Below are 144179 nucleotides of genomic sequence, written 5' to 3'. Positions count from 1 at the left end.
TTGAACCCCGCTCTCCAGAAAATGCCTCAACATTTCCCTTTCTCCATTTGAACCCCGTTCTCCCATTTCTTGTGATAATTCCGCTGGCAACGTCGGAAATAACACCAAACACCACTCTGAGGGCGACATATCAGAGGGTACACCTTCACAAAAGGAAGGTGACATGTGCATCTCTTCCTCAGAAGACACCCATAACGACCTCCATTGGCCTCAGCCAAAGTCTAAGGTGACACATGAACAGAAGATAATCCTGAGGATCTCATCCCGGATATAATCTTCAACTCCAATCTCCATTTGAACCCCATTCTCCAGAAAATGTCTCAACATTTCCCTTTCTCCATTTGAACCCCGATCTCCAGAAAATGCCTCAACATTTCCCTTTTCTCCATTTGAACCCCGTTTGTCCAGAAAATGTCTCAACACTTCCTTTTCTCCGATTGAACCCTGATAGTCGCGCTGATCGCGTAACGTCCTTTGATTTTATTTCCATCTCCGCCCGACGGAAAAATTTCCTCCAGTATCGCACTACTGGGGAACATTGCTGATCTGACATCATGATACTAAACTCCTCAGAGTAACACCTTTACCCTCGGGCAAAACCAAATCTCAAACGGTAACCACGGCTTGAGTCGCGCTGATCGCGTAACATTCCCATCTCTGTCCAACGGAAAAGTTTCCTCCAGTATCGCACTACTGGGGAAGTACTGTTAAAAACGGTGCCAAACTCCTCGGAGCAATACCTTCACCCTCAGGCAACCACTTCTCAAACGGTAACCACAGTCTGAGACTAGCTCATGCTTGCAATATGATGCATGATTGATTTTTTCAGCGTAATGCTCCATAATTACGGAAATGCTACGCGATTTATTATGCAGTATGTTATGCTTATTCTACATGATGAATGTATAAAAAAGCATCCCCCTCAATGGACTCTTCTGGGGAGCTCGAGACACTCTGCTGAGGAACTCGCCATCACTCCAATCTCCACCCTGCTGGGGAATAGCGCTGCTGTTGGGAAAAGGCAACCCTTGCTGGGGAAAAACCTCCTTTGCACCCGGTCCGCTTGGGGATTTGCTGGGGAAGAAACCACCAAAACTCTGTGGGGATACAACTGTCTTTGACTTGCTGGGGATGTCAATCCCGACTCCGCTTGGGGAACCACCGCACACAGATACTTCCGCTGGGGAAATCGCAACCTTCAGACCTGGCGACTGGTGAAGCATCAATCTCGCACCTGTTGGGGATAACCATCCTGACCCTGCTAGGGAGACCTTTGAATCTGCTGTGGAGTTAGTCCTCACAACTCTTCTTGGAGAGATGAGGAAAATCCGGTACTGAACACCCGTCGACTCGTCGAACCCTGGCATTCACTGTTCTTATCCATAGTCAGCTTTCCAATTTTGAGAACTCCCAGACTCGTCTGGACCTTTTCTGCTCCATCATCTTGTATTCCCGACCGCTCCGCACTCGACGGAGAGTGAACCTCATGGGAGTTATACAGACTTTTCAATCTTCCGACTTTGAAGAGTCTTCTTGATTAATATCCAGGATCGTCGTACGTCGCGCCGTCTTTTCACCGTTCTTCTATTCATTCGTCCCTGATTGGACTCCATGGGGATTTGTTTTGTCAACAGCTTCCACATCACAACCTGCAAGTGAGGGAAAATACCTAACAGCACCTGCAAAAGAGATCGTTAGATAAAACCGTGCCCCAGGCGTGTCAAGATTTCAACACTGGGGTCACTCAACCTTCCGAATAAGATTTCAAGTTTTCAATCTTATAAACATGCATTGGAAGGGACCTGTATGTCTTAAAATGCAAGATTCGTTATCAAAATAATCGGATGTTTTTGCAATCAAAGCGGTAATGAAAAACAAAAACAAAAGTATTTGACTGAATATGCATTTTATTGATTGAAAAGGTGTGGCTCAAATTGAGCAATACAACGGAAGCAATTCCTGAAAAGAGGTAATTGCGCACAAAAGGAAAAATCTATCCTAATGGCAATGTGAAACCCGTAATCTCATCGAGTTCCAACTCGGTTACACCCCATATGTCCTCAGACTCTCCGTGCTTTCTGCCTTCTGAACAAGACGTTTCTGATTGATCCCCATCGGGTATTATCCATGATGCCTTAACCAAAGCAAACGATCATGCCAGACGCAGTTGTTCGTTTCAATCCCTCTTTTGCCTGGACCGCCCTTTCGGGTTTTCAGTCCACCGGGATACCCTTTTTTGCCCAAGCCGCCTTTTCAGGTTTTCGACTTGCCGGGTGTACATTTTTCATTTTATCCTTAATTTTTGCCCGAACCTTTCTTTCTGTTTTTTGGTTCGCCGGGATGCCCATTTTTGCCTGGACTATTTTATTCTTTTCGTCCAGCGGGTCTCTTTATACGAAGTATTTTTTAACTGCGTCCGCATTCACAGGGGATGGAAAATCCTCGCCATCCATGGTCGTTAACAACAAGGCTCCGCCAGAGAAGACCTTCTTGACCACGAATGGACCTTCATAATTAGGTGTCCACTTGCCCCTACGATCGTTTTGAGGAGGAAGGATCCTTTTCAGCACCATATCACCGACGTGATACACCCGAGGTCGTACCTTTCGGTCAAAAGCACATTTCATCTGCTGCTGGTATAACTGCCCATGACAGATGGTTGCCAGCCTCTTTTCCTCAATCAGGCTTAACTCCTCATACCGGGTCCTTACCCATTCTGCCTCTTGCAACTTCACGTCCATCAGGACTCTCAAAGAGGGAATCTGAACCTCAACCGGTAGCACCGCTTCCATTCCATATACCAAAGAGAAAGGAGTTGCCCCAGTAGATGTACATACCGACGTTCGATACCCATGCAATGCAAACGGCAACATCTCATGCCAGTCTTTATAGGTTACCACCATCTTTTGCACAATCTTCTTTATATTCTTGTTGGCTGCCTCAACCGCCCCATTCATCTTCGGACGATAGGGAGAAGAATTGTGATGCTCAATTTTGAATTCCCGGCACAGTTCTGCCATCATTTTGTTATTCAAATTAGAACCATTATCAGTAATGATTCTCTCGGGAACCCCATATCTGCAAATGATGTCTCTCTTGAGAAACCTGGCAACAACCTGCTTTGTCACGTTCGTATAAGAGGCTGCTTCCACCCACTTGGTGAAGTAATCAATAGCCACTAATATGAATCTGTGCCCATTCGAAGTTGTAGGCTCAATCTTCCCAATCATATCAATGCCCCACATAGCGAACGGCCACGGGGACGACATCAAACTCAGCGGATTTGGAGGCACGTGCACCTTGTCAGCATAAATCTGGCATTTATGACACTTCCGCACAAAATTGAAACATTGGGCCTCCATGGTCATCCAATAATAACCTGCCCTCAGCAACTTCTTCACCATTGCATTCCCACTGGCATGGGTACCGAACGATCCCTCATGAACCTCTTTCATTAATTGGCTTGCTTCCTTGTCATCAACACATCTGAGCAAGACCCAATCAAAATTCCTCTTGTACAAAACCCCATCCTTATTCAGATAGAACACCATGGCCAACCTCCGCAGAGTCTTTCGGTCCTTCTTCGATGCTCCCTCAGGATATTCTTGAGTCTCCAGATAGCGCTTGATATCGTAATACCACGGCTTCTCATCATCAGGCGTTGTATCAACAGCAAACACATAAGTCGGTCTATCCAGACGACCTACCTCCACACTGGGGAACTGATTCCACCACTGCACTTTGATCAAGGCAGCCAGAGTAGCCAAAGCATCTGCCAAAGGATTCTCTTCTCTGGGCACATGATGCAACTTCACCTTGGTGAAAAACGTCAACAATCTCCTCGTATAATCCCGGTATGGAACTAAATGAGATTGATGCGTATACCATTTTCCGTTAACTTGATTTACAACCAGAGCTGAATCTCCATATATGACAAGGTTCTTGATTCTCAAATCAATCGCCTCTTCAATCCCCAATATGCAAGCTTCGTATTCAGCCACTTTGTTGGTGCACTCAAATGTTAGCCGGGCAGCAAAAGGAATGTGGGATCCTTTCGGCGTAACCAAAACAGCACCAACACCGCTTCCATTCACGTTAACGGCCCCATCAAACATCAGAATCCATTCGGATTCAGGGTCAGGCCCCTCCTCCGGGATTGGTTCCTCACAATCTTTCGATTTGAGAAACATGATGTCCTCATCAGGGAATTCAAACTTCATCGGTTGATAATCCTCAATAGGTTGCTGAGCGAAGTAATCAGACAATACACTCCCCTTGATTGCCTTCTGAGATGTATACTGTATATCATATTCTGTCAAAATCATTTGCCATCTCGCAACCCGTCCGGTCAATGCTGGCTTCTCAAAAATGTACTTGATTGGATCCATCTTGGAAATCAATAAAGTGGTATGAACCAGCATATACTGTCTTAGTCGGCGAGCAACCCAGACCAAAGCACAACAAGTTTTCTCGAGCAGTGAATATCTTGTTTCACAGTCGGTAAACTTTTTGCTAAGGTAGTATATGGCATGCTCTTTTCGACCAGACTCGTCATGCTGCCCCAATACACACCCCATAGACCCCTCGAGGACCGTCAGGTACAGAATTAACGGTCTTCCCTCCATAGGAGGCATCAGAATCGGAGGCTCCTGCAAATATTCTTTTATCTTTTCAAATGCCGCTTGGCAATCATTATTCCACCTGACCGTTTGATCTTTTCTTAACAATTTGAATATCGGTTCACACGTGGCTGTTAGGTGAGATATGAACCGTGAAATGTAGTTCAATCTACCTAAGAAACCACGAACCTCCTTCTCTGTTCTCGGTTCAGGCATTTCTCTTATTGCTTTTACTTTAGCAGGATCAACCTCGATTCCTTTCTCGCTTACAATGAACCCCAGCAATTTACCGGACCGCACTCCGAAAGTGCACTTATTCGGATTCAACCTCAGTCTGAACTGTCTCAGCCGGTCGAACAACTTGGCCAGATCTACCAAATGCCCCTCTTCTGTCTGAGACTTTGCTATCATGTCATCAACATAGCATTCAATTTCATGATGAATCATATCATGAAACAAAGTCACCATGGCCCTCTGATAAGTAGCACCGGCGTTCTTGAGACTGAATGGCATCACCTTATAACAAAAAGTGCCCCAAGGTGTGATGAACGTTGTTTTCTCCATATCATCTGGCGACATTTTGATTTGATTATAGCCAGAAAAGCCATCCATGAAGGAAAACACCGAGAATTGAGCTGTATTGTCTACCAACACATCAATGTGAGGTAGCGGAAAATCATCCTTCGGACTAGCTCTGTTCAGATCTCGGTAGTCCACACACATTCTCACCTTCCCATCCTTCTTCGGGACTGGCACGATATTTGCAACCCATGGCGGATAATTAGTGACAGCAAGGAAACCAGCATCCCACTGCTTCTGCACTTCCTCTTTAATTTTCATCGCCATGTCAGGTCGAGTTCTGCGCAACTTCTGCTTCACTGGAGGACAATCTGCTCTCAACGGTAGCTTGTGCATAACAATATCGGTATCCAACCCTGGCATATCTTGATAAGACCAGGCAAAGATGTCGACATACTCTTTCAACAATGCCACCACTCTGCTCTTGACACTTTCCTCCAAAGCAGCCCCGATTTTCACCTCTTTCTTGACCTTGTCGGTACCCAGATTCACCGTTTCAATATGCTCTCCATGCGGCTGAATCACCTTCTCCTCTTGTTTCAACAACCTAGCTAACTCCCCTGGCAGTTCACAATCTTCTTCGTCTTCTTCTTCGGCTTGATAGATCGGATTGTCAAAGTCATACGAGGGTGTAACAGGATTGTTATCAATGAGATCCGGAGATTGATCGCATCTGCATGAATGTGGATTCATGCATTGCTTAGAACCGGAACGAGACAAATTGAAAAAGAAAAATGAAAACATTGCCATTTTTATTTTGTTTATTTTTAAACTACAAAAATAAATGAAAAACAGGGAACACCGCTTTTAACTGAAAAACATCCTTTTATTAATGATGCGAAACTTGCAAATTTAAACATGAGGTGGCCCTTACAATGAACCATTACGTGTCGGGCAACACGTGTGGCTTTCATGCATATAAAATTGAAACAGGAAAAATATTACTCTTCAAGCAGAGTGACCCGGATGATCTTTTCAGCCTTCCAGTTCTGGATTCCTATCCCTGGTGCGCACGGCTTTATCCATTGGTCAATTTCGCAGTCGGTATCAGCTTCCTCACTCATCATATAGATGTGATCCGGATCCAGCATTCCGGCACTAGTGAAGGTGACTGACGTACGGCGTCCTCTGCCTTGTCCTGATGAGCCTCTGCCAGGCTGGTACCCCACTCCGAAGCGGTCCTTCTTTGCAGAGATATCCATCATCCTGTCCTAACCAGGAGCCTCTCCATTCTTCACCACCTCGGCGGCCTGTTTGTACGAAGCAATGGACGGTTTCTCTTCTTCCTTTGCAAACAGAGCATTCTCCACCTTGACGGTTTCAAATGCTTGACTTGGCGTCTCCCATATCTCGCCGTCCATTTCAACGTACTTGAATGAGGACAGGTGGCTGACAAAGATGTCCTCTTCTTTGCACACAGTGACAACCTGTCCTTCCCAAATATATTTCAGCTTTTGGTGCAAAGTCGAGGTCACTGCCCCAGCAGCATGAATCCACGGCCTACCCAACAAGCAACTGTATGCCGGCTGGATATCCATGACATAGAAAGTCGACTTAAACACCTCGGGGCCTATCTTCACTGGAAGCTCAACCTCTCCGAATACAGCCCGTTTTGACCCATCAAAGGCCCTCACTATCATATCGGTGGGTGTCAGAATCAGCCCGTCACAATTCAACTTTGCCAGAGCCTTTTTCGGCAACATATTCAATGAGGAGCCGGTATCAACCAGCACATGCGAAAGCACGACCCCTTTACATTCCATTGCGATGTGTAAAGCCCGGTTATGATTCCTCCCATCTACAGTCAGATCCATGTCAGTAAAACCCAACCCATGGCTGGCATGCACATTAGACACTACTGTCTCCAACTGGTTTATGGTAATCTCTTGAGGAACATAGGCTTTCTTCAAGATCTTCATCAAAGCCTCTCTATGCCCCTTAGAACTCAGCAACAACGACAGAATCGAGATTTTGGAGGGAGTCTGCTGCTGATGGTCCACCAACTTGTACTCAGACTTCTTGATGATCCTTAAGAATTCCTCTGCATCATCATCAAGCTTTTCTTCCGACCCAACCGGCGCCGGTGTCACCACTGGAGCACCATCATTCACCACTGCTTTCCCTTTCGCCCTGGCTAAAGCCTCAGCCTTTTCTTTTTTCTCTTTTTCTCCTTCTTCTCTCCTCAACGCGTCAGGAGCAAACAGTCTGCCACTGCGAGTGAAACCGCTGGGACCGGCATTATCCACCTTTGAAACGGTGGTTTCACTTGTAGTTTGATCTTCTACTTTCTCACCATTACAGTAGACCTCTCCCCCATAATGCCATGGCACGGCATCATCTTTGTCATACGGAATTGGTCCAGGTACCGTGATGGTAACTGGAGCCGCCTCAGCTAGAGTTGACAAATCCACCAGATCAAAATAAATTGTTATAGTGGAGACTTCATCTTTTCCCATATCAACCCTCTCAATCAGAATACTTCCATTGTCCATCAGTCCCTGGACAGTCTCTCTCAACAATTCACATCCATTCTGAACAATAGTGCACTCAGCACACCCATCACCACAGCCCGGGTAAACCCCATTCAACATCAACTGCCTCTTAACCTCAGCCAGAGGAGTCCTCAACTGATCAACCCTTAACAACCCGATTCGGCCCTCCTCAGATATAGAATTCACCCCCCTTTGACCATGCGCGGGCATGGGATTAGCATTCACGTTGGGAGATGGTGCGAAGTTGATAGCTTTCGAATCCACCAGGTCTTGAACTACATGCTTAAAAGCTTTGCAGTTCTCTATGTTGTGTCCGGGCGCACCTGAGTGAAATTCGCATTTAGCATTCTCATCATAATTGGCTGGCCTTTGATCAGGTCTCAAAGGTGCCAAAGTCCTTAACTGTACCAACCCCAAGTCTTGCAATTTCTTCAACAAAAAAGAGTAAGTCACGGGTGGCCTGTCAAATTGCCTATCATTCATCCTTCCCCGCACCTGATAACCAGCCCTCTGAGGCCCCTGCTGAAACGGTTGTCTTTGTTGTCGAGGTTGCTGCTGTTACTGTTGCTGCTGCTGTTGCTGATTCTCAGCAGGAATAGTTATCGCAGCAGTATGCTGGAAGTAACGATCTCTACTGGGTCCTCTCTGAGCATAGACCACACTAGTATCACCCTCTTTTTTCCTCTGGCCGTTACCGAAGGGCTTCTTCGACCCAGACGACGAAGCATTACCCTGTATCTTCCCGAGCTTCAGCCAACTCTCTATCCTTTCACCAGCCACAACTATATCCGAGAAATTGGTGACCGGACAACCAACCATTCTTTCAGCAAACGCCCCTTGTAAAGTACCCATGAAGAGATCAGACATCTCTCTGTCCACTAGTGGAGGTTGCACTCTGGCAGCCAATTCCCTCCATCTCTGAGCGTATTCTTTAAACCCTTCATTATTCTTCTGAGACATACCCTGCAGCTGGGTACGACTCGGAGCCATATCAGCATTGAACTGATACTGTTTAAAGAACGCGTCCCCCAGATCTTGCCAGTTCTTAATATCTGAGGACTTGAGCTTGGTGTACCACTCCAGGGAGCCTCCGGACAGGCTGTCCTGGAAGAAGTACATCCACAGTTTTTGGTCCATGGTGTACGCAGAGATCTTTCAGACAAACGCTTGCAAATGAATTTCGGGGCAGGAACTCCCATTGTACCTATCAAATGTGGGCGCCTTAAATTTCTGCAGGATCACAATCCCCTCCATTAGCCCCATATTTGACATGTTGACCACCCCAGGAGTGGCATAACTCTCCAAAGCTCGGATCTTCTCAGCCAGCAGCTGAATCTCTTTATTCTGTGGTGGGGCACCGTACTGTCCGAACGGTTCGTTGTGCATCGAGAACTGATCTGCCTCTCGGTCTTCCTCTCTGTCGTTATCAACCCCGAAGAAAGGCGGGAAAAGACTGTCCTTCAAGTTCTGCCCAGGTTGACCACCAGTAGGAGCACCAAAACCTCCAGCATTGTTATTCACTATACCCACTGTTGTTCTTTTACCACCGTCTCGAGAACCACCCAGCCCCTGGTTGGAGACACCATCTAGGTTGACACCACTATTTGCCGCTGAAGCCCGCTCGAGCTTCTCGACTTTGTCAGCTAGAGCTTTCTGACCAACTGCAAAACCTTGCATGATGTTGATCAGCTCGTTCATCTTGTCCTTCAGCTCAAGAATATCAGTATTCGGAAGATCCATCAGTCTGGGAGTATTGCGTCGCGTGAAGTATCTGTGAGGACGGGTTGAGTGCAAAGGTACAACTCTGCGAGCACGAGCAATGATTCCTGAAACAATCAAGCACGTTAGAACTGATACCTGCAAAATAAAACACAAGTTATTATGATCATGCATGAATGCAGTGTTTATCCATATGGGGAACACTTTGTCTCTTGATCCTGGCTTCATCGAGACATATAACAATCCGGCAGCAATATTCTGACATTCATCATTTGATTTCGTCATACAGATCAGAGATATATGATTTAGCAAAATACCCCCAACCATGTGTGTGTGCTGTGTGAGTGCATACGGGAAAGCAAATAAAGCTTGAAGATTAATCACTAAATGAAAATAACCATCACATAGCAAAATTGCACAAGAAGTGCCATAGTCATACATCAAAACTGATACAAATCTCCAGAATCGGGAAAGAAATACAAGAAAATGAATTCCGTCAACATGCCTGACGGTAATCCACACAAATGAAAAGCTAGCCTGATGAGGGTCCCACATAAGGCCCTATCTCATCAACCATCTTCGCGAACTCTGCGGCGAACCTGAGCTCGGTGTTCTCTTGCTGTAATCTCCCCACCTCCTTCTGGTGAATCTTCATCTGCCTGAAGTAATGATCTCTCTCAGCAATGTAATGATCCCTCTCGACGATGTAATGATCCCTCTCAACGATGGTCTTCATATTCTCCGCTTCCTTAATCTTCAGTTTGGCCTCCCACTCAGCAATGAGAACCCTGACTCTGTGATCCCTCTGATCCCTCACGAGAATTTGCCTCCTCTTCTGATCTTCAATGACCTTTGAAGCTCTAGCCAATCTCTCTTTGGTGATGTCGTGCTCCTTTGTTGAAGATGCCAAAGCCTGATTGACCTTCCCATAGTAAGCGGTATCCATCTCAAAGCGCTTTGCTTCCAAGGCATGTCGTTTGTCTTGATCTTCCATCTTCACTTTGATCTCCTGATTAGCCATCTGAACCCGAGCGATGCTCATCTCTAATTCCGTTTTCTCCGCAAGCAACTGATCCCTCTCCCGCTTCATCTCTAGGAACTCTTCCATGCTAACAGAAGAAGGAGACTCCTAATTCAACGGATACCAAGGATCAACCATAGGAAACGGTAGACAAGTAAGCTCCACTCTCTTACTGAGCCAGTCATCGAACGGAGGAAAAGACCTGTTATTGGCTCTGCCCCAAGAAAACTTGCCTTTCCTTTGAATGTTGCGCCATGCCTCGGAAACCTGTCTCAACTTGGCCTGATTGCCCTCAACCGGGAAGTACAAAGTTTCCTGAACCTCACTCTTGAAAGGAGGAAGCTCCATAGCGAATCCCATTTGTCTCTTAAGAAGTGTAGGGTTATAGTTAATGCAACCCTGAACTCCTATAAGCGGCACATTGGGAAAAACCCCACAATTGCAGATGAAATCTTGCCCAACCCCACTACTGTGAGTCCAAGCTATGTCTTTGGCCCGCAAACCCATTAGCTTGGTCGCCCAATTTACATTTTGGCCAAGAAGAACAAAAGCACCACTGGTAGGCAAATATCCCATAAACCACTTATATAGCAACTGAGTACAACATCGAATCAATCCCCCACGCCGCTTCTCGTTCCTGTTATGGACCGAGTAATAGACATCTTCGATCAAATTAGGGATAGGATTCCTCTGAACAAGCAAGCGGATGGCATTAATGTCCACGAAGCCCTTCTGATTTGGAAACAGAATGGTCCCATAAATGCCCACAGCAACCACGACACAGACTGTGTTCCAATTACCCAACTCGGCATTCTCCTTGGCCTTAGCTTCTAGGAAACTCAGATGAAAACCAGGCAACTTCCCCTTCTCTTTCAGACTCCCCTTAACCATCTCCGGACTCAAATAAAGAGCACGGGAAATCCCACCAATATCAGGCTCTTCCTTAGTAGCATAGAAAGGAACCTGATTTCTGATCTGAATGCCCAAGATACCAGCATAATCCTCCATCAAAGGCCCTAACACATAGTCTGGGAACACAAAGCATCTCAAACCAGGATCATAGAACTGGAGGAGAGTATGAATGGCGCTCCTATCTCTGTCAGTGAGTCTGAAAACCATCTTCAGAATACCACCATATGCCTCACGAAACATCCCCACATGGTCGGGTGTAATCAAAGTTATCATATCCTTCAGCACACTGATCTCTGGGTCAAAGAAGCTATAGGCAACATCGTCCTTTAAACCGGGCCTCCTCATGTCTAAGAAGTCTCTCAACCAGGATCTCGATCAAAAATGTCCCTGCATATGGATAAACATGTGTTAGATGCAGGTAAATGCAAAATATGATGATGCTGATGAATGAATGCAATGCATTGCCATCCTCCAAGTCATCTGAACATCTGTTGCACTGAAACCCTGATTTCTGAACTGATCACAACCATCTGTCGGAATATGTAACCACAAATCCAACTCAGGGGTTCCGAAATAAACGGAACGGAATGATACATCACCATCATCACCAGACAATCTTTGAACAGATACCCACAATCCTCTGAATCGGCCCGGGGAATCCCGAAATAAACGGATCCCCACTGATAAATAATACGGACAACACTTCGGCGTCTCCGAAACAAAGGTCCATAAATCCGACTTATAAATAGGACTCTGATCCGCAGAACCAATAGTCACCATCAAAGTCACCATCTGAACAATGCATCTGTAAGAATCACCCCTCCCCTCACAGGTAAATTCTAATCAGGTCATCCTAAGGCGGACAGTAGTCTCGACAATCGGGCAGAGATACTCAATGGGTTTGCCCTTTCGGGTGTGCCATTGTAGCTCCCTTAAGATCGTCTAAACCAAAGATCCGGGAAAGATCGGTCACCGAAGTCAATAGCTCAAAAGAGGTAACCCAACCAAAGTGGAAAACCCCACTGAGGAAGAGCACTCTCAGATGAACCTCGTCCGGCTTGTGGTATGTCACGTCGCAACAGCATGCCCAACCGGCATGTGAGGAACGTGAGACCACACTAGTCCTGGGTGTATACTCGGGCCTGGGTTTTAGCCCCACTCAGAACACCCACCCCCAAAACAGAGGAACCACCTGCACAGAGGACGGCAACATGATAGTATGATGCATGCAGACATATATGCAAATATATACACCATCAGAATAATAAATGCAATAAATAGCAGCACAAGCAACCTAAACTATCCTAGAGCACTAGGAGAGACTCGCTTAGGGAAGATGGACCAGCACAGGTCAACATCTTATAATCCCCAGCAGAGTCGCCAGCTGTCGCATCCGCGAAAAACAACCGGCGGGCTAAAACAAAACAACACAGAGCCGCCACCGTGCGTTATTTATCCCAAAAGAGGGAAAGGAAACGCTCGAAGTAAACCTGGGAAAAGCATGGTCTCGCGACCAAAGAGAAAGGGATCGGGAGTCGGTTACGCAAGGGGAAGGTATTAGCACCCCTCACGTCCGTCGTACTCGACGGGATCCACGCTCAAAAGATAGAAAAAGGTTGCTAAAACAAACATCACACACACAAACAACACAGGTGGAGGAAAGGGGAAAGGGCTCGATAGGATATCGCATCCTATGCCTACGTATCTCGTCTGGAACGAGAATCAGAGCTGCCGTAGTTCGGCTCACGCACGCCGAAATAAACACACGCACAGAAAGGCAAACATGGAACCCGAACGCCAATCGTTGGACTTACATCGGCTTCCGAACCAAACAAACACACTCAGGATACGGACAGCCAATCGCTGGTCTTACATCCATATCCTGACACACAAGAAGAAACAAACAACAAGTTACCAGGGAGTCGGGAACTCGAGCCTAGCAACTGTCAAGCAAACACACACAAAAAGAAAAAAAAGTGCCCGGAGAGACCTCGCACGGTCTCCTGCCTACGTACCTCATCTGGTATGAGGATCAGGGCGACGTAGTTCCCCTGAACGGGAAAGAAATTCTAACCAGATACAAAGGGAGACACACTACTAGGGAGCTGGACTCGAGCCTAGATGTTATCATGCATCATTGCCCTATGTTATGGTTTCTATCTACTTGCACAACAGCAAGCTAATCCTAACCAGGAAAAAGCAAAGCATGCCAGCATAAACAAAACAAATCAAACATTCACAGTTAGCACACACTATATACAGACAGATGTGGGCTCAATCAAGGGTTAAGTTGCAAAAGCAACACAACTGTGTCAGGGTGGTGTTAGCTCTTAACCCTGACATTGAGAGTCAGGGTGAAGCCAGATGAAATGGAAGTGAGGGGTATGCCTCACAGCTCTTATCCCTGGCCAGGGAGGGCTTCAGACAAAGGAGTGTGGGTTCAGAAAGTGGGAACCCTTCTACACTCATGACTCTGACTCAACTGATCTTGGGTTAATGTCCCAATGCATCAACACAGTGGTGTGAGCAGAGGGACGACTCAACAAGAATAGCAGGGGATGGATTACACATCCCTTGGGTTCTGCCAATTGCCTTAATCAAGGTCTTTTCCTGCTTGGGGACAAAGTTAAACAATCACAAACATCGCCTCTTAAGGAGGACTTCAGACAGTTGCCTGGCTAAATAACAAGCCAGGTCTTCCAGACTACATGGAGACAAGAGAGTCTACCTCAATTGGTTTATACAACCAAGCAGCAGCACAGCAAGTTCTCAAAGAACTATTAGCAACTAATGTACCTGAAATCAATCAAATACAGTCAGTATACCAATCACAAAGTCAAAACAAACAGCATAAGAGCCAACAGACAATGCAATCAATCACATGTGCAAAGCACAAGCCCAAAGCAAGTGAGCTAAGCATCCTACAAAACAAACAAGTTAGTTCACAACAAGCAACCAAACTCAATCAACTTGCATTAATCTCCTTAAAGCATTTGCCTCTTAACCTGAAAAGCCAAACTCAAATATGAGAACCAAGACCACTAGGACAAGCCTAGGGTCAAAAGGAGGTGAAAAATTCAAAACAGCAAGTGAAAATTAATAAAAACCAAGATTTATCAAGCAAAAAGAGAATCCAATTGGTCTCACATCAAAACTATGCACCAAATTCATTTTATGAACAAAACATGTCAAACTAGGCACTTTGGAAACACATTAGAGCAAACAGAATAATCACAATCAAATCAATATCAAAACAGCTCAATAAATTCCACAAAAATTCAAGCCTAAACAGAACACATTCAATGAGCATCATATCAAATTTCATGCTATTTTGACAAGAGGAAGTATGGAAATTAAATTCACTAAGTCAAGTCATGCTTATACAAGTCCAAACAAGGCCACAAATCATGTATCAACTTTAGGCAAGTGTAAAACAGAAATGGCATAAGATAAATGAACCACACCAAAGCCAAAATGAAATTAAACATGTTAAGAATCAATCCACAAAGTTTAAGCTTCATGTGATAAGGCATGGGAATTTCACAAGCTATGTAAGATGATCACTCAAGAAAAGCCCAAAAATGACTAAACAACAAAGAAAATTATCAATCAAATAGGAAATGCATCAACAAATCCTACAAACAATTATGGTTAAACCTAACATATAGATGTAATCATATGCAAAAATCCAGGGCAAAAGGCATTCAATAAGCATGGAAAAAAAATTCATGAAGCTGACATAACATAGTGTGACACACATTGTCACACTCAACTTGATCACATCATATCTATCAAACCAGAAACTCAAAATTAGCAAACTATACATAAAAATCACCAGGAAGGAGTCAAGAATGTGCATATAAAATTTCAAGCATTTTGGATAAGGCATCATTATTTTATGAATGAAAGAGTGAGCATGGTGCACAAAAGACACATTCAAACAATCCCTAGGCATTTAATTTTTCCACACGTGCACAAAAATATTAAAAATCACCAAAAACAACTACACATCACAAGGAGAATGGTGAAAAAAGTCTCATCAAATTTGGATTATTTTTGAAGAAGTTATGTATTTTTAAAGATTAATGATCAAAGTGAAATAAAAATGGAAAAAGAAATGAAATGAAATGAATTAATATTCAGCAATGGCATTTTTGTAATTACTGAGCACAGAAAATGAAACGCGGCGTTTTGTTTTATTGCATGGCAGCATGTGATTGGTCAGGACTCGCGGGAAACAGAAATTTGAACTCAAAGCCAGGAAAAATGGATCAAACACCAACTGGAAACGAATTCTTCAATTGTTCATACATTCATCATCTCCAGAAATCGTCAAGAACAAAAGTTCACTAAAATCATCGTGCCATATATCAAAATGACCGGCGTTCAACCTATATCATGAAACTAACAAGCATTTGACCTAACTCTAATCATGCTTCACGGATCGAGCGAAAATAGTTTAACATGTCAAGATTCAAATCGTAATAACTCGCTCGATTCATCATGAAAATTCTCAATCTAAAGTTCTGCGTGATCTACAAAGTAAGATCTACAAGATCTACATCCTAATTTCAAGAATCGTATCGATCGAATTCTGACCTTAGTGATGATGCAGCGTTGGATTCGGTGGATTCAAGGTGCCAATTGCCAAAACAGAAGTTGAATGATGCTCTAGGAAGTGAATGGAAGAGGTACTTCAGCTCAACACAGCTCCAGATCCAAGAATGCTCAAGCTGCCATGGATGAACTTGGATGCAACAGTTCCAATTCCTCAATGCTTTGGCCACGATTTTATGAAACAGTTCCTCAAGAATACCTGTGGAGAAGGATCAACACAAGAACAAGCACAATAGATGATGAATTCGATGGAAAATGTGGAAAAAAGTTTGAAAAAGTTTGAAGAAAATTGAGAGAATTTGATGAGAAGTTTTTTTAGATCTGAGAAATGAAATGTGATTATGCAGTTTCTGTTATGATTAATGCTTTATACCATGTGCTAATCCATGTGTTAATCACAATTAGGCAAATTGGAAGTGAATTAGCAAAATGAGGTTTATGCATAATTGGCCAAAATGCCCTTTTCTAATTCAGCCAATGCAACAGTACAAAACCAGTTCAAGCAAGTCCTATTTGATGTTTATGATGTGTTGGAAAAGGTTTTGTATGCAAATGCCTTGTATTTTGAAAATTCACTATTTTTCCCACCAAAATACAAAATGAACACTTGAAAAATGGACTTTTGCTATGATGATTTTTGATGAAATGTGATGATGCATCATGAAAGTACATGTCAAATGTGGTTTGCTCAAAAAAGAATCACCCAATTTGGCCTTTCCATTCAAAAGTTATGCCACTTTGAAAATCAACTTTTTCTGAAAATGATTAATCCATAACTTGCCAACCACACATGAGAAATTCATGTTCTTGGACCTTTTGGAAAGGTGAGAGCAAGATCTACAACTTTCATGTTGAACAAAATTTCATTTGAAGCATTTTTGGCCATGTAATTTTGAGGTGAAAAACTTTCCATTTTTGGCAATTTTAAATTACAAGTCACTTTCTATTTTTGGAAAGTTTCCATCTGACTTTATTTTCTTCATCCTTGATCTTTGAAATGTCAAATGAAACTTGTTTAGACATGAATGAAGTGTCTCTAACCCTCTCCCACCTCCAAGTCCATCAATTCAGGCACAGTTGACCACAGTTGACTTTTCTGACTGATAGATGAATTTGGCTATGCACTGATCAAGTTGAGCCTCAAACTCCTGATGAAATGGCTCAATGATGAAACCCTAGCTTCCATAAGCTCAATATAATCATATGATGATCCCCATATCCATTGAAAACCCCATCTCCTTGCAAAACCCTGATTGGCCCAATGCAGATGATTAGGGTTGACCAGTGGTCAAAACCCTAATCTCAAGGTATCTGATGAAGCACTTGGTGATGACAAAACCATGATGATGATGATGTATCATTTCAACCAAGATGAAGCTCAAACTCCTTGACAACCAAGAAACCCTAATTTGTAGCACAATCCTCAGATGGCTAGTGATCAATTCAATGAAACCTTCAGCTTGAATCTCAACCTCTTATCTTCTGACCAAGACCTAGGACGAATACTTGCTTGATGTAGCCACATGATATGCAATATGCAATGACTAATGACCTACAAATGATATGCAAAAATGCAAAGCTAGTCCCAAGAGAGGAGGGCAAATTCTGAGGTGTTACAGTTAGTTGATTCAAACTTTTTGGTCAAGTGGTTTTTCTCACAAACAATGCCTCTATCATTTTCAAAATTTTCACACAAAAATAGATTGATGCATAATTTAGCATGATAAGAATGAGTTAAAATAATGCTCGGTTTCCCGCTTTTTAGTGTACAATGGAAAGTCTCCTCACAATTGGTTAAGTCCTATTTTGATTCAAAACTGACATATACTTCAATGAATTTATGAAATGGAATTTGCACACACCATCAAACTACTCATGTTAAGTCTAGAAAGCGATAAAGTGTACCTTGAAATACCGACACTAATTCTTATCATCACCACTCGAAGTGTCCTATGCTTCTTTCTTTGCGATCATTTCTCGGTTGCTTAAAGCTTAACTTAAGAATAAGAACAATTAAACAAAATTGTTGGTAAACCACAATTTGATTAAAACACACTTAAATCTCAACTAGCATTCATGCAATTGTCAAAATACTAACAAAAATAAAGTGCCAAAAAAAAGTTATGGTGAACTAGAGCCACCCAAAAGTACATCACAAATTCCCAAAAACAAAAACAGAAATAGTACAAAGAAACTCAGAAATACAACAACTCTCAAATCTCCACATTCTCAATCCTCCTCCTCTTCGTCACCACCTACATTTCCAAGAACATCCTCCATCTCCTCATTTGGGTAAGCACTGCCTCCTACACTCCCCATAAAATTTGGCCTGCCATCAGGCTAATTTGCATAAGCTGTATAGTCCGCTTGCGAAGGAAAAGTACGTGCCTCTGGCGCCAGAAACGTGTTTTGGAACTGCTGCTGCATGGCATCGAAAAGAAATGATTGAGACCTTCTGGAGGCCTCAAAGCTCTCGCAACAGTAGTTGGCAAACGCCATCTGATCAAAGCCTGGGGTAGTGTGAGGTTGAGGTTGGGGTTGAGGTCGAGGTCTGGCTCGGGCTCTAGATGAAGAAGTACCAGGTGCATCAGTCTTATCATTTGGGTTTTGCAGAAACCTGTTCAGATATGAGTCATTGATCACACTGGTGATCGAGAAGTGTATTTCCTCAGGGATGGGAACATTTGCCTTATGGCACAGTCCCATGATAAGTCCTGGATAAGCGAGTACACCAGCTTTGCCACCGAAATTGGTTCCGCTTAAAACTATCTTTCTCAGTTCGCCTGCAATGAGGGTTGCGACATCCACAGACTTCCCGACCATGATGCAGTACAATAGACACCCTACGTCCATAGGAATTGTGGCGGTATGGCTTCTTGGTCGGATATTCGTCAACAGTAGCACCAGAAAAGCCCTAGCTCCCAAATTAAAATTTTCTCTTTTCCACAATTTCGGATGTCCTTGATCATTTAGTTCGTAGGATTTTCCGCTGAGACATAGGGTAGCATTGACCGCTTCCATATTCCACCTGTTAGCTGCCTCCATGGTACTGTACTCACAACACTCACCCTCTCCGAGAGTTAAGGGATTACCCAGATAAGAATTAATGTCATCCCTTCCAAAGGAAATGATCTTGCCCCTTACCCTAGATCGGTAAATGAAATTCGTACCCTCCTCGCGATGCATAGCATTCGCATAAAATTCTCGAACAATATCGTAGTTGATTGTTGCTTCTGGTTCGCATAACTTCATCCACTTTCGTCGTTCAAAAGCAGCAACCACGCTATGATACACCCCGGTTGGAGCTAGCCGGATAAAGCTCTCAGGCAAAATGGTTCTCTTAATGAGGCTCTCGAATCGTGCCTCGTGTTCATCACTTATGAACTTTCAGAATGAACGGGCTTGAGGAGGTGTTGTGGTTTTAGTTCTTTTGGACATCTGCAATCAACACCAGAACAACCACAGAACAAACATGAACAGGATTAGTAAACAATCAACACAAAAACATGGTGCTGGAATTCACAGTTCGCGGCGCGAACTCTGCGAATCCAGAAAATCTCCCAGAGCTTCCTAGGGTTCCACAAATGGGGAGTAATCTACTCCCAATCAATCAAAGTTCTCAACTCTACCCTAATCCTATTCTAAATCAAACATGCAAAGCGATTTCAAGCGGTAATCAACAGAAAAATTTGATTTCTAACCAACCCTAATGAAAAACCCAGAAGGGATTGGAAAAGAGAAATTGAAGAGTACATACCTTTTGAATCACTTAATCTTGCTAGCAATTGAAGATTTGACAAATGGGAACTGAAGAATTTTAAGATTTGGTGGGATTTTGAGAGTGGGGTGAAAGTGCGGCAAAGTTGGTTTGAAATGAGAAATGTTTGAAATGAGAAAAGAAATGACCTAAACAGAATTTAAGTGACTCTGTCACGCAGTGTTCGCGGCGCGAACAGGGGGTCGTGGCGCGAACTGCAAAAAACAGAACCCACTCAAAATTTTTCAATCAGTTCGCGGTGCGAACAGGGGGTCGCGGCACGAACTGCAAAAAACAGAACTTAAGGATTCTAAAATTTTAACAGAGCTAAAAATCACACAACAGAAAAAAATAAAATGCAAACTAACCACGTTGGGTTGCCTCCCAACAAGCGCTTTGTTTAACGTCGTTTAGAGCTCGACGATTCAACGGTCTTCACGATCCGGCTTTGTTGAGCAACTTCCTCAAGGGCTTTGTTGTCTTCAAGAGGTTCTTGATGAACCTTCGATAAAATCTGATACCACCCGTCTTCGGAACTACTTGCACAACACTCACCCATTCACCATCGGAGATAGAACAAATCATCCCGACCTCCAATAGTTTGACAACCTCCTTCTTTTTCAGCACTTGAATCAATTTGTCTTCCTCTTTTGTGGATAATGTATTACTAACGACCACCGGTTTAGTACAGTCATCACCCAAGAACAAATACTTCAAATTTGGCTCTAGTTTTGGCTCTTCCACTTCCTTTGTCATATCCAAGCCTTCGTTTGTCTCTTCATGATAAACAAGTTCTCCGCGAGGTTCTAGTTCATGCAACATTGCTTCCATCTATTCTCCTTCATTTTGGGTCGAAACTTTGTAGACTCCGATAAGAGATTTCTCTGATGGGTTAGAAACATGAGCCTGGTTTGCGATCTCCACTGGTTCCTCCTTGGTGGCATCGATTCGGAAAGACTCACACTTACCATTGAAATTCCTTTTGGCTTCAAAAAGATTGAAGGCTACCTCTTCATCTTGCACCCTCACTTTCATTAGCCCATCATCTATGTCAATCATCATTCGAGCAGTTTTCATAAAAGGTCTTCCAAGAATTAGGGGTACATCACGGTCCTCATCCATCTCTACTATTACAAAATCCACCGGAAACAAAAATTTGTCCACTTTCACAAGCATGTCTTGAGCGATTCCGTATGGTGAGGTGGTAGACTTGTCGGCTAGTTGTAGAGTCATTCTCGTCGATTTAATCTCAACATTCCCCAATCTTTTTATAATGGAGAGGGGGATTAAATTTATACTAGATCCCAAGTCAATCAAACCATTTCCAACATATGTGCTTCCAATGGTTACCGGTAGAACAACCCGGCCCGGATCAGACTCCTTCCTTGGGAGAGTCTTTTGGATGATGGCGCTACACCGTGCATCAAGCAATATGGTCTCATCTTCCACGTGTCGCCTTTTCTTGGTAAGAATGTCCTTCATGAATTTAGCATACCGCGGCATTTGTTCTAATGCATCAGCAAATGGAATGTTGATTTGGAGTTGCTTGAAGATGTCCATGAACCGTGCATAATGCCTATCATTATCCTTCTTTGATGGTGCGTGCGGATATGGTAAATGTTGAACTGGACTGACCTTCACTCCTTTCTCTCCTTTCTTCTTCTTCCTTGGTTCGATTTCCTTATTCATTTCCGCTTCACACTGCTGTTCTTCCATCAATTGCTGATTCTGCTGTTTTCGCGGCGCGAAGGAAGATCGCGGCGCGAACTGAGCAGTTTCTGCCACTTTCTCCTTCCCACAAGCCACATCCTCATTTTCCAGCACATCATCCATATCATTCTCAACTGTAATTTCCTCACATTTTTTACTTATCAACTCTCTACCGCTTCTAGTAAAAATTGCTTTACAATGCTCCCTTGGGTTGGGTTGAGTGTTAGCGGAGAAAGAAGATCCTGCGTTTTGTTCCGACAGTTGCTTTGCAAGTTGGCCTACTTGAGTTTCCATATTTTTAATTGCTGCTTCGTTACTCTTCTGATTTGCCATGGAAGCTTGCATGAATTGTTGAAGAGTATCCTCTAGCTTGGAACTTCCTCCTTGCGACTGCTGTCCTTGAGAGTTTGGATGTTGGTAAGGACTTTGCTGCTGAAAATTCTGATTGTTGAACCTTGACGGTTGATAGCCTTGATTGTTTCTTGGTTGGTAGCCTTGATTGTTAGGCTGTTGTCTTTGATAGCCCTGATTTTGATTGTTCACATAACTCACTTCTTCTTGGGGTGGAGGACAAAAACCAGTAGGGTGATCCCCTTGACATAATTCGCAATATGCTACTTGATGCTGAACTTGAAACCCTTGAATCTCTTTTATTTGCTGTGGAAGCTTAACCATTTGTTGAGTGAGAAGCTCCACTTGTTGAGAGAGTAGCTTGTTTTGAGCAAGGATGGCATCATTGGTATTTAACTCAAGAACTCCCGGCTTACGTTGTGAAGGGCTACGATCATGTTGACCTTGATGATCATTGAGGGCCATCCGTTCAATAATGACTTTAGCTTCTTCCGCAGTTTTTGACATAAGCGAGCCACCCGCGGTGGCGTCCAGAAGTGTCTTGTGAGTTGATTGGAGCCCATTTAAAAAAATATGGATTTGAGTGAGCTCATCAAAACCATGTCCCTTACATTTTCTCAACATTGATTTGAATCTTTCCCAAGCTTCATTTAGAGACTCGTTGCCTCCTTGAGTGAATACCGCAATAGCCGTTTTGGCTTCCATGAATCGGGATTGAGGGAAATATCTTTCTAGGAACTTTTCTTCTAACAAATTCCAATCCGTCATCACTCTTGATTCTTGATCAAGGTACCACTCTTTTGCCTTTCCCACTAAGGAGTGTGGGAACATCCTCTTGAATAATGTTTCTTCACCCGCTTCGTCTATTCCCGTAGAACCCGCAATCTCATAGAATTTTATGAGATGGGTATACGGATCTTCATGATCCATTCCGGTGAATGGATTTGCATAGAGAAGTTGGAGGATTCCGGTCTTCATCTCCGTATTTCTTCCTCCACGGGCAAATTGAGCATTTCTTCTTGGACTATTAGCGGACATTTCGGTACGATTGTCATCCGCCATGTTTCCGTCACAAGCCTCTACAACCACTTCTTCGATTGGAACAAGTGCGGAAGTAGAAGCTTCTTCTCTCCGGTTCCTCTCTTCGGCTAGTTTCCTTCTTCTTCGTGTTTTGCTATTGAGCTTCCGAAGTGTTCTTTCAATTTCAGGATCGAATTGAAGTTGTTCCTTGGTTGCTTTTCCTCGCATGCACTAGAATCTACAAAACTAACAAACCAAGTGAAACAAAAGAGGGATAATAATAATTGTAACACAACTTAAAACAAAGAATTATTGCAATGCTTGTAATATCGACACCAATCCCCGGCAACGACGCCAATTTGTTGAAAAGTATATCTTCGGCAAATATTTTTGTATCGTATCCACAGAGATTGGTTGATATTACCGCCGTTCTATAATCCGAATGTTATAAGTTTAGAAAGTAACAGGGTTGTTTTGTTTGGAAAAATATCTTGTGAGTAAATGTTAACAAAAACTATGAAATGGTTTTAGTCAAATATAAAAGCTTGGCAAGATTGGAGTTCACTATTTCAAATGTTTATGATTCCTTATGATAAATACATAGATTCAAGATTATTGATGATGTTCAAATATCCTCTCAAAGTCATTTATGTCTAAATGATATCGTGATAATCACTATATTGATCCTTAGACGATCTCTCCACCTAACTATCAATATATCAATCTTTAATGTTTAATACCAAAGAAGAGTAATGAATAAATCTATCTCTACAACTTATTCACTACTTGAAAATCTGTTTTATGTCTAAACTCAAGTAATCTCTCTCGACAACTACTCAAATCTGGTTTTCAACTTAGAGCAAAAACAGTATTCAATACATCAACAATCTTTATCATATATATAAATCAAAGTGAATACATAAACAGATGAGAATAGCTACTACCTCCAATCTTGACAAAGGGGAGTTTAGCTCCTCATCATCATTGTTCAAAGCAGAAAGATAAAGAAGAAAAACTTTGTTTTCTCTCTTACAAAAAGCTCTCAATATCAATGTGTGAATGATAATAATGTCATGTGTGAATGCCCTAGCATAATGTATTTGTTTCTAACAAAAAAGGTTGACATTTCCCTAATTGGTATTTGTCATCTAAAGCAGAAAAGCAATTCCCAGGCAGACATCAAAATGGCAATAAACTTTTCCTGCAAAACAGCACTTTTGACCCTCAGTCAGCTTGCTGGATTCGCAGCCTTCGCGGCGCGAAGGTAGTTCGCGGCGCGAACTGTTGCTTCTCCAGCTTCCTTGTTTGGCAAGCTTCCTCCAAAGTGTGGTGTTGCAATCCAAAGCCTTCTTAACCAAAAATTCTACAAAACTAACAAATATGTGAAATAACTATTCAAAACAAAACAAATTAAACCTAATCGCATTTATACAAAATAGTGAGAATAAAAGTGTGTAATTACATCAAAACTTGGTAAAAGGGACCAATAAAATGATATAAAAAGTAGTACTAATTGGTCCCTAACAGGTATGCACCTGTATTTATAGCAAGGCAAGCTGCAAGGCATGTAAATTTCATGTGCATGTGTGATGAGGGCCTCCATGAATGGGCCTGTACAGGCGCATGGAGGGCCCAAATCCAATTGGAAATGCAAGCTTAACATCAGCATAATAGTTTTGGACGTGCAGATATGAGGGAATTGGAGTGTGCATGAAGTTTCAACAAAGTTTCTAAAAATGCACATGATTCTTCATCTCTTTGAAAATGCATCTTCCCAAAATAAAGCATGGCCTTGTGGGTAATGGTTGTAAAGGTCTTGACATGAGGAACAATTGTTATGTTGAAAACAAGTCCATTTGGAATTGGTAAATTAATGAAAATTGGTCATAAAGTTCAAGGTGCAAAACATGTGCATGTGAAATTTTCCAAAATGGACCAACTTCAAGCCCTTCTGTTTCAATGACAAAACCTTCAACATCAAAGTTGTAGATCTTTTCAATACAATCAATTTGGACTCATATTTTGCATCATTTGGATTTTTGATGAGGAATTTATGGGCACTTGAAGTTGGACTTTTTCACATTTCAATGCCTTTGGTCCAAAGTGACCTATAATGTTTTGCATTATCACATGTATTTCTTTTAGGATTATGAAAATTTATTCAACATAACAAATGAAGTAGACATATTAAAATATCCAATGCATTTAATCCCACCTCAAAATCATGAAAAATGAGTGAGTTAGGTTCTTGGGAAGTTGACCTAAAATTAGGGTTTCAGTCAAAATGACCTATAATGTTTTGAAATGGATGATGACCTTCCAAGCTTCAAATCAATTTTTCATGAACATGAAAGTTGTTCATATGGTTCTTAAGAACAGTTTTTCTCTTGGGGTCATCTTAATTTGACAAACACATTAAAAGTTAGGTCTCAGTGGATTTCAAAATAGTGAGATGAATTGACTGATCAAATTCTCAAGTCCAAACTTCAAACCTTGATGAATTTATGATTGAGGACACTCAAATAAGATCAAATATGCATGAAATTATGAGTGAAAGAACTTACCTTGATTATATTTGATCATGGGTTGAGGTTGCTTCATGAGCAAGGCATAGTTGATGCACAGTTAAATTAGGGTTTCCTTGGGAAACAAGCCTTAAGCCCTTTGGTCTGCTTTGATCAAATTGACAAATTGAGATACTTGGGAGGCATATATGATGAATAAGAGCTTTGTGAACCATTGTCATGCTTGATTTCCACTTCATCTGGCCATATCATTGAGCATAGGGTCTCCTAGGAGCCTTAGATCTTATGATTGCTCAAGCTACAAAACAAAAGATGTTAGTGACATATTTTTGTGCTTTTGGTTAGTGAACAAAATAAGAAAAGCAATAATATACAATTCAAGCATGCTTGGTGGTCTCAAACCAACTCACACAAGTCCCACCCAAGGGTAAGGAGCCAAGATGCTATGATCCCTGAGGCAAATGCAATGCAAATGATATGATGCCATGAGGGGTCTTAGGGTCAAAATTAGGGTCTTACACAGCCCATACAAGTGGTTCTATAAATAGAACCCTTGTGAATAAGCATTTCACTCGATGAAATTTTATTTCTCTCTCTCTCTCTCTCTCTCTCTCTCTCTCTCTCTCTCACTCTCTCACTCAAAGCCTTCATTCATAGCAGCTAACACTGAGACTAAAGGAATATGTTCGTGTGGATTGAGTAGAGGCGTTATCACCATTCAATGCTCGTGATCACTCCTTAGATCTGCATCAAAGGTTTTAATCGCCACAAGAGGTAACGATTTCTATTACTGATCATGTTCATTCGTAAGGATCACTAAAGGAAATATTTTAATTTCCATTGCGTTTTTTATCACAATTTTCCTTAAGAAAATTACTAAGGATTATAACTCAATTCTGAAACCTAAGCACCATGCTCAAATTTCACTTGATTATCCTATTGCATAAAGATCCAAAGTTGTAATAAACTCTGGGAAATCTAACAAGAAAGGACCCTGAAAATGGGTACCTAAGGATAAAATCATCTATGTTACAGACATCCTTAGCAGCTTAGTTGAAACATCAGTCATGGTACCTGGACAGTGGATGCTCGTGACATATGAAAGGCAAAAGGTTTATGTTCTAAGATTTGGAACTTAAGTCGGGAGGCTTCGCTGGTTTTGGAGGAAACCAAAAAGGGAAGATATTGTCTCTAGAACTATTGGTAACGGTAAACTTCCTTATATTACTAATATTATTTTGGTGAATGGTTTGATGCATGACCTATTGTCTATTACTTAACTTAGTGACAATGGTTATGATATCATTTTTAATCAAAAGTCATGTAAGGTTGTTAGTCAGAAAGACGGTACAATCCTTTTCAATAGAAAGAGAAAGAACAACATTTATAAGATCAGACTTTTTGATCTTGAGGATCAAAATGTAAAATGCTTAAATGTCTGTTAATGAGGATCAGTGGGTATGGCATAGATGTTTGGGCCATGTTAGCATGAGAAGGATTTCTTAGCTAAATAAGCTTGGATTGTCAGAGGATTACCCAACCTGAAGTTCACTTCAGATGCTCTTTGTGAAGCATGTTAGGAATGCAAGTTTTCTAAAACATCTTTCAAAGCAAAAACTATTGTGTGTACCTCTACACTGTTAGAACTTTTGCATATTGATTTGTTTGGGCCAGTGAAAACTGCCTCTATCAGTGGTAAGAAGTATGGATTGGTCATCATTGATGACTATAGTCGTTGGACATGGGTAAAGTTCTTGAAATACAAGGATGAGTCACATTTCGTGTTTTCTACCTTCTACTCACTAGTGCAAATAGAAATGAATTACAAAATAGTCAGAGTCAGAAGTGATCATGGTCGCGAATTTGAAAATAAATATTTTGGAAATCTTTTTGATGCAAATGACATTTCCCATGATTTCTTTGCTCCTATAACTCCACATCAAAATGGAGTTATAGAAAGGAATAATATGACTTTACAAGAAATGGCCCGCACCATGATCCAAGAAACTGACATGGCTAAGCATTTCGGGGCAGAAGTAATTAACACAACTTGTTATATTCATACAAGATTTTTATTAGACATATTTTGGTTAAGACTCCATATGAATTGTAGAAGAACAGAAAAACCAATATTCTTACTTTCTTCCTTTTGGTTGTGAGTGTTTTATGTTGAACACTAAAGAGAATCTTGGAAAATTTAATTCTAAGGCACATAAGTGCTTTTTGTTAGGATATTCTAAACGCTCAAAAGGCTACAGAGTCTTTAACATTGAGATACGATGTTGGAGAATTATTTCATGTTTGATTCAATGATAAGCTTGACCATGACAAGTCAAAGCTAGTTAAGAAATTTGCAGACATGAAGATTAATCTTTTAGAATCCAAGGAAAATGATTCTAGAGAAAAAGACTCAGAAGGAAAAGCTAAAGAATCTGAAGCAAAAGACTCAGAAGCAACTCAACCAGAAGGTGTGTAACACCCCTTTTTCTACCCCAAAATACTTAACATATAATCAGAGTAAATAGGCACGCATATAACAAAAAGGGCATCACATCGACGTTTTCAAAAACTAAAAGCTTTCAAAAACCAACATCATTCATCATCAATATACAATACACCTGGTCATTCAAAATAACACATTTCACTTATCATGAACATTCAAGAATAAGCGTTCGCAGCGGAAAATAATGAATACTCATGCATTTCATCAAGTGATCCATGTCCCATACCATGATCATCTCTCAATAATCTCTTCAAAATAAACGTAAACCATAATCAGAATATTTGGCACTATGGCCTCTCAACAGCAATTGCAAATAAGCATGTTCGCAAGTGATAACATAATACTTATCCAAATAGGATACGAGTTCAATACTACTAATCTACCCAGTGTTACATGAACAGAGCATTGACTCATTACCTAGTCTTCAAACTAAAATACGGAAACTCTTCAGCTAATCTCGAGCGAGCTACCATCCACTTACTTCAGCGCTACTACTTCTGAGTATCTGCGCGATACCCATGTAAAGGTAACATTCAAACAGAAAGAGTGAGAATTCAAATCATTATGAAGAAGTATAATCAAGCACAATGATTAAATCAACAATTAAAGGAATTCATCACACTTCATATAACCATGTAAATAATATTCACCAACATCTATTTCACATGTTTCAAGCATCCATCAAACTCAAGGGGTACAATATTAAAAATCCAATATTATATTCTCAAATATACACATAACTACAATTACCACATAATCACATATGTTGTCAAGTTATGTATCCAAACATCATCAAATTCAATTACCATATCTCGTACACACATCACAATCACAATAATGCATACACTCAATTATCACATAACTCTAATGTGACTCAATGCAAGACATGTGACTCTATGCATGCGGTACCTCAATGTGAACCCAACGTTTCACCGCTTTCCGATTCAATATCTAGAATCCAAGCTGTAACACCCCAAATATTGTTAGAATAATTTAAATATTATTTAATATGATTATTTGAAGATAAAAAGGAATTATTAAATAATATTGGGAATTATTATTATTATTATTATTATAGGTGTTATTTATTTTAATAATAATTAAATAAATAAAATAAGTGGAATATGAAGAGTGGAAGGGTAAAAGTGGAAATTGGATAAAAGATTCCAAAGGAGAACTCAGAGTTGGTTTTTCGCGTATTGTGTCTCAGAGTCAGAGAGAAAGGGAAACGCTGAAGAGAAAGAGAAGGAAGAGGAAAAGGCCAAAGATTACTCGGAGCTTCCTTCAATCCAAAGAGGTAAGGGGTCTGAACCTTATTAAACAATAATATGCTGAAAATGGTGAAATATTGTATGAATGAAATTGGGATTTTAGTCGAAGGAATTCGTAGAAATTATATGCAATGATGTTAGGATTGTGAAATCGAATAGGAGACTAATTGTACTAGATGAAATGAGTGATTTTGTGCGAAATTTGGACTGTGGAAGGATGAATTTGGATAGATCTCGTAGCAGATGGAGCCATTGCAGATCTGGAAATCTGGTCTCTGGTCATACGCGTATGGCACTAGGCAATACGCGTATGAGATGGCCTGGTACGCGTATGGCACTAGGCAATACGCGTATGGATGAGGAAGATGGAATTTTGAACGTGAAATGGTCTCTGGTGGTACGCGTATGGGGAAGTGATACGCGTAGCATACGCGTATGGGAATGGCCAATACGCGTATGGATTTGGTCAGGCGTGGGCAATACGCGTATGAGCATAGGCAATACGCGTATGGGCAGACTTGTGGTCTTTCCTGGGCTGTTGTTGTACAGTTTCGGTTGTTTAGGCTGAGCGAGGTAACTTAGCTGATGCATAGTATACGAGGGATCATTTCCCGTTGCTTTGAGTGGTATAGATATTAGTAGAGCGTGATAATACTGTGTTTGATTATGTGGCATGATGTGATATGCTTTGTGATAGAATGTGTTAATGATGATGATAACATGACTATATGATGCTGTTGTTGCTATGTTGATTATGATGCTTGCTTGGTGTGCATGCATTCATGAAAGGCCGATGCCTAGTGATGAACGGACTGAGTTCCAATGATGTTGTTGACTCCGGGCTTGTTGAGAGGCTTGGTTCCTTACGGGGAACTCGGATTCTATGGTGATGAATCTGGGAGTGGTGATCCTGTAGTTGGTCACAAAATGGGTATACCGAGTCGTGTTGAGTCATGCATGGGTGTGTGCATTGCATTTGATGTGTTGTGTTGTTGATGTTCATGAGTTTATGGATTATGATGATTATGATGGATTGTGTTGGCATATGTGAAATATACTTATGTTTATATTTCTGTCGTTATATTATTATTTAATAATGTAATTCTCACCCCTTCTGCATGTGTTCATGTTCATCTATGATGAGCAATGTGCAGATAAAGTGGAGTAGCTATTGTTGAGGTTCGAAGAATAAGTGTAGAGTTATTCTACAGAGTCGAGTCAAATGCTCTGGTCATGTGACACCGGGGATTATGGGATTCGATAGCTAAATTATTATTATTATTTACGTTGCTTATGATGACTAATTTGTTGAGATAATGTTGAAACATTTCTATAATATTTATGTTGTTGTCCGCTGCGAAGTTTTATTTTAATAAATAATATGATTTATGTTGTGATGCGATAAGTGTTATGTTTTAAGAAATGTAAACTCTTCTACATGTTGTACTCTGATAATTTATTTAAATATGTCGTTTGGGGTAGAAGGGTGTTACATTAGTGGTATCAGAGCATTGTTAGTCCAGTCGAGTCATAATGTGATGTTTTCCCTGTTGGTCGATTAGTGTAAATGACACTGTCGATATTTAACGGTTGTAGTTGTGTCGTGCAGAGTATGGCTGGAGAAAATGACCGTGTGATTGCTGAGGCTTTGACTGCTATGGCGCAGGCTATGCAGGCGCAGCAGAATCCGCCAGTCGACGAGTTTAGGAATTTGGGAAGGTTTCTGAAGAATAACCCTCCTACATTCAAGGGGCGCTATGATCCAGATGGTGCTCAGATTTGGCTGAAGGAAATTGAGAAGATTTTCCGGGTGATGACGTGTACTGAAGCACAGAAGGTGCAGTTTGGTACGCATATGTTGTCTGAAGAGGCTGAAAACTGGTGGGATAACACTCGCCAGAGAATTGTAGTACCAGGTGCTGAGATGACTTGGGAAAGGTTCAAGGCGGCCTTTCTGGAGAAGTATTTTCCTGCTGATGTGCGATGTAAGAAGGAGATGGAATTTCTAGAACTGAAGCAGGGTAACCTGTCTGTTGCTGATTACGCTTCGAAGTTTGAGGAGCTGGTGCAGTATTGTCCTCATTATAATAATGCTGATGCTGAGGAATCCAAGTGTGTCAAGTTTGAGAACGGGTTGCGTCCCGAAATCAAACAAGGCATTGGTTACCAGGAGATTCGTAGGTTTCCTACGCTGGTTAATAAGTGCAGGATATTTGATGAAGACAGCAAGGCTAGGACTGCTCATTACAAGAGTCTTAGTGAGAAGAAGAATAAGGATCGTGGTAGTCCTTATGCATCTCCGAATGGTAAAGGTAAGCAGAAAGTGGCAGATGAGAAGAAGCCAAGTGGGGGAGGATCTCCCATAGCTGGTAAATGTTTCAAGTGTGGCGAGCCAGGCCACCGCGCTGATAGCTGTACCAAGAAAGTGCTGAGATGTTTCCGATGCGGTCAGGCTGGTCATAGAGTTACTGAATGTAAGGATGCTGGTCCGACATGTTTTAATTGTGGCGAGAAAGGCCATATCAGTTCGCAGTGCTCGAAACCGAAGAAGGCGGCTACTGCAGCTCATACTACTGGTAGGGTGTTTGCTCTGAGTGGGGCTGAAGCTCCTAAAGAAGATAATCTGATTAAAGGTACTTGCTTGATTAATAATGTTGAACTGCTTGCTATTGTTGACACTGGTGCTACTCATTCGTTTATTTCGTACGAGTGTGCGACCAGGATTGGTGTGATTATGTCGTCCCTAGGCGGAAGTATGGTGATAGATACTCCTGCTAATGGTTCTGTGAAGACTTCTGTTGTCTGTCGAGGTTGTCGTTTGACGATCTTTGAGAGAGAGTTCGTAGTTGATTTGGTGTGCTTACCCTTGCACCAAATTGATATTATTCTGGGAATGAATTGGCTAGAATTCTATGGCGTGTTTATCAACTGCTATAGGAAGACGGTGCGATTTTCTGAAGTTGGTGAGAATGATGAGGCAAGATTTCTATCTGCTAGGCAGGTGGGGGATTTTGTAAAAGATGAAGCTCAGATATTCGCTTTATTTGCGTCTCTGCAAGCGGATAGGAAAATGGTGAGTGTAGATTTGCCTGTTGTCTGTGAATTTCAGGATGTGTTTCCGGAGGATGTAAGTGAACTACCTCCAGAACGTGAAGTCGAATTTGCCATTGACTTAGTACCAGGTACGAGTCCGGTGTCGATGTCTCCTTATAGAATGTCGGCAACTGAATTAGTTGAATTGAAGAAGCAACTTGAAGAATTGCTTGAGAAGAAGTTTGTGCGTCCAAGTGTTTCTCCTTGGGGTGCACCAGTATTGTTAGTAAAGAAGAAGGAAGGTACGATGAGGTTGTGTGTCGATTATCGGCAGTTGAATAAGGTGACTATCAAGAATCGGTATCCATTGCCGAGGATTGATGATTTGATGGACCAGTTGGTTGGAGCGCATGTTTTCAGTAAGATTGATTTACGGTCGGGTTATCATCAGATCCGAGTGAAGTCAGATGATATCGCGAAGACTGCTTTCCGTACGAGGTATGGTCATTATGAATACACTGTGATGCCGTTCGGTGTGTCTAATGCTCCAGGTGTGTTTATGGAATATATGAATCGTATATTTCATCCGTACCTTGATAATTTTGTTGTGGTGTTCATAGATGATATATTGATATATTCTAAGACGGAAGAAGAGCATGCAGGACATCTGAGAATTGTTTTGCAGGTGTTAAGGGAAAAGAAATTATATGCAAAGTTATCTAAATGTGAGTTCTGGTTGAAGGAAGTGAGTTTCCTTGGCCATGTGATTTCGAGTGGTGGGATTTCTGTTGATCCTGCTAAAGTTGTTGCTGTATTACAGTGGGAGACTCCGAAGTCTGCTACTGAGATACGCAGTTTTCTGGGGTTAGCTGGTTATTATCGCAGATTTATTGAGGGCTTCTCTAAGTTGGCATTGCCGTTGACGCAGTTGACTAAGAAGGGTCAAGTGTATGTGTGGGATGCAGCTTGTGAAGCGAGTTTTGTTGAGTTGAAGAGGCGGTTGACCAGTGCTCCAGTGTTGATCTTGCCTAATCCTGGTGAATCCTTCGTTGTTTATTGTGATGCTTCTCTGATGGGTCTTGGTGGTGTTTTGATGCAGAACGGTAAAGTTGTAGCTTATGCTTCTAGACAGTTGAAAGTTCATGAGAGGAATTATCCTACGCATGATCTAGAACTTGCAGCTGTTGTATTTGTGTTGAAAATGTGGAGGCATTATCTGTATGGTTCCAGATTCGAAGTGTTCAGTGATCACAAGAGTCTGAAGTATCTGTTTGATCAGAAAGAGTTAAATATGAGGCAGAGAAGGTGGTTAGAATTACTGAAGGATTTTGACTTTGAATTGAGTTATCATCCCGGTAAGGCTAATGTAGTTGTAGATGCGCTAAGTAGGAAGTCTCTACATATGTCTATGATGATGGTTCGGGAGCTTGAGTTAATTGAACAGTTCCGTGATATGAGTTTGGGTTGTGAAGTTTCCGCTGATAGTGTAAAGTTGGGTATGCTGAAGTTGACTAGTGGAATTCTGGAAGATATTCGGAATGGTCAGCAAGTTGATGTCGCTCTAGTTGATCATATTACTATGGTTAACCAGGGTAATGGTGGTAATTTTGAGATTGATGGGAATGGCATCCTGCGATTTAAAGGTAGAGTTTGTGTTCCTGAGGTGTCTGAATTGAAAAAGAGTATTCTTGAAGAGGGCCATAGGAGTGGATTGAGCATCCATCCAGGTGCAACTAAAATGTATCAAGATTTGAAGAAATTGTTTTGGTGGGCTGGTATGAAAAGAGATGTTGCTAAGTTTGTGTATGCCTGTTTGACTTGTCAGAAGTCAAAGATTGAACATCAGAAACCGGCAGGTATGATGCAACCTTTGAAGATTCCTGAATGGAAGTGGGATAGCATTTCCATGGATTTTGTGACGGGATTGCCGAGGACGGTGAAAGGTAATGATTCTATTTGGGTGATTGTGGATCGATTGACTAAGTCGGCGCATTTCTTGCCGATGAAGATTAATCACTCTTTAGAGAAGTTGGCAGAGTTGTATATTGAGGAGATAGTGAGGCTGCATGGTATTCCATCCAGTATTGTGTCTGATAGAGATCCCAGATTTACTTCTAGATTTTGGGAAAGTTTGCAGAAAGCGTTGGGAACTAAGTTGAGATTGAGTTCAGTTTATCATCCTCAGACTGATGGTCAGACCGAAAGAACTATCCAATCCTTGGAGGATTTGTTGAGAGCTTGTGTGTTGGAGCAGAGTGGTTCTTGGGATAGTTATTTGCCGTTGGTGGAGTTTACTTATAATAATAGTTTCCATGCTAGTATCGGTATGGCTCCATATGAAGCATTGTATGGTAGGAGGTGTAGAACTCCATTGTGTTGGTATGAATCAGGTGAGAGTGTTGTACTCGGACCTGAGATTGTGCAGCAGACGACTGAAAGGGTTAAGATGATTCAGGAGAAAATGAAGATTTCTCAGAGTCGTCAGAAGAGTTATCATGATAACAGGAGAAAGGCACTTGAATTCCAAGAGGGAGATCATGTGTTCTTGAGAGTTACTCCGACGACGGGTGTGGGTAGAGCTTTAAAGTCTAAAAAGCTTACTCCGAGGTTTGTGGGACCGTATCAGATTTTGAAGAGGGTTGGGGAAGTGGCGTATCGGATAGCTTTACCGCCGTCGCTTTCTAATCTGCATGATGTGTTTCATGTATCTCAGTTGAGAAAATATATTGCGGATCCTTCGCATGTTGTTCAGTTGGATGATATCCAGGTGAGGGATAATTTGACCGTTGAGGTGTTGCCAATTCGGATAGATGACCGAGAAGAGAAGACCCTGAGAGGTAAGAAGATTGCGCTAGTGAAAGTTGTTTGGGGAGGTCCAGCTGGTGAGAGCTTGACTTGGGAGCGTGAAGATCAGATGAAGGAGTCGTATCCGGCTCTATTTGCTTGAGGTATGTTTTCGAGGACGAAAACTTCTAAAGTGGGGGAGAGTTGTAACACCCCAAATATTGTTAGAATAATTTAAATATTATTTAATATGATTATTTGAAGATAAAAAGGAATTATTAAATAATATTGGGAATTATTATTATTATTATTATTATAGGTGTTATTTATTTTAATAATAATTAAATAAATAAAATAAGTGGAATATGAAGAGTGGAAGGGTAAAAGTGGAAATTGGATAAAAGATTCCAAAGGAGAACTCAGAGTTGGTTTTTCACGTATTGTGTCTCAGAGTCAGAGAGAAAGGGAAACGCTGAAGAGAAAGAGAAGGAAGAGGAAAAGGCCAAAGATTACTCGGAGCTTCCTTCAATCCAAAGAGGTAAGGGGTCTGAACCTTATTAAACAATAATATGCTGAAAATGGTGAAATATTGTATGAATGAAATTGGGATTTTAGTCGAAGGAATTCGTAGAAATTATATGCAATGATGTTAGGATTGTGAAATCGAATAGGAGACTAATTGTACTAGATGAAATGAGTGATTTTGTGCGAAATTTGGACTGTGGAAGGATGAATTTGGATAGATCTCGTAGCAGATGGAGCCATTGCAGATCTGGAAATCTGGTCTCTGGTCATACGCGTATGGCACTAGGCAATACGCGTATGAGATGGCCTGGTACGCGTATGGCACTAGGCAATACGCGTATGGATGAGGAAGATGGAATTTTGAACGTGAAATGGTCTCTGGTGGTACGCGTATGGGGAAGTGATACGCGTAGCATACGCGTATGGGAATGGCCAATACGCGTATGGATTTGGTCAGGCGTGGGCAATACGCGTATGAGCATAGGCAATACGCGTATGGGCAGACTTGTGGTCTTTCCTGGGCTGTTGTTGTACAGTTTCGGTTGTTTAGGCTGAGCGAGGTAACTTAGCTGATGCATAGTATACGAGGGATCATTTCCCGTTGCTTTGAGTGGTATAGATATTAGTAGAGCGTGATAATACTGTGTTTGATTATGTGGCATGATGTGATATGCTTTGTGATAGAATGTGTTAATGATGATGATAACATGACTATATGATGCTGTTGTTGCTATGTTGATTATGATGCTTGCTTGGTGTGCATGCATTCATGAAAGGCCGATGCCTAGTGATGAACGGACTGAGTTCCAATGATGTTGTTGACTCCGGGCTTGTTGAGAGGCTTGGTTCCTTACGGGGAACTCGGATTCTATGGTGATGAATCTGGGAGTGGTGATCCTGTAGTTGGTCACAAAATGGGTATACCGAGTCGTGTTGAGTCATGCATGGGTGTGTGCATTGCATTTGATGTGTTGTGTTGTTGATGTTCATGAGTTTATGGATTATGATGATTATGATGGATTGTGTTGGCATATGTGAAATATACTTATGTTTATATTTCTGTCGTTATATTATTATTTAATAATGTAATTCTCACCCCTTCTGCATGTGTTCATGTTCATCTATGATGAGCAATGTGCAGATAAAGTGGAGTAGCTATTGTTGAGGTTCGAAGAATAAGTGTAGAGTTATTCTACAGAGTCGAGTCAAATGCTCTGGTCATGTGACACCGGGGATTATGGGATTCGATAGCTAAATTATTATTATTATTTACGTTGCTTATGATGACTAATTTGTTGAGATAATGTTGAAACATTTCTATAATATTTATGTTGTTGTCCGCTGCGAAGTTTTATTTTAATAAATAATATGATTTATGTTGTGATGCGATAAGTGTTATGTTTTAAGAAATGTAAACTCTTCTACATGTTGTACTCTGATAATCTATTTAAATATGTCGTTTGGGGTAGAAGGGTGTTACACAAGCCACCACGTCTATTTCCAATTAAGGATCAACGTCTATTTACCACGCCTATTTCCAATTAAGGATCAACGTCTGCTACGCCTATTTCCAATTAAGGATCAACGTCTATATGGACCCAACATTCCACCGCTTTCCGATTCAATATCTAGAATCCAAGTCACTACGTCTATTTCCAATTAAGGATCAACGTCTGCTACGCCTATTTCCATTCAAGGATCAACGTCTAATACCATGTGAACCCACAGCTTCACCGCTTCCACCATGAAGCCGACCATGCCATGAATGAATGTACAAATACCAACACATATGCAATTAAGATCATCTCTACCATCTTAACATTCCACATATCGCCATAATTCAGCTCCATGAATTATCCACCAATGATACATATACACATTCATAACAATATATCATTCATAATCCACCAATGGTACATATACACATTCATAACAATATATCATTCATAATCCAACAATGGTATATATACACATTCATAACAATATATCATTCACAAATCTAGGCTAATTATCAAATGCGCCCACATAGATTTTATCCCAAAACGAATACAACATTTAAATATCATTTTTTCACTTTTCAAACAGTGTTAACCGGTTAACGTATATGGTTGATCGGTTAACGCAAAACAGAATGCACTTCCTGGCAATTTTCAATAGTGTTAACCGGTTAACGATTTTGGTTAACCGATTAATGCAGAACAAAATACAATTTCTAACAGGTTTTCAACAGTGTTAACCAGTTAACGCCTTTGGTTAACCGGTTAACGCAAAACAGAATGCTATTCCTGCGTTAACACAAAACAGAATGCAAAATTTTCTGCGTTTTTCATCGTTGGAGGACCTTCGGACCTCCGATTTCAATTCCGTAACAAGCCAAACGTTCAGAAAATTATAACTCACACAATACTCTCAACATATAACGTTTATTTGCAGTTTTAACACAATCAATCACCACAATTCAAGAATAATCATCAAAACCTAATAATTTCAAACAACCATACAAAATTAGGGATTTTAACCTAAGCATACATCTACCCATTGACCCGATCATATTAACCCATAATAATAAGGATTCCCCCCTTACCTCTTCAATTTTCTGGAAACCCTAACTTCTCCTTACTTTTCCTCTTCTTTTTCTCTATTGCCTCCAATGATCAAATGAATCCTAATTCTCACTCTCCTACCTCTTATTTATAGTATTCTATTTGGGCTTAAAGAGTGATACTCTACTTTAATTAATAGGCCCAATAAGACCTAATATTTAAATATCTCTATTTTAATTCAATTAACTTAAACCTACTCAATATACACCAAGTTAATTAATTTAATTAATTATTTAATTATATCTCATATCAACTAAATAATTAATTAACACACCAAATTAATTAATATAATCGATTATCATACCACTTAATAACCAATTAATTAATTAACACTCCAAATAAATAAAAATAAAATATAATAATAATAATAATAATATAATATAATTACTAAAATTTGGGTTGTTACAACTCTCCCCCACTTAAAAGATTTTCGGCCTCGAAAATTCACCTCAACCGAACAACTCCGGATACGATTCCTTCATCTTATCCTCGAGTTCCCAAGTAACATTGCCACTGGCGACTCCGCCCCATATCACTTTCACCAACTCAATTTCCTTACCCCGAAGCTTCTTCACTTCTCGATCTTCAATTCGCATAGGTGATGTATCAACCGTCAAATTATCCCTCACTTGCACATCATCTAATGGAACAATATGCGATGGATCCGCAATGTACCTCCTCAATTGAGACACATGGAATACATCATGAAGATTAGAAAGTGATGGTGGTAATGCAATCCGATATGCCACTTCACCTATCCTCTCGGAAATCTGATAAGGACCAATGAAACGCGGCGTCAACTTACGCGACTTCAAAGCTCTACCAACACCCGTTATTGGCGTAACTCGAAGAAACACATACTCATCTTTCTCAAACTCAAGAGCTTTCCTCCTCTTATCATGATAACTCTTTTGACGACTCTGAGAAGCCTTCATCTTCTCTTGGATCATCTTAATCTTATCCGTGGTCTCTTGAATCAACTCGGGTCCAATCACAACACTCTCTCCCGATTCGTACCAACATAAAGGAGTTCTACACCTTCTGCCATAAAGAGCCTCAAAAGGTGCCATTCCAATACTCGAATGGAAATTGTTGTTATACGTAAACTCGATCAAAGGCAAGAAACTATCCCAATTTCCTCCTTGTTCCAAAACACAAGACCTCAAAAGATCTTCAAGTGACTGAATAGTCCTCTCCGTTTGACCATCAGTTTGCGGATGATACGCCGAACTCAAACGCAACTTCGTACCCAAAGCACTTTGCAAACCTTCCCAAAATCTCGAAGTGAACCTCGGATCTCTATCCGAAACAATGCTCGACGGAATACCATGCAAACACACAATCCACTCGATGTACAACTTAGCAAGTCTCTCCATTGAATAATCCATCCTCATCGGAATAAAATGAGCACATTTCGTCAACCTGTCCACAACGACCCAAATCGCCTCGCAATTACTCGATGTCCTCGGCAAGCCCGAAACAAAATCCATAGAGATACTATCCCACTTCCACTCGGGAATAGATAAAGGTTGCATCAAACCAGACGACTTTTGATGTTCAATCTTTGACTTTTGACAAGTCAAACATGAATATACAAATTCCGCTACATCCTTCTTCATACCTTGCCACCAAAACATCTTTCTCAAGTCTTGATACATTTTAGTAGCACCAGGATGAATACTCAGACCACTTCTATGCCCTTCCTCGAGAATCCTCTTTCTCAAATCTGCAACATCCGGAACACAAACTCGATCACGACACCTCATGATACCATTCTCATCAATCCGAAAGTCACCACCTTTGCCTTGATTAATCAATGTCATAGCATCGACTAATTTCAAATCTGACTTCTGACCTTCTCTAATCTCGTTAAGAATGCCACACGCAAGCTTCAACATACCAAGCTTAACACACGAAGACGTCGCTTCACAAACCAAACTCAAATCTCTAAACTGCTCCAACAATTCAAGTTCTCGAATCATCAACATAGACATGTGCAATGACTTCCTACTCAATGCATCGGCTACAACATTTACCTTTCCAGGATGATAATTCAAACCAAAATCATAATCTTTCAAGAATTCCAACCATCTCCTTTGCCTCATATCCAATTCCTTCTGATCGAACAAGTACTTCAAACTCTTGTGATCACTAAACACATCAAATCGCGATCCAAACAAATAATGTCTCCAAAGCCTCAACACAAACACAACGGCGGCCAACTCTAAATCATGCGTCAGATAATTCCTCTCATGAACTTTAAGTTGCCTTGAAGCATAAGCTACAACTTGCCCTTTTTGCATCAAAACACCTCCCAAACCCAACAAAGAAGCATCACAATACACAACGAAAGTTTCTAACGGATCCGGTAAAATCAAAATAGGAGCCGTAGTCAATCTTCTCTTAAGCTCTTGAAAATTCGCTTCACACTGCAAAGTCCAAATGAAAGCTTGACCTTTCCTAGTCAATTGCGTCAACGGTAACGACAACTTAGAAAATCCTTCAATGAACTTCCTATAATAACCAGCCAAACCAAGGAAACTTCTAATCTCAGCAACTGACTTAGGTGCTTCCCATTGAGATACAACTTCAATCTTCGTAGGATCCATAGAAATACCACCACTTGAAATCACATGTCCAAGAAAACTTACTTCACTCAACCAAAACTCACATTTAGAGAGTTTAGCAAACAACTTCCTCCCTTTCAACACCGATAACACAACCTTCAAATGCTCCCCATGATCCTCTTCACTCTTAGAATAAATCAATATATCGTCGATGAACACAATAACAAACTTATCCAGATAATCATGAAAGATCATATTCATATACTCCATAAATACACCAGGTGCATTAGTCACACCAAAAGGCATCACGGAGTACTCGTAGTGACCGTACCTTGTCCAAAAAGCAGTCTTTTGAATATCCTCAGCCTTTACACGAATCTGATGATACCCAGACCTCAAATTAATCTTGCTAAACACACAAGATCCAACCAGCTGATCCATCAGATCGTCAATCCTCGGAAGTGGATACTTGTTCTTAATCTTCACTTTATTCAGTTGTCTATAATCAACACATAATCTCATAGAACCTTCTTTCTTCTTGACCAACATAACAGGTGCACCCCACGGCGACACACTAGGACGAATAAACTTCTTCTCGAGCAAGTCTTCAAGTTGACTCTTCAACTCTTTCAACTCAAAAGCAGACATCCTATAGGGAGCCATTGATACAGGACTAGTTCCAGGAACTAAATCGATCGGAAACTCAACCTCACGTTCCGGCGGTAAATCACTTATATCTTCATGAAATACCTCCGCAAACTCACAAACTATTGGCAATTCTCCAATCGTCCTCTTCTCACGAATATCCAAAGTTGCCAACAACATAAACAACTCGGCACCACCTTGCACCGATTCATCCACTTGCTTAGCAGACACAAACCAATCTTCCTTCGCACCAACCTCAGGGAAAATAACCGTCTTCTCGAAATAGTTGATATACACCCGATTAAATTCTAACCAATTCATCCCCAAAATCACGTCAAGTTGCTCTAAAGGAAGACAAACTAAATCAATTCCAAAATCCCTACCAAAGATACTCAACGGACAATTCAGACACACATAGGAAGTAGAAACAGAACCCATAACAGGTGTATCAATAACCATACTTCTACGCATATCAGATAATATAAGATTCAGCCTCTTAGCACAATCCAAGGAAATGAAAGAATGTGTTGCACCGGTATCAATAATGGCAGTAAAGGTGTACCATTAATAAAGCACGTACCTTGGATTAGCCTATCATCGGTAGTGGCCTCCGCACCAGACAATGCAAACACCTTTCCCTTCGCTTGCTCCTTCTTCGGATTATCACATTGGGTACTAATGTGACCTTTCTCATCATAATTGTAACAAGTCACGCTCGAACCAACTCCACAATTGTTTGCTTTGTGACCACTATTGCCACACTTGAAACACGTCGCAGGATCCTTACTACAATCAACAGCACGATGACCTTCAACACCACAGTTGAAACACTTAAGTGGAGTAGAAGATCCTCCCCCACTTGGCTTCTTGCCAAAACCAACTTGTCTCCTCTTGTCATCATACGGTTTCCCACGATTCTGGTTTTTCCCCTTCAAACTCTTGTAGAAAGAAGCACTCTCCCTACTACCCTCATCATAAATCCGACTCTTGTTAACCAACACCGTAAAATGAGTAATCTGTTGGTAACCAATGGTCTTCTTGATATCATGTCTCAAGCCATTCACGAACTTCAAACATTTAGATCTCTCAGCATTAGCAGTATTGTAATGGGGACAATACTTGATAAGCTCCTGAAATCTAGCAGCATATTCCGCAACCGTACCATTTCCTTGCTTCAATTCAAGGAACTCCACCTTTTTCTTCCCACGACAATCTTCTGGAAAATAGTTCTCCAAGAAGACATCACGGAACAGAGCCCAAGTAACCTCAATGTTGTCTTCTTCAAACCTTTGAAGAGTGTTATTCCACCAATCTTTATCTTCCTTCTCAAGCATATGAGTACCAAACTGCACTTTCTGAGCATCAGTACAGTTCATGACTTTGAAGATCTTCTCAATTGCCTTCAGCCAAGCTTGAGCTTTATCAGGTTCATGCCCACCCTCAAAGACAAGAGGATTATTCCGCTGGAATCTCCCCAAAGCATGGAACTCATCATCATCTCCATTTCGGTTACCAGCATTCGCTTGAGGGATCTGACCAAGGGAGTCAGCCAACATCTTCGGCGCCTCAGCAATGGCATCATCATTCCTGCCTGCAACCATCGTCCTGAACAGTCCGAACAATCAGACAAACAGTATTGATCGTGTCAGATACACAAATCAAATACAACAGAATTGGAAAACCCTAACGACTATTGACCAACTGGTCGACCAGGCTCTGATACCACTAATGTAACACCCCTTTTTCTACCCCAAAATACTTAACATATAATCAGAGTAAATAGGCACGCATATAACAAAAAGGGCGTCACATCGACGTTTTCAAAAACTAAAAGCTTTCAAAAACCAACATCATTCATCATCAATATACAATACACCTGGTCATTCAAAATAACACATTTCACTTGTCATGAACATTCAAGAATTTGTGTTCGCAACGGAAAATAATGAACACTCATGCATTTCATCAAATGATCCATGTCCCATACCATGATCATCTCTCAATAATCTCTTCAAAATAAACGGAAACCATAATCAGAATATTTGGCACTATGGCCTCTCAACAACAATTGCAAATAAGCATGTTCGCAAGTAATAACATAATACTTATCCAAATAGGATACGAGTTCAATACAACTAATCTACCCGGTGTTACATGACCAGAGCATTGACTCATTACCTAGTCTTCAAACTAAAATACGGAAACTCTTCAGCTAATCTCGAGTGAGCTACCGTCCACTTACTTCAGCGCTACTACTCCTGAGTATCTGCGCGATACCCATGTAAAGATAACATTCAAACAGAAAGGGTGAGAATTCAAATCATTATGAAGAAGTATAATCAAGCACAATGATTAAATCAACAATTAAAGGAATTCATCACACTTCATATAACCATGTAAATAATATTCACCAACATCTATTTCACATGTTTCAAGCATCCATCAAACTCAAGGGGTACAATATTAAAAATCCAATATTATATTCTCAAATATACACATAACTACAATTATCACATAATCACATATGTTGTCAAGTTATGTATCCAAACATCATCAAATTCAATTACCATATCTCGTACACACATCACAATCACAATAATGCATACACTCAATTATCACATAACTCTAATGTGACTCAATGCAAGACATGTGACTCTATGCATGCGGTACCTCAATGTGAACCCAACGTTTCACCGCTTTCCGATTCAATATCTAGAATCCAAGCCACCACGTCTATTTCCAATTAAGGACCAACGTCTTCTACGCCTATTTCCAATTAAGGATCAACGTCTATTTACCACACCTATTTCCAATTAAGGATCAACGTCTCCTACGCCTATTTCTAATTAAGGATCAACGTCTATATGGACCCAAAGTTCCACCGCTTTTCGATTCAATATCTAGAATCCAAGCCACTACGTCTATTTCCAATTAAGGATCAACGTCTGCTACGCCTATTTCCATTCAAGGATTAACGTCTAATACCATGTGAACCCACAGTTTCACCGCTTCCACCATGAAGCCGACCATGCCATGAATGAATGTACAAATACCAACACATATGCAATTAAGATCATCTCTACCATCTTAACATTCCACATATCGCCATAATTCAGCTCCATGAAATATCCACCAATGGTGCATATACACATTCATAACAATATATCATTCACAATCCACCAATGGTACATATACACATTCATAACAATATATCATTCACAATCCAACAATGGTACATATACACATTCATAACAATATATCATTCACAAATCTAGGCTAATTATCAAATGCGCCCACATAGATTTCATCCCAAAACGAATACAACATTTAAATATCGGTTAACGTATATGGTTAATCGGTTAACGCAAAACAGAATGCATTTCCTGGAAATTTTCAACAGTGTTAACCGGTTAACGCTTTTGGTTAACCGGTTAACGCAAAACAGAATACAATTTCTAACTGGTTTTCAACAGTGTTAACCGGTTAACGCCTTTGGTTAACAGGTTAACGCAAAACAGGATGCTATTCTTGCGTTAACACAAAACAGAATGCAGAATTTTCTGCGTTTTTCATCGTTGGAGGACCTTCGGACCTCCGATTTCAATTCCGTAACAAGCCAAACGTTCAGAAAATTATAACTCACACAATACTCTTAACATATAACGTTAATTTGCAGTTTTAACACAATCAATAACCACAATTCAAGAATAATCATCAAAACCTAATAATTTCAAACAACCATACAAAATTAGGGATTTTAACCTAAGCATACATCTACCCATTGACCCGATCATACTAACCCATTATAATAAGGATTCCCCCTTTACCTCTTCAATTTTCTGGAAACCCTAGCTCCTCCTTACTTTTCCTCTTCTTTTTCTCTATTGCCTCCAATGATCAAATGAATCCTAATTCTCACTCTCCTACCTCTTATTTATAGTATTCTATTTGGGCTTAAAGAGTGATACTCTACTTTAATTAATAGGCCCAATAAGACCTAATATTTAAATATCTTTATTTTAATTCAATTAACTTAAACCAACTCAATATACACCAAGTTAATTAATTTAATTATTTATTCAATTATATCTCATATCAACTAAATAATTAATTAATACACCAAATTAATTAATATAATCGATTATCATACCACTTAATAATTAATTAATTAATTAACACTCCAAATAAATATAAATAAAATATAATAATAATAATATAATATAATTACTAAAATTTGGGTTGTTACAAGGTGTCGTTGGTCCAACTCATCAGAAGAAAGTAGACCTATAACTTTTCATTATGAAGAATTGATTATGGGAGATAAAGACGCACCATTCAGAACTCGATCTTCATTCAAACCTTCTGAAGAAACTCTTATGGGTTTGGTATCTCTAATAGAACCCACATTTATTGATTTAAATATTCTGGAAAACAAATCTATTATGGCTATGTAAGAGGAGCTGAATCAATTCACCAAAAACGACGCTTGGGATACTGTTCAGAAACCAAAGGGTTTCCATGTTATTTGAACCATATGGGTTTTCAAAAACAAGCTCAATGAGACGACGAAGTCGTCTGAAATAAGGCTCGACTGGTAGCACAAGGTTATAGTCAGCAAGAACGTATAGAATATACTAAACCTTTGCTCCAGTTGCCAGGTTAGACTCTATACGTCTTTTGATTTCCTTTGAAGTCAATCATAACAACGTTCTTTATCAGATGGATGTTAAGAATGCATTATTAAATGGATACATTTCTGAAGAAGTGTATGTGCACCAACCTCCTAGTTTTGAAAGTTCTCAAAATCCTGAATTCGTTTTCAAACTGAAAAAGTCGTTATATGGTCTGAAACAAGCTCCGAGAGCTTGGTATGATAGACTAAGTAACTTCCTTTTGGAAAATGATTTTACTAGAGGAAAAATGGACACAACTCTTTTTTGCAAAACCTTTAAGAATGATATTATGGTTGTGCAAATTTATGTTGATGATATTACTTTTAGTTCTGCTAATGCTTCATTGTGCAAGGATTTTGATATGTCAATACAGGCAGAGTTTGAAATGAGTATGATGGGAGAAATCAAGTTCTTCCTGGGTATTCAGATTGATCAACATTCATAAGGAACATATATTCATCAGAGCAAATATACAAGGGAACTTCTGAAGAAGTTTAACTTGTCATAATGCAAGCAAACAAACACTTCAATGCATCATACATGCATTCTGGAGAAATAAGAGGTAAACAGTAAGGTAAATCAGAAGCTATTCAAAGGTATGATAGGCTCTCTTCTTTATCTAACCGCTTCTAGACCTGATATTTTATTCAATGTCTGCTTATGTGCTCGCTTCCAATCAGATCCTAGAGAGACTCACTTAACTGTTGTTAAGAGAATCTTTAGATATCTGAAATATACTACTAACCTTGGTTTATTTTATAGAAAATTAAGTGAATATAAATTAGTAGGCTATTGTGATGCTGACTATGCTGGAGATAAAATATAAAGTAAAAGTACTTCTAAAAGTTATCAATTTTTGGGAGACAATCTGATCTCGTGGTCCAGTAAGAGACAATCAACAATTGCGCTTTCAACAGCCGAAGATGAGTATATCGCGGCTTCTGGATGCATCACTCAGATACTCTAGATATAGAGTCAGCTGGAAGATTATCAGATATTCGAGAATAACATTCCTACTATATGTGATAATACTTTTGATATTTGTTTGTCTAAGAATCCTATCTTGCATTATAGGGCTAAGCATATTGAAATTAAACATCACTTTTTACGTGAGTATGTTCAAAATGGTTTTTTTTCACTTAAAATTTATTGATATAGACCATCAATGGGATGATATCTTTACAAAACTCATTGCTGAAGATAGATTCGTTTTCATTCTGAAAAACTTATTTATGGATTTTTGTCCATAATGAAAAGATGAATTTGAGAATGTTAAGCTTCCAGACCTCTATATTAGGTTATGAGAATTTATTTGTTGATTCTGAGACATGAGCTTTATGAAGTGAGGACGTTTCATGAATCAGAAAGGTTCTGATTAGAAGCAATCTTATTGATTTGCCTTCTTGATTTGAACATTTATTACATTAAATGATTGTCTTGTCGTTCTTAGTGGTGATAGTTGTCCTACTTTATGAGCATGCATGATGTTAGCATGACACATTGGGTTTCAGATTTCTTAGAATTAGGTTAAAATCTTTTATACTTCCCCTTATGCCAGCGTATTCCTTTATTATCATCATGTAAGACCCCAATTTTGACCCTAAGATCCCTCATGCTATCTCATCATATGCATTGGCTTTAGGATTACACCTTGGCATCCTCCTTACCCCTTATTCATTGGGTTTGCATTGGGAGAGATCACCAAGCACATTTGATTGTATCATACTTTGTTTTTATTTGTTTATTAACCAAAATACCAAAAATATGTCTATGTATAACTTTGTTTCTTTTGTAGGTAGTGTGTGCATCCACCAAGGCCTCATCAAACTCGTATCTAGGGTTTGAGACACTCAATGCAAATATATTAATCAAGAGATGGTTCACATTGTTTATAGACATCATATATGGATCCCCATGATCTTTACTTATCATTTTGATCAAGAAATCATCAAGAGTTTGAAGCTTGTTTTCCTTGGAAACCCTAATTCATTTGGGTATCTTGTGTGACTTCCTCAACAAGTTTCTTCAAAAATTGGTCAAAGATATCAAGGGATACTTCATTATACATCATATTATACATATATGATCCTACATCAGTCTAAGAGATCAAGAGAGCTTCAAGATGGTTCATGGTGGTTGACCAAAGAAAGTCAACTAGTCAAAACTAGGGGTCCCTAGACCCTATCTCCTACAATTTTTGTCATATGAAAATTATTACAAGATAAAAGTTACTCCTTATGACATTCCAAACAACTTTCATGTTTAGTTCAAGATCTAGTTTTTCTTGGAAAGCCATTTTTTATGGTGAAAGATTATAGGTCATTTTGTCTGAACCCTAGTTAGAAGGTCAACTTCCAAGGACCATAACTTGCTCAATTTTTATGAGATGAATGCCATTAAAGTTTCGTGATCAATTTAAAGATATACTTTCCAACTTTTATTCTTTGAGAAACTTCAAATTCAACTTGCAAGGGCATGTGCCAAGAGGAAACATTATAGGTCATTTTGGGCCATTACCATTGAACAAGGGGTTTTCCTCAACTTCTAAAATGCATAACTCCTTCATGAAAAATCCAAATAAGGTAAAATTTGTGACTGAATTGAATAGGTTTGAAATATATACAACTTTAATGAAGGGAATTTTTCCATTTGAAGCCCATAGAAAAAGTTATTCAAGGTGGAAGAAGTGAATATTTGGCTTGGTACTTAGAAAACTTTCATTTATGTTTGATTTTCCAAACTTCCACCTCAAAATTAATCATGATCCAAGCTTAAAATGAAAAAGTGTTCAACATCAAAAGTTGTTCCCCTTGATCTCACCTTTCCAAAAAGTCCAAGATCACCTCATTTGGACCAAGATTAAGGTACTTGCGCATGAGTTCTTCACAAGGTTCCATTTGGTAAAATTTATGGTCAAAATTCATTTCCTTTATGCATGGCTATGTGACATCATTTCAGGTTGGATAACATAGAATATTGGATCATTTGGAATCATTTGATGGGCCTATCACACGCCCATGCATCCATGCAAGTGAGAATTACTATTTTTGACATTTTGATGGAAGTGTGTAGAAAGCAATTGCATAACCTATAAATACAACCCCTTTTTCTCAGAATTGGGGACACCTTGCCCAAGCTTTGATCCTGGAACCACAACCCTCACCATTAGAGGATAAACTTGAAGGTTTTCAATTGAAAACCGAGTTTCAATTTCATTTCAGTTTTGAAGTTGAAACTCCAAGAATCCAAGCCCTTTCTTGATTCAATTCACCTCCTGCAAGCATCTGAAGTCAAGCCAAAGGCCAAGTGGAAGCAAGATTAAGCAAGTTTCAAGCCCCCTCGAAGGTGATTTTTCAGAAACTTCATCTCTTCGATTCTCTCTCAATTCTTCACCAATCTCTTTGATTTTTGGTTGGCTGAAGTCCTACCAATGTAGATAACAAGATTTAGTTACTTTGAGGTTAAATCGAAGACCCTCAGTTCATGATCCTCAAAATTCAAATCCCTATATCTTTTAATATACTTGGAATTGGAGAAAATTGAGGCCACATTTGAGCTCCTCACCATTTTACCTTTAAATTCATGTCCTTGCTTTTCATTTTAGTGGTGGTTAGTGGTGGATCTACCCTGCGAGGTCCACCGAAAAAGAAGACCGGAGCCCTAGCTCCGGTGGTGTGTTGGCATGCCTCCTGACCATATCAGATCATGTTCAAACGTTTTAATCTGAGTCATTCTTTTTTATTACCATGCGTGTGATGCTTTGACCAAGGTGTGTAACACCCCGATAAAAATAAGATAATTATTTAATTTAAGTTAATATTATATTTATTAATTTAATTAAGTAATTGGAATTATTGGATTATTATTATTATTATTATTGGAATAATAATTATTGGAAAGTATATAAGTGGGAAATAAGAAAAGAGTTTCATTTTTTGGTAAAGAGGGTTTTACGTGAAAAGCAGAGAAGCGGCTGAAAAGGGAGAAAGGGCAAAGAGGAAGAGCAAGAGAGCAAGGGTTGAAGAACGGAAAAGATTGGAGCTTAAGGATTGCTGGATTAACTCAGGTAAGGGGGGTTTATCGTCGTTTAATGGGTATTATGGGTTAACATGTAATGGGTAGTAATAAGCCATTGATTTGACCCTAATTGGGATGTTGAATGCTGAAAAATTGTGTTGGATAAGTTGTGTTAAAGCTGTAATTGAATCTGTATTTGTGTGAGTCGTGATTTCCCGAACGTATAGCTTTTTACGGAATTGGAATCGGAGGTCCGGAAGTCCTCCAACGGCGGAAAATGCGGAGAATTCTGCATTCTGCTTCGTGTTAGCGCAGGGACAGCTTTCTGTCTTGCGTTAACCGGTTAACCCAGGGTGTTAACCGGTTAACACTGTTGTGATTTATGAAAAATTTGCTGTTCTGTTTGCGTTAACCGGTTAACCCAGGGTGTTAACCGGTTAACACTGTTAAAATGTGCCAGGAAGCGTGTTCTGTCTGCGTTAACCGGTTAACCCAGGGCGTTAACCGGTTAACATTGTTGAAAAGTGGAAAAATTAATATTTAAAATGTTGTGTACATGTTTGATGGTTGGCCTATATCGGTGTATGATATAGTAGGGATCATTTCCCGTTGTTTTGAGCAGTATAGGTATTAGTAGAGTGTGCTAATACTGTGATTGAATTAATTGGCATGACATGATATGAGTATGTGATAAATATGCCGATGATGTGTGAAAATATGCATAATGTTGTGAATGTATATATTATGCATGTATTTGTGAATGGACTGTTTTATGGCTTAGAGTGTGAGCATATGTCCTTGTGGATTGTTATTGATGGTTGTATGCTAGGTGAATTAGCATGCATATTGTGGCCTTTATGGTGGTAGCTAATTCCCATGGTGAGGAATTAGTGAGTAAATCATTGTGGATTGTTGTTGATGTTGCATGCTAGGTGATTAGCGTGCATAGCATAGCCCTTGGGGTGGTAGCTAATTCCCATGGTGAGGAATTAGTGAGTGAGTCACTAGGTCTCAAATGAGTGGGACTAGTGGGCTTGGTAGCCGTATCTGGATTTGATCGGTGAGGTTGAACTATATGTTCACGAATAGTCGGTACCGCATGCATGGAGTCTCATTGCATAATGTATGTATGGCGTATAATATGAATGGATGTATTCCAATATTATACGTGTGTTTGTGTTGGTATTGAGTATGAGTATGAGTTGTATTGGTATTGAGTATGATGTTTGAGCTGATGTGCCGTTACCGAATGTGTGATATGATTAGGGGGATTAATGTGTTATTTACTTAGCATTACATGATATTTTATAATGCTTATTATATCGATTGAGGAACTCACCCTTACAACTATGTTTCAGGTAACGAGCAGTGATTGAGTAGAAGCTAGAGCTTGGAGTCTAGTGTAGTTCCTTAGTGAGTCATGCTCTGATAGATGTAACATCGGGACGGGATGTTTTACCTTGTTGAATAATTTTACATGTAATGTGTTACATGTTTTGCATGATTGATTTGATTTCTATCCGCTGCGTTTTGTGCAAATGCTTTATGTTTTGAATTAATAAAAGAGCATGACAGTTACTTCGATGATTGGTGTGAAGTGATTGTGTGACACCCTTAATTGCACCTTTACTCTGATGTATATATTTGTTGTTTTAATTAAATATTTGGGGTATTTTAGAAGGGTGTTACATTAGTGGTATCAGAGCATAGTCGGTCGAGTCGAGTCGTAATTATTCTGTTTCCCCTGTACGGGATAGGTGTTGTGTAACCCTATCAGTACTTATTGTTTTAGCTTGTTGGGTTTTCAGAATAGAGATGGCTGGAAGAGGTAGAGACGATGCTGCGATTGCTGAGGCTCTGGGTATGCTAGTTGGAGTACTTGGAGGGAATCCGAATGTTGTGGGAATGGGAGCTGCTTGTCAACTGAGTGAGTTCCAGAAGAACAATCCTCCAATGTTCAAGGGAGCATACGATCCAGATGGTGCTCAGAAGTGGTTGAAGGAGATCGAGAGGATCTTCCGAGTGACTGAGTGTGCCGATAACCAGAAGGTCAGGTTCGGTACGCATATGCTGTCAGAGGAAGCAGATGATTGGTGGGTTGCTACCCGCACGGAGTTGGAATCTGCTGGGAATGCTGAGATCACTTGGGCGGTGTTCAGAGAGAGATTCCTGAGGAAGTACTTTCCAGAGGATGTCAGAGGAAAGAAAGAGATAGAGTTCTTGGAATTGAAGCAGGGCAACCGGTCTGTTACTGAGTATGCTGCTAAGTTCACAGAGCTGTCGAAGTATTACACTCCCTATGCTGAGGCTGCTGGGGAATTTTCGAAATGTGTGAAGTTTGAGAACGGGTTACGTCCCGAGATCAAGCAGGCTATTGGGTATCAGCGGATTAGAGTGTTTTCTGACTTGGTTGACTGTTGCAGGATTTTTGAACAAGATACCAAGGCCAGAGCGGAGAGCTATCAGCAGAGGGTTGATAGGAAGGGCAAGAATCAGAATGATCGTGGGAAACCGTATGCAACTGGCAAAGGTTTCCAGAGACAGAGTGGGATGAAGAGGCCTAGTGGGGGAGACTCTAGTGCCCCTGCTAAGTGTTACAGATGTGGTCAGGCTGGACATCGTGTCCATGAGTGTACCAGTGCTGAGAGGAAGTGTTTCAAGTGTGGAAAAGGTGGTCATTTGGCTGCAGAGTGCCGGTCGAAGACTGTGACTTCTTTCAACTGTGGAGAGGTGGGTCATATCAGTCCACAGTGTCCTAAGCCGAAGAGAGAGAACCAGTCGGGAGGCAAGGTTTTTGCTTTATCGGGTTCTGAGACTTCTGCAGATGATCGTTTGATCCGAGGTACGTGTTATATTAATGGCTTTCCTCTTGTAGCTATTATTGACACAGGTGCGACTCATTCCTTTATATCTTTGGATTGTGCTGTAAAACTTAAGTTAGAGATATCTGAGATGCATGGAAGTATGGTGATTGATACTCCTGCGAAGGGTTCAGTGACTACTACTTCAGTTTGTTTAAATTGTCCTTTGAGTATTTTTGGTAGAGACTTTGGGATGGACCTCGTGTGTCTTCCACTAGTGCAGATTGATGTTATCTTGGGTATGAACTGGTTGGTATTTAACCGAGTTTATATCAACTGTTTTGATAAGACTGTGATCTTTCCTGAGATTGAGGAAGGGAAGAGTTTGTTTCTATCTGCAAGGCAGGTGAATGAGGCAGTAGCAGATGGGGCAGAGTTGTTTATGCTGTTAGCAACCGTGGAGGCTAAAGATAAACTGGTGATTTGCGATCTAGCCGTGGTGTGTGATTTCCCTGATGTGTTTCCGGAAGAAGTGAATGAATTACCTCCAGAACGTGAAGTTGAGTTCTCGATTGAGTTAGTACCTGGTACTAGGCCGATATCGATGGCTCCGTACCGTATGTCTGCTGTTGAGTTAACTGAATTGAAGAGTCAGCTGGAAGATCTGTTGGATAAGAAGTTTATTCGTCCGAGTGTGTCACCGTGGGGTGCACCAGTGTTATTGGTTAAGAAGAAAGAAGGTACTATGAGGTTGTGTGTGGACTACAGGCAACTGAATAAAGTGACGATCAAGAATCGGTATCCTTTGCCGAGGATTGATGATTTGATGGATCAGTTGGTTGGTGCGAGTGTGTTCAGCAAAATAGATTTGAGATCTGGGTATCATCAGATACGTGTGAAAACTGAGGATATTCAGAAGACTGCTTTCAGAACAAGGTATGGACATTACGAGTATTCCGTAATGCCTTTTGGTGTGACTAATGCGCCTGGAGTATTCATGGAGTATATGAATAGGATTTTCCATCCGTACCTAGACAAGTTTGTTGTGGTGTTTATTGACGATATTTTGGTGTATTCGAAATCTGAAGAAGAGCATGCTGAGCATTTGAGAGTGGTTTTAGGAGTTCTACGAGAAAAGAAGTTATTTGCTAAACTATCCAAGTGTGAATTTTGGTTAGAAGAGGTCAGTTTTCTTGGTCATGTGATTTCAAGAGGTGGTGTTGCTGTTGATCCTTCTAAGATAGAAGCGGTATCTAAGTGGGAAGCTCTGAAGTCTGTTGCTGAGATTCGAAGTTTCCTTGGTTTGGCTGGTTATTATAGGAAATTCATTGAGGGATTTTCTAAGTTGGCGTTACCGTTGACGACGTTGACTAGAAAGGGGCAAGCGTTTGTTTGGGACTCAAAATGTGAAGAAGGTTTCCAAGAGTTAAAGAGAAGGTTAACTACTGCTCCTATTCTGATATTACCGAGTCCGTCGGAACCATTTGAGGTTTTCTGTGATGCTTCATTGTTGGGTTTGGGTGGTGTTTTGATGCAGAATAAGCAAGTTGTAGCTTATGCTTCGAGACAACTGAAGGTTCATGAGAGGAACTATCCGACGCACGATTTAGAGTTGGCAGCTGTGGTGTTTGTTATGAAGTTATGGAGGCATTACTTGTATGGGTCAAGATTTGAGGTTTTCAGTGACCATAAAAGTTTAAAGTATTTGTTTGATCAGAAAGAGCTGAATATGAGACAGAGGAGATGGTTAGAATTTCTGAAGGATTATGACTTTGGTTTGAATTACCATCCGGGTAAAGCAAACTTAGTGGCTGATGCATTGAGTCGGAAATCATTGCATATGTCTATGTTAATGGTTAAGGAATTGGATTTAATTGAGCAGTTTAGAGACTTGAGTTTGGTGTGTGAGAGTACTCACAATAGTGTTAAATTGGGAATGTTGAAGTTAACGAGTGGTATTCTGGATGAGATTAGAGAGGGTCAGAAATCCGATGTGCTTTTGGTTGATAAGTTGACTCTCGTGAGTCAAGGTCAAGGTGGTGAATTCAGAGTTGATGAGAATGGTGTTTCGAAATTTGGTAATCGGGTGTGTATTCCGGATGTTACCGAACTTAAGAAGAGTATTCTCGAGGAAGGACATCGTAGTGACCTGAGTATTCATCCTGGAGCTACGAAGATGTATCATGATTTGAAAAAGTTATTTTGGTGGCCGGGAATGAAGAGAGAAATTGCGAGTTTTGTTTATTCTTGTTTGACTTGTCAGAAGTCAAAGATTGAGCATCAGAAGTCGTCTGGGCTAATGCAACCGTTGGCTATTCCAGAGTGGAAGTGGGATAGTATCAGTATGGATTTTGTTTCTGGTTTACCGAGGACAATTAAGAATTTTGAAGTTATTTGGGTGATTGTTGACAGATTGACAAAATCGGCTCATTTCATTCCGATCAGAATGGATTATCCGTTAGAGAGATTAGCTGAGTTGTATATTGAGAAAATTGTAAGTTTGCATGGTATTCCGTCGAGTATTGTTTCGGACAGAGATCCTAGATTTACATCGAAGTTCTGGGAAGGTTTGCAGAGGGCTTTGGGAACTAAGCTGAGATTGAGTTCTGCATATCATCCGCAGACTGATGGTCAGACTGAGAGGACGATTCAGTCATTGGAGGATCTTTTGAGGGCTTGTGTTTTGGAAAAGAGAGGTGCTTGGGATTGTTATTTACCTTTGATTGAGTTTACCTACAACAATAGTTTTCATTCGAGCATTGGTATGGCACCGTTTGAAGCTATGTATGGTAGGAGATGTCGGACACCTTTATGTTGGTATGAGTCCGGTGAGAGCGCTGTGGTTGGACCGGAGATTGTTCAACAAACTACGGAAAAGATTAAGATGATTCAGGAGAAGATGAGGATTGCTCAGAGTCGTCAGAAGAGTTATCACGACAAGAGGAGGAAGTCACTTGAGTTTCAAGAGGGAGATCATGTGTTTCTTCGTGTTACTCCGATAACTGGGGTTGGTCGAGCTTTGAAGTCAAAGAAGTTGACACCTCGATTTATTGGTCCTTATCAGATTTTGGAGAAGATAGGGGAGGTAGCCTATCGTATCGCTTTACCGCCGTCACTTGCGAATTTGCATGAGGTTTTTCATGTGTCTCAGTTGAGGAGGTACATTCATGATCCGTCGCATGTGGTCCAAGTAGATGATGTACAGGTGAGAGATAACCTGACTGTTGAAACATCACCTATGAGGATCGAGGATCGAGAGTTGAAGCAGTTGCGGGGTAAAGAGATTGCCTTGGTGAAGGTAGCTTGGGGAGGACCAGCAGGTGGCAATGTGACTTGGGAACTTGAGAGTCAGATGAAGGAGTCCTATCCAGAGTTATTCGCTTGAGGTATGTTTTCGAGGACGAAAACTCTTTTAGTGGGGGAGAGTTGTAACACCCCGATAAAAATAAGATAATTATTTAATTTAAGTTAATATTATATTTATTAATTTAATTAAGTAATTAGAATTATTGGATTATTATTATTATTATTATTGGAATAATAATTATTGGAAAGTATATAAGTGGGAAATAAGAAAAGAGTTTCATTTTTTGGTAAAGAGGGTTTTACGTGAAAAGCAGAGAAGCGGCTGAAAAGGGAGAAAGGGCAAAGAGGAAGAGCAAGAGAGCAAGGGTTGAAGAACGGAAAAGATTGGAGCTTAAGGATTGCCGGATTAACTCAGGTAAGGGGGTTTATCGTCGTTTAATGGGTATTATGGGTTAACATGTAATGGGTAGTAATAAGCCATTGATTTGACCCTAATTGGGATGTTGAATGCTGAAAAATTGTGTTGGATAAGTTGTGTTAAAGCTGTAATTGAATCTGTATTTGTGTGAGTCGTGATTTCCCGAACGTATAGCTTTTTACGGAATTGGAATCGGAGGTCCGGAAGTCCTCCAACGGCGGAAAATGCGGAGAATTCTGCATTCTGCTTCGTGTTAGCGCAGGGACAGCTTTTTGTCTTGCGTTAACCGGTTAACCCAGGGTGTTAACCGGTTAACACTGTTGTGATTTATGAAAAATTTGCTGTTCTGTTTGCGTTAACCGGTTAACCCAGGGTGTTAACCGGTTAACACTGTTAAAATGTGCCAGGAAGCGTGTTCTGTCTGCATTAACCGGTTAACCCAGGGCGTTAACCGGTTAACATTGTTGAAAAGTGGAAAAATTAATATTTAAAATGTTGTGTACATGTTTGATGGTTGGCCTATATCGGTGTATGATATAGTAGGGATCATTTCCCGTTGTTTTGAGCAGTATAGGTATTAGTAGAGTGTGCTAATACTGTGATTGAATTAATTGGCATGACATGATATGAGTATGTGATAAATATGCCGATGATGTGTGAAAATATGCATAATGTTGTGAATGTATATATTATGCATGTATTTGTAAATGGACTGTTTTATGGCTTAGAGTGTGAGCATATGTCCTTGTGGATTGTTATTGATGGTTGTATGCTAGGTGAATTAGCATGCATATTGTGGCCTTTATGGTGGTAGCTAATTCCCATGGTGAGGAATTAGTGAGTAAATCATTGTGGATTGTTGTTGATGTTGCATGCTAGGTGATTAGCGTGCATAGCATAGCCCTTGGGGTGGTAGCTAATTCCCATGGTGAGGAATTAGTGAGTGAGTCACTAGGTCTCAAATGAGTGGGACTAGTGGGCTTGGTAGCCGTATCTGGATTTGATCGGTGAGGTTGAACTATATGTTCACGAATAGTCGGTACCGCATGCATGGAGTCTCATTGCATAATGTATGTATGGCGTATAATATGAATGGATGTATTCCAATATTATACGTGTGTTTGTGTTGGTATTGAGTATGAGTATGAGTTGTATTGGTATTGAGTATGATGTTTGAGCTGATGTGCCGTTACCGAATGTGTGATATGATTAGGGGGATTAATGTGTTATTTACTTAGCATTACATGATATTTTATAATGCTTATTATATCGATTGAGGAACTCACCCTTACAACTATGTTTCAGGTAACGAGCAGTGATTGAGTAGAAGCTAGAGCTTGGAGTCTAGTGTAGTTCCTTAGTGGGTCATGCTCTGATAGATGTAACATCGGGACGGGATGTTTTACCTTGTTGAATAATTTTACATGTAATGTGTTACATGTTTTGCATGATTGATTTGATTTCTATCCGCTGCGTATTGTGCAAATGCTTTATGTTTTGAATTAATAAAAGAGCATGACAGTTACTTCGATGATTGGTGTGAAGTGATTGTGTGACACCCTTAATTGCACCTTTACTCTAATGTATATATTTGTTGTTTTAATTAAATATTTGGGGTATTTTAGAAGGGTGTTACAAGGTGCATCATAGATAGCGCGTGCGTGGCAATCAGATTTGTCACCTCAATTAATGAGGGAGATCTGATGGCCCTTGTTTTTTCTATTTTTTATTTCTAAGTTTTCATTTAATTGATTTATTTTATTTAATTTATAGAAATTTCATTTTTAATCCAAAAAAATATGGGACTTTCCCCAAAAATCTTTAAATATTTTTCTCTTTCATATTCTAAATTAAAATTATTTTTTTGGATTAACTTTGATATTTTTCATGAATTAAATGTTTTTGTGCATATTTTTAATTGTTTAAAAATACTTTTGACTTTTCCAAAATAGTGAAATTTTTTGTCTAAGGTCCTTTGACCTTGTTTGACTTAGGATAAATCCCTTGGTCATTTATTTGGTGTTTTGAAGGGATTTTAGGTTTTGACCAAATTAAAATGTATTTTAATTCATTTTTAAATTGATTAAATGTTTAAAAATATTTTTGAGCCATTTTTATGGTCTTGTGATGATTGACTTTCTGTTTGGGCCTTGGTCAAGGTTGATTTAACTTTTGTTGGATCAAAACCATTAGATTTAGGAGATTGATGAAATGTACATTTCATCTCCCAAAAATGAATGGATGGTTTTGATTTGATGAAATTCCTCTCATGACCAATTTGTGTTTCTATCTTCCCCCCCGCTCTTCATCTTCATCCCTATTCTTTCCCATTCCCTCATTTGACCAATGGAATCTCTAATGTCTAAAGGCTAATTGATTCATCAATAACTTTGTGTCAGATGAATCAATACAAGTATGACTGAGATATGTCCTTCCCTTTTGATTTTTTTCTTTAAGTGTGTGATATGTTTTAGGAGTTTGGTTCTTCATACCAAATCTCTAACATGCATTAACACCTAAATTTTTATTGCCCGACCTCAGATAGTTGTGTCTTCTACATAATTCAAATTACGATTGCTTAACATATAGCTAAATTTGACCCTTAAGGCATATCATTCTAGTAAGTGAGATTGTAAGTCTCCCATTATTCGTGGCATTGTGTGGAGACTTGACCTTTTTTCCTTTCATGGGAGCTAGTGGCATACTTGCTGAATTATCCAAGTTGGAGCCCTTCTCATGGAAGATGTATTGGTTTAATGATTCATACTTGTGAATGAATGGTTGAGTGTTCTCCAAAGAATGACTTAATCAATTAAAAACCACCACTAACTTTTGACTAATGTTTGACTAACTCTTGTTAATATTGTTTTACTTTCAAGTCATTTACTTTATGCAATTTAAATTTCAGTCATTTATCATTCATTTCCATTTATATTTCATATAACTTGTTTGTGTTTATGTCATTTTCACTTTGCTCATTTGAGCCATATGTTGTGATTGTATATATTTGTTTGTGTGTTTTGATTTTGTTTGTGGTCTTAGGACCTTAAAATACTTAATAACAACAAAAACACTAAAAAACATCTGGTGGATTGTTGATCTTGATCTGAACTTTTGGACTTAGAATTAGGAAACATTCCCTTTGCAAAAAGGACTAGGCCAATGCCAACATTTTGAGACCAAGCTATTGTAAATTGAGTCTTCATCTGATACCAGCCTTGGGATTTGTTTGAATTCATCTACTACCCTGTCTTTATGCCTAATTGTTATTTTGATCTTGTGTCTGGTGCTTTGCTCTGAGTTGATCAAGGAATATTTCATCTGATACATGAGAAGACAAAGAAGACTGCTAGCTTTTGGATTGCTTGCTTGGATGTAGCTATCTTTATTTGATGCCTTGATCTTCATAATGTCTGGATATTGCTCATTGCTTATCGATTATTGCCTGATTAAAGTCCAAAGGAAAATGTGTTTCTATATGACATTCTTGTATGTTGGATTGCATCTCATTGGTAAGACCTTTTCAACTCTTAAATTTTAATTTTGTGCTTAGGATAACCTCTTCATCTCCTCCCACTTCTTAAATTTCAAATCTCTCCCTCTCTTCAAAAACCTTATTTGCTTGTGATTTCAAACTTAGACTTTGTTTTAATAATTAGAAACTTTGGCCTTATGCCATTGAATTTTCAAACCTTTTCTTAAATCAAATTTGTAATAAACTTAACCATATTGACTTAAACTTCAAAAGACAAAAAGAACTAACAACTTCATTCAAATTCTTGGCCTTTTGAGCATTTTCATTTAAACTTTTGTTAAAAGCAATTCACCAACTTTGAAATTTTTACCACGAACTACGAGGTTTTGATCCCTCATTTTTATGTTGGTACGTAGGCACAAGTCTGAAGGTCTTGTCAAACACAAAAATATAATCAATGAATTTTTTCTCACCCTCACACTCTATTTTTCTCAAACATCTTTTATACCAAACACATATGCACACATAAAAAAAGGCTCCATAGGAGTACCTAGGATATTTTGGGTGCTACTACCTTCCCTCTGTGTAACCAACCCCCTTACATGTAATCTCTGACATTTTATTAGTTTTGATTTGAAAACTTCTTATCTTTGGGTTTTGTTCGTACTTTTCCCTTTTCCTTTGAAAACAATAAAAACGCGACGACGACTCTGGTTTTATTGATGTTAAGCTTACCCATAACTTGATGGTCATGAATTTACCGCTACACATCATTGCAATTTTTTTTATATAAACCCACTTAACTCACATTTTTCACACTACGTACACTTTGCTTCCACACTTTCTTCTTTCAAACTTTCAAACACATTCTCTGCAACTGTTAATCTTCATCTTCACCATTCTACAATGGATGCTCTTCAACTACAACAATCTTCTAATTGCTCAATTACTGATGAGAATCATCCCGTTATGGAGGGGATTCCTGAATTAACTCTTAACATTCATGTTGATGAGCTTATGGTTCTTTGTGAAACCATTGTCGACTTCAAAAATCTGAAGGATAATGGCTTCGATTTCTCAGAGACTTTGGAATTCTAAGGGAGGAATGGATTTTTCGAAAGATTAACTAGTCCGATATAACCAATGCTTGTGAAGCAGTTTTGGATACATATTATTGCCACAAAGGACACAATCACTTCTTTCTTCGTCAACATGAAGATTGTTATCACTGAAAAAACCATTGCTGACCTAATTTCTCACAATGGTTATGGAAAAAGGGTTTACAACGTCAAAACTGCTGTAAGAAGAGAAGCTATGGTAGCATTAGTAACTTTCAAGGAAGGAACAAAGCTGGATGAAGGCAAAAGTCCAAGTGCTAAATACTTATCTAATAAGTTGAGGGTTTAGTTTAAGATAATTATGGAATGTATTTATCACCGACCCAATACAAACTCCTTTAATTACATCAAAACTAATCAAAAGTTTATAGTGTTCTTTTTGGAAAAAGGGTTCAAATTGGCACTTCTAGCGATCTTGTTCAAGTTTCTCAGGGATTCTATTAGAGAAACTAAAATTGGAAGTACGTCCAAGAAGGGAAGGTTCATTCCAAATGGAAGGTTAATTTCTAACCTTCTGGTTGAAAATGATATTATGGATGATCTTCTAGTTAGTGGTTTAACGGAAGAGCTAGTAAATGATGCTAGAAAGATTTGTCGGGGGAAGAATCTCAAGAGCAGGAGTCTCATCTCTAAGGTAGTCAAGCCAAATTTCGTTCCTTCAAAGGATGATATTTGTGGAACGAGGATTCAGGTTGTCAATTTTCTAATCTTCACCAAGATTGATCCTCCTAAAGTTCTGGAATATTATCTTGAGAGTTATCTCAAAGATGGAATAGATCCAATGGTTGACCCATTTAACTTACTAGAGACTTACCCAAATATTGGGAAGAGGAAGAAAGAGTCTCATGAAGAAGGACCTTCAAGACCTCTGAAGAAGAATAAGAAGGTTGCTACTTTTCTGGATGGAGATGAGGTATCTCTCAGTGAGCGCCAGAAAGCAATGCTTTTGAAGGACACTTATGGTGTTATCCAACAGTCTTCCAAAGCTTCTAACATTCCTATTCCTAGTAAGCTTCCTAAGGCCATAAATCTTTTTGTTTTTGACTCTGTAATTTATGAACGGGTCTTACCAACACAACCATTTCCATCTCCTTCTCAAAGTATTCCTGTTTCATAATTACTCCCACATTTTTCTCTCTTTCAAACCTTCAAACACCTTACCGTATCTGCAATTTTTCTTTTTTATCTTCAACATTTCTTAAATGGCTGATCAAAAACAATAACATCAACAAGCTCAACCTCAACCTTCTCTTCAGTTAGCTGCTAATAAGAACAATCCTCCCTCCAAGAGAGAAATCAGCGGTAGTAGTATCCCATCAGAAAACTACGTTATCTTCACCAAGATCAATCCTCCGGAAGTTTTGGCTTACTACCTGGAAAGCTGCCTCGAGGATAATACTGATCTGTTGGTGGATCCCTTCAATCTTCCTGATGACTACCCAACTGTTCCACCGCCACAAAACACTTAGTTGTTTTCAAAATAGTCTATACACTTTTGTATTTTTATTTTATTTAAGTACTTTTGTATTTTTTATTTTGCTTAAGTGTTTTGTGTTTATGTAACATGATTGTACTCTTTTCTACCTTTTGGCACTGTTTAATGAAATCATGTTTGTTTCTTTCCATTATTTTTTGTCTGTCTTTTGGATTGATGACAAAGGGGGATAAATGTATTTAGAGGGAGAATCGTAATTGATTTTGATATACCTATATTCCTTAATCAGAACCCAGACATTTTTTAATATTTATGATGACAACTACTTTGAAGAATAGTTTGTTAATTGTCTTGCAGGGAATGGTCAAGAACTTCAGAAGCTCTTGAAGTTTTTCAGATCAGAACTTAAGTTACCAGTTTCTAAAGAAATGGTCCACTATCTGAGTCTGAAGCTTTAACTCTGCTGTTTGAAAAATATTTCAACCAGACATCAAGTTCTGAGGAATTGAAAATTCGGCATCAAGTTCTGAGGAATTGTAAATTCCACGATAATGAGACTTGAATCAACCAGGTCCTAAGGTTTATAGCAAAGCTCTGAAGATCTCTAAGAAGGATTCATAACCAGGATCTGAAAGCTCTTTCAAAGATTCAAAGAGAATTTCAAAGATAACCAGACTCTAAAGTATTCTTCAAAAGAATTCAACCAAGCTTCTGAAGTGAAGTTCATCAAAATGTTGAGTTTGACAACTAGTGCTCTGGATAAGTTCAAGCAACTTCTGAAGACAAACCAAATTTTGATGGAAGATCATGCTGGTACTTTGAAAAGGTTAATCAAGAAAGTGCTCTTTCATTCTGATTTTATCTTTTTAGAATTATACATCTCAGAGGGAGCTTTGTGCTTTTGTAAGATGTATCTTTTTGTGTTTACCCTGTACAAAACTGTTCATCAAAATACATGTTTTTATCATCATAAAAAATTGGGAGATTGTTAGAATAAGATTTGGTTCTGCATATATACCTTGAGTTTTGATGAAAACAATGTTGTATTTGTGTGAGAACAATTTTGGTACCCTAATAGTTTGTAATTATGTAGCTTTAACAAACAGTTCTGATTATGAGTATATGACGTTCAACGTCATCAATTTCTGAACCTTGTGTTTCGAATTCCGCTTCTGCGCTAATCATGATAAGTTCTGAAAGATGTTAAGTTGTTGCTGCAATGTTCTTTCTATTTCTATGTTGATTCACTCCTGAGAAGTTTCTGAAGAGACGTCATGTTGCTGCTGCAACGTTCTTTCCACTTCTGCTTCTGGACGTGACTCTGATCATTAAGGTTCTGAAGAATGACAAACTTTTGATGTTTTGTTACTTAGATGTAAATTTTGAAGATCTCAAACCAAACATTGAAGTTATCAAGGTTCTGACTGAAGAGTCTAAATATTCTGAAGATCCTGAAGATCTCAAGCCAGATTGCTGACGCTGTCAAGATTCTGACTGAAGATTCTAAAGTTTCTGAATCAGCTGTATGTTTCTTCGTTTTATGATTCATCAATTTTTATCAGAAGCCAATAAATTAGAAGATAAGATCAAGATTGATACGTGATCAAATAGTACATGGTACAAATCAAATATTCCTTCCACTACCTGATATCATGGACAAAAGACAATACTATACATCACACTTGCCATTGAAGTTATGGGCGAAGGACAGTAATATGTATCACTCCTTTCATCAATCCAACTGCTCTATTGGTATCCCCATTTTGCCCTCAAACGGTCTATTTTCGTATGCTATAGAAGTGAGACTTTGAGACTTGAAGAATAAGCTGAGAGATACTACATTATTTGTTAAGTCTATTTTTTTGTGAAAAGCTAACATTTTTGTACACGATTTTTCTTTAAGTGTTTGTTTTTCATTTGTGTAAAATCTGCTTGTGTAGAAGTAACTTGTAAACACAAAAACCTTTGATTCAAACTTGTTGTTTGTAATTCCTTAAGGAGACCAGAGTATAATCAGATCCTTGAGAAGACAAAGAAAGTTATTCTTTGTGATTCCTTAAGGAGACTAGGGTATAGTCGGATCCTTGAGAAGACAAAGAAGATTATTTTTTGTGATTATTGTAATCAATTGATTATAGTGGATTAAGTCCTTGTGTATAAGGCGAAATCACCTTGACGGGTGGAATAAAGTAATTTTAAGTTTCAAGCGAAACAAAATAAAAATACTTGTGTTTTTATCTATTTGTTCTTAACATTTGTGGGCTATTTTTGAGTTGATAAAAATCTTTTGTTTTTAAAATCCAATTCAAACCCCCCAATTTCTTGTGTTTTTCACACCTTCAAATGTGGTCAAACTAAAGTCGGAGACTCCCTATACATACAATCTGCTAAAACCCCCAAATGGGAAGAATCCCGTAGAGCCTAAAAATGAAAAGTTTGTTACTAGAACATATACCTACGACGTTACTAAGTGTGATAAAATCTTTAATCTGTTGATTGTTGATGGACAAATCGTTGTCCCAAAAGGGTCTAAAATCCCTCCATTAGAACAGAGAAAAAAAAATCTGTAAATTCTATAATTTTTTGGGTTATAATGATTTTTAATGTGTTCTTTTCATGGACCATATGCAAAATACTCTGAAAGATGACAAACGAAATTAATTTTTAGTTGACCGTACAAATATCAATAATGTTTTCGATACAATACCTTAAAATAAACAAACTATATAAAAAAACTATTGTATAACACGAGTACACACTAGTTTAATGTTAGGTCTTATCTTGCCAAACAAAAGTTATATAGGTCTTATCTCCACAAATGATCTTTCCTCCCAATTTGAGTAAGGTTGAATGGTTGCGTAATCAAGTCTAATTAAGAGACGCAACTACTAATTAATTGAGGCTCGCATACAATTATTAAAATAAAAAAATAAAAAAAATGAATCACGTATCAAAACGAAGTCCAAAGACTATTCCTTATTGTTGAGTGGGTCCCACCCTGTCACGTATCACTATGAATACTACGTAACCCAAGACTATCGAGTGTGTGTAGTGTGATAATACAAATCGAAAGTTTTTTTTCTTCTTTCTCCATAGTCATCAATCAGGTTACAACTCTTCATTTTCTTCAATCCGTTTTCTATCTTCGTTTTGATCAATCAACCATGCATACTCTCATCCGATCCACTCTCAGAACCAAGGCACGTTTTTCTTCTCCTTCATTTTTTTCGTATTCGATTTGCAACTACCGAATCGATTGATGCTTGATGAAAATTTTGATATGTTTTAATCGAACTTTGAATCGGCTATTATTCTCGTTTAAGTATCCTTTCTGTATAATAGAAATCTACTAATTAATCATTCTGAATAGTATAGTTGTATATTCGAATATCATGACGTTCTTCTACTTGACTATGTTAGCTTATATACTGCTGTAAATTTTGGCGTATTCCTCCTATAGTATATTAAAAATCTAACACGACGAGGATGTTGCGGTTGCGCGGTGGATGTGTGGTAAGAGTTGATCCGATAATATATTAAAAATCTAACATGAGGATGTTGCGGTTGTGGTGGATGTGTGGTAAGACTTGATAAGATAAAATTAAAAATTAAAATATTAGAGAGAGTGTTTGGATGACATTTATAATTGAGAAGATGGTGGAAAATAGACTGAGGTGGTTTAGGTATGTAGAGAAAAAACCTGCAGATTTTGTAGTAAGAAAGGTAGACAAGATGGAGAGAAGGGCAAACAATTAGAGAAAGGGGAAGACCTAGAAAGACTATAAGAGAAACTATTAAGAAAGATCTCGATCTCGAGATTAATGATTTGGATAGAAACATGGTCCTTGATGGAACATTATGGGGAAAGTTGATTCATATAGCCGATCCCACTTAGTAGGATAAGGCTTTAGTTATTATTGTATTTACATTTTTATACCTTTGGCTTAACAAATTAAAAAATAATGGCTATTGGAATTCGAAGAATTGATTATTTATCGATTATATTCAGAATGTTTAGTTTTGGTGCTTTTAGATTTCTTGTATTTCATTGTTTGTTTCTTTTCTAAGTGTGTCTAGTTTTCATACTTTTAGATTTCTAGTATTTCATTGTTTTCTTCTCTATAGCCTTAATAAAAAAAATTCATTATCAGTGAAATAAGGTGTTAAGGTGTTAAATATGTTGTCTAGAATTTAATAATTTGGTTGCCTTGCCTGTTTGTATTGCTGTTTCTTTAACCTGAACTACTGTATATGCTAATTTATTGATCGATTCAAAATAAATAGATTGTTCAATTGCAACCCTGTCTGTTACTCGGGTCTTTTCTTACTCTTACCATGCTTCTTTTCGCTTTCTGTTTACAGAGTGCTTCAGCTTTAGTATGTGCAGCAGTTCCCAGAAGCTTTCAGGAAAGTCTACTTCAGGCTCCCTTATGGTATAGGTCAAGTAGTACAGAATCTTCTTTGGCAACGGATAATTCAACTGCTGATGTGAAACCTGGCCAAAGGTATGTGGTTCTTTTGTGCTAACTGTTTCAACTTCTGCATGTGTGTTTTTGAGAACTAAACATCAGTACATCACTATCTTGAACTCATCTAATTTGGCACCTTTAAGCTTGATAAGACAACCACTGTTTTCTATGATAAACTATGGTGCTAGTTGTATTAAAGATGTGTAAATAACCTTTTATTATCCAATGGAAGAATTGAATGATTGGGACAACCACCCTTTAGTCCAGTGTCTATAATTCAGATTCCTTGATGAATATTGTTGGATACATAATCTGACGCCCTTCTCTTCTCGTGAGATTCTTATTGAGTTTTGTAGCAGCTCTAAGTAATCATCGATCAAGTAAAAAAGTTCTGGTGGGGAGTCTCTGCCCGAAGTTTATTTTTAAAAAAAAAGCAAAGAATGAAAACTAATCTTAAAGTTTAAGCTTGATATGTTTACCTTGTAAATCTGCTGAAGTATTTTGATTATTTCAGTTTCAAGGGCCATGATATGCTTGCCCCTTTCACAGCTGGGTGGCAGGCTACTGATTTGAATCCTCTGGTTATTGAAAAATCTGAGGTGTACTTCCATGCTATGTTTCTTTGATTTTAATAGGTTTACATTAATGTAGTACATAATAAAAATGAAGGTTTACTATGTTTTTATTAATCCAGGGATGCTATGTGTATGACATTAATGGGAATAAATATCTTGACGCACTTGCTAGTCTATGGTGCACTGCATTAGGTATATATGATTTTTATTTATGCCTATTTACTTATTTATCTTTTATCCTGAGCTTTGATATCTCAAATTTCTTTGGTTTATCATTTCTTTACACATTTCTTTGGTTCATGTTCTCATGAAATCTTTAGTAGCATGGACATATATATTTATATATAATTTTGAGTTAGGTCTAATTATCCTTACAAATCCGGCTTATAAGATGAGGGTTATCCAAATTTTATAAACACTACACAAACCTCATCTATAAATAATGTGAGACTAACTTTCACCCTTTAACATCCAACACAATAAAAGTGTTGGAGGCTGCAATGAATGCAACCCAAATGTTGCAATTACTCTGCCAGGCCGTAATGAGCCTGAAGCGTGGACATTGCAGGGAGCCCAACAATAGAGGTTTTTATTTTAGTTAGAATTACAAGGTTTTTTTATATTGTATAGGCTTTGATACCATCTTAGAATTTGAGTTGGGCCTAACTCGTTTTTATAAAACCCGATTGTAAGGTGAGGGTTGTCAAGCTTTATAAACACTACACATGCCATGCTTCTAGGCAATGTGGAATTAAATTGACTCCATATCCAACACAATGATACGAAGAATGTGAAAAATAAGAATAATATTGTTCCAAATGTGCTTGAGATGCATTGATCTTAATATAAGATTTAATTATAATCATGTAGTTACAACTTTCAAGGGTAATAAATAATTGTGTAATTTATAAGAAAGGAGTTAAACTAATACAATTTACCAATGACACAGAGAACTTAATATGCAATGAATTAACTACTTGGAAAATGCAGAATTAAATTATTTTAATTTCCAACACTCCCCCTCAAGATGGTGAATAGATATTCTCCATTCCCAATTTGGACACAATTTTTTCAAAAGTTGGGCAGCTTAATCCTTTAGTGAAGACATCCGCAAGTTGACCTTGTGAAGGAAAATAAGGAGTGCAAATCAAACCGCAATCAAGCTTCTCTTTGATAAAATGTCTATCCACCTCAATGTGTTTTGTTCGGTCATGTTGAACTGGATTGTGAGCTATATTAGTTGCTAACTTATTATCACAAAAGAGCTTCATAGGTCCATCCCATTTAATATTCAATCTTCTAAAATAATCTTCAACCAAAGTAATTCACAAATATCTTGTGCCATAGCTCGAAACTCAGCTTGAGCATTAGATCGGGCCCCAACATTCTGCTTTTTACTCCTCCGAGTTACAAGATTTTCTCTGAGAATGTACAATACCGTGTAGTTGACCTCCGATTTGTAGCTGAACTTGCATAACCAACATCCATATATGCCTCAAGAGTAGCACTTCCATTCCTTTTAAACAAAAGTCCCTTTTCCTCTGGAGTTCCCTTAAGATATTGTAAAATCCAGTGAGCTGCAAGTAAATGAACTTCCTTTGGATTGTGCATAAATTGACTAACCACATTAACAACAAATGCAATATCTGACCTTGTGTGGGAAAGGTAAATTAAACTCCCAACCAATCTTTGATACATTTCCTTATCCACCACTGCACCTTTTTCCACGTTACCTAACTTATGGATTGGATCTATAGGACTTCCCACCATGGTTGTCGGGATCTCGCTCTAACTCCCGAAATCTTACGATCTTGCGCTCCGGCAAATGACTACCGATTTAAGTGTCACAAAGATCTTGCATTTGGCTAGAGCGTTGAACTCTTAGAGAAAGATCTTAAATCGTGGGATCTTGCGATCCCAACGATCCATTTTTTGTTTTGACCTGCTTCACACGTGTTTCGACCTAATCATTAAACAATTGGATTCGGCCCATAAATTAACCCGCTAATTAACCCTAATGGATGTGCACAAATATTTTAGGGTTTTGGGACTTGCAAAAGTCATTGGAACTCAGAGAATTTTGTATCGATTAATCAAACAATAAATAAATTTTCTCCCTTCATCTCTATCCTTTATATATATTCAAATCAAATCCTTCTATTCTTCTCATCTTTTTTATTCCTTCACTGCAATACCTCTTCCTTACAATTATGTTTTCAGTTGCCATTGAGAATATTATGTTTGAGGAAATTATGTTTTTTTGGATTGAGTATTTGCTATTGATGATAAAGTTAATGAAAATTTTATGTTAAAGTTATTTTTCCTAGTTATTTCTATATATTTGTCTATTTGTTGGGATCTTACACGATTTACGCTTTTTCTATACCCTAACGATCGTTATTGAGATCCCGATTTTGACAACCATGCTTCCCACAGGTTTACAAGCTAGCTTACCTGTTTCCATGAGCAAATCTATGATATACTTTAGTTGAGATATGAAAATACCCTTTTTTGAGTGAGCCACCTCTATTCCTAAAAAATACTTCAGCCTCCCAAGGCTTTTCATTTCAAACTCTTTTGCTAAATGTTGAGTCAAGACTTGTTGTTCCTTCCTTCCAATCATTTCGGGTCACAATGATGTCATCAACATATACCAACAATGCTGTAACTCCCCCTGAAGTAGAGTGCTTAATAAACAGTGTATGATCTCCATTACTTTGTTTGTACCCTAAGGCTGTCATAGCCTTAGGAAACCTTCCAAACCATGTCCGAGGTGATTGTTTCAATCCATATATAACGCCTTTTGAAACTTACAAACTGAATTGACATCGACATTTTCCCCATATCCAGGTGGAATCTCCACAATAAATTTCTTCCTCTATTTATTGTGGAATGTTGTTTTCATTTGTTTCTTGGAAATAAGAATGAAAGCCCGAGTTGTGTGACAATTTTTGCAGAATTCCCTTGTTTCTTGGCTGAATTGTGTAAAAATCCGGTATTTTTGTACTTCTGGTAGCCCATGATAATTTATTTTTGGAAAATGACTCGGTTACTGGAATAGGAAGGGATTTGTGGTGCTTAACAACATTATATTGGAAAATGACTTGGTTACTGAAAGAGGAAGGGATCTGTGCTGTTTTCAAAGTGTGGTTTTAATATAATCAAAGAAAGATATTGTCAGTTTGAAAAGAACTGGATTTTGTGGGAAGAAAGAAAGAAATGATTTCTCTATTGGAATTGAATGAAAGAGTTGCACCCAGGTTTTCTATAGATCCGAACTCTCCAGTCACCGGGAAGAAAGAAAGAAATGATTTCTCTATTGGAATTGAATGAAAGAGTTGCACCCAGGTTTTCTATAGATCCGAACTCTCCAGTCACCGGGAAGAAAGAAAGAAATGATTTCTCTATTGGAATTGAATGAAAGAGTTGCAACCAGGTTTTCTATAGATCCGAACTCTCCAGTCACCACTCCACAAATGTCACTTTCTGGTGTCTTTAATTCTCTCTTTCCCCTCTTTTTATTCTCCTCACTCTCAAGAAACCTAGCAGTTAGTAAACAAGGAATTCCGTTGTAAAAAATAACTAACTACAGCTAGTTAGTTGAGTGAGACTACTCTCTGTACACTGCTAATCCAATCAAGTAAACAAAATAAATCCTAACCGCCTAACTACACTTGGGCATATCCTTATATACACCTCACAAGTTACAAACGGATAACTACCAACTAACACCCTAACTAAACCTAACAGCCACTAGAGCTACAAAAGACTAATTCCTAAGCAAACCCAAACAACTAAAATAGCAACTAAGTAAACCAGGGATACAAATAGTTATATCTCCTGGTCCTAAAGGCGGTCTCATGACTCTCTTCCCTAAGCTTTCCCGTTGGCTTTGTTCAAACGTAGTCATTCAGTATTAGTTTTTCTTCCAACCTATGGGTGCTATGCATGCTTCCAGCCACTTTCTGGCATGTTTTTTCTCTCCTGCCATCTCAGGACTCTACACCTTCTAGATCTTGCTTTGGCTAACTGGCCACACCATTTTTACATAGAGATAGAGTGCCAACTTTGTCATTAAATTTGAGTTTTAATTAAACTGCAAAGAAATGTGATCGTTATCAAAATGTTATAGTTTATTCAGACAGTAACGTAAAGGTGGGGTACATTAACATAGGAAAGTTATACAAAATATAAATTAGCTTTTTGTTGATAGACATATGCTCTTTTTGTGAATGGAAGGGATTTACTTTGACAGTAAATACATTTTATTTTGCAGGGGGGAGTGAGCAACGCCTTGTTGATGCTGCCACTGCACAATTAAAGAAGTTGCCATTTTACCATTCCTTCTGGAATCGAACAACAAAACCTTCATTGGTATTCATATCAATTTGTTATAGCTAACTCAACATTATTTTATGTTTTCTTATATTTCTTATTTATAATTTGCTTCTACATTATTTATTTCTTTCATTTGCTCTTCCCTTTTACACAAGAGATCCACCATAATGGTCACAAGGGCTTGAGTTAAGAATGAATTCATTGAACAAATAGTTAGGATTCAATATCATGTAACTATTCTTATAATTATTTGCATTTATTACGTCAAGTTTATATAAAGAGACTCTGTTGTGTAGTTGAAGCACATGTTGTTCTGCATATGTCTTTAATATTTTCAATATGGTGTCAGAGTCTATTAATAGGAAACCCTACACGGTGCTAACTGGGTGGATCCGCTGTCATCCCTTGGGAATTTTTTTTTGCAAACCGTATCTCGACTCTGGTTTGCCCCCTCCTCTACTTCCGTTACCTATTCCGGCACTCGTTTTGATTGCCTTTCCCCCACTGCCGTCACCACAAGACGACTTTATTCTGGTTACTGCTTTTCAGTGTTCTAAAATTGATGGCAGGCGTTAAAATTATTTTCCCCTGACATTGAAAATTGCAGATAGTAAAATGTACATTTTGAAGTTCTTTCATAATTGTTTATCACTATGTAGATGCTTGCTTGCTTACATTCAAATGACCTAGATTGTAGCACTTTTTTTTTATCTTTCAATGGAGGGGAGTGTAATTTTTCAATTAGATGGAAGCCTCTTTGTAAATTTAGGGTAATAATTCTTTCAATACATCCACCGTAATTAGATCTTTCACTGAACTTGGCCATGGCGGGAGCTTTCTAGCACTAGGTTTCCCTTATTAGATGGAAGGCTACTGTAATTTGGGCTTTTTGCAAAGGAATATATACTCTTCTCTTTTAATTGTGGGGAGAAAAATGATGGGGACTGGAGAATGATATTTTGGTTTGTTTAAGCTATCCAACTCCTTTACAGGCTAAACCTTCTAGGTGCTTTTCACTGCAAAAAATCAACTACCTTCTTGTCATGTAAATAGTTGATGTTGAATAATTTGATTTATATTTTGATATTTAATTAATATATATTTCTTCACACAGGATCTAGCCAAGGAACTCCTAGAATTTTTTACAGCCAGGAAAATGGGTAAAGCTTTTTTTGTTAATAGTGGATCAGAAGCCAACGACACTCAGGTCTGTCTGATTAATATCCTCTTTGATTTGTTACTGTCCTATATTTTCTCCTATAAAATTTCACTCAACTGTAGGATAGATATTTCAAATCAAGTGTGCTCACTTCTTTGTCAAATAGAAGTTTAGCATCAAATTCGTAATCTCGAATACATATACTGCATGCAACTAGTACCACCAGCAGGGCAAATCTAGGAGCCATCAAGTGTTGAAGTATCTTAAATACATAAGACAAAATGAAATATATTCTCAATCAAAATGTGGTCCCTATTAAATAAATTTGAGTAGATGTCATGTCAATATATATATTAATTTTCTTTTTTCACAGGTAAAAATTGTATGGTATTATAACAATGCACTTGGAAGACCTAATAAGAAAAAGTTCATAGCTCGTAATAAAGCGTAAGCATGACATCTCAATCAATAATTTTGTCTGTAATATACCTGAAAAGTATGCATAGTAACTCAAGTATTTCTGCATTTTGTCAGGTATCATGGCTCGACAATGATAGCAGCCAGTCTTTCTGGGTACCGCGAACAACCATTTTTTCCAGTAAACTTGTGCTTATGTAGAACTGTTTTATTCTATTTAAAAAAATTATTCAATTAACCGGACAATGTGTATTACAGTCTTCCAGCTATGCATAAAAATTTTGATCTGCCAGCTCCTTTTGTCTTACATACTGATTGTCCACACTACTGGCGGTATCATCTTCCAGGTCATTATTTAGATGGACATGGTTTTTAGTAATTTATTAGGTCTATCTTATGGGGAGTAAATATTATGCATGCTTGTGACATATCAGGTGAGACCGAGGAAGAGTTTTCAACCAGATTGGCCAACAATTTGGAGGAGCTAATTTTGAAAGAGGGACCGGAGACAGTAATAATATATTAATATATACATGCAAAGTGTTTCCTTCTACTGGAGCATCAACGTTATCACTAACTCATATGTTTTTTGTTACAGATTGCTGCATTTATTGCAGAGCCAGTGATGGGTGCTGGAGGTGTAATACTTCCACCAGCAACTTATTTTAAGAAGGTATTTTCTCATTATCAATGCTTTAGACATGAGTTCCACATTTTCAAGCTAGATGAAGGGACTGTTTGGCATGAGAAAACGTTATTTATTACCAAAATATCACTTTGTTTTCACCTTATTATCTATTTCAAGGATTTCTATGTGAAATGGTGAAAATAAAATTATTAAAAAATGAAGTACCAAGTTTATTTATTTTACTAAGAAGTGCAACATTTTCTTATTCCTTGTAGTAAATTTTCATTTGTATTCTCAGTCCCAAAGGGATGAAAAATTACTAGAAGTCTAGATGGAATTATTTGTAAAGTATTCCTAGTTCAACAGCTAGATGATATTAGGGTTATTAGTCTAGCAAATTCGTGCATCTGCTTTAACTAGTAACTCTAGTATTTGACTTAAGTATATATAACTAGGTGTATTTTTGTGTAGCATCACTACCTATCTAATAATTTGTTGTTAGCCAGAGTTTTCTTTTTTTTCTTTTTATTTTCATTGTCTAAACTAACAGCAGGTGGAATAAATGCAATTAAGTAGGATGAATATATGGAATGAGATGGAACAAATTCCATTTTGCAAACTACTTCGTGCGTAATTTACTCGATGGTAGTTTCTTTAATCGACAAATTTTTTGCTCCTCCTCCCCACCCCCACCCCCCAAAAAAAATGAAAAAATGAAGCCAACTTTCTTTAGTATGTGATGTTAATCGGCTTAATTTTCCCCTTAAAAATATGAAAGAAGGAAACCAACTTCTTCCTTATAGAATTGAATTCTTCTGTAGATCCAAGCTGTTGTCAAGAAGTATGATATCCTCTTTATTGCGGATGAGGTACTTCCTTAACTCTCCAAATACTATCATATAAGTTCTTGTTTGGAGTTTTCCATTCTGATTGCTGTGTTATATGTCTCTTTTGAAGGTGATCTGTGCCTTTGGGAGGCTTGGGACAATGTTTGGATGTGACAAATATAACATTAAGCCAGATCTTGTCTCCTTGGCAAAGGTATAATGGAACATCTCAAAATACAGATTCGCCTTATCATATTTTTAGAAGTTTGCGCTATGTTCCTTATTTTCTGTTTGGCTTTTAGGCACTTTCTTCGGCATATATGCCAATTGGAGCTGTCCTGGTGAGCCCAGAAATCACCGAAGTTATACATTCTCAGAGCAACAAACTTGGTATGATGGTTCATTTTCATTCATTCAACACCTCATCTTTAGGCTTAGTATTTTTGACACGTGTTTGCTTATTTTAGGATCATTTTCTCATGGGTTCACTTATTCTGGATCGCCTGTACCTTGTGTTGTCGCACATGAAGCACTCAAGATCTACAAGTGTGTTTCTTTATTTCTACCATTTTAAACGAATGTGAAGCTTACTGTATCCACTTTCCCCTTTTGGCTATGGAATGTGATAACTTGTTATCTTCGCAGAGAAAGAAATATTGTTGACATGGTGAACAAGATTTCTCCAAAATTCCAAGATGGCTTAAAAGCTTTTTCTGATAGCCCCATCATTGGAGAGGTATATACTATTCTTTGGTTAATCTTAATTATGTGGTTGATAACTGGATAATATAAATGTAAACGGTAACACTTCCGCATCTGCAGATACGGGGAGCTGGCTTGATCATGGGGACCGAGTTCACAGATAACAAATCACCTAATGATCCATTTCCTCCCGAATGGGGCAAGTTCAAGACTTATTTTTCACCCATTCCTTTGCATGTTTAATTTATACAACACAATTTTGTTGTCTGGTGATATTTTCAGTAGTTTAAGTAGCATACTATCTAATATATGGCTATCATTTGATAAATAACCTCAATGTGAGTGAGCCATAAACATCTAACCTCTATAAAAATGATATATAAATTGGTTTTTAGGTCTATAATGGCTCATCTTTTCTGCTCTACTCTTATTTTTGTGGTAAATCAGCTCACTGGTCTTAACGTTGAAATGGAGGAGCTGCTTTTATGTGTATGTGGGCATATTTACCTGATTGTTCTGACACTGATGTATATTACAGGAATAGGTGCCTATTTCGGAGCACAATGTGAGAAACATGGCATGTTAGTTCGTGTAGCCGGAGATAATATCATGATATGTCCACCGCTTATCATCTCTTCTGAAGAAGTTGATGAGGTAACTTCACAAACAAACTTCTGTTCTTACCTCTGAATAAAATTGAGAATTTTCTTTAAATATGTATGACATTCGGACCACAAGTATCTCAAAAATAAAATTGTTACTCATCAGTGGACATTTTGTGCCATATGATACTAAAATGCTGGCTTTAGACTTACCTTTTATTATAAGTTAAGATTTGTATTCTCTTTTCTCCCAGTTAATCAGCATTTATGGGAAAGCTTTAAGAGAAACGGAAAAGAGAGTCCAGGAGCTCAAGTCTCAACGCAAGTAACCTAGGCCGATGATGATGAAACAATAAACTCTGGCCCCTTCGTGTGAAAAGGAATTATTTATTGTATAATAACTTACTGTAAGTATTACTGTGTGTATGTGCGCTTAATTGGGATCCCTATTAAAGTAAATTGCAGAGGGTACAGTTCCAATTTTAAGCATTAAAGTTTATTAAATTTAATTTCAAAGTACAAATGTTAAATAAATCAAGGGAAGTTCATTTATAGCTAGCTCAATTGGTATAATTGAGATATTTTATTTATTTATTTTTAAAAGATGAAATTTCAACTATTGGGTTAATTGTAAAAAAAAAAAAAGTAAATCAAGGGAAAGGATGAGATTGATTATCAGCAATCAAGTATGTAGACAATTCACTTAAGCTTGCTACACATTAGTGTAAATTTGTAGGAATTTTTATAGGCTAAACTGAAATGAGGTGTTACATTGAGCATCAGTCTAAGCTTCTTCATTTTCAACTTCAGTTTTCAAAAAATTACTAAGAACTTAAATATAGTTCGTGAATAAACTTTATTTCCATCATTTTCAAGCTTTCTCACTACTATTTATACTGTATTGCATTCAAACCGAGGGCATCATTTAACCTATATTCCACTACATTCAATCAAGATTTCTCATTTTTCAAGGTTTTTAACAATTTGGTAATTTTTTCATTTTTTTTTTAAATTTATAATTCATGCATTACATAAATAGGTTGTTTACGGTCCATTATTTTGTAGTTAAAAGCATAATAGATTGATTTGTGATGCTTAGGACATGCTCTGATTTGGCCGTTCGTTTTTGCTTATATGGTTTAGTCTGGATAACAAAATTCGGGTTTACTTGTGCATAGTTTGATTAATTTTGTCTGTTTTGTTCTTTGGGTTTGACTTATTTGATTATGATATAATTTTTCTTGTGTAATTATAAGTAAGATGTTTGATAACAAGAAAGATTGAGGCATGATAAATTTGTCCAACATGTTTCTGTTTAACATGTTTCTGTTTGGAGGAAAAAAGTTAGACCTTTGCGTTCATCTGATGGTGTCATTTCATTTGATGAGAAGCATCACCTTCTTGAATTCCCATGTCTTTGACATCGTCCTTGTTGTTGAACCTCTTATAGTAGTTCTTGATGTTTTTCCAAGATGCTCCTCAGACTCTTCATTATTTTATCTATATCCAGACCATGTTGCTAGGCACGTGTGAGACGAATATGTAAAATAAATTTGTAATTATTCTTTTGAACATCTGTGTTATAAAATTTGAACTTTCTGACAACGATGTTTTTTATTTTTTACAGCACTGTATACCTTGAAATGTATCAACAACAATAGGAAGATTATAAAGTTGTCGCAATCTGATGAACCATAATTTCAAGATGTCATGCATTTATCTGGGATGTTAGATTTATGTAGGACTGGGTATGGTTATATTAACCAAGAGTTATTGTCTATTTTCGTGGAGAGATGGCATGCCGAGACATCGTCATTTCATCTTGCGATCAGTGAGATGTCCATCACATTTGATTTACGTAGAGAGGATTCATGAGTACAACTAGGGGCTTCTTATTTGGTTTATCTCTACTCCAAGTTAGGTGAAACTTGTTTACGGAAGACTAGACAAATATCGGGAAACAATTGTCTATTTATGATAATATTTTTCACCTTTACTATTATTAATATTTTATAATACTTGTGCAACTCCTTTACTAATACTTCATTTGAACCATTTTCAAGCATGGATCCACCTACACTTTCCACGTCTCTTTGGTTGGACATGTGCAGAAGAATACTCTAAAAAAATTCCATGTGCTTGCTCCATCATCCCACTCAAAGGGAATCAAGCGATCGAGTCATTCCAAGTTTATCTTAACCACATCGCAACATATGATATATGCATGCCATACGCCGATCACCATCAGATACACCCTTTGGATGTGATAGCCTTCTGTTCCAACTAGATGGCTTATGAGTCACGACTGATTTATCGACATTTACCTAAGTGAGTCATGCGACAGTTCAGGTATATACAAAGTATTTCTACAACCCCAACCATGTATTCTCCTTCCATTGTCATCTAAAGAGATGTTGATAAGATATTTAAGGCGTTCTATGATCATCTGGTCCCAACGAATGTACACCGTGTGACAGCTCCTCATCCATGAAGTGCGGTATACAATTATAATCAATGATTTTATAACATGTCACATCCTTACAAGACACCAGAGGTCCACATAGGCCAGCTCATTAGGAGATATTAGAAGAGAAGCGAGCTATGACGGACCACATCGTTGATGTGTTACTGATATGTCATCATATTATGTTATTGGGAGAACGAGTATTGAGAGAGAGGAGAGTTTGAGGAAGACACTCTTAAGATGACCACTATACATGCCATGATAGAAGAGGCACGATATGCCTTGCATTACAGGAGGCAGAGGAGGAACTAGGGGGAAGGGTCAAATAAAACTAGTAGTTAACTTTTTCTTTATATTTTGATAATTTGTATTATGATTTGTGTTGGACGTGTGACTTCAGACATAAGAGGAAAGGGGGGGGGGGGTTTGAAATGTGTGGCTTAGAAAAATATGGTTTTAAAAAAATTTGGAATCAAAATCAGAGTTATAAAATATTTTGAAAATTGTTTTAAGATTAAGCAGCAGAAAATAAATTAGCAGAATATAAATTGCAAAAATTAAAGAGTTAAGGGAAAGGAGAGAACACCGAAAGTTATAGGGGTTCTGTCAAAAGAGAAAAATACATACTCCTCTCCCCAAGAACTAATCTTGAGAGTATCCAATAAACTCTGAGAGGTTTTAGTAGCTTATACTCACGAATCCTCCTTATACAAGAAAAAAAAATGAAGTTTAAGGTTAACTTTCAACCAAATAGCAGACAATAGAGTAAAACAATGAGTCTTCCTTCCAAACGGTGGATCGAAGCGGTTAGTCTCCTTTCCACGAGAATTTTGGAGTGGTTAGTCTTCAAGCATCTAAACAAACCTTGAGAGATTTTAACATCAGGATGAGCTCATGAACCTTAAACTTTGATTTTATACCTGACTAACCAATATCCTGTGAGATTAATACCTGGTTAATCTCGAACCTAATAAAGCTTTTAAACCAGACTAAGCTTTAATCTTCACTTGGTTTTACCACGGGCTAACCAAGAACCTATGAAAGCTTTTAAAATAGGTTGTGCCTTCAAACTTAAACAAGGGGTTTAATCACACAATCCCCAAAACCAAAGCTTATTACGGATTTAGCTTCTAACCTAAACAAACATTTCCTAATAGGACAAAATATTCAATCAAGGTATAAAATAAACTCTCTTGGTGAACTTACAAGTCTACCCTTCTAGAGTTACAGAATCCTCACTTACAAATGAACTTTCTCGAAAAACACTTAGGCTAAATTCTTAGTGAGAGAAAGTAAACAAAAGAGAAGTTTAGAGAGAGAGAGAGAGAGAGAGAGAGAGAGAGAGAGAATGAAAAGTATGAAATGAAACACGATTCTGAAAGATTTGAAATGAGGTAAGATTTTGTACGTTCGTCATCAATGTTAAGATTTGGTTTGCTTGGAGGATAAATTTGGCTTGGATTTGATTTGAAAGATTTTGTATGTTCGTCATCAATGTTAAGATATGGTGTGTCCTTCTCGATACATCGTTGGATGCGTGCGTTGGTAAAACCAACAAGATATTTTTAAAAATATTTTCTTGAAAAAATTAGCTTGAAAAGTATTTGTGTGTGTGTGTGATTTAGCCATGCACTTTTACAAAAATGTCCTTATGCATTACAAAGTTTTCACCAAGACTAATCGAGGTAGGACTTTCTTGTACTTCAAGACTTTGTCAGATGCGCTAGGCGGGGAAAGACAGCTAGGGCCATGTGGTAGACATACAAATATTGTTTTTTTTATGAGATATCAAGTATGGAAAAACAAGGTAGGCGCGTTAGAAACAAGAATGATCCACCTAATGAGAGGTCCAGAAACTTGCCTATATATAGGATTTTCCAATTAATTGCAAAAAGAGTTTTGCTAGATCAAGGTAGTACATAATTCTCACTTTAGTCTACAATGGGAGAATATGAGAGGGCGCATGAAGGCAAAACACTGCTCAAGTGACATGGAAGATCAAACTTCCAAGATCATCTTTGCAGGATTATCGACAGGTTACACTACAATGAGTAAGCATAACTAAAAATAGTAAAATCGGGAAAAAGAAATAAAGAGCCAAAATGCTAGATCTAGAAGAGCCTTTTGTTTCAAAACAAAAAAACTTGGTTGGAGTCGACACCACCACCAATAACTATGGAAACAACAATTTTGGCGCACCATGTCACAATAGTCCTAAACATCTAGCTCATTTATCTAGAACACAAAGGAATGTCTAACAAAGTGAAATGAAAATGAGCTTATTGCAAATTTTGATGTTAATCCTTTTGAAGGTTTCGACAAAAACAAAGTAAAAAAACACAAGTCAAGCAAACAAAAGAAAGGAACCAAAATAAAAAGGTTGTAAGAAAGTTGAAATAAAAGTAAGAGAGAATTTGAAAAGAAAAGTCATATGCTCTTTTATCTTTAGGCTTTTTGAATAATAAAACCAGTATTTTTTGTAAGCCCGTCCATGACTAATAATATATCTTGTGATACCGCTTAGATAAAAATACAAAGTGTTTCTGTAGTACAAGCAGTGTCTGGTTTTTAATGAAACAATAACCATTGAGAGATACTTAGTGAGATCATGATCCTGATAAATAATAACTTTTGGTATAGACGTATTTTAAAAATCTTAATTTGGTCAAGAAAATAATTCATCTGTATACACTATGGATACTCATGATATTGGTTACGAACTCACATTTAAAAAGAATACCATGCCATAAAACAACTTCAAAACTCTTGACCTGAGTCTGTCAACCTGTCAATGAAATATGCATTCAAAAGCATTTATGAATCATCTCATTAATTTTGTTTGAGGACAAACAAAAAGATAAGTTAGGGAGAGTTGATAAGTGTCATACTTTTGTGAAATACGCCGACACTTATTAACTTACTTTATAAGCAATCAATACAAAAACCCCTAATTTATTTATGAAAAGTGAGAAAATACCTGTTTGGACCTTTCTAGAATACAATAACTAAAAACAAATGAAAAGGATTAGAAAACCACAATTCAACGCACATAGACCTAGCCAAAGCAAAAACATGGAAGACCAGACTCGCTAGGTCTAGCCATAGGCATGCCATACAAAGGCAAATGACAGATTGCATGTCAAGATGCAAGTACTTCATGGTGAAAAAGGGTTAGCTCGATAGTCGAAGAGCAATGTGCGAGGTGAGAAAAAGCGGTTTGGGCCAGGTGGCATACATGCAAACATTGCTTGTTGAGGAAGATATCATGTAGGGCATAATAGGGTAGTTGCGTTAGGCTCAAGAATGATGCGCTTAGCGAGAAGTCCAAAAATTTGTCTATAAATAGAAATTTTTAGTTTATTGCAAAGGGAATTTTGGTAGATCGAGGTAGTATAGAATTGGAGTAGGCTCAAGAATGACGCGCCTAGCGAGAATTATAGAATTGGAGTAGACTCACTTTGGTCTACAACAGAAGAATAAGAGAGGGAATCTGAAGGTAGGAGTGTTGCTAAAGTGACGAGGTAGATCACACTTCCAAGATCAACTTCACGAGGTTACTAACAATTACAATACAATGAGTAAAGGTAGCTAAAATCTCTTTGTTGGGGTTAGATGTAGTCAATATATTCATGTACTAAATAGGTCATAGTGTTTTATGTAATCTACTCATGCTTTAATATTGATGACTCTTTAATCTTAATGCTTGTTTTAGCGTTGCTACCTAAAATTTATTTTCATGGTATGACCTGACATCGAAAGGTTTTTGTCATTACTAAATCCAATATAATAATCTACTGGATACTAGCACCTAGAGATAAGGTTAAGTTCAATATCCACAAGTACTGTAGTATGGATCAGTGTGGAGTCTTGCTGCTTTATAACTATGAGAACTTAAAACTATGTGTTGGTTAATAGTCTGATATATCGACTATTGGGTAATGCACCGATCTCACAGTGTTGAGACCGAAAGGAGATACAATGCAAGCAACATGTGGTAATATTAATAACTAAGTAGAGGAACATATTACTGACCTATGCATTTGCATGATAAATACGTAATGATGAAATCTACCCACATTAAGTTTTCTTACTACTAACATCAAAATCTTCATTTTACTTTCTGTCATTTATTTCTATGTTATTTACTTTTAAGTATAACAACAAATATACATACCTTGTCTACTTAAGATCTTAAAATGGATACGATAGTTATAAAAGTTACTTTTGCTCTGCAACGAACAATGACATCCTTACCACCATTTTGACTTAATATATGGTATTTTAATTGAATGACCAATATCTATGATTTAATTAAAAACATTTATGTGTACTTTATATATATGGTTTATTAAAAATTGACAAATTTGTAAGAAATTTACAGCCAAGTAACTTACTATCATGAGGAAGGGTTTAGATTTTGTTATTCCTAATTAATAACCATTAATCCCAAATAGCCCCTTAAGTTGGAGAATGTATGTTTAACATTTTTAGATTAACAAAAAGAGTAGAAAACAGGGGTGGTTCAAAGGCTTGGTGAGGAAATTTGCAACTTGATTCGAAGAAGTAACGGACAGGAGATGAAAAAGACCACTTTGAAGTTGTTAAAGAAAAATGTGGCGGTCAATATATAAACGTTTCGATCGTGAAGAGTAGGGATCATTGTAATATGTTGTGCTGAGCTGCTATCTAGATAAGTAAGAGATGGTTTAGAGAAAGGAATGTCTAGATCTTGGAGTAAGAACAAAAGCCATTGAATTTTACAAGTAATAGAGGCAAAAGCTATGCAGTCACCGTCTCACAGTAACTCGCGAGACAATGAGAATAATGTAGATCTCACAATTCATGAAATGAGTCTAAGATCATGGGGGCTTTGTAACAATATGACAGCATAATACAAGTAGTGTAATATAACTAATTAACCAAACATGACAACAAAGAAATGAAAGGCAACCGAACATACTCTGGTTGAAGTTATGTTTTGTCATTTTTACTAGCTTGTCTTTTAGCTCGCCTCTGTCGGGAACTGGCTGATCGTCTAAAACCTCTAATTTCTGATTCTGATTCAGATTCAATTTCATCCCAATCTGGAAGCGATTTCTGTAATAATTCAATTTATAAGATTGATAAAGAGAGAATATAACGTATACCTAATTTACGATGTTGCTTAATTATAATTACCTCTCTGATCTCATTGAAACTCACTGCATAGAAGGTTGCAACTGCAGCTGCAACGATGCCTAAAACTGGCAGAGCTACTTGCATGGCATCCATATCTCCTTGCTTTTGAGTTTCTTTTACTTTCCCAACTACATTTATGTATTATTTCTGGTGATATATATGGATAGCATTAGATAAGATAAGCTTCTGTTCTACTGTTGCACTAGATCAGATAAGATTATTAGATAAGATATGCTTTTATTCTATTTTTGCACTTTTACGGTCCAAAGTGATTGGGATTTTTATGTACAAATAAAGAACCCTCCCCACCACCGGTAACCTATTTACACATACCATAAATGTGCTTAGCGATATTTGCCAAAAATTTATTTATTGATTTTTTGTTCATATATATATATATATATATATATATATATATATATATATATATATATATATATATATATATATATATATATATATATATATATATATATATATATATATATATATATATATATATATATATATTGTAGCGTAAACTTGACGTCAATAAAATTAGAGTCATCACCACGTTTTTATTGTTTCCAAAGAAAAAGAGAAAAGTACGAACAAAACTCAAAGATAAAAAGTTTTCAAATCAAAATTAATAAAATGTTATAGATTACATGTAAGAGGGTTGATTACACATAGGAAATGTCTTAGCACCCAAAGTGTCATATGTACTCCTAGAGAGCTTTTTTTGTGTGCAAGTGATTTGGTCTAAATGATGTTTGGTAAAAAATATAGAGTAGGGGGGTGAGAAAATAGTTCATTGATTATATTTTTGTGTTTGACAAGATCTTCAATCTTATTCCTACGTACCAACATAAAAATGAGGGATCAAAACTCCGTAGTTTGTGGTAAAAATTTCAAAGAAGTTGGTGAATTAATTTTAACAAAAGTTTAAATGAAAAGGCACAAAGAATTCATTGATTATATTTTTGTGTTTGATGCCTACGTACAAACATAAAAATGATGATCAAAACCCTGTAGTTCGTGGTAAATTTTTTAAAGAAGTTGGTGAATTGATTTTAACAAAAATTTAAATCAAAAGGCACAAAAGGCCAAAGGTTTGAACGAGCTTATTAGTTTTTTTTTCTTTTTTAAAATTGAAGTCAATATGATTAAGTTCGTTTAAGTTTGATTAAGAAAAAATTTGAAAATTCATTAGCATAAGACCAAAGTTTCTAATCATTAAAACATGTCTAAGTTAGAAAACACAAATAAAGAAAGTTTTTGAAAAAAAGGATTTTTTTTTTAAATTTAAGAAGTGAGAGGAGATGAAGGGTCTATTCTAGACAAAAATAAATAAAAGTTAAGAGTTGGAAAGATCTGACCAATGTGATGCAATTCAACAGACAAGAATGTCATATAGAAACTCATTTTTCTTTGGGCTTTGTCAAGCAATAATCAATAAGCAATATCCCAGCATTATATGAGATCAATGCATCAAATAAAGATAGCCATAATATCCAAGCAAACAATCCAATAACTGACAGTCTTCAATATCTTCTAATGTAGCAGATGAAATATTGATTGATCAACTCAGAACAATCATCAGACATAGATAAAAATAACAATATAACAATAAGCTCAGAGACAGAGTAGTAGATGAATCCAAGGCATCCAAGGTCTTGCATCATATGAATGCATAGTCAAAGGTAGCTCAGTCTTAGATGTTGGCATTTGCCAAGTCCTTTAGCACAAGGAATGTTGCCTAATTCTAATTCCAAAAGTTCATATCAAATCCAACAGTCCACCAAGATGTTTTTTTAGGTTTTTTGTTGTTATTAGATGTTTTAAGGTCCTAAGATCACAACCAAAAACAAAAGCAAGCAAACAATATATACAATCACAAGATATGACTCAAATGAGCAAAATGAAAAGGACTTGAAACATAAACAAGTTGTATGAAATGCAAATGGTAATGAATGATAAAGGTACTGAAATTTAAATTGCATAAAGTAAATGACTTGAAAATAAAACATCATTAATTAAGAAGTTAGTCAATGGTTAGTCAAATGTTAGTGATGAGTTTTAATTGATTAAGTCATTCTTTGGAGAACACTCAACCATTCATTCACAAGTATAAATCCTTGAACCAAGACATCATCCATGAGAAGAGCTTCAGCTTGGATAAATCAACAAGTATGCCACTAGCTCTCATGAATGGAAAAAAGGTCAAGTTCCCACACAATGCCATGAAGAATGGGAGACTTACAATCTCACTTACTAAAATGATATGCCTTGAGGGACAAATTTAGATCTATGTTAAGCAATCGTAATTGGACTTATGTAGAAGTCACAACTATCTGAGGCCGAATAATAAAAAAATAGGTGTAAATGCATGTTAGAGATTTGGTACAAAGAACCAAACTCCTAAAACATACCACGCACTAAGAAAATGGGGGAGACCTATCTCAGTCAGACTTATGTTGATTCATCTGACACAAGGTCATTGATGAATCAACTAGCATTTAGACATTAGTGAAATCATTGGTCAATGAAGGATTGGGGAAGAATAGAGATGAAGATGAATAGAGAAAGGGAAATAGAAGCACACATTTATCATGAGAGGAATTTCATCTGATCAATACCATCCATTCATTTCGGAAGATGAAATGTACATTTAACCAATCCCCTAAATCCAATGGTATTGATCAAACAAAAGTCAAATCAACCATGATCAAGGCCCAAACAGAAAGTCAAACATGACAAGACTATAAAAATGACTCAACATAATTTTAAAACATTTAATCAGTTAAAAATCAAATCAAAAGTGAATTAAAATGTATTTAAAAATGGATAAAACCCCATGTCCCTTCAAAATACCAAATAAATGGCTAAATGATTTATCCTAGGTCAAACAAAGTCAAATGACCTTAGACAAAAAAATTCAGGATTTTTGGAAAGTCATAAGTATTTTAAAACAATTAAAAATATGTCCAAAAATAATTAATTCATGAAAAATATCAAAATTAATCTAAAAAATAATTTTAATTCAAAATATGAAAGAGGAAAATATTTAAAGATTTTTGGTGAAAGTCCCATATTTTTTGGATTAAAAATGAAATTAATATGAATTAAACAAAATAAAGGAATTAAATAAAAAATTAGAAATAAAAAGAAAATTAGAAAAAACGAGGGCCATCAAATCTCCCTCATTAATTGAGGTGGCAAATCCGTTGTCCAAACGCGTATCATCCACCATAGTCCACAGTCAACGCGCATGCACAAGTGGTAATCAGAAGGAGTGGTCAAGATTAGAACGTGGACACAAGATCAAATGGTTGGAACCTTGCCAACACATCACCGAAGTGTCGCAACCTGCGAAAAAACAACCGGCGGAAAAGGAAAATGACAGAAGAGTCACCACCGTGCGTTATTTATCCCAAAGGAGGGAAAGGAAACGCTCGAAGTAAACCTGGAAAGGGAAAGGAAGAGACAAGGTCTCACAACCAAATCTTGGGTTCGGGAGCCGATTATGCGAAGGGAAGGTATTAGCACCCCTACGCATCCGTAGTACTCTACGGGATCCACTTTTGTTGTTCTTGTCTAAAGGGTGTGGGTTTATCTAATGTAATATTTACTAAAAGAGGGGTCAAAAGAAAATGACTCGCACGAATGTCGCATCCACTGCATACGTATCTCATATGAATATGAGAATCAGAGTCCTCGTAACTCGGCTACCTATGGGTTAAAGGAAAGTGTGCTCGCTAAGACGTCGCGTCTTATGCCTATGTATCTCATCTGGAATGAGAATCAGAGCAAACCGTAGTTCGGCTAACTACGGGAAAAAGGGTCTCAATTGCAACTAGGGCAAGAGAAAGAGATCGCAACGAGGGCGAAAACAGACAAGGATTAGTTGTTAGTCATTAGTCAAAAAGGAAACTCGGCAAGACATCGCATCTTGTACCTACGTATCTCATCTGAACATGAGAATCAGAGTTGTCGTAGTTCGGCTAACCTATTTTGGTTTGTTTTTGTGTTTTTTAGGTGAACGACGTTACTACGCAATCTACCGGATGCTCGACCTTTGGAGACTTACTCGCCTGTAGTAGAAGGAGTTAACGTGTTCTTAGGAGAAGAAAAATCAATGAGTTTGTTTGTGTTTTTTAGGAATGCTCATGCAAAAAGGAAGTCCTAGACGAAGGAACCGTGATACCTTAATTGACATGCAAACGAGAGACTATACGAAGCCTAGCAATCCTATGGGGAGACGATCACACCATACAAAACAAACATGCATAAAGTAAATATACCAACAAGGGGCTCAAACATACATGGGTAGGGCTTTAGTCAAGAGGGGTCATATCAACCTCGACAAACAAGCCATGGAAGGGTAGTCAAATGGGCTCTTAACCACTGACATTGAACGTCAGGGTGAGCAGATCAAAGGGTAATGAGGATAAGACCTCATAGCTCTTAACCTTGGACAGGGTGAGCTCATGACAAAAAGTGGGGATTCAGAAGGGTGGAACCCTCTCCACTGACCAACCGGACAAAAGATCTTGGGCTTTTGCTCTGAAGCATCGGCACGTAGTGCGAGCATGAAGAACGACACACTGAATAACGGGGGATTGATTACTGATCCCTTTTATCCGTCAATTGCCTCTTCACGGAGGTCTTTGGGCACAAAAGTAAACAAACAAAAGAAAACATTGCCTCCTACTGAGGTCTTCCAGCCAAGAAAAGCGATAAAACGCGAGAAAGATAAAGGGATCGAGAGATCTACCACACGGATAAAGATCCGAAGTAACAGCAACTAAAGAAACAAGAAACCCAGAGATCTCTCAAGCTGGAACCATCAAAGAAAGCAAGTCAGTACAAGTAATCGGAATAAATCTCCAAATGGTATCCCACAAATAAAGTGGAATACCAAGCAAGCTATCCTTTCAGGAGTCATGTGAGCCCTCACAAAAAAACTCAACAAACAGGTTAGAATAACAAGACGGGGTGCAAGCAGGAGTTGCACCAAACAAAAGAGACATAGCAACCACAGTGTCAGGTAAACAGCGCACGGATGCAAGAGAAAGCATGTCATAACAAACATCCAACAGATTAGGGCAAACTGAAAAAACGACTACTGTCACGCTCGCTACTGCTTCGCCTAGCAAGGTGCTAGCGAAGCTTCGCTACATGTTCGCCTAGCGATGTGCTAGCGAATGCCTGCGGGTTTTGGTTTCTTCCTTGATAACAGTCCGATTTCGGTAACCCCAAACCCTATGGTACACATTTCAGAAATTAAACAATTAAACATTCAAGGCATGGTTTTACACATTCATACATATCTGAACTCGTGGGCAAAACCTAACGATACCCACTCTTCCCATAATGCCTCACACATTTAGAAATTTCAAATTGAAAGCATAAAGCAATGGAAATAGGGCGAACCTAATTGGAGAGATCGAACGAAATTGAATTGATAGAGGTGATCTCGTGCAAATGAGTCTTTTCTCTTCAGTGTCCGGAGGCTGTTCTGAATTTTGTTGGCTCTTCTCTAGGGTTTTGTTCCGAGGAAATCACAGAGTGTTTTCAGCTCTCGCCAATTCTCCAGCTCTGTTCTCCGTGGTTTTTCTCTGTGTGTTTGTTCTACTGAAGTTTTAGAATTTATAACTTGATTTTCATGGCTTTGTGGGCTCAAATGAGAGAGGTCCAGGTCCAAGATTTTTCTGTTTTTTTTTTAAAACGCGTGAGCTTCGCCTAGTGAAGGATTTGCTCGCCTAGCGAGCATGACAATTCAGCCTCGCTAGGCGAACCACGCTGCTCCCCTAGCGAGCATGACAGCTCAGGAACATGCCTTTGTTTCTTCAAGATTAACGTTTTGAATGATGTATAGACCCCATTTGAACATGTTAGAGGTAACTCAAGTCATTCCCTTGCGTTGACCGATCATCTACATAGAACCCACGAAGTATCTTGGATGATATTCAAGCTTCTTGGAGCTAATTCTGATGGACATGATGAAATGCAATATGAAATGTTAAATGGCCTAAAAATGAATGTATGAATGAGGGGAGGCAAATTTGAGGTGCTACAGCTGCCCCTATTCAATCAACTGGAGACCCGAAAAGAAGATAGCAGCGGCTTTCGCACTTTCGAGGTATCAAGGGATTGAATACAATAAATGCCTGAAAATTTACATTGAAGTGAAGTGAAGTAACAATGCCTGTCAGAATCGGCAAAGAGGTGGTCTTGAAAGAAAAATCCGTCTGGTACGGTGACAGTCGGTCTGAATACCGAAATAGAATGTTAACCTGGATACCAAAATAAATGGTAACACATAAATAACCATGGCCTGAATGCCGCTCATCAGTCTGAATACTGGAAATGACTTCGATCTGAGCATCAGGAGATTTGAGATTATTAACATCAGTCTGAATACCGGGAAACTGGCCTGAATGCCACTTCGGTCTGAATACCGGAAAAACTGGCCTGAATGCCACAAGTTGCGTCGACCTGAACGTCGGAAACTTCTTTGATCTGAACATCGGAAAATTGGCCTGAATGCCACTTCGGTCTGAATACCAGAAAAACTGGCCTGAATGCCACAAGTTGTGTCGACCTGAACGTCGGAAACTTCTTTGATCTGAACATCGGAAAATTGGCCTGAATGCCACTTCGGTCTGAATACCGGAAACCTGGCCTGAATGCCACTTCGTTCTGAATACCGGAAAACTGACCTGAATGCCACTTCGGTCTGAATACCGGGAAACCTGACCTGAATGCCACAAGTTGCATCGACCTGAATGTCAGAAACTTCTTCGATCTGAACATCGGAAAGTTGGCCCGAATGCCACTTCGGTCTGAATACCGGAAACCTTCATGCCTATCAGTATCGGCAGAAATAGGGAAAGATAATTGAGGCGACACGTGGGCCAACGACCTATGCTGGGGGTAGTAGGTCATGAACAACCTTCAGTCTGAGCACTGGAAACAACTTCTGATTTATCACTTGGGATACCGAGAATGTCTTATGCATACATGCGTATGTTAAAATTTTTCAATGGCGTAATACTCCATGAAAATGGAAATGCTACACGATTTGGGAGGATGCAATGCAATACGATTCTATATGCAGGGATGCAAAATGCTAGGTTAGAGAGAACGCCAAGCTGAGGCAAGGAATTCTGCTGGGGAAATGATCACCATCTTCTGGACCCTGGCAAGGCTGTTGGAGATGCACAACACAAAGAACTCTGTGGGGAAATGACCCGCCACACGGTGTTCTAGCAATGACGAAATACCGAGACTCTGACTGGAGGGAGAATGGCATTGGGAACTTGCTGTTGAGGAAAGCGACAGTGGTTCTGGCAACCATAATCTGTGAGAGAGACGACTCGGCAAGGGAAACAAACACCGATACGGTACTGAGATTCTGCTTCAAGGAAAGAGACCATGGGTCTGGCATTGGGATTATCGATATGGCATCGAACTCTGAGGAGCAGCCACTTCTGCTGGGAAGATACAGTCTGGCACTGTCAACTTCGCTGGGGATATAGAGTCTGACACTGTTGTCTCCGCTGGGGAGTATACAGTCTGACACTGTCAACTCTGCTGGGGAGTATAATCTAAAACAAATGCTTGGGGAGGTACAACAGTGAGAGTCTGCTAGGGATTGAAGAATCCAACGCTCGGACCGGCTCTACAGGGATAAGACACCAGATTCCAACTGTTGAGGAAAAAAACATCCGCGATCATCTGCTGGGAACCTCAAAGAAATGCCCCGAGTATACCTGTTCTGAATAGACGATCCAAAACACTTAAAATTTACAGCAATTTTAAATGTTTATTGAACGTGTACCTGTAAAGCTCTTATGTTTCATGATGCAATGTTTATCAAAAATTCGGACGTCATTTTTGCACACAAAACAGTAAAATGAAAATGAATACAGAGATGTACTGAATAACACGATTTTATTGATTGAGTGGCCTCTGAATAGGCATTTACATCAGGAAGCAATCCCTGGAAAGAGGTAATCGCACAAAAGATAAAAAATAGAAATTAATCTAACGGCAATGTAAAATGGATTTCTATCGGGTTCCCATTCTGCTATGACTCGCTCGTCTTCAAGATCCTCCAGATGATCAGCTTTTTGAAAAAGGTGATTGGACTGTTTCCTACCCTTCGAAAATTTCCAGTTATCGACCTGAGATGAGATTCAGAACTACTCAGAACGCAGTCATTCGCTTAATCCCTAACTTTTGCCTGGATCGCCCTTTTCGGGTTTTCAATCCACCAGGATACCCATTTTTGCCTAAGTTGCCCCTTTCAGGTTTTCAACTTACCGGGTGTACAATCTTTTCATTTTTAATCCCTAATTTTTGCCCGAACCTTTTCATTTTCTTGGTTCGTCGGGATGCCCATTTTTTGCCTGGACTATTCTTTTTATCGTCCAGCGGGTCTATTTTATGCGAAGTATTTTTTAACTGCGTCTGAGTTCACAGGGGAAGTGAAGTTTTCACCATCCATAGTTGCGAGCATTAAGGCCCCACCATCGAAAACCTTGGTAACAATATACGGTCCGTCATAGTTAGGAGTCCACTTGCCCCTGTGATCTTTTTGAGGAGGAAGGATCCTTTTCAACACCAAATCTCCAACTTGGAAACATCGAGGACGCACTCTCCGATTAAAGGCTCTCTTCATCCGACTCTGATACAACTGCCCATGATAAATGGCTGCCATTCGCTTCTCTTCGATAAGACTCAACTCATTGAACCTTGTCCTAATCCATTCAGCTTCGTCTAACTTAACATCCAACAGGACTCTTAGAGAAGGAATCTCCACTTCAACAGGTAGGACTGCTTCCATACCATACACAAGGGAGTAAGGGGTTGCCTCGGTCGATGTACGTACTGAAGTACGATACCCATGCAAGGCGAAGGGTAACATCTCGTGCCAATCTCTGTACGTAATGACCATCTTCTGCACAATCTTCTTTATGTTCTTATTTGCTGCCTCAACAGCGCCGTTCATCTTAGGGCGATAAGGGGAAGAATTGTGATGCTGAATGTTGAAGTTCTAGCACAACTCCTTCATCATTTTGTTATTGAGATTAGAACCATTATCAGTAATGATCCTTTCGGGAATCCCATAACGACAAATGATTTCTTTCTTAATGAATCGGGCAACCACATGTCTGGTGACATTCGCGAACGACGCTGCTTCGACCCACTTGGTGAAATAGTCGATGGCAACAAGGATAAAGCGATGCCCATTGGAAGCAGTCAGGTCAATCTTTCCAATCATATCAATGCCCCACATAGCAAAAGGCCACGGCGAAGACATCACATTCAAAGGATTTGGCGGCACATGCACCTTATCCGCATAAATCTGGCATTTATGACACTTCCGAGCATATTTGAAACAATCAGATTCCATGGTCATCTAGTAATAACCCGCTCTCAACAATTTCTTAGCCATTGCATGCCCGCTGGCATGAGTACCGAAGGAGCCTTCATGAACTTCTTGCATTAAATGTCCACTTCGTGTCTATCCACGCATCTGAGCAAAACCATGTCGAAGTTCCTCTTATACAGCACACCGTCTTCGTTCAAGAAGAAAATGCCTGCCAATCTTCTCAAAGTCTTCCTATCATTGTTGGATGCCCCTGCAGGGTACTCTTGATTCTTCAGAAAGCACTTGATGTCGTGATACCAGGGCTTGTCATCAACTACCAGTTCAGCAGCGAACACATATGCGGCCCTGTTGAGGCGTATAACATCGATCCTGGGAGCGTGGTTCCACCGAATCACGTTGATCATGGAGGATAGAGTGGCAAGAGCATCTGCCATCTGATTCTCATCACGAGGTATATGATACAACTTTACTGTTGTGAAGAAAATCAACAATCTTCTCGTGTAATCTCTGTAAGGGACCAGATTGGGCTGGAGAGTATTCCAATCACCATTCACTTGATTGATCACTAGAGTTGAATCTCCGAAGATGTCCAAAGTCTTGATTCTCAAATCAATGGCTTGCTCAATACCCAAGATACAAGCCTCATACTCAGCTTCATTATTGGTGCACTCAAAAGTCAGACGAGCGGTGAAAGGCATGTGGGCACCTTTCGGAGTAGTAAGGACAACACCAATTCCACTTCCTCTGGCATTGACAACCCCATCAAACAACAAAGTCCATTTTTCATCTGGATCAGGCCCCTCCTCAACAACTGGCTCTTCGCAGTCTTTCATCTTGAGGAACATGATGTCTTCATCTGGAAAATCAAACTTCATCGGCTCATAATCTTCAACCGGCTGTTGAGCAATATAGTCTGACAGAATACTCCCTTTGATGGCTTTCTGGGATGTATACTGGATATCGTACTCTGTCAGTACCATTTGCCAAAGAGCAACCCTTCTGGTGAGAGCTGGCTTCTCGAATATGTATTTGACTGGATCCATCCTGGAGATCAATAAGGTTGTGTGAGTCAGCATGTATTGTCTCAATCGCTTAGCGGCCCATGTAAGTGCACAACATGTCTTTTCAAGCATCGAGTATCTCGACTCGCAGTCTGTGAATTTTTTACTCAGGTAGTAAATAGCATGCTCTTTCCTACCTGTTTCGTCGTGTTGACTGAGAACACAACCCATAGAGTTGTCAAGTACTGTCAAATACATAATCAGTGGTCTCCCTGGGACCGGAGGCATGAGGATAGGAGGATTCTGCAAATACTCTTTTATCTTTTCAAAAGCCCTTTGGCAATCATCGTTCCACCTGATAGCCTGATCTTTTCTTAGCAACTTGAAAATTGGCTCACACGTGGCTGTTAGGTGAGAGATGAACCTTGCAATGTAGTTCAACCTCCCTAAAAAACCACGAACTTGTTTCTCTGTTATTGGCTCAGGCATTTCTTGTATCACTTTCACTTTGGCCGGATCCACCTCAATCCCTTTTTCACTAACAATAAAATCCAAATAGTTTTCCAGATCTCACCCCGAAAGTGCACTTGTTCGGATTCAGCCTCAGCTTGAATTTTCTCAAACACTCAAACAGTTTCTGCAGATTCACTAAATGTTCTTTTTCTGCCTGAGATTTGGCAATCATATCGTCAACATAAACCTCGATTTTATGATGAATCATATCATGGAACAGAGTCACCATAGCTCGTTGATATGTTGCCCCATCATTTTTCAAACCAAACGGCATTACCTTGTAGCAGAAGGTGCCCCATGGGGTTATGAATGTTGTCTTCTCCATGTCTTCTGGTGCCATCTTGATTTGATTATAGCCAGAAAAGCCATCCATGAAGGAGAATACCGAGAATTGAGCCGTGTTATCCACCAAAACGTCGATGTGAGGTAATGGGAAATCATCCTTAGGGTTAGCTCTGTTCAGATCCCGGTAGTCGACACACATCCGTATCTTTCCATCCTTCTTAGGTATCGGAACGATATCTGCAACCCATGGCGGATAATTGGTGACCTCTAGAAACCCTGCATCCAACTGTTTTTGCACTCCTTCCTTTATCTTGACAGCCATCTCTGGTCTTGTTCTTCTGAGCTTCTGCTTGACCGGAGGATAATCCTCTTTGAGAGGCAAGCGGTGTACCACAATGTCTGTGTCAAGCCCTGGCATATCCTGATAAGACCAGGCGAAGATGTCAACATACTCTTGCAGCAATTCAATCAACCCCTTCTTCATATTATCTTCCAAAGCAGCCCCTATCTTGATTTCTTTCTTGACGTCCTCGGTGCCAAGATTAATCACTTCAGTAGACTCTTGATGCGGCTGAATGACCCTCTCCTCCTGTTTTAATAACCTGGCAAGTTCTTCAGGGAGTTCACAGTCTTCATCACCCTCTTCTTCAACTTGAAAGATTTGTAAGGGCAAACTGTCATACAACATACGATCATAGGTTTCGATGATGACAAATGACCACCATGGATGAATCGGCATTGTCGATTCCACCTCTACAAAACAAATGCAACATATCACCTATCATATCCTTTTCTATGCTCATCTAAATTTCTATATTTCATACAACATATGTGGATAAAATGTGGTCATGACAAAATGCATGAAAACCACAAAAATCTGAATTTTTGCAGATTTGCAGGGTTTGAGTCGACCATAGGTCAGCGCATAACATAGTGCAGTTGGTCACGGGTCAGCGCATGGAGACTTTGAGTCGACCATAGGTCAGCGCATGAAGACTTTGAGTCGACCGCAAGGGTCAGCGCATGAGCCACGGGTCAACGCATAACATAGACCAGTTGGTGACTGGTCAGCGCATGGTGGCTTGAGTCGACCACAGGTCGGCGCATGGCATAGTGCAGTTGGCCACGGGTCAGCGCATGGAAGACTTGAGTCGACCATAGGGTCGGCGCATGAAACTTTCATTTTCCCACGGGTCAGCGCACGCCGACCTATGGTCGACCGCTCGTGCGTAAACTCAGTTTTCTGAGTATTTTCCACTGTTTGAAAAGCTATTATTTTTGGTTGGTAAGTTGGTTACTATAAATAGAAGTCAAATTACTTTTATCAACTAACATTTGTCAATTTGAATTCAAGTGTTCAAGGAAATAAGAAAGAGTGAAAAAGGTGTCCAAGATTCATCATCTTCATCTTCAACATTTCACAACACATCAACTACACACAACCATTTTTGGTGTGCATCGTGATCAGTTAAAGGTGATAAGGTTCGAAGCTGAGATTGGAGAATCCGGTTCGGGTTGAAGCTTGTGGCAGGTTCTTTCTTGAATAAAACCGTTAGGGTTTTGTCCTCCAATACCGGTTTGTGTTTGGGGTTTTTTGGACGAATTGCTTCATCAATATTCAGCTGAGCGAAGGTGATTGAGAAGAGGAAGTCTTCATCAGTCTAGTAGCGGATTCGGTGATATTGAAGGGAAGGATTCGGGTTCGATTCGTTGTGTTTGAGATCAGCCGGGCCGAGGGTTTGAAGAACGGAAGATTCTTCAACAAAGGGGCTGGAATCGGAGGTCTAGCAACAACGATCGAAGGTCTTGATTCATCTTGAATCAAGGAGCAAGGATAGGAAGCATCATTCAACACATTGGGAGTTTTGTTGTTTACTTGCTTTGCAATCCTTGTATAAACGGTTAAATTTCACAGGTGATATCTAATTAAATCATCTCAATTCTAAGTTTAGAATTGAGGGCAGACGTACCCCGAAGCGAGGACGGCGGGGGAACTGCCTCATCAAATCTCTGTCTTCTTTGATTTTCTGCATAAGTGTTTATCAGCTTAAAAATTAAGTGATTTTAGTTTAAGCAATTTTACCAAACATTGATATAAGTTGAGTAAGAGATTAAAAATATGTTTTTGAATCCAAAGTACAATAGTATATTGTACTAGATAAATTTGAATTACTTACTCAACACAAATATCACTTGGAGTGTTTATGCACGCCAAGTGTTTGAAAATTTGCCTAAACCAAAGTTGTCTTAAGTTTGTATCTTGTTTAATTTGGTATTTGGATCATTGGAACTAGGAATCCTAGTAAGTGAAACATATCATTGATTGTGCAATTAGTGTAGTGATTTGTATTTCACTTTATCTCAAATCCATTAGCTTAACGCATATCCGGTTTTCCAATAACGATTCGCTTTAGACTAAAATTTTCCTCGGCCGCTTCCGCACTTAAAACAATTTTTCAAAACCAATTTTAAATTGGTAGCGCCGACTCAAGTTTTTAATTGGGATCTATTCAACCCCCCCCCCCCCCCTTCTAGATCCGTGCCATAGTCTAACAAGTGGTATCAGGAGCTCCGGTTCACTCAGTGCTTCAAAATATAACTTTGATAGAAAATGGCTAACGAACCTAAAGGGGCTTATAATAGAGCTCCCGTTTTCAATGGTGAAAATTATAGTTATTGGAAAGACTGTATGCGGGTGCACATAAATTCCATAGATAGAAAAATATGGAACGTTATTCTCAATGGTCCAATTCAAATAACCATGACCAATGAGAACAACGAATTGGTGCCTAAGCCCGAAGCACAATGGACCAATGATGATGAAAAGAAATACAATTATGATTGGAAAGCCAAAAATATCCTAATCTCCTCATTAGGTGTAGATGAATACTATCGTGTATCCCATTGTCCTACTGCTAAGGTCATGTGGGATTCACTACAAATTGCCCATGAGGGGACGAACGATGTTAAGTTGGCTAGAATCAACACACTAACACAAGAGTTTGATCTCTTTTTCATGGAGCAAGGGGAAACCATTGCTGACATGCAAAAGAGATTTACTCATCTTATCAATCGACTACATTCACTTGGTAGGCCTGTTTCCAATGATATTGCTACTAATAAGATCTTGAGATGTCTTAACAGGGAATGGCAGCCAAAAGTGACCGCCATCAAAGAGGCAAATGATCTTACCACATTGGACTTGACAACATTATTCGGTAAACTACAAGAGCACGAACAAGTTCTCTTGAGCCTGGAACAACACGAAAAGAAAGATAAGAAGGACAAAGCAAAGGTGAGCGAAAAGAAATCCATAGCTGTAAAGACTTCCTCCTCGAAGTCTCAAGCAAAAGAGCAAAGTGATTATTCATCGAGCGACGAAGAAGAAGAGGACAAGAGTGAAGATATGGGGCTGTTCGTTAAACGTTACAATCGTTACGTGAGAAAGAACGGTATCCAACACTCCGAGAAGAACTTGGTAAACTTCTGGAAACAATCTAGGTACTCTAAAAATGATGACTCAAAAGGTAAAATAACTAGAGGGTCGTGCTATACGTGTGGAAAGCCGGGTCATTACAAACCGGACTGTCCGATGAACAAGAAGACAAAAGAAAAAGAATCATACAAATCACACAAGAAACGATCAAAGCCAAGGAGAGCATACATAGCTTGGGAGAGCGATAACGACTCCTCCGATGATGAAAGTTCTAATGATGAAGATGAAAATGCAAACCTATGTCTCTCTGCTCATCAAAAGAACAAAAAGAAACAGGTACGACATGCTAAATATGAAAAATCCTCTAGTATGTCTCATCATGAATTGCAAAATGCTTTTGATACTTTACACTGTGAAGCGAAAGAGGCCTTTAAAAGGCTTGCCTCAAATAAGAATTTTTTTTCTCATTTGGAACATAAAATTCAACAATCCGAAAGGAAACTTAAGGCACTTAAAGCTTCTATAGTGGAAAGCACAAAAACTAGTTATGAGGACCTTAGAAGTAGAATGATGAACTTTGGGTGTGATACTTGTTACATTTGGCAAGGTGAAGTAAGAAACCTAAAGGCCAAACTTGACAAGGCTCTTGAGCCCAAGATTACTTTTGCTATCGACAAATCAAACTTTCGAAAAAGTATGGTTAATCCATATCAAAAATATAAATATGTTATAAAGGATGAAGATAGCAAAAGCAATCAAAATGTAAATTTCTCTTGTCTCTATTGTTGCAAGAAAGGTCACTCCATTGCTAAATGTAGGTTTAGGAGATTTTTAGTTCCTAAAGGCATTTATCAATGGATGCCCAAATGCAACCATTTCGTTCCTCACCATTCAGGACCCAATAAGCCATTGGGTACCTTCTCTTGTTAATTATATTGCCATAGGTACAATGCCTCGAGACTACCGAGAGAAGATGGGTTCTCGACAGTGGATGCTCAAGGCACATGTCAGGAGACATATCACTCTTCTTTGACTTCGTGGCTAAGAAGAAGGGATATGTAACTTATGGTGACAACAACCGTGGAGCAATTCTTGGTAAAGGTAGTGTAGGTAATCCCTTTTCTACTACTATTTCTGATGTATTTCTTGTTGAAGGTCTTAAACACAATCTACTTAGCATCAGTCAATTATGTGACAAAGGATACAATGTATCGTTTTCAAAAGACTGTTGCAAAATTGTACATAATGATGATAAGAAGAGTATGTTTAATGGCCTGCGTGTGAACAATGTCTATATGCTTGACTTAAATGAAGTATCGTTAACAAGTGACAAATGCCTTGTAACAATGAGTGAAGATTCATGGTTATGGCATAGGCGTTTAGCACATGTTAATTTCGATTTACTAAATAAAGTAGTCTCAAAAGATCTAGTCCTAGGTCTCCCCAAAATAAAATTCACCAAGGATCACCTTTGTGATGCTTGTCAAAAAGGGAAGCAAACGAGGATCTCATTTAAATCCAAAAATATCGTTTCAACAACGAGACCTCTCGAGCTTCTTCATATGGATTTATTTGGGCCATCTAGGATTAAAAGTCTAGGAGGAAACTATTACGGTTTCGTAATAGTGGACGACTTTTCTCGATTTTGTTGGACTATTTTTTTAGTAAGCAAGAGCGATACGTTCGCCGCCTTTGAAAGATTTGCTAAGCTTTCCCAAAATAAACTAAATACAAACATTGTTGCAATTAGAAGCGATCATGGGGGTGAGTTCGAAAATCACTTATTTGAAGAATATTGCGGTAACCATGGTATTGATCATAACTTCTCCACTCCACGTACTCCTCAACAAAATGGGGTTGTGGAGCGTAAAAATCGAATTTTGGAAGAATTGGGAAGAACAATGATCAACGAAAGTGGCTTACCGAAATATTTTTGGGCCGACGCCATTAGTATGGCTTGTTATGTTCTGAATAGGGTGCTCATTCGCCCCATTCTAAATAAAACACCGTATGAGCTTTTAAAAGGGCGAAAGCCAAATGTTTCTCACTTACATGTTTTTGGTTGCAAATGCTTTGTATTGAACAATGGAAAGGAAAACTTGGGAAAATTCGATTCCAAGGCTGACGAAGGTATCTTCCTCGGATACTCTCAATCTAGCAAAGCATATAGAATATATAACAAACGATTACTTGCTGTAGAAGAGTCTGTACATGTCACTTTTGATGAATCCAATCCGAGAAACGTCGGAAAGGGTAGTGTTTTTCATGGTGCAGGTACATCTACCGAAGACATACTCAAAGGTGGCGAGTTGGGGATTGATCAACCCGACATAGTCAAAATTGAGGAGGACAAGGATGTACACCATGAGGAAACCGAGGTAGTTCATCCGCCTTCAAACGATGATCTCCCTCAAGCTTGGAAGTCTTCAAAAGACCATCCAATCGACAACATTATCGGAGATATCTCAAAGGGTGTAACAACTCGATCTAAGCTAAGTAATTTCTGTTATCACTTCGCTTTCGTTTCGCAAATGGAACCTAAAAACCCTAAAGAAGCCCTACTCGATGAACACTGGTTTTTGTCAATGCAGGAGGAACTTAATCAGTTCACCAGAAATGAGGTTTGGGACCTTGTCCCTTCTCCGCGAGATCATCGAGTAATCGGCACCCGATGGGTGTTTAGGAACAAGCTGGACGAAAACGGGGTAATAACCCGTAATAAGGCACGTTTAGTCGCGCAAGGGTATAACCAAGAGGAAGGCATCGACTATGAGGAAACTTATGCGCCGGTTGCCCGACTCGAGGCTATACGCCTTCTCCTTGCCTTCGTTTGTGCGAAAGACTTTAAGCTATTCCAAATGGATGTTAAAAGTGCATTCCTTAACGGTCACATAAATGAAGAGGTTTACGTCGCACAACCTCCGGGTTTCGAATCCCATGAGTATCCTGATCATGTTTATAAACTAAAAAGGGCTTTGTATGGCCTCAAACAAGCTCCTAGAGCTTGGTATGAGAGACTAAGCAAATTCTTACTCGATCAAGGTTACTCAAGAGGAAAAGTTGACACAACCCTCTTCATTAAACGTCAAGGAAAGCAGTTGATATTAGTGCAAATCTATGTAGATGATATTATATTTGGGTCTACTAACATGAATCTTGTGAGAGAATTTTCAGACCTTATGCAGGGCGAATTCGAGATGAGTATGATGGGGGAGCTCACATACTTTCTCGGTTTGCAAATTAAACAGCTCAAAGAAGGAACTTTCGTGAGCCAGACAAAGTACTGTTTGGACCTTATCAAGAGATTTGACATGGCAAAAGCTAAGGCCATTGACACCCCCATGCCAACTTGTACAAACTTGAACAAAGATGAAGACGGTAAGGACGTAGATGTAAAACGGTATAGAGTTGATGTTGTTGCAAGCACAAGTCTATTGTTCATCAAGTTACTCCGGCATCGAGGTGATACTGTTCCTTTCTCTCTCTGCAAAGTTTTATGGTTAAATAACTATACTACATAATAATATTGTATATATACATGATGTATCTCTTTGGATGTTTATTGTTGTGTGGCATTCTAATTATGCATCAAACTTGTGAGCATATGTGCATAACAGTGGAAAAATGCATATGCATCTGTATTTTCTTGTTGTTTGACTGGACTAATTTTCTGTTGTGCTCGTTTGTGCAAATCCAATTTAATGTTATCTTCTTTTAATTTGTTCAGTAATAATATTTGGTGTGATATTGTTATCTGATTCACTATCTCCTGTTGAATTTCATGTTACGTTGAATAATAGTTCCTTTTCTCTTTTTGATGTTGTCAAAGGGGGAGAAAGAACATGTACCAAACCAAAGCCAAGCCAAAATATTCACAACAATTAACAGTTTGTTTTGCAGACATTCTTAGATTACAAAAGAAAGGGGGAGTGTGTATAATGTGTGTAAATATTGCATGCTGTTTTCTCTTTGGTTTCACACAGGTTGTCATCATCAAAAAGGGGGAGTATGTAAGGGCAAACTGTCATACAACATACGATCATAGGTTTCGATGATGACAAATGACCACCATGGATGAATCGGCATTGTCGATTCCACCTCTACAAAACAAATGCAACATATCACCTATCATATCCTTTTCTATGCTCATCTAAATTTCTATATTTCATACAACATATGTGGATAAAATGTGGTCATGACAAAATGCATGAAAACCACAAAAATCTGAATTTTTGCAGATTTGCAGGGTTTGAGTCGACCATAGGTCAGCGCATAACATAGTGCAGTTGGTCACGGGTCAGCGCATGGAGACTTTGAGTCGACCATAGGTCAGCGCATGGAGACTTTGAGTCGACCACAAGGGTCAGCGCATGAGCCACGGGTCAGCGCATAACATAGACCAGTTGGTGACTGGTCAGCGCATGGTGGCTTGAGTCGACCACAGGTCGGCGCATGGCATAGTGCAGTTGGCCACGGGTCAGCGCATGGAAGACTTGAGTCGACCATAGGGTCGGCGCATGAAACTTTCATTTTCCCACGGGTCAGCGCACGCCGACCTATGGTCGACCGCTCGTGCGTAAACTCAGTTTTCTGAGTATTTTCCACTGTTTGAAAAGCTATTATTTTTGGTTGGTAAGTTGGTTACTATAAATAGAAGTCAAATTACTTTTATCAACTAACATTTGTCAATTTGAATTCAAGTGTTCAAGGAAATAAGAAAGAGTGAAAAAGGTGTCCAAGATTCATCATCTTCATCTTCAACATTTCACAACACATCAACTACACACAACCATTTTTGGTGTGCATCGTGATCAGTTAAAGGTGATAAGGTTCGAAGCTGAGATTGGAGAATCCGGTTCGGGTTGAAGCTTGTGGCAGGTTCTTTCTTGAATAAAACCGTTAGGGTTTTGTCCTCCAATACCGGTTTGTGTTTGGGGGTTTTTGGACGAATTGCTTCATCAATATTCAGCTGAGCGAAGGTGATTGAGAAGAGGAAGTCTTCATCAGTCTAGTAGCGGATTCGGTGATATTGAAGGGAAGGATTCGGGTTCGATTCGTTGTGTTTGAGATCAGCCGGGCCGAGGGTTTGAAGAACGGAAGATTCTTCAACAAAGGGGCTAGAATCGGAGGTCTAGCAACAACGATCGAAGGTCTTGATTCATCTTGAATCAAGGAGCAAGGATAGGAAGCATCATTCAACACATTGGGAGTTTTGTTGTTTACTTGCTTTGCAATCCTTGTATAAACGGTTAAATTTCACAGGTGATATCTAATTAAATCATCTCAATTCTAAGTTTAGAATTGAGGGCAGACGTACCCCGAAGCGAGGACGGCGGGGGAACTGCCTCATCAAATCTCTGTCTTCTTTGATTTTCTGCATAAGTGTTTATCAGCTTAAAAATTAAGTGATTTTAGTTTAAGCAATTTTACCAAACATTGATATAAGTTGAGTAAGAGATTAAAAATCTGTTTTTGAATCCAAAGTACAATAGTATATTGTACTAGATAAATTTGAATTACTTACTCAACACAAATATCACTTGGAGTGTTTATGCACGCCAAGTGTTTGAAAATTTGCCTAAACCAAAGTTGTCTTAAGTTTGTATCTTGTTTAATTTGGTATTTGGATCATTGGAACTAGGAATCCTAGTAAGTGAAACATATCATTGATTGTGCAATTAGTGTAGTGATTTGTATTTCACTTTATCTCAAATCCATTAGCTTAACGCATATCCGGTTTTCCAATAACGGTTCGCTTTAGACTAAAATTTTCCTCGGCCGCTTCCGCACTTAAAACAATTTTTCAAAACCAATTTTAAATTGGTAGCGCCGACTCAAGTTTTTAATTGGGATCTATTCAACCCCCCCTTCTAGATCCGTGCCATAGTCTAACAAGATTGGATTTTCAAAGTCGAAGTGAGCCATAGCAGAACCGTTATCAATAGGATCCGGTGATGTGCATCTGCATGAGCGATGGTATGTGCTTATGAGTGTGAACAAAGAGTAAAAACTAAACAAAACATTGCCAAATATTTTTTTATTTTTGAAAACTGCAAAAATAGAAAGACAGTGAACAAAATATTTGAATGCAAAAAGATGTCCTTTATTTATGATAAAAAATGCAGGTATCCACATAGATGAGCCCTATAATGAGTCATTACGCCCTGGGCGGAACGTAAGACTTGGATATGCATGAATAAACAAGAAAAATTACTCCTCCAGAAAAGTGACTTGGACAATCTCCTCGGAGGACCAATTGTTGATGACTTCACCCGGGATCCTCGGACCCACCCAGTTATCGATGTCGCAATCACTATCCACATCTTCATCGTTGACCGTAGAGACCTGGCCATACTGAATGATGCCAGCGCTGGAGAAAGTAATCGGCCCCTGACGAGTCTGAAGTGTTGAAGTTGTAGAGGTCAGAGCTGGCTGATACCCAATCCCGAACTTGTCTTCTTTCATTGGTAACTCCAACAGATGTCCCCAACCGGAAGCAACACCTGAATCTACCAAGGCCTGTGCCTGCTTGAAGGACGAGATAGAGGCACCCGCTTTAACCTCTTCCACCGGAGCTGCATCCTTGATCTGAACTGCCTCAAAGGCCTGACATAGGGTCTCATGAAATTCACCTTCTACCTCTACATACTTGAATGTAGACAGGTTATTGACCAGAATGTCCTCCTCACCACAGACGGTGATAATCCTTCCATTGACTGGGAATTTAATCTTCTAATGTAAAGTTGAAGAGACTGCCCCAGCGTTGTGGATCCAAGGACGACCCAACAAGTAACTATAGGAAGGACTAATATCCATCACATAGAAGACGATGTTGAAGGTTTGTGATCCAATCTGAATTGGCAATTCTACCTCTCCGAACACCGACCTCTTAGAACCATCAAAGGCTCTCACAATAAGATCTGAAGGATTCGGGACCAAACCCTATACTTCTAACCTTGACAGGGCTCTCTTGGGTAGCACATTGAGAGAGGAACCTGTATCCACCAGAACATGAGATAACACGATGTCTTTGCATTCCAACGAGATGTGCAAAGCCTTGTTATGGTTGCGTCCAGCTGGTGTTAAGTCAGAATCAGTAAAACCTAACCCGTTGCTTGCATGAACATTTGCAACGATTCCTTCCAGTTGGTTCACTGAGATCTCCTGAGGCACATATGCAACATTTAGGACTTTCAGCAGTGCCTCCCTATGTGCCTCCGAACACAGCAGGAGTGAGAGAATTGATATCTTAGACGGCGTCTGAATCAGCTGATTAACTGCCTTGTAGTCACTTTTCTTTATAATTCTCAAAAGCTCGTCCACATCCTTCGTAAAAGTGGGCTCAGAACCAGCCTGGGGTGTAGAGGCACCCTCATTCACGACTTGCTTGCCTTTGGCTTTCGCCGCAACATCAACATTATCAGTTTGGGTAACGGGTGGTGAGAATAGTCTACCACTTCTGGTGAATCGCCTGATTCCACCAACATTGTCCACTGCGGGACCTTCAACTTCAAGTTCAGACTTCTGACCCTCTTCTACTTTCAGTGGCCGTTCTACCCCATGATCGTGCGTGTACACACTCCCCCCATAATGCTAAGGAATGGTCCTTTCACTGGTGAAAGGTAAAGGACCAGGGGTCGTGATAGTCATAGTGGATGGTCGCACTGGTGGCACTGGTTGCGCTTCTGGCACATTGATTTGAGCAGTTGGGTAGAAAATGGTGATAGTAGCAACATCATAGTCATACTCTGAAATCTCATTCATTGAAACATAAACATCCGAAACATCGGAATCAAGTTCAATTACATCAGAATCAACCACATTGTTTGGGATATCAGCAACAACATTGGAAAAATTAAATACATCGATGGGAATTACACAATCAATAGGATCAACATCTGCGAATTCATCAGTAGCATCTTCAAACACTTCTTCCTCAACCCCTTCCGTAGACTCTTGGACAGAAAAATCTTCAACCTGGAGGGTACCATTGTCAACCAAGGCCTAGATACCTTGCTGCAGTTTCAAACAAACCTTACTCTGTGTAGCACAGTCCAAACAACCCTTCCCACAGTCGAGGAAAACATCGGCCTTCAGCAAGCAGTCTTTGATGTCCAACAACGGAGTCTTCAACTTCAACACATCTTTGATGGGTCTGGCTTCCCCTTCCACCATATTAACATTCGCACTACCATGCTGGGGCATGGGATTGTTGACGACATTAGGAGCCGGTGCAAGGTTGATGGCCTTTGAATCTATGAGGTCCTGAACTACATGCTTAAAAGCTTTGTAGTTCTTAATATTGTGGCCAGGTGCCCCAGAGTGGAAGCTACACCTAGCGTTGGCGTCGTAACCCACCGGAAGCCTACCGACAGGAGGAGTCAGAGTGCTTAACTGCACAAGTTGTAGTTGTTGAAGACTAGAAAGCAACTGAGCGTACGACATTGGAAGAGTGTCGAAATACCGGTCCATCGTCCTTTGCCTCTATTGATAGGCGGGTCTGTTACCCGGTTGCTGTTGTTGGTATTGATTCTGTTGACGTTGTGCTTGCTGTTGTTGTAGCGGTGCTGCAGCTGGAATGGTCACAGCCGTAACATACGGTTGTTGATGATAGTTCTGAAAATTATTCTTCCGGTTACTCCTGTTCTAATAAGAAGATACGGAATTTGCATCCCATTCTTTCCTCCTCTATCCCTGAATGAACGGCTTCTTCACCTCTGATGAAGATCCAACTCTACTCTAGATCTTGCATGTCTTCAAATAGTTCTCGACCCTCTCACCGGTAGAGACCACATCTGCAAAGTTGGAGGCATTGCAACCCACCAGGCGCTCTAAGTAAGGTCCGGGCAGAGTGTTCATGAACATGTTAGCCATTTCCTTTTCCAACATAGGAGGTTGAACACGGGAAGCTGTCTCCCTCCAGCGTTAAGCGTATTCCCTGAAGCACTCATTGCTTTTAAGAGACAGATTCTGAAGTTGAGTTCTGTCCGGAGCCATGTCTGCATTATACTGATATTGCTTCACGAAAGCCTCAGCCAAATCCCTCCAGCAGCGGATGTGGGCTTTGTCCAGCCTCATATACCATTCCAGGGATGCCCCGGCTAGGCTATCCTGGAAAAAGTACATAAGCAACTTCTCATCATCAGAATACGCGATCATCTTGCGGAAGTAAGCTTGTACATGAGTCTTTGGGCAAGAGTTGCCATTGTACTTATCAAACACGGGGACTTTGAATTTTGGCGGAACTCTCACACCTGGGACCAGCCCCAAGTCAGCAACATCCACACCAAGAGCATTCTACCCTTCCACAGCCTTCAGCCTTTCCTCTAGTCTTCTAAACATGGGGTCCATGCCATGGCCCATGCCAAAGTCTTCCTGAAGCAGGGGGAACTGATCGTCCTGACCATCATGAATGGGTTGTTGATCTAGGTTGACATGTAGGGTCGGGATAGGCCGCGATCCATATGGTCCGTTAACCTCTCCATCTGGAGGATCAGTTACCGTCTCTGGTTGAGTAGTAGGGGGATCCCTCTGTATCATTTGCCTGAGCTCTTGCTGTCCCTGAGCCACCCCTTGAACCACATCCATGAATTGGGTCATGCAGATCCTCATCTCGGCGAGCTCTGCTTGAACTTGATCCATGATCTTCTGTTGATTCTGCCTTGTTGCATAACGGTGCGGACGATACTCAGCAATTCTGCCTGAAACGGGAACCAGAATGAGAAATCCTCTTCAAGAACACTTGTAATGATGCAAGAATGATATGTGTATGATGCGTATGCTATGTTTTATCATTTCTCAGGTATTCAAGAGTCTCGTCCACCTTTGAAAAATGGCAACCTGCACCCGTAAGCGGAACATAAACAACAAAGAAGCAACATACGCTGGACGGCAAGCAAAGGTGAAACATCAATGGTCTCATCCATGGACATAAGAAATAAGGTTCATACAAACATAGTTCAAGCAAAGATTCAGGTCATCAGTCTAGAATAAGGAATCCCATCCAATAATCCTGGAGGTGATTCTCAAAGTAAACAACAAGACAAACTAGGGAAGTCGTCCTTCAGGAACGAGAGACTTCAAATACTGGCACTGATCCATCAATCGGTCACACTCTGAACACTCAGGTAGAGGGGTGAGCTTTTCTTTCAATTGCACTCTGAGTTCAACAACTTCCTCTAGGAAATGAGATGCACGGATGTCACTTCCTCTGAGCTGGCTCTCTGCTGCATGCCTCAGATCTACCTCTTTCTTCAACTGAGTATCTTTGTCCTTAAGCTGTCTTTCCAAGTCTCGTATCTTCTTTTTGTAATTGGCTTCCGCTTTTTGTAATCTCAAGCGTTCATGGTGTTCTTCATCCAACATTGTTTCCATCTCATCATAGGACCTCTTTTTGTTTCCAGAACTTTCACCTTGCACTCCTTTGAGTTTATGAGCCAAATTCAGCCTGTCAGCTTTTGCTTGGTAAAGCTCCATTTGGATCTCTTGTCCATTTTCTTTCAACTGGCGATTCTCCATTAAGGCTCGTTTGTAATACTCAGCAGCCACACTCTCAGAAAGGATCAAAGGCGGTTGCTCCTGTAATGGTTCCATCCGGTCATAGGGTAGCAACAAAATTCCAACTCTTTCCTTGACCCACTCAGTGTAAGCAGGCATAGCAATTGCAAACTTTCTCCCTAAAACAGATCCATCTTTTATACCAATATTCTCCCAAGCTTTTCCCACTTGCTCCAATCTTGCCGGATCGTTCCGCTTCTCAAAGTACACATTTTCAGCTATCTCGACATCCTGCGACCTTTCATTCATGACAAAACCCAACTGACGGAGAGAAAGAACTGGGTTGTAGTTGATGCAACCCCTAGTTCCTATGAGTGGAACATTGCGAAACTCTCCACAACTCATAATGACGTTGCGCACATTGATCCTATAAGCTTGCCACTTGATATCCTAAGACGTGAGCGACATGATCCTCTAAGTCCACTTATGAGTATTCCGAGTATCCACAAACGGTCCACTGGTTGGTAGAAAAGACAAGAACCACTTGAGTAGCAACAGGAGACAACACCTGATAGCACCACACTTACCATGCCTGTTGTGTATCGCATAATAGATGTTAGCTAACAAGGTAGGCACCGGGTTTCCTCCAATGAAAATAGTGATTGCTGCCAGGTCCACGAAACTAGGCATACTAGGGAACAGAACAACTCCATAAATCATGACAGCCAACTGAGCGTTGAAAGCTACCCAATTTCCTTTCTTTGCTTCTTCCTTAGCCATCCTTACCAAGAACTTTAAGGATAAGCCCACAACATCACCGCTTAGTTTCCAATTATCGCTCACTTCCTTGATGCTCAAATAAAGAGCCTTAGCGACAATTTTGAAATCCACCTCCTTCGGCACATCCCGGAAAGGTACTCGATTTTTGATTCGGACATTCATAAGGATGGAATACTCTTCAAGAGTGGGAGCTAACTGGTAATCCTGAAAAGTAAAGCAATGAAGCTCCGGGTCATAGAACTGTAAGAGAGTCTGCAGAGGTACCGGATCAACCACCATCTTCAACAATGCCAAGATATCCCCATACTGATCATCAAAAACCTTCTGATTACGGTCGGTCACGAGATTACCCAATTCTTTCAAAGATGTCAACGGCTCATGGTAAAAGCTGTAAGTGCACGTCTTCCTCTTCAACTCTGGAATGGCAACCATTTCTCGGCGTGAACAGACTCCTGAATAAACCTAATAAATGATATGCATATGCGGGTTAACTTTTTTCTTTTTTATGCACTATTTTTTTTGGAAATAAACATGATATGATGCAAAAATGATGAAATAATGACGGGTTGGCTGTGTATCACAAGGCGCAGGATCATAACTTCAGCATGAATTCGGGACCGGGAACCATAGAACACAAGTGTCAACTTAGAACTCATACTTCTGAACCAACGGTCACCAACAAGAACCGAACAAAAGTCACCAACAGGATAAGTCACCTTCAGTACCTGTAAATGATTCATTCCCGCCCCACTCACGGGTGTAATCTAGGCCAGGGTAAGGTCAAGAGAAACACAGGATAAACAATCCTTTCAAGAATATCATCATATGCACACCAGGTGTATGCAACGATAATACCCCATCAGAATCTGAATTGCTCGTGATACCATGTTCCGCTAAGTAGCGCTATACCACCCGCTTCTCATGAATCACTCTATTCCTAGGTGTCCTAAAGTTCACTCATAGCCTGTGTATTGGGCCTTTTACCTCTAGTGACTCCCACCCAACAGCAAAACAGAAACACAGCCAACACAGTATGCATGAAACAGTAAAGCGCATATAGGATGCAATGCAAGCAGATAAATATGCAAAGCAATAAATAAATAACATACAATAGACAATAAACAAACAAACGCTAGGAAAGGCCCACTAAGGAAAATAGGTCCCCAGCAGAGTCGCCAGCTGTCGCAACCTGTGAAAAACAACTGGCGAAAAAGTAAATTGACAGAAGAGTCGCCACCGTGCGTTATTTATCCCAAAGGAGGGAAAGGAAACGCTCGAAGTAAACCTGGAAAGGGAAAGGAAGAGACAAGGTCTCACAACCAAATCTTGGGTTCGGGAGCCGATTATGCGAAGGGAAGGTATTAGCACCCCTACGCATCCGTAGTACTCTACGGGATCCACTTTTGTTGTTCTTGTCTAAAGGGTGTGGGTTTATCTAATGTACTATTTACTAAAAGAGGGGTCAAAAGAAAATGACTTGCACGGATGTCGCATCCACTACATACGTATCTCATATGAATATGAGAATCAGAGTCCTCGTAGCTCGGCTACCTATGGGTTAAAGGGAAGTGTGCTCGCTAAGACGTCGCGTCTTATGCCTACGTATCTCACATGGAATGAGAATCAGAGCAAACCGTAGTTCGGCTAACTACGGGAAAAAAGGGTCTCCATTGCAACTAGGGCAAGAGAAAGAGATCGCAACGAGGGCGAAAACAGACAAGGATTAGTTGTTAGTCGTTAGTCAAAAAGGAAACTCGGCAAGACATCGCATCTTGTGCCTACGTATCTCATCTGAACATGAGAATCAGAGTTGCTGTAGTCCGGCTAACCTATTCTGGTTTGTTTTTGTGTTTTTTAGGTGAACGACGTTACTACGCAATCTACCGGATGCTCGACCTTTGGAGACTTACTCGCCTGTAGTAGAAGGAGTTAACGTGTTCTTAGGAGAAGAAAAATCAATGAGTTTGTTTGTGTTTTTTAGGAATGCTCATGCAAAAAGGAAGTCCTAGACGAAGGAACCGTGCTACCTTAATTGACATGCAAACGAGAGACTATACGAAGCCTAGCAATCCTATGGGGAGACGATCACACCATACAAAACAAACATGCATAAAGTAAATATACCAACAAGGGGCTCAAATATACATGGGTAGGGCTTTAGTCAAGAGGGGTCATATCAACCTCGACAAACAAGCCATGAAAGGGTAGTCAAATGGGCTCTTAACCACTGAAATTGAACGTCAGGGTGAGCAGATCAAAGGGTAATAAGGATAAGACCTCATAGCTCTTAACCCTGGACAGGGTGAGCTCATGACAAAAAGTGGGGATTCAGAAAGGTGGAACCCTCTCCACTGACCGACCGGACAAAAGATCTTGGGCTTTTGCTCTGAAGCATCGACACGTAGTGCGAGCATGAAGAACGACGCACTGAATAATGGGGGATTGATTACTGATCCCTTTTATCCGTCAATTGCCTCTTCACATAGGTCTTTGGGCACAAAAGTAAACAAACAAAAGAAAACATTGCCTCTTACTGAGGTCTTCAAGCCAAGAAAAGAGATAAAACGCGGGAAAGATAAAGGGATCGAGAGATCTACCACACGGATAAAGATCCGAAGTAACAGCAACTAAAGAAATAAGAAACCCAGAGATCTCTCAAGATGGCACCATCAAAGAAAGCAAGTCAGTACAAGTAATCGGAATAAATCTCCAAATGGTATCCCACAAATAAAGTGGAATACCAAGCAAGCTATCCTTTCAGAAGTCATGTGAGCCCTCACAAAAAACTCAACAAACAGGTTAGAATAACAAGACGGGGTGCAAGAAGGAGTTGCACCAAACAAAAGAGACATAGCAACCACAGTGTCAGGTAAACGGCGCACGGATGCAAGAGAAAGCATGTCATAACAAACATCCAACAGATTAGGGCAAACTGAAAAAATGACTACTGTCACGCTCGCTACTGCTTCGCCTAGCGAGGTGCTAGCGAAGCTTCGCTACATGTTCGCCTAGCGATGTGCTAGCGAATGCTTGCGGGTTTTGGTTTCTTCCTTGATAACAGTCCGATTTCGGTAACCCCAAACCCTATGGTACACATTTCAGAAATTAAACGATTAAACATTCAAGGCATGGTTTTACACATTCATACATATCTGAACTCGTGGGCAAAACCTAACGATACCCACTCTTCCCATAATGCCTCACACATTTAGAAATTTCAAATTGAAAGCATAAAGCAATGGAAATAGGGCGAACCTGATTGGAGAGATCGAACGAAATTGAATTGATAGAGGTGATCTCGTGCAAATGAGTCTTTTCTCTTCAGTGTCCGGAGGCTGTTCTGAATTTTGTTGGCTCTTCTCTAGGGTTTTGTTCCGAGGAAATCACAGAGTGTTTTCAGCTTTCGCCAATTCTCCAGCTCTGTTCTCCGTGGTTTTTCTCTGTGTGTTTGTTCTACTGAAGTTTTAGAATTTATAACTTGATTTTCGTGGCTTTGTGGGCTCAAATGAGAGAGGTCCAAGTCCAAGATTTTTCTGTTATTTTTTTAAAATGCGTGAGCCTCGCCTAGCGAAGGATTTGCTCGCCTAGCGAGCATGACAGTTCAGCCTCGCTAGGCGAACCACGCTGCTCGCCTAGCGAGCATGATAACTCAGGAACATGCCTTTGCTTCTTCAAGATTAACGTTTTGAATGATGCATAGACCCCATTTGAACATGTTTGAGGTAACTCAAGTCATTCCCTTGCGTTGACCGATCATCTACATAGAACCCACGAATTGTCTTGGATGATATTCAAGCTTCTTGGAGCTAATTCTGATGGACATGATGAAATGCAATATGAAATGTTAAATGACCTAAAAATGAATGTATGAATGAGGGGGGCAAATTTGAGGTGCTACACGAAGCCCTAGCTCCGGTTGTCTTCTCCGGTGGACCTCACCGGACTAGTCCATCCTCAACCATTCAGAAAATGAAAAGTAAGGGTGCATGGGCATTGAATCAGGCCCAACCAATGATGCAATCCATTTCCAATTCATGCATACTTGGTACTGAAGTCATCACATGGAAGCATGCAAAAAGAAATGATCATTTGAGTTCAAAAGTTGCCAAAATAAACCCAACAAAGGAACCATGCACAAGTCCCTGAATTCTTGTCCAAATGAAGTGATTTTGGATAATTTGGAAAGATGACATCAAGGGGAACAACTTTGATGTTTAACACGTTTCCATTTGGAGCTTGGATCATGATGAATTTTAAGGTGGAAGTTGGAGAAATCAAACATGGTTGAAAATTTTCTAAGTACAAAGTCAAATGACCACTTCTTCCACCTTGAATAACTTTTGCTATGAGCTTCAAATGAAAATGGTTTCTTCACCAAAGTTGTATCTCTTTTAACCCTGTTAAATTTAGTCACCAATTTGACATCATTTGGATTTTTCATGAGGGAGTTATGGATTTTAGAAGTCGAGGAAAATTGTTTGTTCAATGATGATGGCCTAAAATGACCTATAATTTCCTCTTGGAACATGCCCTTGCAAGTTGAATTAGACATTTCTAAAAGAATAAAAGTTAGATAAGACATTTTAAAATGGATCATGAAGCTTGGATGGCCTTCATATCTGTAGATGTTTTTGATTGGCTGCATTTTATGTTAAAACACTTACTGTACTTAGATGTCTTGACTGATGTCATGACATGCTTAAGTAGTATGCTGCAGGATTAGCTAATACAGGATTTACTAGATGTCAAACTGAATGTTATGACATTCATTCATGACAGCATTTTCTGGATGTCAAACTGAATGTTATGACATTCATCCTTGATAACAGATGCTAAAGTATAAGCTAATTTTTCTGTTATGTTTCAGTATTTATCTCAGGCTGATTTTCAGGAAACTAACAGTTGTGCTAAAATTAAGAGACCTAGCATATAGCCTATTTGTTAGAACCCTAATGTGTGGAAATTAGGTTAACTTGCTTAACCCTAATTTTATGAAATTCAAGTTCAAGGCCCAAGTACTGCATTATAAAAGGATGGCAATCCTACTTTCAGCAATTCAGTGATTTGAAGCATGAAGAATTCAATATATCATTATATATCATTGATGTAATTTCATTGTGTCTTGAATTAGGTTTTACTTGTGAGCCAAGCAATTATCACCTAGATGATTGCATTGGACTAGGGTGTTTATTGAGTTGTAATTGTTGTGTCACTCTAAGCTTTTAAGCGTGAGTGCTGTGTTTCTTGATTAAAGCTTTTAAGCACAATCAAGAGTTGTTTGAAGTATATCTTTACCACTGACTTTAAAATTCTTAATGGTTGTAATCACTGTTGTGATTGAGGGGGAGTGAGTAGGTACTCAGGTCTTAGTTTAGATTGAAATTGCATTGGGTAGGTCTTAAGTGATAGGATTAAACCGGTGGTTTAAGTCCTGAATTAATACCTCTTATAGTGGATTTCCTCCCTGGCTTGGTAGCCCCCAGAGTAGGTGTGTTTGTCACCGAACTGGGTAAACAATTCTCTGTGTCATTTACTGCTTTTTACATATACTTTCTGCATAGATTACCTGTCTGTGCAGAATTGGATGTCATAACATCCAGTGTGACATCGATAGTCTGTTACTAGAATTTCAATTGGTATCAGAGCAGGCACCATGCCTGTTAGTTTCTGGGTGGGATCTAGGGACGTTACTTTCTAGTACCATGGACAAGGATGTAGGATTTTCAAATAGACCACCGATGCTGGATGGTTCTAACTATGATGACTGGAAACCTCGTATGATAGCCTTCTTGAGGTCTCTGGATAGCAAGGTCTGGAGAGCTGTCAACAAAGGATGGGAACATCCAACGAAGACAGGTAAAGATGGAATCATTATGCAAATTCCTGAAGAAGAGTGGGACAAAGAGCAAGAGGCATTAGCCCTTGGAAACTCTAAGGCTTTGAATGCACTGTTCAATGGGATAAATAAGAACATTTTCAGACAGGTGCATCACTGTGAACTGGCTAAAGAAGTTTGGGATACTCTCAAAACAACTCATGAAGGTACCTGCAAGGTAAGGATGTCTAAACTCCAGATGCTGAATACTAAGTTTGAAAATCTGAGGATGAAAGAGGATGAGACTATTCATGACTTCCACATGAATATTCTTGAAATTGCCAACACTTCTGGAGGCTTAGGAGAGAAAATGTCTGAAGAAAAACTTGTAAGAAAGATTCTCAGATCATTGCCCAAGAGATTTGCCATGAAGGTTACTGCTATAGAAGAGGCTCAAGATATCTGCAATATGAAGGTTGATGAGCTTATTGGTTCTCTCCAAACTTTTGAAATGGGCTTGTGTGAGAATGTTGAAAAGAAAAACAAAAGCATAGCTTTTGTATCAAATACTGAAGAGGATTCAGAAGAAGGAAATATTGGAGGTGATGAAAGTATATCAGAAGCTATAGCCATGCTTGGAAGACAGTTCAACAAGTTCATAAAGAAGATTGATAAAAAAGGTAGACCAAATGTCAAGAACACTTCATCTGACATCAGTAGAAGATCAAAATCTGAAGAAAAGTCCAACCAAGGTAAGGGAATCTAGTGTCATGGATGTGAAGGTTTTGGACACATTAGAGCTGAATGTCCTACCTTCCTCAAGAAGCAAAAGAAGGGACTATCTGTCACCTGGTCTGATGGAGACTCTGAGAGTGAAACAGAAGGAGAATATGCAAAACATGTCACTGCACTAACTAGTGTCTATGCCTCTGATGATGACTCAAGTAGAGATGAACTTACATTTGATGAACTTGCTGCTTCATATAAAGAGTTATGTGTCAAAAGTGCAGAAGTGTGTTTACAAGGAGAAAAACAGAAGAAACTTATCAAGGAGCTGAAAGCTGAGAAGAAGAAGCATCTGACAGTCATAAATGATCTAAATGGTGAGATAACCTTGCTGACCTCTAAGCTAGATCAAATGACAAAATCCATCAGAATGCTGAATAAAGGAACTGACACTTTGGAAGAAATTCTAAAGGTGGGACAGAAATCAGGAACCATGTCTGGTTTAGGCTTTGTTAAGGAATCCTCATCTGAATTCAAAAGCTCAAAGGCTGAAGTTCAGAAAATCAAGCAGAAGTCACAATCAATGTCAGAACATCATGGAAACAGGAGGATTAACCATCAAAAGAAGAAATTTCAAAGATGGAGATGCCACTACTGTGGAAGATTTTGTCACATAAAACCCTTCTGTTACAGGTTGCATGGTTATCCTAACCAGACCCCTCAAGTCAGACCTAAGCAGAAGGCACCTAAGCATAATGCCCATATCAAGAAACAACAATGGGTTGCTAGAATAACTCACACATCTCTAAGGGCATCTACCAAAGAAGACTGGTATTTTGATAGTGGTTGCTCAAGACATATGACTGGGTTGAATAACTTATTGGTAGATATACAACCTCATACTACTAGTTATGTGACCTTTGGTGATGGAGCTAAAGGAAAAATCAAAGGTGTTAGTAAGCTGGACAGTCCTGGAGTTCCAAAACTGAATAATGTGTTATTAGTAAAAGGACTAAGTGCTAATCTCATCAGCATAAGCCAACTATGTGATCAAGGCTTCAATGTACAGTTCACTAAGGAAGAATGTGTTGTGACAAATGGAGAATATAAGGAAGTTATGAGAGGATCCATATCCAAACACAACTGCTATCTATGGGAACCTAAAGTCTCAAACTACTCCTCAATGTGCTCCTTAGCCAAGGAAGAAAAGGAAGTGAAGCTGTGGCATAGAGGACTTGGACATCTTCATTTAAGAGGAATGAAGAAGATCATATCCAAGGAAGCAGTTAGAGGAATCCCAAAGCTGCTTATTAATGAAGGAAAAGTCTGTGGAGAATGTCAGGTTGGCAAGCAAACCAAGATGTCACATCCTAAGCTTGGACATCCTACAACATCCAAAACTCTGGAACTTTTGCACATGGACTTAATGGAACCTATGCAGGTTGAAAGTCTTGGTGGAAAAAGATATGCTTATGTGGTTGTTGATGACCATTCCAGATACACATGGATAAGCTTCATCAGAGAAAAATTAGATGCATTTGATGTCTTCAAATATCTATGCATAAGACTCCAAAGAGAAAAGGATAGTTGTGTTATCAAAATAAGAAGTGACCATGGAAAGGAGTTTAAAAATTCCAAGTTTGATGATTTCTTCTCATCTGAAGGAATAAGTCATGAGTTTTCCTCACCTATTACTCCTCAGCAAAATGGAGTAGTTGAAAGGAAGAACAGAACTATTCAAGAATCTGCTAGAGCTATGATTCATGCAAAGAAGCTTCCTATGCACTTTTGGGCTGAAGCTATGAATACAGCTTGCTATGTTCACAACAGAGTTACCTTGAGAAAGGGAATCTCTTCCACTCTGTATGAAATATGGAAAGGCAGAAAACCTACTGTGAAGTACTTTCATATCTTTGGAAGCAAATGTTACATTCTTACAGATCGTGAACAGAGAATAAAAATGGACCCCAAAAGTGAAGATGGTATATTCCTGGGATACTCTACTAACAGCAGAGCATACAGAGTTTTCAACTCCAGAACTAATGTCCTGATGGAATCCATAAATGTTATTGTTGATGATAAAGATGAAGAATCCAATGTCATAGAGGATGTTGGAACATTCCTTGAGACTTCAACAGAAAATGTACAGGATACTCCTCCTGGACTTAAATTAGAAGCATCCAACAAGGTGCCTTCTATCAGGATTCAGAAAGACCACCCTAAGGATCTTATCATAGGAGATCCCAACAGTGGTGTGATTACCAGATCAAGGGAGAATAGCTCAAATTCCTGCTTTGTATTCAAGGTTGAACCTAAAAATGTGAAAGAAGCTTTGACTGATGAATATTGGATCAATGCTATGCAAGATGAACTGAAGTAGTTTAAAAGGAATGAAGTATGGGAGTTAGTTCCAAGACCTGAAGGGACTAACATCATTGGTACCAAGTGGATTTACAAGAACAAGTCTGATGAGAAAGGAGTAATCACTAGGAATAAAGCAAGACTAGTGGCACAAGGGTATACTCAAGTTGAAGGGGTTGATTTTGATGAGACTTTTGCACCTGTTGCAAGACTTGAGTCAATAAGGTTGCTGTTAGGTGTTGCCTACATTCTGAAGTTCAAATTGTTCCAAATGGATGTGAAGAGTGCCTTTTTAAATGGCTACTTGAATTAAGAAGTCTATATGGAACAACCTAAAGGGTTCAATGATCCTAATCTACCAAAACATGTGTACAAGTTGAGGAAAGCTCTGTATGGATTGAAGCAAGCTCCTAGAGCTTGGTATGAGAGGCTGACTGGATTTCTGACTACTAATGGTTACAGAAAAGGAGGGATAGATAAGACTTTATTTGTGAAGGATGAAGATGGAGAAATCATGATTGCCCAAATATATGTGGATGATATTGTCTTTGGTGGAATGTTAGATAGAATGGTGAAACATTTTATTAACTAGATGCAATCTAAATTTGAAATGAGTTTGGTTGGGGAATTGACTTATTTTCTTGGACTGCAAGTTAAACAGATGGAAGATTTAATGTTTCTCTCCCAAAGCAAATATGCCAAGAACATAGTTAAGAAGTTTGGTATGGATAATGCTAGTCACAAAAGAACTTCTGCACCTACTCATTTAAAGTTAACTAAAGATGAAGGAGGTTCTAGTATTGATCAATGCTTGTATAGAAGCATGATAGGTATCCTACTATATCTAACTGCTAGTAGACCTGATATTGCCTATGCAGTTGGTGTGTGTGCTAGATACCAAGCAGAACCCAAAGTGAGTCACTTAAATCAAGTCAAGAGGATTCTCAAGTATATTAATGGGACTTGTGATTATGGTATGCTCTACTCTCATGGCTCTGAGCCTATATTATATGGGTATTGTGATGCTGATTGGGCTGGGAGTGCTGATGACAGAAAAAGCACATCAGGAGGATGTTTCTTCTTGGGAAACAATCTCATATCTTAGTCCAGCAAGAAACAGAACTGTGTATCATTATCCACTGCAGAAGCTGAGTACATAGCAGCTGGAAGCAGTTGTTCCCAAATGGTATGGATGAAATAGATGCTGACTGAGTACAATGTCACTCAGAATGTCATGACATTGTTCTGTGACAATCTCAATGCCATCAACATTTCAAATAATCCTATCCAACACAGCAGGACCAAACATATTGATATTAGACATCACTTCATAAGAGATCTGGTAGAAGACAAAGTGATTACCTTGGAACATGTGGCAACTGAACTACAACTTGCTAACATATTTACAAAGGCTTTGGATGCTACTCAGTTTGAAAATTTAAGGGGCAAGTTGGGAATATGTCTTTCTGAGGAATTATAGCAACTAAGGATGTTAGGAATTTACTGTTTAATATTTCAAATTATTAAACAATTGAAAGTGTGCTCTGATTGGTCAACAGATAATAGTTATTTCACTTGCAACAAGCGTTACTTCTTCCACTCTTTCAACTTCCATTCACGCAAGCATCCTTTTAGAGAAATTTTTCATTTCGTCTCTAAGATACTCATCATGTCTCAACAATCCAACTCTTCTCCTTCCAAGAACATGCCTTGTTCTCCTAGCGCTGAACCAAGCAACCCTAACAAAGAAGATCCTGTTGCCGACTCTGTGAATACCCCACATGCAAGAAGACCTAAAGAAACTGTATCAGACTTCTCCTCATCCATAGTTCTTGAGGAACGAACCAAAGAAGGTTCCAGGTATGTTCACAATGCCATTGCCACTATAGTGACTGGAATACTGTCTGGAAATCATGAGGTCCCTGGGGTTTCCATTCCCTTAAACACTATTGAACCAGATAGTGTTGTTGATCAAGAAAATACTGAGTCTTTAGGAAAGAATATCTCTGATGATGTTGAGCAAACTGATGCCCATAAGGAGTCAAATGTTGACAAACCCTTAGATAATGTGGCTGGTGAGGAAGTTCATGTCACTCATGATGTCAGTGACAACCCTAACTGTGAGGCTGAAACAGTAGACCTGGAGGAATTTTCTGATAATGAGCTGTTGTCCTCTGTCCTTCCTAGCATAGCCAAAAGGGTTAGGACTAGGAGAGAAAAGAAAACCGTGGCTCAAAGGTCCCCCAGAAAGAAGATTGATGTTCCAACCTCTTCCAAGACAACGGTGGTAGTCGAGAGTTCCCTCAAGAGGAAAGTTCATGGTCCAACCAAATCTTGGAGCAAAGTGGTGCCCAAGAAAAATAAGACCAAGTTTGTTGTTGTTGAGTCTGACTCAGATGTTCCTTGTAATGTCTCTAACATTCTGTCAAAGAAGAAGCCAACCACTAGCAAGCTTGCAGCTAGTGTCCCTGAGGTACCAATTGACAACATATCTTTTCATTTTGCTTCAAGTGTAAACAGGTGGAAATATATTTATCAGAAGAGGCTGACTTTGGAAAGGGAATTAGCTCATAATGTCCTAGACTATAAGGATATTATGGATCTTATTTAAGAGGCTTGTTTAATGAAGACTGTGACTCAGTTTTCAAAGTGCTATGAGATGTTGGTAAAGGAATTTATTGTTAATTTGTCTGAAGAATGTGCTGATGGCAAGTCTAAGGAATTCAGGAAAGTGTATGTGAGAGGCAAGTGTGTAAATTTCTCTCCTCCAGTGATCAACAAGTATTTGGGAAGGCCTGATGAAGCTCAACCTGAGCTTGAGGTGACTGACAACAAAATCTGTCAAGTCATCACTGCTAATCAGGTAAGGAAGTGGCCTCTCAAAGGAAAATTGGTGGCAAGTAAACTGAGTGTCAAGTATGCAATGCTGCACAAGATTGGAGCTGCTAACTGGGTGCCCACCAATCATAAATCTACAGTTGCTGTAATGCTTGGAAAGTTTATATATGTTGTTGGAACCAAAGCCAAATTTGACTATGGCTCATATATTTTTGATCAAACTTTGAAGCATGCAGGAAGCTTCAGTGTGAAGGGTCCTATAGCCTTTCCTTCTCTCATCTGTGGTATTGTTTTGAATCAGTTTCCAAACATCTTAACTGAGAATGATTCTATGAAGAAAAGAGACAACCCTATGTCTTTCAATCATAAGCTGTTCCTAGGTACCCATGTCCCTGACATCAGGCGAGACATCACGTGTAAGCAATCAGCCAGGTAAAGCTGCTGTCATTGCAACGCTCAAAGAAACCTGCAGGGAATTAGAGGCAAGGAAGCTGAACTTGGAAAAATTGATTAGCTCTTTGGAGATGACTGAAGGTGATGTGCTAGCTGATGGTGGAGAATTTGGTGAAGCAGCTGTTGTTGCAGAAGAAGCTGAAAGACAAGGTGAAGAGGGAGAAGCAGATGCCAGTCCTGATGATGGCACAAATGATGATGCTGACTCTGAGTCAGATGACTAGAACATTTCTTGTGTTTCTGATAATTGCTTGTATTTTTTTTTTGGTCTGTAATATTAAGTGTTGCTTTGGCAACATTTTTGACAAAAAGGGGGAGTAACACTTGTACCCCAGGATAACAGATTTCTTTGAAGTTGAAGGTCCTCTAAACAAGAGGTTATGTTGCTGTTTTCTCTCTGCTTGATATTCTCTTGTGCTGCTGCTGTTTGAAGTTTAACTTCTATGTTTGCTAAGTGTATTAGCTAATTTGATTCTCTGCTCGGATGTGTGCTTTCTGCTGCTGTGAACTCTGTTGTGATGCCAAGTTGTTTTAGCCAAAAAAATTCCAAAGAGGGAGTTTGTAGATGTTTTTGATTTGCTGCATTTTATGTTAAAACACTTACTGTACTTAGATGTCTTGATTGATGTCATGACATGCTTAAGTAGTATGCTGCAGGATTAGCTAATACAAGATTTACTGGATGTCAAACTGAATGTTTGACATTCATTCATGACAGCATTTTCTGGATGTCAAACTGAATGTTATGACATTCATCCCTGACAACAGATGTTAAAGTATAGGCTAATTTTTTTGTTGTGTTTCAGTATTTATCTCAGGCTGATTTTCAGGAACCTAACAGCTGTGCTAAAATTAAGAGACCTAGCATATAGCCTATTTGTTAGCACCCTAATGTGTGGAAATTAGGTTAACTTGCTTAACCCTAATTTTATGAAATTCAAGTTCAAGGCCCAAGTACTGCATTATAAAAGGATGACAATCCTACTTTCAGCAATTCAGTGATTTGAAGCGTGAAGAATTCAATATATCATTATATATCATTGTTGTACTTTCATTGTGTCTTGAATTAGGTTTTACTTGTGAGCCAAGCAATTATCACCTAGATGATTGCATTGGACTAGGGTGTTTATTGAGTTGTAATTGTTGTGTCACTCTAAGCTTTTAAGCGTGAGTGCTGTCTTTCTTGATTAAAGCTTTTAAGCACAATCAAGAGTTGTTTGAAGTATATCTTCACCACTGACTTTAAAATTCTTAATGGTTGTAATCACTGCTGTGATTGAGGGGGAGTGAGTAGGTACTCAGGTCTTAGTTTAGATTGAAATTGCATTGGGTAGGTCTTAAGTGATAGGATTAAACTGGTGGTTTAAGTCCTGAATTAATACCTCTTATAGTGGATTTCCTCCCTGGCTTGGTAGCCCCCAGAGTAGGTGTGTTTGTCATCGAACAGGGTAAACAATTCTATGTGTCATTTACTGCTTTTTACATTTACTTTCTGCATACATTACTTGTCTGCGCAGAATTGGATGTCATAACATCCAGTGTGACATCGATAGTCTGTTACTAGAATTTCAATATCATGAATGTTGAGAAAGTTATGGTCCTTGGAAGTTGACCTCCTAACTAGGGCACAAACAAAATGACCTATAATGTTTCACCATAAAAAATGTCTTTCTAAGCAAAACTAGCTCTTGATGTGAACATGAAAGTTGTTTGGAATGTCATAAAGAGTAACGTTTCTCTTGGAATCATTTTAATATGACAAAATTTGTAGGAGATAGGGTCTAGGGTACCCTAGATTTGACCAGTTGAATTCCTCTAGTCAACCTCTTTGAACCAACTTGCAAATTTGAGGTTCCTTTGATCTTTTGTGCTCATGGAGAATAATATATGCTTGATATGATGTATAATGAAGTATCCCTTGATATTTTTGACCAATTGATGAAGAAACTTGCTGAGGAAGTCACACAAGATACCCAGATGAATTAGGGCTTCCAAGGCAAACAAGCTTCAAACTCTTGATGAATTCTTGACCAAAATGACAAATAATGAACACGGTGATCCATATATGATGTTTAGAACCAAATATGAACCATTCCTTGATTGATCTCTTGTCAGGAGAGTCTCAAACCCTAGTTGTGAGCTTGATAAGGCACAAGTGGATGCACACACTACCTACAAAAGAAACAAAGCTATACATAGACATATTTTCGGCATTTTGGTTAGTAAACAAAGAAAAATAAAGTATGATACAATTAATTGTGCTTGGTGATCTCTTCCAATGCAATCCCAATGAATGAAGGGTAAGGAGGATGCCCAGGTGTGATCCCAAAGTCAATGCAAATGATGAGATAAGATGAGGGATCTTAGGGTCAAAATTAGAGTCTTACACATACATGTTTGAGAACCAAAAATGAAATAATGATCGAAAATGATGATGGTTTTGAGTTTCCGGCGTTGGGAAAAAGGGGTCTGTAAGGTTAACACTCAAACGCTCAAGTTATGTGATGAAAAATAGTGAATTCAAATTGTTTTTGAAACTTATTACCTGAATTTATCGTCTTCTCTCTATATAATAGAGAGAGAGAGAGAATAACTAAATTGCTATCAATTATGAGTGAATTGCAGAGAGTCGTTTGGTACAATTGCAATTGAGATCTTTAGTGATCATCAGGGTGAGAGTCTTTGTGTGCTAAGAAAATTCTAAAAGGAGTGCAATATGTGCGGAGTGGCCGGTCGGAGTCATTATGACCGACCTAGAAAATTGTCTCCCAAGCCCTTCCTGATATGTAATAAGTTGAGGGTTTGTCATGTTCACCTCGAATGCCGACCATAGTCTCTACCTATTTTTGTATGGGTAAAGGAGAGGGCAAAAGGCCAAACAAATAAAAGACTACAAAACAATCAATCTAGGGGTAGTGATCCCCATAGTATCACAATCTAGAAACTCCATACTTTCAGAAGGAAAATCCTAAAAAATGGTCAATGAATAATCAAGATTACATCCCAGGTTCGCTAGAGCGTCTGTACAACGGTTAACCCCCTATAACAATGAAACATCTCTACCACCCATTTCCTCTCCAACAACTGCATGATGCTTTTCACTAAAGGAATCCCCACCAGACTATAAAATTTTCCCATCTTGATAACATTAACAACCGTCATTGAATCCATATTTACTTCCACCTCTCGAAAACCCAACTGCCACGCATACCTCAACCCTTCCAACGCCCTGATATCTCAGCCATAAAACACTATAATCTCTCACACACTTTGCAAAACCTCCCAGCCACTATCCTTTATTACCACGAATCACACCACCACAGTCAGTTATGTTATTCTTTTTACATGCTTCATTTGTATTCAACATAACATAATTCAATTTTGGAGGAACCCATCTATTTACGCTGAAAAATGGTAAACAACTGTTGGTCTCCAAATTGAGGGTTACTTGCAGGATGAACTAGTGAATCTTAAGACATAGTTCCAAATAACTACTTCATTTTTTATTCTCTTATGTTAAAATGATTTTTTTCGATAAGGTCGAAAAAATAGGGTCTTAGGCGATCGTAAGAACGAAAGATGTCGACTTTGACTGTTTCAAAAGTGTACAAAAGAAAAGATAAAGACTGGAAATGCTTAATGAAATTACTCGGATAATACTGAAAGTAAATGAAATAAAACAAAGTGAAACAATAAGACTAGAAACTTTGCATTGAAAGTAAAAGGTTGGTGATTCATTAGTTCTTATATTCTCTCAGCCATTCGCTCATTTCTCTATACATTGATACTTTGAGTTTTTAGTGAGATTTTGTAATACAATGAACACCTTGAATTCAACATAATGAACAACTATATATACAAGTATGAAATAACTACCCCTAACGTTTTTATCTTCAGAGTTCGCCACGTAAATCTTTGCATGTAGCATATCTTTGTGCTTTCTCCATGAGTCTCTTTAGAAGGAAACCCACAATGTAGTTATTGATATTCGAACATAACATTGTACGCCCAAATAACTGCTTTGTTGATCGATTTGCCAATGTTGCAAGACCTAAAATGGTCGATGATATTACATAGTTGAAATGTCTCTTGCAACGTCCGAAAATTTCACTAAGTCTAGATTCTGGTCGAACCAAGATTTTCGCTTTTGCCCTTGTTTGCTGAGCCTTTTCCTCTTGTCAAAAAACCCAGCTAACAAATTTCCCCCTAAAAGGTCCTTTCGATGATTTCAGGAGATAGTGGTATTTTTTATCTTTCCACACACTGATCACCTAGTGGGCTTCCGTCATACTCATCATGATGTTTCTTTCAAATGTCACTTTAAAAACATGTGTTTCCCACACTCCATACCTCTACTCATCATGGCGCCGAATTCGTACGGTAGTGTGGCTACATGTAGTCAATCACCTCAGTTCTTTTGGGGAAGTGCCATGTGCCACTTGTCCCAACTTCTACATTGAGGAAAATGAACAATCTCACCTCTTTTCACTATAAATAACGCATCACCACCATTTCAATAATTTTCCAGCATTTCTTCTGAACTTTCACTCTAAAACTATTTCTTATACTTTTCAATATTCTTCAACAAAAATTTCTCTGTTTGCAACAATGACACCTTTAAACAAAAATGTTAAAGCCTCCAAAGAAACTGTTTCTCAGGCCTACAAACTGCACAACACCATCGTGATTGGGAATCAAAAGCATATTCCAGAACCTACCAACTTTGAGGCAAAACTTCAAATTTACAAATCTCACGTACTCATTCCCTGTCCTATTTTTGGGATAAACCATGCTTTCATGGGTCCTACGCTTGACCCTATAGAGGGTCTTGCTAATTTCAAAGAATTTTTTCCTACTTACCATAGGAGAAAACCCATAGTTAGCAAGTAGGAAAAAGAATTTTTTCCTTCTATCTTTTCGCTTAGCTCTTCTCACCAAAAAGAATGATGACTATATCTCGTGGCTAAATAAGATAGAAGCCAAAATGAATGGAATATGGAAATAGATGGATATCTTCGACTTGATCCAACTGTTGAGGACTGTCCCGTCGTATTGCCAAAACAAGTTTGTCTTCTACCTTTACTATTAGGAGAGCAAAACTAACACCTTTCAACTTCCTTGCGGATTGTTGGCACCCACACTTTTCGACGTGGCGGCCATTACTGGCCTTCGCCCTGATGGCGACAACTTCGACCCCAATGAGAAGGACGAAGATAATATCGAGTTTGACAACAATCGTGATGGCTTCAAGAGGTATATTGAGGATTATCACGTCGTTGATACCCCCGAAGTCTCTAATGAAGAACATATTGCCTTTCTGGATTTGTGGCTCTCTAGATGCGTGTTCTGCTGTCGATCCCTAAAGGTAGCAAAGAGATACCTGACCCTTGCCAACCAATTTCATGAGGGAAAGGATGTTGGTCTTAGCCAAGTAATCTTAGGATATTTGTATGTGTCTCTGAGAGAAGCCACAAAAGCCCTCAGAAATATCACACCCAAAGACGACCTTTTGCTTGTTGGGCCATTTTTGCTACTTCAATTGTGGCTCAATTCCATCTTCTAAGCTTCATTGAAATTCAAAGGCTCTCACGACACAAAACTCGTCATTAGAGGTCGAAGCATCAAAGGCACCTGATTGAACCTCTTAACTCTCACCGACAAAAGCAGGTCGTATCGAGAAAATTTCTGCTCCTACTTCTTGATGTTCGAAAAATGCTATAGCTTTGTGTAATACCCCAAAATTTACCCTTCATTTTTCCTGGAAGCATGTGATTATGTTTTACACTTCATTAACATCATATTAGGTCATACTCATTGCATACTGCATTAGTGACATGGAGATCAGGTTTTGATCGATCACTCCTTAACAGAAGGAGCCCACACAAAGCAAGATTGAGAATTGGACTTAATTTTCTAAGTATACAAGTCTCAAGGGTCTCAGGGGGGTCCAAGTATCTTATTATGGTCCTCAGTTCATCAGTGAAGGATTCAGAGCTATCGGAGTGTCCATCTGGATTTAATCAAGAAATTAGGGTTTCATGGCTACCTGCAACAGGCAATGTTTGGTTGGAAGTAGAGGATCTCATCCATGTCATGATTAGAGAGGCATCTTGGCCTAGGAAGATTCACAATTATCTCAGAAAGATCCATTGGCAATCAATGCAATCAATTCCTGATCATTTTGCCCTAAAATTAGGGTTTGGTATAAAATCAGTTTATTTCTGATTCTTTGGGAGAAAATCTTTTCCATGGCCCTCCATATGTCCACAAGGGTCTACATATAAAACATAAGCACCTTATTTGAGCTAGAAGTGCTTCAATTGATCAATGGAATCGGGAATCAGACAGTTTGGGAAAAGTCAACTGTGGGGCCAGAAAAGTCAACTCCTGACATTTTGAGAGTGGAATCTCAAAACCCATGCCTAGGGAATCCTACATGTGAAATTTGATCAAGGTTTGATCATGGATTCATCATTTAATCAGGAATTGGAAAAGTTACTTAATTTGGAAATTGTTGACTTTCCATTTAGGGCAAGTTTTCATGATCGTTGCACTCACTTTAAGCCCATTTTTCATCAAGATAAAAGCTCCATTAGAAAATATCTCCAACATGAAAGTTGTTCATCTTGTTCCAAGCTTTCTAGATATATAAAGTTTGCTCCATTTGGATTAGAATTGAGAAAGTTATGCTTAGTCAAAGTGAGACATTTTTTTAGGACACTTGAAAAATTTCTAAGTCCAAAATCTTCAAAATTTGTCAAGACTTCTTGGCCAGTTTTCTTGCACTTCAAGGCATTATTTGAAAAATACTTTATTCACAACAATTGTACCTTGCCATGTCCTCTTTCACATACTTTTGGAATCATCTCATTTGGATCCATGGTTTGAGAGGTACATTCATTTAAAGTGGGCACCATGACTTGATTTTCTAGGCAGATTTTGGGTCTGACTGACCCAATCAGATTTTCTAAGCATGCTGCACAAACCAGTCATGTTTTTTTACCTCTTTTGGCCATGAATTAGACATCCATTCACTTAAGTTTGGCCCAAAATAACAATATTTTACACCTCACTTCACACTTTTATTCTTATGGATAAATCACTTATTAAAAAGCCCATGAGAACACCTAATCCACCCTATTTAAGAAGCTGAAACCCTAACCCTGAAGGAGCATTGGAATTTCGTGGCAAGGAGGCAAAGCTTCATCACATATCAGATTCCATTCCACTTCTATTTTCCATTAGGTAATCATTTCTTCCATGGCCATGTTTTGATATATCTACGCTTGCTTACCATGTTCATCACCATTAATCCTTCCACTTTCATATTTCTTTTTCTTATTTAAAATATTTTCTTCGTCCATAAAATTAACCAAAAATATTTTTCACTTTTGTTAACGTTTTATTTAATTTTATATAATTTTTATTTTTGTATTTTTTTAATATTAATATTTTATTTTAATTATTTATTCTAAATGGTCCATTTTAACACACTTTTTTATTGATTTTATTTTTATGACTTAAAATTATTGTTAGCATTTTATTTTTGGGATGAAGGTTGACCACTGTCTCATGGTCAACCTGACCTTTTCTTAGAATTTTATTTCACATTTTCAATTTATTTTGGATTTATTTTTGACCTAGTTTGGTTGGTTGACTTTTAATTTGACTTCTGTTTTATTTTAATTAATTCACTTACCAATTTTCATTATTTTCAAAAATTTTTGGGGGGATGATGATATCCTGACCCCACTTTATTTATTTTAATTTTTCATGATTTTCTTGATTAATTTACTATTTATTCTTGATTTATTTCTAACCTAGTCTTATTAATTGACTTTTGGTTTGACCTATGTTTTGTTTTAATTAATTCACGTGCCAATTTTCATTATTTTAAAAATATTTTTGGGGGATGATGATGTCCTGACCCCACCTTATTTAGTTTAATTTTTCATAATTTTCTTGATTAATTTTCTATTTATTTGTTATTTTTTAAGTTGACTTGAATTTTCAGTTGACTTCTTTATGATCTATGTTTGACTTAGGGATTGCTTATGGCAATTGAAGAGATATTTTGATCCTCCCTTGTTCATCTCTTAAGCCATGTATTAGATGAATTTTACCTTGATTTTATTTGGTCCTTACCTCATTTCCTGATTAAATTATTCAGTGGACCCTTCGTGTGTATATTTTCATCTGTTTGATTCATCTGTTATCTTTTATACTTGTTTCTCTCATTCATACTTTCTATTGCTTGATTATTTAACATGTTCATACTCCCATGCATTGTTTAAATGCTCCATTATTTGATTCTTTGGTTTGATTATATATTTTTTATTTATCCGATCTGATTGATAACTGTTGCCTACTTGTATGATGTATGAGGCATATATTCTTATTGCTTGTTTGCCATGAACAATCCTCATTCATAACAAATGTACCCCTCTCCCATAAAGTGTATAATATTTCTTTCTTTATTTCTTTAGTCACCTGTTAATACAAGAATTAAAATGAACATCTGATAACCATTTCAAAATAAGATCAAAAGCTCGATCCAACGTCGAGTAATCGTTTTCAAAACTTAACAGAACCAGCACGCATTCATCCATCCTCTTGTAAGTCGATTGCCTAAGGCATCACCATCTACCTGTAAGTCGATTGCCTCTGGCATCGCCATCTACTCTTATCCGTAACTCCTCTCCACGCTCCATCCGTCGACTCTTGTTCCGTTTAGGTAGCACCCATTAGGTAGAACCCTTTGTATGATAACATAGGTAGAATTCCCTTATTCTTTGCATGCTAACATTAGGTAGATGTTCCCCTTTGTAAATCCTAACACATAGGTCCATATTGCATGACAACTCTAGAGCAGAGCTTCCCCACTTTTAGACCTTCCGTACGTCTCCGATCTTGTGGCATGTCAGTCCGTTCTATTGCAAAGAGGTAACTGCCTAAGACTCGATTCAACGAGCTGCGACACCTACTGCTAGGACGTTGAACACACTGCCCACCCTCCTTTGACACAACTGGTGTCCTCTTTTGTAAGTCCATGTTCAGATGGCAATCCTTAACCCCTAGTTAGCCGAACTACGTTTTGCTCTGATTCTCATTTCAGATGAGATACGTAGGCATAAGACGCAACGTCTTACCGAGCACACTTCTCTTTAACCCATAGGTAGCCGAGCTACGAAGACTCTGATTCTCATACTCAGATGAGATACGTAGGCAGTGGATGCGACATCCTTGCGAGTCATTTTCTTTTAACCTTCCTTTTAGTAAATAGTACTTTAGATATACCTACACCCTTTAGACTAGAACAACACTTATGAAAAGGGCTCCCTAGGAGTACCTAGGATGTTTTGGGTGCTTAAAACCTTCCCATTACATAACCAACCCCCTTACCCAGATCTCTGACATTTTTACTAGTTTTTGATTCGATAAAACTTTTAGGTTTTTGTTCGCTTTCTAACCATTCCTTTGGATAAATAGAAGTGCGGTGGTGACTCGACTTGTATAGTTTACCTTGGATTTAGTCAATATCTCTAATGGTAACGAATACCCCACTACAGAAAAGTGGCGACTCTGCTGGGGACTATCATTTGCCTAATGGATTTTGCCTACTTTTCATATTTGTTGTATTGTATGATATATTGCTTTGTAACATATTTTTGTGCAATTTGGGATTACTGTATTGTATGTAATGATTGAATTGTTTGAATATTAATTCCTTGTATGCTTGGTGATCTTCGTGAGATGAGTTCTATACCCGAACTCGAGTGCACTTAGATAGGATAATGGCATAGTCTTGTTGACTTGTGTGGAGTTATTCCTTAGCAAGTTGACTTGCAAGCCCATTCACTTGGTGGAGGTTATGTTGGGATCAATAATGTCACACGAGTAGTCGTGGTTAGGCATTACTCTTTCCAATATATGCCTTAGAAGCCAAGGACCTTAGTTTACCATGCCCATCTTGGCCTATTTTTAGGACGTAGTGCGAAGATCGTTCAAGTGTAAGATTTGATACGATTGTTACGCGATACTACACTCATAAGAGTCTCTCTTGAGAATATTTTTGGAATACGAGTAGTCGTTTATCCGATAATATCCTAAAGATGGGATGATGACTATGGGAACCTCTTGTAGAACATGATTGTCAGGTTTAACCATAGTACACTCCCTTTGGGTGGTTCTTAACCAAGACTCCATGCTCGCGACTCGCAACAAACCCTTGATTCGTGGTTGATCCGTTCTAGTGTATCCTTAATATCAATGGAACTTGGGTGTTTATAAAGTGTAAACCATAATCCACCAAAATGGATGATTGATATTAAGGATGACTTGATCCATCCCATGACCTTTGTATGGTGTGATTTGCTTGATCCTTGAGTGTGATTGTTGCATCCATGCATTCATGCATTCATACACATCCATATCATCAACAATGAGAAAATTTTCAAGGAACTTAAGAGGTCTATTTGCAAATTTTCAGACATGGATAACCAAAGAAGGAATACGAAGAAGTACAGTTTCAGACAACCCGACTTGAAAGAGTTAAGGAGTTTGACATCCTATGTATTAGATCCCTTGGAATTCAAGGCTCGTCATGGGAAGCTTCTGTCTATTCTGGCTACTCAAGTGGATGAAGGTCTAATGAGTGTGTTGGTGCAGTTCTATGATCCCTTGTACCGTTGCTTCACTTTTCCGGATTTCCAGCTTTTTCCCACGCTTGAGGAGTATGCCTATCTTGTGGGCATACCTATCCTAGACCAGTTGCTGTTCAGTGGCTTGGAGAGAGTTCCTTCTTCTCAAGAGATTACTGATCTGTTACATATAGATGAATCTATTATTGGTGCTCATATGACTACCAAAGGTGGAATTCAAGGTCTCCCGTCTGATTTCCTCATTGATCAAGCTACTATGTTTGGGAAGGCCATGAGTGAGGACGCCTTTGAGGCCATATTTGTACTTCTCATCTATGGGCTAGTGTTATTCCCCAGCATCGACAAGTTTGTGGATGTGAACGCCATTAGGATTTTCTCTACTCTTAATCCCGTTCCTACTCTGTTGGGTGACACTTATTTCTCTTTGCATATGAGGAATGCAAAGGGCGGTGGTACCATTGTGTGTTGTTTGCCTCTGTTGTACATGTGGTTTATTTCGCACTTGCCTTAGACGCTCACCTTCAAGGAGAACAAAGGATGTCTATGGTGGTCCACGAGACTTATGTCTCTCACTAATAATGATATCTTTTGGTACAACCGTATATATGATGGTGTGCAGATTATCGACTCTTGTGGCGAATTCTCCAATGTACCTCTTCTTGGTACATGCGGTGGAATTAACTACAACCCTATTTTGGCACGTCGTCAACTTGGGTTCCCCCTAAAGGATAAACCCAATAACATTCTGTTAGAGGGTGTGTTCTTTCAGGAGGGTAAAGATCCCCAAGGCTTGAAGGGCAGGATGGTCCGCGCTTGGCACAAGATCCATAAGAAAGGAAGGAAGGAGCTAGGTCCGAAGAACTGTATCGCTTTGGAACCCTATGCCTCTTGGGTTAGGAGGAGAGCTTCCGAGTACCTAATGCCTTATGAGTATCCAAGACCCACACCTTTGGTTGTGGCTGGGCCTTCAACCCTCCCTAGCCAAGGAGTAGAGGAGTTGAGAGACGAAAACCGTTCGCGTGCTTGGATCCGTGAACGAGAGGAGTTGCTTCAGCAGATCAGAGAGAAGGATGCTTTGATAGAGTTCCTTGAGCACCAGGTTATTGATGATCCTGATGACGCATTGACTTCTCTACTTCCTCAGTCTTCCAAGTTTTGGAAGAGGAAGTATGATCGACTCGCCAAAGAGAAGGCAGATATGGAGGCAGCCTATGAGAGGGAGGTGAAGAGGCTTCGTGCAGCTTATCTTCCGGTCTCGAGGGCTTTGGACGATTGCTTCTAGGGATCCATAGGATGTTCATTTTCCTTCTCTCTTGTATTGTATTTGGTTACCAAGACTGTACTTCTTTGGCGTAAAAACATTTCCAAATATTAATTGACGTGATATTTCCGTATGTGATAAACGTTTAATATTTCCAAAATTTGCAAATAAGACTCTAAAGTTCCTCTGATATAAAAATTAAATCATAAGCATTGCATGCATCATGTTTATCTATTCCTAGGGGTTTATATCTTCTTCTTGATTCTAGTCGGGGTTTTCTTACACTGTTTATCTAATGTGAGACTGGAATCAAGGGGTAGAATACCCTTTGAAATTGATAAACATGTCATTGCATTTGCATATTCATTAGCATGTCTTGCATAACATGTACCGCCGCAGTGTTCTCATCTTGTTTGGTATTCCATTATTAGGATAGTTGACTCAGGCACTCACCGATACGGTACCCGAAGGAATCAACAGAGAGCAATGGAAGGTTTACAAGCAGAGTTCGCTGAGATGAGGATTCACATGAATCAGTTCATGGAAGTGGTCCAAGGAGTGGCTCAGGGACAGGAGGAGATTAGATTGTTGGTACAGGGGAATCCCCCTACTACTCAACCGGAGGTTGTGGCTGATCCTACCGCTGGAGCGGCTAATGTACCCAATGGACCGGGGCCTATCCCAATCCCACATGGCAACCTTGGTCAACAACCCATCCATGATGATCAGGAGGATCAATTCCCCCTGCTTCAAGAGGACTTTGGCATGGGCCATGGTATGGATCCTATGTTTCGGAGACTGGAAGAGAGGTTGAAAGCTGTGGAAGGGCAGAATGCTCTTGGTGTGGATGTTGCTGACTTGGGGCTGGTCCCAGGCGTGAGAGTTCCGCCAAAATTCAAAGTCCCCGTGTTTGATAAGTACAATGGCAACTCATGCCCGAAGACTCATGTACAAGTTTACTTCCGCAAGATGATCGCGTATTCTGATGATGAGAAGTTGCTCATGTACTTCTTCCAGGACAACCTAGCTAGGGCATCCTTGGAATGGTATATGAGGCTGGACAAAGCCCATATTCGCTGCTGGAGAGACTTGGCTAAGGCCTTTGTGAGGCAACATCAGTACAATACGGATATGGCACCTGACAGGACTCAGCTCCAGAATCTGTCTCTCAAGAGCAACGAGTGCTTCAAAGAGTATGCTCAATGCTGGAGAGAGTTGGCTTCCCGTGTTCAGCCTCCGATGTTGGAAAAAGAGATGGCCAACATGTTTATAAACACACTGCCTGGATCTTATTTGGAGCGTCTGGTGGGTTGCAACGCCTCGAATTTTGCTGATGTGGTCTCTACCGGTGAGAGGGTGGAGAACTACTTGAAGACATGTAAGATCCAAAATGGGGTTGGATCATCTTCGGGGTCAAAGACGCCGTTCTTAGGAGGACAGAAGAGGAGAGAAGGGGATGCAAATGCCATATCTTCTTATCAGAGCAGGGGTAACCGCAGGAATAACTTTCAGAATTACCATCAACAACCTTATGTTGCAGCAGTGACCATTCCGGCTGCAGCACCAGTGCAACAACAACAACCTCAACGTCAACAAAATCAATACCAACAACAACAGGGTAACAGACCTGCTTATCAACAGAGACAGAGGATGATGGATAGGCGTTTTGACACTCTTTCGATGTCGTATGCCCAGTTGTTTCCCAACCTTCAATATTTGCAACTTATGCAGTTACGCACTTTGGCTCCTCCAGTTGGCAGGCTTCCAGTGGGTTATGACGCCAATGCTAGGTGTAATTTCCACTCTGGGGCACCTGGCCACACTATTGAGAACTGCAAAGCTTTTAAGCACGTAGTTCAGGACCTTATTGATTCAAAGGCCATTAACTTTGCGCCGGCTCCTAATGTTGTCAACAATCCCATGCCGCAGCATGGTGGAGCAAATGTTAACATGGTTGAAGGAGAAGCCAAACTAGTCAATGAGGTGTTGAAGCTGAAGACTCCGCTGTTAGAAATCAAAGAATACTTGCTAAAGGCAGATGTTTTCCCCGGCTGTGGGAGCGGTTGTTTGGGTTATGTTGCACAGAGTGGGGGTTGTGTGAAGCTGCAGCAGAGTATCCAGGCCTTGCTTGACGATGGTATCCTCCAAGCTGAAGACTTATCTGCCCAAAGGTCTGTTGAAGGGGTTGCTGAAGAGGTTGTTGAGAATGCAGATGTTGATCCTCTCTTTCCTGAAGATGCTGAAGAATTTACAAATGTTGTTCCTGCTGATTTTGTAATTCCCAATGATGTAATTAATTTTTCTGATGCTGTTGCTGATATTCCAAACATGGTGTTTGATTCTGATGTACTTGCTGAACTTGATTCCGATGTTTCGGATGTTTGTACTTCAATAAATAAGATTTCTGAGTATGACTGTGATGTTGCCACTATCACAATTTTCTACCCGACCGCTCAGATCAGTGCGCCAGTAGCGCAACCGGTACCACCAGTGCGACCGCATCAATCCACTATGACCATCACGACCCTTGGTCCTTTACCTTTCACCAGCGAAAGGGTCATTCCTTGGCATTACGGGGGGAGTGTGTACACGCATGATCATGGAGTGGAGCAGCCACTGAAAGTAGAAGAGGTGCAGGATCAGAAGTCTGAACCTGGAATTGAGATAAAAGATCCCGCAGTGGACAATGTTGGTGGAATTGGGCGATTCACCAGAAGTGGTAGACTGTTCTCACCACCGGTTACCCAACCTGATAGTGCTGACGCCGCGGCGAAGGCCAAAGGCAAGCAAGTTGTGAATGAGGGTACCTCTGCACCACAGGCTGGCTCTGAGCCTGCTTTTGCGAAGGATGTGGACGAACTTTTGAGAATTATAAAGAAAAGCGATTACAAGGTAGTCGATCAGTTGATTCAGACGCCATCCAAGATATCTATTCTCTCACTCCTGCTGTGTTCGGAGGCACACAGGGAGGCACTCCTGAAGGTCCTTAATGCTGCATATGTGCCTTAGGAGATCTCAGTGAACCAACTAGAAGGGATCGTTGCAAATGTTCATACAAGCAACAGGTTGGGTTTTACTGATTCTGACTTGACGTCAGCTGGACGCGATCATAACAAGGCTTTGCACATATCGATGGAGTGTAAAGACACTGTGCTATCCCATGTTCTGGTGGATACAGGTTCCTCTCTCAATGTGCTAACCAAGAGAGCCATGTCAAGGTTAGACGTAGAAGGTTTGATCTTGAAGCCTTCCGATCTTGTGGTAAGAGCCTTCGATGGTTCTAAGAGGTCGGTGTTTGGAGAGGTAGAATTGCCAATTCAGATTGGATCACAAACCTTCAAGACCGTCTTCTATGTGATGGATATCAGTCCTTCGTATAGCTGCTTGCTGGGTCGTCCTTGGATCCACAATGCTGGGGCAGTCTCCTCGACCTTGCATCAGAAGATCAAGTTCCCGGTCAACGGAAGAATTATCACTGTCTGTGGTGAGGAGGACATTCTGGTCAGTAACCTATCTACATTCAAGTATGTAGAGGTAGAAGGTGAGATTCATGAGACCCTGTGTCAGGCCTTTGAGGCAGTTCAAGTCAAGGATGCAGCTCCAGTGGAAGAGGTTGAAGCAGGTGCCTCTTTGTCGTCCTTCAAGCAAGCACAAGCCTTGGTAAATTCAGGTGTTGCTCCCGGTTGGGGACGTTTGGTGGATTTACCTGTAAAGGAAGACAAGTTTGGGGTTGGGTATCAGCCGACATTGACTTCTACAACTTCAACGCCTCAGACTCGTCAGGGGCCGATTATTTTCTCCAGTGCTGGCATCATTCAGTACGGCCAGGTCTCTGCAATCAACAAAGAAGATGGGGATAATGATTGCAACATTGACAACTGGGTGCGTCCAAGGGTCCCGGGTGAAGTTCTCCGCAACTGGTCTTCTAAAGAGATTATCCAAGTCACTCTTCTTAAAGAGTAATTTTCTTTGTTTATTCATGCATATCCAAGTCTTACGTTTCGCCCAGGGCGTGATGACTCATTGTAGGGCTCATCTATGTGGATACCTGCATTTTTTTATCATAAATAAAGGACGTCTTTTTGCATTCAAATATTTTGTTCACTGTCTTTCTAATTTTGCAGTTTTCAAAAATCAAAATAAATAAATAAATATATATATATATATATATATATATATATATATATATATATATATATATATATATATATATATATATATATATATATATATATATATATATATATACATTTGGCAATGTTTTGTTTAGTTTCCACTTCTTGTTCACACTCATAAGCACATACCATCACTCATGTAGATGCACGTCACCGGATCCTATTGATAATAGTTATGCTATGGCTCGCTTCGACTTTGAAAATCCAATCTTTCAAGCTGAAGAAGAGGGTGATGAAGACTGTGAACTCCCTGAAGAACTTGCCAGGTTGTTAAAACAGGAAGAAAGGGTCATTCAACCGCATCAAGAATCTACTGAAGTGATTAATCTCGGCACCGAGGACGTCAAGAGAGAGATCAATATAGGGGTTGCGTTGGAAGATAATGTGAAGAAGGGGCTGATTGAATTGCTGCAAGAGTATGTTGACATCTTCGCTTGGTCTTATCAGGACATGCCAGGGCTTGACACAGACATTGTGGTACACCGTTTGCCTCTCAAAGAGGATTGTCCTCCGGTCAAGCAGAAGCTCAGAAGAACAAGACCAGAGATGGCTGTCAAGAAAAAGGAAGAAGTGCAAAAACAATTGGATGCAGGGTTTCTAGCGGTTACAAATTATCCGCCATGGGTTGCAAATATCGTTCCAGTACCTAAAAAGGATGGAAAGATACGGATGTGTGTTGACTACCGGGATCTGAACAGAGTTAGTCCTAAAGATGATTTCCCATTACCTCACATCGATGTTTTGGTGGATAACACGACTCAGTTCTCGGTATTCTCCTTCATGGATGGCTTTTCTGGCTATAATCAAATTAAGATGGCACCAAAAGACATGGAGAAGACAACTTTCATAACCCCATGGGGCACCTTCTGCTACAAGGTGATGCCGTTTGGTCTGAAAAATGTTGGGGCAACATATCAACGAGCTATGGTAACTCTTTTCCATGATATGATTCATCATGAAATCGAGGTTTATGTTGATGATATGATTGCCAAATCTCAGACGGGAGAAGAACATCTGGTGAATTTGCAGAAACTGTTTGAGCGTTTGAGGAAATTCAAGTTGAGGCTTAATCCGAACAAGTGTACTTTCGGGGTGAGATCTGGAAAACTGCTGGGTTTTATTGTTAGTGAAAAAGGGATTGAGGTGGATCCGGCCAAAGTGAAAGCGATACAAGAAATGCCTGAGCCAATAACAGAGAAACAAGTTCGTGGTTTTTTAGGGAGGTTGAACTACATTGCAAGGTTCATCTCTCACCTAACAGCCACATGTGAGCCAATATTCAAATTGTTGAGAAAAGATCAGGCTATCAGGTGGAATGATGATTGCCAAAGGGCTTTCGAGAAAATAAAAGAGTATTTGCAGAATCCTCCAATCCATATGCCTCCAGTCCTAGGGAGACCGCTGATTATGTATTTGACAGTACTTGATAATTCCATGGGTTGTGTTCTCGGTCAACACGACGAGACAGGTAGGAAAGAGTGTTAGACTATGGCACGAATCTAGAAGGGGGGGTGATCGCTCGACTGTGTGAGTCGAGAATGGGATACAAACTGCAAGTGCACAGTTCTATCGCGTAGTTTTAAAAGATATCGATCCCACAGGGACTTATGAATCGATATACCGTTATCTAAAGTTACTACGTAAATCTAAGGTGAAAATGTTTGATTGTTTGGGGAAAAACTAAGAGCTAAACTAATATCTAGATTAAATATCAATAAAACGGATATCGGTATGTAGTTCGTCAAAACTAGGGAATCAAGTCTTTGTCGGTTTCCAGGTTTTTAAAATAAATCGTTTCAGTTAACTTTATTGGTTAAAGGTTTTATCTCAAACTCTCGCTCTGTTGAATAAACCATGATTTTATATTAATGTTGCTGTCACTTATAATTAAGTCAAAAACCATATTTTGAAAGCAATAAAGTTGCAGAAACTCTTTTTAAGAAAATACTGACCGTTTTAAACACCCTTATCTCAAACTCTCGCTCTGTTGACTTAGGTTATATGATTAAATCCAAATGCTTAACTCTCGTCCTCACATTCGATCTTTAAAAATACTTTTTGGAAAAGGTCAGAACTTAATTGACTCTAAAACTTGCTCTCGCCCTGATCTAGAATTAATGCCTAACTCACACTGTCCAGTCAAAACCTCAAACTCTCGCTCTGTTGGTTTTAACTTCTTTATGTTCTTTACTTTTTGTAAAAAATCTTGTTATTAAACCTGTAAGTTGAGACCGTAAAAAGATTGATTCTAATTTTAAGTTTAGATAGACCGACTCAGTCTCGACCCCTTTTTCTGCTTACTTTACATACCGATACCTAGGCAAATTAGCCAGACATGCTAAATAAATAAGAATTTATATCATGCATAAACAGACTCATTCCAGGCAGGCAATATGAATAAACAATAGAATAAAACATTAAAAATTAAATAACGATTAAAGAACCTGAATGCGTAATACAATGGTCTTGAACACTCCACCACAAGCCGGTAGGATTTGTTCTTGGATTCTTCAATTAAACAGTAAATTAAATCAAGGAAATAAAACTGGAATATAACGTAAGGTTAAATCCGGTATAAAGTTGCACAGTAGTTTCCGGTGTAGAAACTACTACGCGAAAAATATCTAAAAGCTAAAAACGGGGAAGATAAATTGCAAGGGGAAAAGAGAAAGTAAAACTTGCAAAAGAAATAAATAAAATGAACAATGTTGGAAAGGAAGAAAAATAAGCAAAGGCGTGAAAAATAAATTTGGCAGAGCTTCCGCAAAACTGAGCGTGCAAAAACTGTCTGGTTGAAAGTTCCCAATTAGCTGCTATTTATACAGCCGCTGGTGTAACTACTTTTCAAGGGTTTCCGTGTGCGTGGTCTCGTTCCGAGGGTTAAGCGTGCGTGGAAGTAGGCTTCAACGTGGTCAGTTGAGTTCCTTGCGCCAAAAATATAGAGGACTGGTGTGACGTTCGTCACACCATGTGTGACGCTCGTCACAGGAGTGCTTTTAGTGTGACGCTCGTCACACTCCTTGTGACGCCCGTCACAGGGGCAACGTGCGCTTTCTTTTGGGCTGGGCTTGGTCTTGGTTATTTGTTTCCTTTTTATTGCTTTTTACACCTCCTTTTCTTCCCTTTTTCACTTTTGCTTCAAAATGGGTACCTGATGTAAATAGAAAAGAAATACTGCATAATATCTGATAAAATGGGATAAATTAAAGTAAATGATAATATAATCTAATTAAGTTAAGTCTTAAAATGTGATATAATTTCGTGTTATCAAACTCCCCCATACTTAAATCTTTGCTTGTCCTCAAGCAAAATTCAGTATAGTAAAAGTTTTAGCCAGATGAAATTTTAAAGCACACATCAATTCGTACTAGGTTGCCAATGGATTTTTGTTTAGGAGGACTTGAGTTTAATCTTGACATCAACAACTACCGTTACAACTTAGATAACCCTACCTTATGCCAATCAGTTTCAAGTACACTATGATAGCTATCCTGGTTCCTTTAGTCTTATTTTACCCGTTTTCATTCTAGCGAAATCACATTAAGCCCTTTATCTTTTCGCGCACTTAGTGGAGTAACCGGTTAGTGATTATGATCCGCTTTTAGCTAGAAGTTCTGGTACATAAGTCGGATAACTTCATTATTCAGTCCATTGCAAATTGCGGGGGATCGAACCGTAGTCCGCCCTACCAAGTTCAGTACCAGATTCCTACTGAACCAACTCGTAATGGGTCTTTCGTATTGTGCTTTTGCATGATCTGCAACCTTTAGATTAAATGATCTGGTAAAGATCACCTAATTTAATTAGTGCGTTTCTTGATATATTTATGTATCTTAGGTTACTTTGGGGATCATTCACTTATATTCATCGGCTCTCCACGTAGTTTGCTATTAAGATGGTGCTGACTTCTGTATAAACTACTTGGGGTTGCCATAGAACTAAAAGTTCAAGGAATCGGTATAATAGGTACTTATCCTGATCTAACATATTGAGGTTCTCAGAGCGTTGTTATGGTAATGATTTTGTTTTGATTTCACTCAAATTTTATAGAGTAGGCGACCTTTATATTTATTGGGTGTGTTAAAATTTTTGTTATGGCTCAGGAAATTGAGGGGAATAGATAATAGAAAATTTTCACACTTAGGAACTTAACTTAAACTAAATATATATTATAATAATATTTTTTTTTTTTTTCATAATAAGAAAGGGAAATAACAATGAAAGGGAAAATAGCATACTTGAAAAAAAATGAGAATGGAAAGAATATTGTTTCCCCCCCATACTTAAACTAAACATTGTCCTCAATGTTTTAAGGAAATGAAATACAAGATGGAAAGGAAAAAGAAAATAACAACTAAGGCTGCCTTCCGCCTCTGGTTCTTGGACCTGGTGATCTTTGACGGATGTCTAAGTTGTCGAACCTGTTGAACAACTCAGTAAACCGCTGGTCGGTTATGGCATTCCGAGCATCCTGTTGCTGTTGCATTTGACGCATCATCTGCATCATATCTGCATTCTGTGCCTGCATACCATCGATAGCATCCATAATGTCGTCGTTGGTCGCAGGTCGTCTTCGTCGACGACGTTGGGAGGATGGGCCGGCTGCATTACTGGAAGGGTTTAGCGGGACTGATTGTTGTGTTGGCGGATGATCACCTTGTTCCATTTCTGCAAACTCATCTGTTTGCTGGTTTGTTTGTGAAGGCTCGGTTGTTTCAGGAGCGCTAAGATCGTAGAGGTGGCGGTCCGGGTTTGTGACATCGGTTAGGGTGGTATTGGGTAGCACAACACTTGGGACTGCTTGGTTGTTCACCATAAGATAATAGCCTCCGCCTACTCTGTTTTTAATCAGGCGGCTGGAGCGGCAATAGCTGATATCCATAGAAAGGGGAGGTAAGGATTCTAAAGTTTGGAGTTTATCCCCTAGGTTCAGGCCAAGTGCTATGGAGGTTATTAATCCACCAATTATAAAGGGTTGCCGGCCTCTAGCACATAAGGTGCGGATATGATGAAAGAGAAAAGAGGCGGCGTTTACCTTAGTATCCGGTTCGAAAACGCACTGGAGGAAAAATAACTCCTTCGAGTTAACCTTACTGTTGTTTGGTCTTCCAAAAAGTGTGTTTTGCAGGATACGGAGAAAATAACGGATGGTGGGGTTATGGATGTGGGAGAGAAGGAGTTCTTCCCAGTTGTAGGTATTTATACCGGAAATTTTCTTAAAAAGGTCGAAAACTAGAACTGTGTTCCAGTTTGAGGTTGGAGGGATTCTGGCATGCAGCAGACCTTCTGTGGGAAATTGTAGCATGGCACTCAATTCGCGTTGGGTTAGAGAGTACTCGGTGTTAAACATACGGAAGGTTGCCGTACCGGTTAGAAATTCACCTTCACCGGCGGGAGTGGTGTAGTCGTAAGAACTTAGGAATTCTAAGGTTAGGGAAGGGTAGGTGGGTTGGTTATGAGTGCAAAGGAAGGTTAAATCGGCTTTACGGAGCATCCACTCGATACCTTGGAGTAAGCCTAATTGTTGCAAGCAAGTTAAATCGGGGTACCTGGTGGGAGCGACGCCTCGCTGCTGGAAGCGCTCGAATTGCTCTTGCTGATAGTCGTCATCTCCGGATCGGAAGATGATATTTTCGAAATTTTGATTTCCCGCCATTTTGATGAATTTTTGAAGGGATGATTTGGAAAGAAAAAGAAATGTATTTGATATGAGAGAATTGTTTTGTGGTGAATGAAGGAAGTTTTGGTAGGTATTTATAGGAGAAGGATTGGAAGATTGAAAGAAAAAGTGGTTGAAAAGTAATTAAGTGTGGTAAATGAAAAATGAATGGGGAATGTAAAGAATTAAAGTGTAACGTTCGTCTCCAACGGCTCCTTAACGTTCACTTGTCTGAAGGGTGTTACGCTCGTCACAGGGGTGTGACGCTCGTAACAGGCATTTTGCGTGCCGTTCGTCATGGAGTGTGTGACGCTCGTCACACCTCCTTTTTGGCAAGGCTTAGTAGCGCTTCACAGAATCACTTTGGTAGGTATTTAAATGTTTCATTTTGCTTATGATCATTTTTTTAGTATGCAATTTTAATGCATTGTGCATGCTTACTTGCTTTGTATAATAATAATGGGTAACAACAGTAGAGCGT

At 39.2% G+C, this 144179-nt stretch overlaps 2 protein-coding genes across 5 annotated transcripts; one reads left to right on the top strand and one right to left on the bottom strand.

Moving 5' to 3' along the window:
* Positions 1-43196: 43196 nt before the first annotated feature.
* Positions 43197-84083, bottom strand: LOC127106224 (uncharacterized). Of its 4 annotated transcripts, none has more exons than XM_051043521.1 (3): positions 83856-84083; positions 83638-83774; positions 43197-43519 (listed from the first exon to the last, which is right to left on the bottom strand). In XM_051043521.1, the coding sequence occupies exons 1-2, from the start codon at positions 83946-83948 to the stop codon at positions 83649-83651; spliced, it is 219 nt and encodes a 72-aa protein (XP_050899478.1). In that variant the 5' UTR covers positions 83949-84083; the 3' UTR covers positions 43197-43519; positions 83638-83648. The 4 variants fall into 4 exon arrangements, with proteins under 4 accessions (XP_050899478.1, XP_050899480.1, XP_050899481.1 ...); XM_051043523.1 differs by lacking the exon at positions 43197-43519 and adding an exon at positions 71157-71636; XM_051043524.1 differs by lacking the exon at positions 43197-43519 and adding an exon at positions 71650-72466.
* LOC127106223 (vanillin aminotransferase) lies at positions 65497-76771 on the top strand. Its single transcript, XM_051043519.1, has 19 exons — positions 65497-65696; positions 66859-67001; positions 67480-67564; positions 67660-67732; positions 71817-71914; positions 72993-73085; positions 73411-73484; positions 73572-73610; positions 73713-73801; positions 73889-73965; positions 74053-74127; positions 74904-74951; positions 75040-75123; positions 75212-75299; positions 75377-75455; positions 75555-75645; positions 75732-75810; positions 76150-76265; positions 76468-76771. Exons 1-19 carry the CDS (start codon positions 65661-65663, stop codon positions 76540-76542), a joined length of 1542 nt encoding a protein of 513 aa, XP_050899476.1. The 5' UTR covers positions 65497-65660; the 3' UTR covers positions 76543-76771.
* Positions 84084-144179: the final 60096 nt, after the last annotated feature.

Source organism: Lathyrus oleraceus, chromosome 7 (assembly GCF_024323335.1).
Source record: "Lathyrus oleraceus cultivar Zhongwan6 chromosome 7, CAAS_Psat_ZW6_1.0, whole genome shotgun sequence".
NCBI lineage: Eukaryota > Viridiplantae > Streptophyta > Magnoliopsida > Fabales > Fabaceae > Lathyrus > Lathyrus oleraceus.
The sequence above is the reverse complement of the archived record's forward strand: the minus strand, read 5'-3'. Positions and strand labels throughout refer to the sequence as shown.

Excerpts from the sequence above, each read along its gene's own strand:
- LOC127106224 (XM_051043521.1), bottom strand. The coding sequence starts at position 83,948 with ATGGATGCCATGCAAGTAGCTCTGCCAGTTTTAGGCATCGTTGCAGCT. Across the intron at positions 83,775-83,855 it reads GTTTCAATGAGATCAGAGAG|AAATCGCTTCCAGATTGGGA; the intron begins GTAATTATAATT and ends GAATTATTACAG.
- LOC127106223 (XM_051043519.1), top strand. The coding sequence starts at position 65,661 with ATGCATACTCTCATCCGATCCACTCTCAGAACCAAG. Across the intron at positions 73,485-73,571 it reads TTCATAGCTCGTAATAAAGC|GTATCATGGCTCGACAATGA; the intron begins GTAAGCATGACA and ends GCATTTTGTCAG. Across the intron at positions 76,266-76,467 it reads CTTCTGAAGAAGTTGATGAG|TTAATCAGCATTTATGGGAA; the intron begins GTAACTTCACAA and ends CTTTTCTCCCAG.